Source organism: Perissodus microlepis, chromosome 7 (genome assembly GCF_051167445.1).
Source record: "Perissodus microlepis isolate ML-2025 ecotype Zambia chromosome 7, ASM5116744v1, whole genome shotgun sequence".
NCBI classification, from domain to species: Eukaryota; Metazoa; Chordata; class Actinopteri; order Cichliformes; family Cichlidae; genus Perissodus; species Perissodus microlepis.
This window is the reverse complement of record NC_140467.1, coordinates 28,945,684-29,089,862: the sequence shown is the minus strand read 5'-3', so window position 1 is coordinate 29,089,862 and position 144,179 is coordinate 28,945,684. Positions and strand designations below refer to the sequence as shown.

At 41.2% G+C, this 144,179-nt stretch overlaps 5 protein-coding genes across 8 annotated transcripts; 3 read left to right on the top strand and 2 right to left on the bottom strand.

The window, feature by feature from the left end:
* The first annotated feature begins 34,794 nt into the window (after window positions 1–34,794).
* Window positions 34,795–39,172, top strand: LOC146383332 (uncharacterized). The gene is made up of 4 exons (XM_084934530.1): window positions 34,795–35,861; window positions 36,560–36,614; window positions 36,831–36,884; window positions 37,362–39,172. The coding sequence occupies exons 1-4, from the start codon at window positions 35,619–35,621 to the stop codon at window positions 37,745–37,747; spliced, it is 738 nt and encodes a 245-aa protein (XP_084790656.1). The 5' UTR covers window positions 34,795–35,618; the 3' UTR covers window positions 37,748–39,172.
* Window positions 39,173–55,751: 16,579 nt separating this feature from the next.
* sh3glb2b (SH3-domain GRB2-like endophilin B2b) lies at window positions 55,752–99,978 on the bottom strand. 3 transcript variants are annotated; one of them, XM_084934527.1, is made up of 12 exons: window positions 99,603–99,973; window positions 95,929–96,070; window positions 95,149–95,160; window positions 93,447–93,575; window positions 93,037–93,170; window positions 90,968–91,060; window positions 89,151–89,213; window positions 84,023–84,046; window positions 83,837–83,926; window positions 82,469–82,569; window positions 77,125–77,374; window positions 55,752–60,312 (listed from the first exon to the last, which is right to left on the bottom strand). In XM_084934527.1, exons 1-12 carry the CDS (start codon window positions 99,663–99,665, stop codon window positions 60,205–60,207), a joined length of 1,209 nt encoding a protein of 402 aa, XP_084790653.1. In that variant the 5' UTR covers window positions 99,666–99,973; the 3' UTR covers window positions 55,752–60,204. The 3 variants fall into 3 exon arrangements, with proteins under 3 accessions (XP_084790653.1, XP_084790654.1, XP_084790655.1); XM_084934528.1 differs by lacking the exon at window positions 95,149–95,160 and having other exon boundaries at window positions 99,603–99,978; XM_084934529.1 differs by lacking the exon at window positions 89,151–89,213.
* Window positions 99,979–101,498: 1,520 nt separating this feature from the next.
* zer1 (zyg-11 related, cell cycle regulator) lies at window positions 101,499–118,298 on the bottom strand. Its single transcript, XM_084934526.1, has 16 exons — window positions 118,099–118,298; window positions 116,074–116,290; window positions 115,837–115,987; window positions 113,588–114,042; window positions 111,848–112,021; window positions 111,640–111,754; window positions 111,369–111,515; window positions 111,100–111,273; window positions 110,517–110,732; window positions 109,896–109,937; window positions 109,144–109,263; window positions 108,425–108,540; window positions 108,124–108,312; window positions 107,930–108,027; window positions 107,216–107,318; window positions 101,499–106,697 (listed from the first exon to the last, which is right to left on the bottom strand). Exons 2-16 carry the CDS (start codon window positions 116,238–116,240, stop codon window positions 106,610–106,612), a joined length of 2,355 nt encoding a protein of 784 aa, XP_084790652.1. The 5' UTR covers window positions 116,241–116,290; window positions 118,099–118,298; the 3' UTR covers window positions 101,499–106,609.
* Window positions 118,299–119,873: 1,575 nt separating this feature from the next.
* tbc1d13 (TBC1 domain family, member 13) lies at window positions 119,874–136,067 on the top strand. Of its 2 annotated transcripts, XR_014800741.1 has the most exons (13): window positions 119,874–119,990; window positions 121,630–121,703; window positions 121,797–121,837; window positions 122,406–122,467; window positions 123,391–123,490; window positions 126,068–126,150; window positions 126,228–126,387; window positions 127,692–127,902; window positions 128,005–128,168; window positions 130,670–130,830; window positions 131,152–131,209; window positions 131,293–131,775; window positions 133,215–136,067. XR_014800741.1 is itself a non-coding variant. In XM_084934524.1 (12 exons), exons 1-12 carry the CDS (start codon window positions 119,968–119,970, stop codon window positions 131,356–131,358), a joined length of 1,203 nt encoding a protein of 400 aa, XP_084790650.1. In that variant the 5' UTR covers window positions 119,874–119,967; the 3' UTR covers window positions 131,359–136,067. The 2 variants fall into 2 exon arrangements, 1 of the variants encoding a protein (XP_084790650.1); XM_084934524.1 differs by having other exon boundaries at window positions 131,293–136,067.
* A 978-nt stretch (window positions 136,068–137,045) lies between these two features.
* thnsl2 (threonine synthase-like 2) lies at window positions 137,046–142,801 on the top strand. The gene is made up of 9 exons (XM_084934523.1): window positions 137,046–137,302; window positions 138,976–139,207; window positions 139,297–139,491; window positions 139,575–139,727; window positions 139,806–140,045; window positions 141,307–141,455; window positions 141,772–141,897; window positions 141,968–142,122; window positions 142,338–142,801. Exons 2-9 carry the CDS (start codon window positions 138,985–138,987, stop codon window positions 142,561–142,563), a joined length of 1,467 nt encoding a protein of 488 aa, XP_084790649.1. The 5' UTR covers window positions 137,046–137,302; window positions 138,976–138,984; the 3' UTR covers window positions 142,564–142,801.
* The last annotated feature ends 1,378 nt before the right edge of the window (window positions 142,802–144,179 follow it).

The following is a 144,179-nucleotide window of genomic DNA, read 5'->3' as shown; positions in this document are numbered from 1 at the left end:
CAGCAGTCTGGCGAGGAAGGAGCGGCTAGCAGGTCCAGCGGGCATGAGGTGTGGAGGTTAGCCGGATAACTCAAAGCCAGTCAGTTGAATCAAACAGACCTTTATTCGCCGTCAGCAAAATAAGACCACACTGGCCAGGTCTCCACGGCTCTACTCGGTCCGTACATACATGTGCAGAGATCAGTAGTCGCCGGCACCAGGCTGTTACAACGGTAAGGTTTCTCCAGAACAGACACACGAGCAGCATGTAATGGCTGCCGCTATACCGATTTTTATTGATTTAAACCTTTCTGTGTGTGATGACACAGTTTGATTGCACTCGTGTTGTGATCCATGTTAGGCTGGTTGGCTTTGTTGTCATGTCCTCTGATTTCTGTGTTCCCCTTTTATTGTTTTTATGTTCAGTATTTCAGGTTTGGATGTTGTCATGTTTTAGTATTATTTGACTTCCTGTTGTAGTTTGACCATTTGTTTTCTCGTGTGTTATGTTCGCTTTTACTTCCTTTCTTCTTTCATCTCCTATGCTTACAGTTTTTGTGGTTTGTGTTTTTGCCTTTTTTTTTGTTTGGCTCTGGAATTTGGCTTATCAGCATTTCAATAAACCTTTTTTTGTTTTTCTTTGTTGTTGTTGTTTTTTTATTCTTATTTTGGTCTGTATGCAAGTGTAGCTCTTTATGATACCTTTACACTTGCGCTTAAAAGTCTCACTTTCTGGATTACAGAGATTGTAATTGGTTCTGTGGGGTTTTGTTTTGTTTTTGTTTTTTTGTTTGTTTTTTGTCATAGTCTCTGAAACTATTTTGGGTTCAGCAGTGCAATTTTAAAATCTCATAGCTAACATTAATTCACTAACAATAATACAGTTTACATGCCTGAGCATATCAAATTAAAATGGACCTACTAATTATGTCAAGCCAACAAATGCGCCATCAGCAACTTCAGGAACTCTTTTTTTTTTCTCACCTTTTCGTACAATTTTCAAAGGTTCAAAGCGTTTATTGTCATATGTACAAAGAAAAAAAGGCCCGGTTAGGTTAATGTACAATTTTGTACAACATCAGCTGATTGCACATACATTTTGAAATCAGAACATATTGCACTGATTACTATGAAATCAGCACAATATGTGCAATTTTTTGGTGATTCATTATTAATCACGTCTATGCAAACAAAAGCACCATCAGCAGTTTCAGGAACTCATTATTTCCTCCCCTTTTTGTTCAGTATGTAGATGATTTTGTATGACATCAGCTGTTTGCACAATATGTGCAGTTAGCTGATGTCTACATATTGGGTGATTTGGACGCTGCGTCATTTTCAAAAAAGGTTCCATTGTTCTTTTTCACATCAGTATCGCATCCTCAGGCAGATGATTTGATGTCTCATTTAAAGGCCACCGTGCTCAGCGGACTTTAAATGAGCGACTAGTGTGCTAATCTCAACACACCAAGGGCGTAGATTTGGTTTTGGCATTGGTGGGGACGGATGATTCAACCATCGAACCCTACCCTGTTTCTTTTTCCCCCCTTTTTGTCTTTGCTTCTTGATTTAAAAAAAAAAAGGAGAAATATACTACCCTACATATGCTATTCTACATGCTTTTAAACCATTTAAAATTACAATTCATAGTTTTATATGCGAATTATATAATGTTAAATTACCTAAGTATTTTAGGCTTTAGTTTTCTTCAGCCATATTCCATATAAATCAGGTATCATACAAAAATAAAAATAGAGTCATGACAATAAAAGAATATGACTTTAAGGACTTAACAACATTACTTCAGTTATAATACACCAACATCTCTTATACATTAGTACTAAGGGAACACTGAATGACCTGGTGGTTTTTGCCCATAAAACTACTCATCTAAGATTACCACAAAGTAAAAGATCTCTCAGCAAAATAATGCAACATTTTGGGCACTATTGCCCCGATCAACTCAGTGAGCTGGGATTTTTTAATCTAAACATGAACTACTGTTACAGCAACAGACATGGACTACTGGTGCCCTACACAACAACTCAATGTCCACTATGTGAAGAAGCCAAACACATGCCTGCTCCTCTCATTAACAGAGATAAACTGCTGGCATATTGGTTTTACATCTATACTGTCCAGTTTCTCCTGGTGGACATGGCATACAGCAGCATTGTTTAATCTCACTTGAGTCATTGTTGACCTTAGCCATGTTTTTAGTCTTCTGAGAGCACTGAAGCTTCTTTCATCCTCAGTACATGCGTTTTATCCTCAGATTAAAATTATTATTATGTGCTTGATGTGCCTCACCTTTGGCCCTGGCTCTTCCCCTCTGACTGCACTAGGACATATTACCACCTGATAAAATAACACATTGATTCGTGCCATATAAAAAGTGAGACATGTCAATTCAGATTCTTTGTCAAATATACACTAATGAATCAATTTACATCAGCAGCCTAACAATTGTCATGATAATAAATACTAGGTAATCTATAGCACCAAATCATCAGTCAGTCACCTGTGACCAATGTTCCCTCAAATTTTTCATGTGACTGAGCAAACACACAAACTCCCTGAGCGATCCCTTGGACCACTGTGAGCAACAGCAGACGTGTGCACTGTGGTCACGCCGGCATCGAATCCATCCAAGTCACATAGTTTATTAAAATAATCAAATTACAGCCTTTACATTTATGTTAGACTACTTTTAATTAACTGCTTTAGCCCACTTACAATGAAAATGTAAAAAAAATCTTGTTCATGACCTGTGTAGGATGTTAACACTATTGGAAGTAAAAATAACTTGAACTCCAATTTTGAAAACACAACTTTGTTTCTTTTCTTTCTTTTTTTTTTATAAAGCTCTGACTTGTATTATGAGTATGAGTCTGTGGTCTGGGAGAGAGCCCTGTAACTCTCTGTCTGCAAAATACAGTATATAAAGACCAATGTTGGGTAATTAATTATATAGTTACTTCTTCAAAAAACTAACTGAGTTTTGCAAACAACAAAGTTTTTTGCAGCTGTTTACCTAAAAATACAGCCAAGGTTTTTTTAAAATAAACATTTCAAACTATTTACAGAACAATCAGCTGTTCTGCATCAAATTTGATGCCACACAAATTATTTGTGCCCCTCCAAAAAATAATTTCTGTCCACTATGAGATAAAGGAGAACAACAGCCTGATACCTGCAGGCCTGACAACAGGAGATGTATCACTCCTGTAACACCTGTAACATTCAGCAGTCGACTCATTGTTCTGACACACAACAAAACTATTGACTACACTACACACTAACTACACAAGATTTGCGCTAAACGTTGCAAATCTGTCACATCCCAAAACACCGCCGTCACTCCTAAAACTTTCCCCCTTCCTAAACAATTAAATGCCATGTTGCCATATCATTTTTTGATTGGTCGACATGGTACATTTTTCGACCAATAGGAAAGGGTGGGGGTTTTGTTTTTGCTCACAGGCGGAGAGTGCTTTCGAGGTTTTCCTTATAAAACGCTGTTTTTACCGTTTCTTCCCGCAGTAAATATAAACAACGATAGTATTCAGGAAAAAACAAACAAAGATTGCAGATATTTTTATCATAACTCTGGTTTTACGTGGCCTATCAACACAATTTAAAAACTGGTATAAAGTCCACACTTTTCCGTCAATTGTTCCGTCTGTCCTGCTCACATATCCAATGGTTGTACACGTTGTCATTAACATGGCTTCACTCTTCATCAGCTGCTTTGCTAGCTAAAACACCGGTGTCGGCACATAAGGACGCTGTCATAGCTTGTCAACCACGTTGATTAGCTGCGTACATACGAATGTGAATTGCGTGATTGGCTGGACTATGGGATAAGGTGGCATTGTTCTAATCCCATACGGGAGCAGCCAGTCACTTACTGACTAACACTGCAAAACAGAATTGTTAAAGTTTTAATTTTAATTTCAATTCAGGTTAGATTTTTTTTTTTGTGCGCAACCAGATTTTCTGTGCGCAGAGACCGTGCCAGCAGTGCGCAATTGCGCACGCGCGCAGCTTAGAGGGAACATTGCCTGTAACGTTATTATGACGGACACATTTTATGAGTTTACTTGACTTTAAGTGACTTACAGGTTTCTTTGAAAAATACTTTCTTATATCCAGGTTCTTCCTTTTTGCTGCCGTCCTCCTCTCCTCGCAGCGCAGGCTTGCCGCTGCTAAAACTAAACAGAGCTCCCTGAAAAGCACAGCCAATCACATTGGCTATATTTGTCACATGACTAGGACTCCAGTAGAGAACGTAATTTAACTCTTTCTGCACCGCTGGGTGAATGAGACGTTGACAGATCGTTTTTTTCTTTCTATCGGGTTTGTTTTTCTTTACTCGACGAAATCAAATTATTGGTGGGGACAATTCAATAATCGCTGGATATTGGTGGGGACATGTCCCTTCCGTCCATGCCAAATCTACGCCCTTGCAACACAATGACAGTGAGATTATGCAACTTGATTTATTTTTTGTTCATGACTTTAAAGGAGGCTGTGCTGTCATAGCTGTAAACTGTCAACTGCATGATGTGATGTGAATAAAACTCTTAGCAGCGGTGAGATCCCACTCCTAAATCCCCTGTGCCGTTTTGAATACATAACAGGTCTTTCTACTTTGAAAAAATAATTGCAGGCAATTAAATATCTTTATTATCGCTTTCATTTATTTACTAATTTTAGTTTTTTGCAAAAACAGAGCATAATGGCAACCCAACACATGGAAATACAATAAAGAAAACGACACGATAAAACAAAGAGGACTGATGTCATTTGAGTTTCTTTGAAGAGTTGTGAGGATCATTGGTGTTTGAGTTTTGCTCCCTCGTCTGCCTTCACATACATATAAACTTTAGTGACAGCATATTCTTAATCCACGGGGTTTAATAAGATGCACAAGCAACGCTATTGAGAACTATAGGCATGCTGTGTGGTTTAGTGGTCTTAGCAGAGGTGGACCCACCCACAGGTTTAAGGTGTAGCTGTAGCACAACCTCACATAAGTGAATTAGATATGAATGCAAATAATCGCATACCTACTGCCCTGCGCATCGCTAAGAAAACTATCCTAATGAACTAGAAATCAAAAAACAGTTTGTGTATTACTCAGTATAAAAATTTACTTCCAAAATAACATTAGTTTGGAAAAAATGTCAGCCTCTTAAAAAAAAAACCCTACTGGATCAATCGCAATGATTTGTATGGATATATAATATAATATAGCATTGTTTGTATTATTTGTAGTTTTCCTGTACATCTGTTGGGTAGTATTCAGTTTAGTATCAATTTTGTTTTCCATTCTGGTCTCATTTCTGTTAGCCTCTCTGCTTTCACTTGTGTTTGTCTTCCTGTTTAATATTGGCAATTACTGTTGCCTGTGTCTCACATGAAGTTTCACTTCCTTTGTTTCATTTTTGTCCTCCCACCTTTGTTGCCCGTACAACTGAGTCAGTTGTCATTCCTCTTGGTCATGTGCTCCCTTCCTTTCTCTTTTGGTTTTGAAAAGTTCATCTCTATCTCTCGCTCTCTCGCTCTCTCTCTACTGTAGCTTTCTCCTTATAAAAACATTTTTATTAAGCTTGGCATGTTTTCAGATAAAACCCTCCTAAATTTGCATAATAAAAATTATTTCCTATCAGTTATTGATTCATTTTCTTTCATTTTATTAAAATTTAGGATTCGATCACAACACCTCTGTTCTGTAACTGAGGGTTAGTGGGGAGTGTTATGGTCTAGTTTCATGTACTTTATATACATCAGTACATAAGTTCACATGCCTGTTTAAAAACAATAAAAGTTCCTCTCAGTGACTGAGAGCTGTCTCACTGTGTTTTAATGAAGCCTTGTCTTCATTTTTGATGACCTAGGCGAGAGTAAACCAAGCTAAAAGTATTTATTAAAGTGTCTCGGATGTCATTTGTTTTTTTTCTTTGTTTGTAAAAAAAGAGTAGGTCTCAATAAATGTTGTGATATTTTCTGTAATATTTTTAAGCCAGCAGTTTTCATTGCCTAAACGTAACTAAACAACAAGTTTTGTTATTAGCAACATATTTAAAAATAATTTAAATCATATGTAGAAAAGCAGACAGGTTTGAGTCAAACTTCAAGACAAAAATACCTTTCAACCAGTGTATTTGAGAGTGGACTGGTCAGCATTCATGTTCAGAACAGAATAGCTCTTTAATGTCATTGTAAATGTACAAATAAATTAAGGGCGCTCCACGCCAACTGTGCATGGAATAAAATATAAAAAGTAAGACAGCAGGAATAAATAAACAACAGGAGAAGTATACAATCAAGAGAAAGGCACACATTGGAGAGCAAAATGCTTGGAAGTGGTGCAAAAGGACTTGGTCTGAGTGCAGAGTACGTGTGTGAGTGGCCTGAGTGATGAGGGTTACTCAGACCATGGCTCAGATTGGTGAGGTGGTGGACAGGGGTGGGGTGTGGGGGTATAGTGTTTGTTAACAGTCAGAATGGCCCAGGGGAAAAAGCTGTTAGTGAGTATGGAGGTGTGCAACCTGAGGCACCAACCAGAGGGCAGTGGGTGCTATGTTGGCAGTAATTTTAATAAACGAGAGCGCAACCGAGAGACACGTGCCCTACAATGAGTTGTTTATTGAGTTATTTATTCCTGCCTTTACAATTTTTGTCACTCGTGTTGTGACATTTGTCTGTCCCTCACGATTTATGAAAAAATTCTGGAGGCACCCCTGTTCTCAGTAGTTGCCCCCGTGTACCAAACACCCAGGGATGCAAACTAATGCTCAATTCAGTATTATTTATACAGAATTACAACTGCAGTCACGTCTAGGTGCTCTGTAACCCACATAGCAAAATTGGTATGGCCCAGATCTGGCCCACACAATGTGCTTACACATGGCCCACATACCGCAAAGAATGACGGCCCTTTGGTTGCCCAGATCTGGTTTGCCAGATGTGGCCCACACATGGGCCAGCACATGTTCCAGTTGCAGACACACTGCTGGCCCTGTGCTGGCCCAGAACAGTTTCAGCTCTGGCCCCAGATGTCAGCCTAATGTGTACTTTAATCAAGCCATGTAATAACAACATGTGCTGGAACATAATAGTACAAAGTAACATGATGAAACTCTGTTCAGACAGTAAATGGACTGATTCTTATATAGCGCTTTTCTACTCTCCCAGATTACTCAAAGTTAGGGATGGGTATTGATAAGATTTTCACGATTCCGATTCCATTTTCGATTCTGTTTAACGATTCGATTCTTTACCGATTCTCTTATTGATTCTTTTTTTTTTTTTAAAAAAGGAGAACACTAAGGTCGATTAGCTTAGAACTTTGTTTTATATCTTCTCTTTGAACAAGATAGAAATTTAGGAGTAACATGGCCTTACAAACCCAACAGTGAGATCTTAAGAGATCCACAGCCTACGGCTCTTCAATGGGGTGTCACAGGGCCCCCGGGGAAAAAAATTGTAAATGTAAAATAATAAAATTAATATTCTTCTGTAGCAATAACAAAGTATAACATAAATTATTCTGTAGCAATTACACAAGAATATCCAGTAATGTCCCTGCCTACAATTAAACACATTCACTTACTGAAAATCGGGGCATCTGCTGTGGCATATGGGTGCAAGCCTTTGACCACAAACTTAGTCACTGCTCGGTAACATTCGTCTATCCTGGCCTGAAAGGAGACGCTACCGGTAGACTGCAGCGAGAACTGCCAGCATCTGAGCCAGCCAGACTCTGTCTGTCTCTCTCATCATGGTCACCTAAATGCAGCGCACAGTAATGGCAGGTTTTGTAATAAGGCAGATCGCGCTAACATAATATGCACTGTTAGTTGATTATTTACCTGCCACTTTAACGGGAGAGGACGTGCAAACGTTACCGCTGCTGCTGGGTTGAGATTCACGAGTCCGGAGCGGAATTAAAAACACGATATTCATTTAAGGTTATCGTGTGTTTTGTGAGCAAATGCTTTTGCATATTCATAATCTTTCCTCCCTTAAATGAAATATCTACTTTGCAAGTTGCCCTGTTGTCTTCCGTTCTCGTAAAGTATAACCAAACTTTTGAGCGTTTGAGCCGCCATGTTTCCTGCCAGGTAAATGACGCTCCACAACGTGGTGACGTCATTCGGGGCGACTGGAGTCGATAAGGGAATAGTTTGCAAAAATGGCAAACAATTCCAAGGAATTGAAACAGTGGGAACCGGTTCTCAACAAGAATCGATTTTCGATACCCATCCCTACTCAAAGTGCTCTATACAACATGCCACATCCACCCACTTTCTTTACACTGAGTGCTTCCTAACTACATTCATACACATTCACAATCTTGACACACAGACTGGAGGAGCGAGGGATCGAGCCACTAACTGTCCAATCAGTAAGTGACCTGCTCTACCTCCTGAGCTACAGCCACCTGGTGGTAAACATGAGTAGACTAGGTTTTGGATAAAGTGTACACTCACAAACCTGTCAAACCTGCATTTGAAACGTTGGCTACTATAGCAGTATAGTATTGCAACATGGCATTTGGGTGTTCTAACTAAAATAGGAAAACAAGAACATAAATAGTGCCATTATTGCCAGTACTGGCCCACATCTGGTTGACATACACCCTGCCATGCCAGAAATCAGCCAGCAGTGTCGATTAAACATTGTGACTACATGACAATCTGATAACCAGCTTAATTTAGTTAAACTGCTTTAGTAAGCTGTATTTGAAACCATATTTTTCACTTCTCTTCAAAGCTTTTCCCGCATCTCTTCTCCTCACAGTCATTATTATTCATCACGATGTCTGAGGGATTTCCCTCTGATGTTGTCACAGTGATTCTGCTCTTTTCTTCCACAGAGGAATAGGGTGTTCATTTTGTTTCTGCCAAAGTAAGTTAAAAGCAGTAAAAGAATTTCTTATTCTTATTATGAAAAAAACTCAATTATATTTAGATCCAAGTGATAACACGTGTTTAAAAAGGGACATCTAAAAAAGTCCTATGGGACAAGGCAAAGAAAAACTGAATTTCTAGAAATGCAAATCACTAAAAGCTTCTACGTCAAGAGCCTCTACAAACACATTTTTTGTTTACAATTCATGCCATAAAAAAAAAAAAAAAAGATTAATCCCACAGCATGTGTTCCCGTGGATGACGCTGTTCAGGAGACGTTAAAGATAAGAAAAGATAAAGCTTTATTAGTCCCACATGTGGAAAATTTGTTTGGTCATGGCAGAAAGTAGACAGTACAAAGTTAAGAGCAGCAAAAATTAAGAAAAAAACAACAGAATAGAAGAAGTTATAACAGAATATTACGCTAAATGAGAAATTGCACTTGGTAATATTGCACATCAGGGAGATAAATATGGTCTCTCTGTAACCGTGACTTAGAAACAAGCAGGTGTGCATTTTTAAACAAAACTCACTCGTGTGGAGCTGTTGGGGCTTCCTATAATTCTCTTAATATAGTGCAGGTGAATATTGGGTTATATATCTGATAAAACACTGAGGGGAGGACGTGCAAAAATTACAAGGCTTGTTTGAGGTTTCTCAGCCATAAGCAGATAGACCATTCACTGCACTGTCTGGAAAGCCTTGGGTACTGCCAGTCATGTCTGTATTACCTCATCATAATCTGAACACTAACAAACAAATCAGTACAATATACTGCAGTGTCTCTCGCCAATGGCAGCAACCTCCCTTGACAGGAATAATGCATTATCATCACAATTCCTGATGTTGCTGCAGCTGTTCCTATTTAAAAAGACCAGAGTCTAAGTTTGGAGGGTGGAGATGGTGGTGGTGGTAGAGTATGTCCAGGAAACTTTTGTATTTCTTCCCCTCACATTCATTATTATTCATCACAGTGTCAGAGGGATTTTCCTAACTCACCAATCCTTTTTCCCCCACAGAGGATTACTGTTGCATTTTTTTCAATCAAAATGTGGAAAAAGAAATAAAAGAAGGTCCTAATTGCGGGATAACGTATCTCTTATTATTACCATAAAATGATTAAATTATCTTTAGAGACAGTTTTGCTTCCGTTCACATTTGACTTTCACTTCAGTCTGTGGTTGTTTTAAAAATACTTTTGAGTGATTAGCACACAAAAGATTGCACCAATGATTGCACAAAGGATGACTCCAGAAATTCTATCTCTATGCAAGTGTTTTTGCTGACATCAAAGTACTGAAGCTATTGTTTGCTGTCCTAGCCAAAGAGGGCTTGGCCTTACTGTGACATGACAGTTTCTAGCATAACCGTTAGGGAGTGTTAGGAATACCTTCCCTTTTCTGTTGAGTATCTGATTAAAAATAAAAAGGAAGAAAAACAAGCTCAGATAAAATCCCAATCTGCAACGCTGCCAGCAACAGACAGAGCACACAGCAGGGAATGAAGTCAGTCACCAACAGAGCCACATAAACCAGAGCTGGTGGAAAGGAAACTCATCTAGTAGCTCAGTGGTGGTGACCCATGCTAACTTTAGACACCTTGTAAGCTTAGCAGCTAAACCCATGCAACACCACAAGAGTCTTGCAGTGCAAGGCCAAGTACGAACCCTGAGTAAATATATGCAAACACCGTATGATAGCTCAACTACAGGCCTGCACTGCCCACCAAACCCTTCTCAAAGACCTTCAAGGCACCACACTATGCAACAAGAGCTTTCGCAAAGCCAAATACTATCTGCACTACTGCAAACTGAGATACACAGCACAGGGTAAACACACAATGCTGTGACAACATCCTACAAAACTCAGTGTCACCTGATTAGCTTACTGAGCTCTCAGTTTTGCCCATCTAGCAGAGGGGAGATGTAGCTAGAATCAGAATTACGTTTATTCTCAGTTTATACACAAATGAGGATTCATCTTATTGGCGTGGTGCACAACGTATTTAAATATATATAATATATACATCTCTAAGTAAATATTAATATAAATGCAGTACAAGAATAATGTCTAACAACCCACAGATATCAGGATATTAGAGTTTGGTCCACTACCAGGATAACCACCAATCACAACAAGAACAAAGCTTTATGGGAAAGGCTGAGCCAGCAAAAGAAGAGAAGAAAGTACCTCTAAAACCAAAATCACAATGTTTGAGTACAACTTATCGCAAACAAAAAGCACATATGAAATGTCATTGTGATATGACAGTTTTTTAGTTGGCTGGGAGTATCTTCTCTTTTTTTCTTTTGGTTGGTGGTAGGAAGAAAAATACAAGTTCTGTTAAATCCACTGTCTGCTACTCTGCTACTTTCCCAGCAGCAAACAGCACAGCGAGGCAGTTCGGGAATAAGAGAGAGAGAGAGCTGCAGAGCTGGAAGAGAGTCAGTTCTGGACAAGTTGACCATGTCTTGAAAATCATCCTGCTGACTATGAACAATTAATCGTGTGGAAGAAAGACGGTTCCAAATAAGTGCTGATATTACTGCACTTTTCCAAAAGAAAACATTTAAGTTCATGAGCCACATCAACCAAGCAAACAAGTATTTCTGAAACCACAAATCAAAAAAACTTCATAGCACCTTATATGAATTAATATTGGAGTTTGTGTGCACTGTGTTTGAGATTGAGTTTAAAAACACTTTAAAGACGGTCCTATTTTTTCCTGTTTTTGACTGCAAAGTCAAATGCTATCATCACACAGTTTTCTTTGTTGGAATCCGGGAAGTGGACTGGGTTTCTTTTTTTTATGTTCAGTTTCAAATAGAAAAAGAAATCTGTTTCCTCGCTGACAGACATAACAACACTGCTTAAACAGAGAAACATGCATAGCTGAAATTCCTCATTCTAAAATCACTGGGCCAAAGAGAAAACTCGAGAGGGAATAATCATCCAACTATGCTGTTCTCCTGTGGTTTTAACAAAGACATCCTCATAAGAAATACGCAGAATTAACAAGCAAACAATAACCACTTCAGCGCTGAAGATGGACCACCAGTGATGGTGCTGGATGAGGAACTGGTGCAATCTGGAGCAGACTGAGTAAATAAAATCCTGAATTAGGAAATGCTCTGATGTAACAGTTTTACACAAAAAACCATTTGATTAAAAGCTGGCTGGCTTGATGTAGACGTAGGCATCCATTCATTATTTGGACTCCTGTTACTCCAGGCCTGTGGCTGGGACTGAAAAATTTATACTATGCTAATATATACTTAGGATGGCATTTTACTTTCGTTTAATTCCGTGATATCTCCCACATAGACCTGTGTTTGTGTCCATATAAAGATCTCACAGCAGAGCTGGGTGCAGTACTTGTTTTTCTTGCATTAGAATCGGTACTCAAATATGCATTAGTCTCTGTTTTCCAGACTGACCACATTCTCACTTATGTAAACTATGATGAAGTCAAGCTATGTCTGTGACGATGTTGAATTGCACATGAATGTAAGCAGGAGGATGGGTAAAGGTTTGAGACGGTGGTAATCGGTCCAAGTCTATACATTCAGAGCAGCAGAGGTTGACAGGACTTCTCCATTAGCTATTCTATTTAAAAATTCATGAACTATCACAAACATACATCTGTACCTTTATGCTTTGAAAATACATACACCTGATACTTCATTAGGTAACATGGTGCTGTGCTTTTGGCACAGATTCAACAACATGCTGGAAACACGCCACAGATGGTAGCATCATACAGTTGCCGCACAGCTCCCCTTCCACTGACACTTCATTGTCATATTCAAGAAATCAGCTTCAGATGGTTTCAGCTTTGTGACATGCTGCTTCTAATCGCTGTTTCCAGGATATTGCAGCATGTCAGCTTTGTGACATGCTGCAATATCCTGGAAACAGCGATTAGAAGATGGGTAAACTGTGGTCATAAAGGGATGGATGTGGTTAGCAACAATACTCAGCTAGGCTCTGGTGTTTACATGATGCTCAACTGGTACTAAAGGGCCCAAAGTGTACCAGAAAATATCCCCCACACATTACACCTCCAGCAGCCTGAGCTGTTGATCCAAGGCAGGATGGATCCATACTTTCGTGTTGTTTACACCAAATTCTGACCTGGTAATCCAAGACTGTTGCAGCAGAAGTTGAGTCATATGAGACCAGGCCTTGTTTATTTCAGTTTTGGTGAGCTTGTGTGAACTGAATGGCACCTGCTAAGGTAGCCCATCATCTTCAACAAATATTGGTTATAAATAATACTCATGTTTCTTTCTGTTTCCTTTCTATCTGCTCAAAGTAGTGTGGCAGAGAAATGCTGCTCAGTGCTCACTATTTCCCCTTTTTAATGCCATTCTCTGTAAACCCTAGAGATGGTAATATGGGAAAATCCCACCAAATCAGCAGTTTCTGTAATTGTCCCAGCCAAGTCATTTATGTCTGCATTTAATCATTAATTATTATAAATGTATTGCTCTCTTCCACTGCATGTCTTTTGTCCTGTCTTCCTCCTCTCCCACCAGCTGGTCACATCAGATGGTTCTGAGCCTGGTTCTGCTGAAGGTTTATTCTTCCCACTGTCGCCAGAGCGCTTGCTCGTAGGGGATCATATGAATGTTGGTGTTTTCTCTGTTGTGTTCTTCTAGGGTCTAACTTACAACATAAAGCAGCTTGAGGCTGTTGTTGTGATTTGGCAGTGTATAAATAAAAATTAATTAAATTTAAAGTCACCTTGACCCTTTCTACATGATATCCATGTATATCTACATGAGATTTGTTCACGAGCAGTAGAAAAGGTGTAGTTAATCCAGAGTCAGATCTGAAGTTTGTATGATGCATTTAAAAATGAGCATTACAGTGACGGTGCAAATGAAGACAGATGTTGGCATAACATCCAACTTTAACTGCTAAATTAATGCCTAACTTTTCTGGAGACCTGTGTTAACAAACCACCCACACCAGTGACATTTTATACATGGTGTCTGTTAGTTTGGAGTTTGCTAAAAATATTTAAGCTCGCAGCTACCATTAGATTGGAGTGAAAACAAAGTTGTGAAAAGTAGCAGGGTCTCATCGTAGCAGGGTGTGGCAGGTTTCACACCTGATCTGCATCTCCTCATCACCTGCTGGGGTTTAAGGACCATGACATTCCATCACTCCCTGTCAGATTTGTATGGTGCTATCCAAGCCTGTCTTCATTTTCTTCTTACCTCAAGACTAACCTCGAATTGCTGTCTTTCCTCATACTGTAGTTCCCTCCTGTTGTGCCTGAACCTGGGGAAAAGCAGCAACACACTATACATAACAGTCACTAAATCAACAATAAATATACACTAACATAAAAAAACAAACAAACCAGAAAGTAAATAAGAATGTGTTTGCATAATAAATGCCAGCGTGCCCTGCTCGACTAGAACTTGCTAAAGTAAGCAAGAATAAATAGGTTTTTAAAAGTGTTTTAAAATGATAGAGGGACCAAGCAGCTCTCACGTGAAAGGTAGGTTGCTCTAAAGTTTAGGAGCCACCACTGAAAAGGCTCCCCTCTGCTTTTAAGCTGGGATGTAGGAACACTCAATAGCAGTTGGTTCATACACCTAAGTGCTTTGGTAGGTGTAGGTCTTCAAAAGTAAGGTGGGGCTTTAAGTTCTTGTGTCATTGTGATGGTTTGCATGCAGCTTCTGTGATATTAAAGGTCTCATATTAGCCTTCTTTGTGACACGTAAAAGCTTCAGAATTCATGAGTGGGGTCTTTTCTAACGAGTGTTATGCTAACCACAGTCCTTATTTCAGAGGAGGAGATCAACTCAAACTCAGTTTACTCAAACTGCAAAAATACAAATAAATTTCAAGGTTTTAGAACTCAGCAAGTAAAACCTGCAACTTTCCAAGTGATAAAGATGTAGTCTTGTGTGGGCCAAACAACCATTCATTGTACTGTGAAACTACAGTCTGTGTAGTAATGAGTCATAACCTCTGTAAATAAAGTAATAAAGTGATAAGGTGATAGTGATAAAGTGATGATAAATGGGGGCAGAACCAAAGGAATTACCCTGCATTCTGAAGCTGCAGAACATCACGCTTTGTAAAAAAAGAGAAATAGCTTTGAAGGAGAAACAGATTAGTTCATTCAAATGAATGTAATACTTTATGTGACAGGCCATAAACATGTTTACGTGTATTTGATGATGATGACTTTTAAATGCAGACCTGACAATCAGGACATGATTATTAACTCCTGTTGTTCCATGTTTTCATCAAGTGTTCTCATCCTAAGGATCTGTGAAATACTGCTGAGTCATTAATTCCAAGTAATGTTTTCTTTTTAGGTTTTCATTGACATAAGATCAGGTAGAGCTGGTTGCCTGCTTACTGGAAGGCTGGTGGTTCAAACCCCACCTTTTTCAGTTTGCACGCATAAGTGTCTTGGGGCACTAAACTTTTTAAAATAGACTAGAAAGGGGGAGACTAAAAAGAAGTGTGTCTTAATCAGAAATATAAATTGGTGTAGAAAATTGGCACCAAAAACACTGGAACTGTGGCGCTACACATGGCTGCACGTGACTTTAAGCAGATTTGTAAATTAAATAAAAGGTATAATTCTTTTTAAGCAATTTAATAGTAAACAACATGCAAAATCTAAATATAATTAAATAATTTTCTTTGTTTTGTTTTGTTTTTTTTTGTTTTTTCCTGTTTGGTTGTTTAGCAATCAGAATTTTTGTCTGAAGGCCAAGAAAGATGCCCAACGGGTTTACAACTATAAGGTGGCAATTCAGCCATTTGATTCATGTTACAGCAGCTCATGAGTGAATGAACATGTTGCAATAAAAGTACTTTTAGAAGTATGTAACCCGGGTTAAAAAGATGCATAAATAGTAAAAGATAAGTGGAGTCTGAGAATATAAATATCAAAGAGTTCATTTATTTAAATTTTCTTGTATATTAAAAAGGTAAAAGTTCATGTAAACTGATTAAAAAACATGTTTGCATTGTTTAAAATAAGTTATCTTTCTTTTCTTGTGAATTGTTTGTGAGAAATGTAATTTCCTACGGGGATAAGGTCTGTGAAGGTAACACAGGGTGGAGAAGGAAAAAGAGAAAAAAAGAGAGCGCGAGGAGAGAGAGCGGTGGTGCGTGCAGTGTTGCCAACTTAGCGACTTTGTCGCTATATTTAGTGAGTTTTCAGACCCCCATAGCGACTTTTTTTTCCAAAAAGCGACTAGCGACAAATCTGGCGACTTTTTCTGGTGTTATTGGAGACTTATTTATGATGACGTTTTGACATCAAAGCGGGTATCGTTTTTACTCTCAACAAGCAGCGGGTGCTGCCGTGGGTACCACGCCCGTTCCAAAGCGCTCACAGGCGGAGGATAGTCCTTCCCCAGCTGCTATCAGGGCGGAAGACGTTCACACCTATGCGTCCAAACTGCAAATGAATCGCGCATGAGCGAAGCCGCTGCTCCCGCACTGACTGTAACGCAATCAGTTCTTCTTTTACTGTTATGCTGTTTTGTGGATCACGAGGTTTAAAACTACTTATACACACACAGCAACTCCACCAGACTGCCTATTTCGGGTCACTTTTGCCGGTCCAAGCCCGGATAAAGGAGCAGGGTTGGAATTGTGACATTAAAAAAAAACAATAATTGCTAAAATAAATTTAATTTGTAGTTCTAAATAAACTCTAAATGCATTTAGGACGTTTTTACTCACTTCATGTCTCTTCCACGATGTTATTTCTCTCTCCAACAACATAGGTTACAATTATATTAACATGACCAATTATGCAAATTAGGTGATGACGTCATTTAGCGACTTCTAGCGACTTTTAGGACAGCCAATAGCGATTTTCCTTACTGAAGAGTTGGCAACACTGGGTGCGTGAGTTACACGGAGCATCCGGAGAAGTTAGCTTGTTTTTATGTACTAGTAGTAAGTGTGTTTTGACTTTTCGGACAGATAAGTCACAGTGTCGGTAAGTTAGTGACATGACACGTAAAGTTTCGGCGTGAAGCTGCTGGACTGTGTGTTTTGTTTACTGCGGCCGTGCACGCATTAAGTTAAAGTGAGGCTAACCCAGCCGTTCGCTAATAAGGACTACTGTAGGCTGCCGTTTCGCTAAAGTTGTGGAACGTAACAAGCTGCAGAGGATCGTTACCGAACTGGATAACGACGGACACACCCCAGATAGTCACTCTGAGTGCCCGCGTCACTCAGAGTACCTCTGGCAACGTGGGAAGCTAAAACAGGTAGCTTGTGGAGCACGTGGAGATCACAGACCTTCCTCATCTTTGTGCTACTGCATTCAGAGCGGAGTGTTACTGAAGGAGCTGAAGACAACTTGTTGCCTGGATTAAGCTGGTGGGAATTGCACGTCTCACAAGGTACTGAGTTTATTTATTTACATTTTGCTCGTTGAGTGAAGAACTTCCGGTTGGGAGATCGTTTTGGATTTATACTGGAGCAATACAGGCCTGCAACGTAGGGTTTATCTCTGCCGGCTTTAGGTTTAGTTTGGGACTATAATTGTTTTATCACTGGTGGTTTACACTGTATGTGTGGAGATTCTGTGTACAGTGTGTAAATTGCTGTGTGTGTTTTTTGGTTTGCCTGAATACTGAAATCTGCCATTTTATTATTTTGTTTTCACTGTTTGGTAAATTAAAGGAGGGTTGCAATGCTCTACTTTACATGGTGCATGACCTGATTTACTGCACTATAGACACTAGTGTTCATTTTTGCGTGTAGTGCTACTGCTAAGGAATAAGCTTCATTGATCCCAGAAACAAAAGAGAAGTTAATTTAAAAATATCGTACGAGAGTACACTAGAAAAAGAACCCAAAGCCCATTTATTTAATGGTATTGAGTAAATGAGGGCTACAAGTATATTTTTCCAAACACTTACATTTACTTAAATTTACTTGAGTAGGGTTAGGGGTTACCACTTCAGCATGCAGTCAAGTTCTATACTCTTGCTTAGGGATGGGTATCGTTTAGGTTTTATCCGATACCGGTACTTTTGAAACGGTGCCGGTGCTTAAAGAATGGAGAACACAAAATTGGTCCAAAAACCTCTCATGTTCAGCTGTTTTTTTTGTAAAAAGATAACAATGTTAGCCTTTTCTGCAGCTATGGGGCATATATGGTATCACTCTTGGCTGGAAGCAGTGCTTAAACAATGGAAAAAACACAAACTTTATCCAAAAACCTCTCATGTTTAGCTGTTTTCCACTTTTTCTTTGGTCATTTTAGCCTTTTTGGCCAGGGTGAAGGGAGTATCTGCCATCAAACAAGAAGACAGCCGCATGTAGCTATGATGGTGTTTGCTAGTTCACCTTACATGCATTAATGTAATAACGTGGTTAGCCTACTCAACGTAAATTACACACGAGCAACATTAAGCTACTCACCCAGAGAAGAACGGCTGCTGCTGCTGCCATCATCATCCGTCATCATTTCTGCTACACTGGCAGGGCTAGGGGCCAAGACTCTACTCTTCGGGTTTTTGGGGATGTTGCAAACTCCGGGTCCGATAACAGGCACCACACCCGCAGTAGATGTGCACGGTGTGAGGTCTCGCAGCAAGCTATCAAATACGGCGCATTTTTCGGCTTTTAAAAAAAACCGCTATGCGTCGCCAGGTGTTTCATCGGATTTGAGGTGTTACCTCCTTTGACAGTATCACCTTAAAGCACTTGTTGCAGGCTGCTGAGTTTGCATATTTTGCTGTGAAGTACAGCCAGACTTTTGACCGCTTCGCCTTGGGCATTTTTACTCTGTAGCTCTGCTCTAAAAGAACGTACGTACCTGGACCCGCCTACTATCCTCGGAAACGTAAAATGATTGGCTAGAATCTAAAGTGTATCACAGCTTAGGAAAAAAAGCACCGAAATAAAGCACCGAAATGTGCGCTCCTTTTCGGTCTGGTTACTACCGTTTATGTCAGAACCGGTGCCATCATGGCACCGGATACCGGTACCCATCCCTACTCTTGCTGATGACCTACTAATTTTATACAGGTGTGCTGCAACAGGGATACATGCAAAAGTTTCAGGATAGCAGCCCTCAAGGACTGGTAGAGGCAGTGGCGAGCCATAACCCTGTCCTCCCGGGCATGAAGTAGGCATGAAGGAGATCCAGGCCCCAGACATCCAGAGGCACCCAGAGTGCAAGAGCCAAAGGACGACCATCAGAGGAGCAGCCGCGCCACCCTCCTAGAAAGAGCTGAGGAGAGCCCCAGCTGTGGGGTCACCCAACAGCCATGATCAGTGTTGGGGAGTAACGGAATACATGTACCGCCGTTACGTATTTAAAATACTAAATATTCCGTTACAGTTACCATTTAAAAAGGTGGTATTTAGAATACAGTTACTTTGTTGAAATAAATGGATTACACGGCGGTATTTTCCTGTTTCATATTGTCACGGGTCAGGACTGTTTGGGTTTTGTTTGACAGCTATGTTCTGTTGTTCCAGGTGGCAGCGTTACGGTTGCCATGGTTACAGGGTGACGCGCTCTCTCTGTGACTGTGTGTTCCCTGAGCGAGAGAGCGCCTTTTTGTTGTTGTTGTTGTGCTAAACTAATAGGCAGGATGCTACAGGCATAGCCCTAAAGAATGTAGCCTTATGGGCAGTGTAGTCCATGCTGCAGGGAGAATGGACTGTCATACCCATTATGTGTCTGTGAGCGCAAGGAGGGAGAAAAAGGAGAGTAGAAAAGTATGAGCTGTCATCGAGCAGAAACGGGAGCTGGAAGCATGTAAATATAATAATAACCACTGCAGCCAAGAAGAGTGCCTGACGAGCCCAGTTGTAAGTAAGCTATTAAGACTCGACTGTACACTGTGGTCGTGTTTTCCTCCGAAACAATAAGTTCTGTTGGAGCAGCCTTTCAACGCCTCTCTGTCTCAAAGTTGACCCAGACAACAAAGTAAAGCTATTTTTCGGCTACGAACCCGACACGAAACCCGACGTATTAGCCAGAGGTCCCTTTACTATGGTTCGGAGCCGCGGACCTTCAGTAATAGTAATAAATCACACAGCAATAGTACATTCATGTAGTTGTAAAAAGCATGATAATATATTAAGTAATCCAAAGTATTCAGAATACGTTACTCTCATTGAGTAACGTAACGGAATACGTTACAAAATACATTTTGGGGCATGTATTCTCTAATCTTTATTGGAATACATTTTAAAAGTAACCTTCCCAACACTGGCCATGATGGAGAAGCCACAGGGGACCTGAGGGGTCCAAGACCCAGGCCCAGAGGTCCGAGGGCCCCCCACTCACCGGAAGGGGCTCGACCGAGGCCCTGGCAAGCAGCCACTGGGAATGAGCTGGTACATACCTGAGCGCCGAACCCCAGTGACTGAGAAATCCCAACGTACCAACGGTTGAGGGCATCAGCCACTGTCAGGGAGTGTGGTGCAAGGAGATAGGCCCCCACACCTGGGGGTGGGGCCTGAGATGTTCCCAGAAAAGTGGAGTCTAAGACCCGACCCGACATATAAACACAGACAAACATTCCCAGCCTCATGCACACATATACAAATACTCGCCACTTACCCAACATGGAGACAAACAGAGATGGACACTGTACACACACTCACATGCCCCAAACATACTCTTTACCCCTGGTCCAGTTACCCTTTAATATAATTACATAATTAAATTATCTACAGATAGCGTTTGTGATTTGTTAATATGTACAGTCTCCCTCTATAATGTTTTAGCATTTGATTTTTTTATGTATATTTTGCTAGCTAGCTTGATCTACAAAAGGCAATTTATGTGCAAAATAATAAGAAAGTAAGGCTTTAAAATTACTAATGGAGTGCAAATTAAAATATTTGCATCCAAAATATGGTAGAGTAAAATCAGAAAGTAAGACTACATAGAAATACTACGAAAATATATTATTGGAAAGTACATTAAATGTGTACATCAGTAAATGTACTCAAGTTACTTCCCTACTGGCCCTATCTTCCTTTTGGGTGCTGTTCGGAACTGTAAGATTCATGCCTATAGGTTGTTTACTGTCAGTTGATGAGTTTGTAAGCTTGTAGCTTTTCCCTGGGGTTTGGTTTGTTTTTGCAGAGAGAAGAAAAATCCAAGGAAAACCGAAATCCGACACTACAAGCCACGTGAGAATATTCAGTCTGTGTGTGGGGCAGCAGCAACAAAAGGAAACACAGGAAGAAGGTGCTGTGTTCTGGACTGTTAGAGAAGTGAGTTTACGTTCATTGCACAGCTAGTTGCTAGCACTGCAGACCTTTGCACATCTATAGTACTTTACCGGCATCCAAGGGGGGAAAAAAGCATACGTGGCCGCGGGATGTTGTTTAGCTCGAACTTGCAAAGCACACCTGGTAGTTGGTTCAGATCAGGCTCAGATCACATTCACACCATAAACAAAGCACTGTGGAGTTCATTTGGAAATGCACCAAGACTATCACCTCCAAAGGGTCTCAGGGCGGTTGTTTTGGTCTATAACTGAGTGAGATTACTCTGTTCACACCTGCACTAACCAACTGCACCAAGACGGAAAACAATCCCGAGTTCAATTTCAACTGACTCATCACTGCAGGTATGAAAGCACCCTTAGAGTAATCTAGTTCAGTGCTTTTCTTAGGCAGGGAGGTATTTTGTGGGAGCTAGTGGCACTCTATCCTCTCCACTTGGTGTTCGCTCGCTCTGCGGTAGAGTATCACTTCCTGTTCCTGCTCAAACACAGTGGTGTTTCTGAGTAGCTTATCTGCTTAGCAATTTAATTAAAAACTAGAATAATAAAGATAGTATAATCTTCACATGCGTCATCCGAAGCACACTTTCTGTGTACTCACTACCTAATTTATAGCCAAAGTATTCACTCACTGTCTCTGTACTATTTCGCTAGCTTAGCTTAGCTCGTAGCCGACTCGTTAGCACTATGGCTACTTCACCTGTCCCTCCTGCACTTTGTGTCAGATGTTTAGCTACTCGGCCTCCTTTAGCAGTAATGATACCTGTAACAAATGTAGCATATTTGCAGCTCTAGAGGCCAGGATTACTGAATTGGAGACTCGGCTTCGCACCCTTCATTCACCTGTAGCTAGCCAGGCCCCTGTAGCTGGTGCAGCCGAAGATAGCGTAGGCCCCGCTAGCTGTTCCCCGGCAGACCCCAAGCAGCTGGGGAAAGAGGGCGGCTGGATGACGGTGAGGAGGAAGCATAGTCCTAAACAGAAGCCCCAGGCACACCACCAGCCTGTTCATGTGTCTAACCGTTTTTCCCCACTCGGCGACACACCCGCCGGGGGTCAAACTCTGGTAATTGGTGATTCTGTTCTCAGACATGTGAAGCTAGAGACGCCGGCAACCATAGTCAATTGTCTTCCAGGGGCCATACCAGGCGACATTGAAGGAAATTTAAAACTGCTGGCCTAAGGGTAAACGTAAATTCAGTAAAATCATAATTCATGTCGGCAGTAATGACACCCGGTTACGCCAATCGGAGGTCACTAAAATCAATATTGAATCGGTGTGCAACTTTGCCAAAACAATGTCGGACTCTGTAGTTTTCTCTGGTCCCCTCCCCAAACAGACCAGGAGTGACATGTTTAGCCGCATGTTCTCCTTAAATTGCTGGCTGTCTGAGTGGTGTCCCAGAAACGATGTGGGCTTCATAGATAATAGGCAAACCTTCTGGAGGAAACCTGGTCTTGTTAGGAGAGACGGCATCCATCCCACTTTGGATGGAGCAGCTCTCATTTCTAGAAATATGGACAAATTTATTAAACCCCCCAAAATATGACTATCCAGAGTTGGGACCAGGAAGCAGAGTTGCAGTCTTACACGCCTCTCTGCAGCTTCTCTCCTCCTGCTACCCCCACAAAAACCCATCTCCATTGAGACTGTGTCAGCTCCCAAACAGACAAAAAACAAACTAAAAACCAGCAATAAACAACTTAAACATAATAAATCACAAAGAAAGAACAGTACAGTATCCACATCTGAACCAAAGAGTAAAACAGTGAAATGTGGATTATTAAATATTAGGTCTCTCTCCTCCATGTCTCTGTTAGTACATGACTTAATAATTGATCAAAAAATTGATTTACTCTGCCTTACAGAAACCTGGTTGCAGCCGGATGATTATGTTAGTTTAAATGAATCAACACCCCCGAGTCATTCTAACTACCAGCAGAGGTGGAAAGTAACGAATTACATTTACTTGCGTTACTGTAATTGAGTAGTTTTTTTGTGTATTTGTACTTTTTAAAGTCATTTTTCAAGTCTGTAATTTTACTTTTACTTAAGTATATTTTTTAAAAAAGTATTGTAGTTCGCTATGTTTTCAATCACACCCGTTACTGAGTAAATTAAAAAAAAAAAAAAAAAAACCATTGCGCTTTGGAAATACTGCAGGGAATGATGGGTAGTAGAACAAATTGGCGCTAAGGTCACGTTAAAGATGGAGTCTGACATCGGTGTTACGGATCTAGTGAAAAAAGAAGCCCCGTCGAATTCTGCTGACCCTGAACTCGAAGAAACGGATGTGAACCCCTGGCCGTATTTAAGGGACCATTTCGGCTTCAAGTGCAAGAAAGGCAACAGCTTTATTATGCAGTGTAAGCTGTGTTTGCCCAGAGAGACCGAGTTAGCAGCTTTTAAAAATTCCACATCAAACCTGCGCAAGCATGTAGAGGTAAGTTAAATACAACTCGTACCGTTATGGTAGCAAAAAGGCTGTGTTCAAATTAATCACATTAAGTTAAGACATCTGTGAAGAACACAGATAATGTTGGTTGGTACTAGCAACTTGCTGTAATCGGGCATGTTGTTGTCCACTCAACTTACATTTTTTTTACTGGGTTGGTAAATTGCCAAAAGAAAATGTGTTTACCTACGTTTTTCCTGTTTGTTAATAATAATAATTTATTTTAAAAAAATAGTTAAATTAAAGACAGAAGCGGCTACTTTTTTACTTAACCCACATATGTTCACACTGCAGGCAAAAGAATAACAGAGCGCTCACTTACCTTAGATTAGTCGAAGACAGCTGAGTTCTGTTACTTGTTAATTAGCACTTGCAACCTCCCGTTAACTAGCCTGTTACTGTCCAATAAAAAAAAAAAAAAAACCCAAGAGGTATATTGGTATAATTTACCAGCGGTAGCTATGTAATGCATTGATGTCTTATTAGGGACGTCAAAAAACTTTCTCTCAAACTTAACACTGGCCTGCCTGCCTCAGCTGCCTTCGAGCGTCTCTTTAGCTGTGCTGGACTACTGTTCATTGCAAAGTGAGCAAGGATGAACTCTACTAACTTTGAAAATCAACTGCTCCTCAAAATTAACAGGAAGTTCAGAGAGTAACACTCTAGGATGGATACAAAGGAACTTTAATCTATAGGTACAGTAGGGCAGGGCCAAGTTTAAAAAATTAAAAAACATTTTTAAAGCAGCTGCCGTTCAGTTCAGTACTTGTTCTCTTATTTGACAGTTTAGAACACATTCTCATGTGAAAGAATGATATGGTTTTGTATTGAAAACACTGTGATACCTGACAGTTTGGTTGATTGGTTTGGTGACCATTATCCATTTTCATGTATATACTTGCAGTTTAACTGCCACTGCACTTTAATTTGTAAAGTTTTTCTTTTCACTAAAAAAGAACTACTTTGAGATTTATATCCCACTGTCTTTTTTTTTGCACTACTCAGAAGCGGCTGTCCTCCTGCTGACAGAAAAGTAACTATGTAACTTTTACTCTGAGTACATTTTAAATGAGCTACTTTTTACTTTTACTTTACAGTGTTCAGTCCCATTTAACTCAACTTAAGTTGGTGTTAAATCCAGAGAAATCCAAGCTCATGTTATTCTCAAATGGCAAAGAGTTGTTAGCTACATCTCCTAAGATTAAAACAATTCAAGGATCTGAAATTGAAATGGTTACATCTTACAAGTATCTAGGGATCATTATAGATCAGAATTTGTCATTTAAGACTCACATTCAAAGGCTTGTGTCGAAGTTAAAACTAAAACTAGGTTACTTTTTTAGAAACCAATCCTGTTTCTCCCTCCAAGTGAGAAAACATTTGATTCGTGCAACCTTTTTACCTTTATTGGATTATGGTGACCTGCTTTTTATGAATGCACCTGCCCACTGCCTAAAGAGGTTGGATACTGTGTACCATTGTGCTTTACGTTTTATTACTGGCTATGGAAATCATGTACATCATTGTTCTTTGTATGCTGCTGCTAAATGTCCATCTTTGCATATTCGCAGACTCTCCCATTGGTTGATCTTTATCTATAAATCTCTCCTTGGGCTGGTTCCATCTTATTTATGTGTTTATATGTGTAAAAACCACAACCAATACAACCTTCGTTCGAACAAAATCATACAATTGATTGTCCCAAAAATCAGAACAGAATTGGGGAAAAGGGCTTTTAAATACGCTGCCCCTGCTTCCTGGAATAATCTGCAGAAGGAACTGAAATTATCAGAATTGGTTACCTTGGGAGAGTTTAAGTCTGTCTTAAAGGAACGAGAGAACAGCTCTTTTACTCAGTGTAATTGTTTTTAATGTACTCTTAATTTGATCTGTTATTGTATATTTTACACATGTTTGTATGGGATATTGTATTTGTTTTAAATGTTATATACCTATGTGGTATGTGACTTTTGTTGCCATGATGCCAGGTCTCTCTTGGAAATGAGATTTTTAATCTCAATGAGATTTTTTACCTGGATAAATAAAGGATTAATAAAAAAATAATAACTTGAGTACATTTTTAGACAGGTAATTTTACTTGTACTTGAGTAAAATTTCAGCAAAGTAATAGTACTTGAGTAAAATATTTTAGTACTCTTTCCACCTCTGACTACCAGAAACCTCGAAGCGCAGGCCGAGGGGGCAGTGTGGCAGCAATTTTTCACACCAGCCTATTAATTAACGAAAGACCAAGACAGACTTTTAATTCATTTGAAAGCCTGATGCTTAGCCTTGTCCACCCCAGCTGTAAAACTCAGAAACCAGTCTTACTTGTTATCATATATCGTCCACCTGGGCCTTACACAGAGTTTCTGTCTGATTTCTCAGACTTTTTATCTGATTTAGTTCTCAGCTCAGATAAAATAATTATTGTGGTGTGGTGGACCACTGGAGGGCTCCACTCACACCCAGTTCTCAGGAAGTGTTGTTGCTGTGTTTTGGAGGGAAAGTGTTCAGTTGTGTGGTGATGAGTAATAAACGAGCAGTGTTAATCGAGAGCTCTCGTGTCGTCTGTGTTTACCTCCACATTGGTGACCCCTGACTCGAACATGCTGCAGTCCGATGGTGGCACCGACTCCGCTCTGGATGCATCAGCAGCCGCCAGCCCTCTGCCTCCAGCTGCAGCTACGTTTGCTGTGGCGCTCGAGCTGCCGGACTTTTGGCTTCACGATCCCCCGTCGTGGTTCGTGCACGTGGAGGCTCAGTTCGCCCTTCGTGGCATCTCGGCTGACGACACGAAATATCACCATGTGGTGGCTTCTCTCGACCCGCTAGCCACCCGTCGTGCGTTGACTCTCCTCCGGGACCCACCCACCCGAGGGAAGTACGCCGCCCTTAAGGAGCTGCTTCTTCGGCGCTATGCCCTCTCCGACGCAGAGCGAGCCGAGAAGCTCCTCTCGCTCTCAGGCCTGGGTGGCGGTACGGCTCTCGAACTGATGGAGCACATGCTATCCTTTCTCGGACCGGACGACGGGGGATTCCTCTTCGCCCACATCTTCCTCCGACAGCTGCCGGCGGCCGTGAGAGCCGGCCTCGCCAACTCTCCGCTTCTGGGCACGAAGGATTATCGCTCCCTGGCTGAGGATGCGGATCGTATTCTCCTGGCTACCCGCACTTTCCACGATCACGACCTAGTTCCAGCCTCGCCGGCGGCGCCTTCCACTTCCCCGCTGACCTGCCACGACGTACCCGATCCTTCGCTGACGGCAAAGATCGCGGCACAGCGACACCACGGACGGGACCTCTGTTTCTACCATCAGCGTTTTGGCGCCGGAGCGCGCCGCTGCCTGCCGCCTTGCGCTTTTCCGACCCTGGGACATGGACCCTGCCAGCGCACTGTAGCGACCGCTGGCGACAAAGAAAAACTGCTCTTCATAGAAGACTCGCGCTCTGGGAGACGTTTCCTGGTCAACTCCGGCTCCCAGAAGAGCCTCCTTCCCCCGTCCGGAGCCGACAGTTTAGCAGCGGGCTGCGGACGGCAGCTTATTGCAGCTAATGGCTCTCCCATCGCAACGTTCAGGGAAAGGTCCGTGACTGTTTGTTTTCATGGTCGGGATTTCCAATGGACCTTTGTTGTTGCCGCTAGCTCTGTACCTATTTTGGGCGCCGATTTTCTTTGTGCCCACGGACTGCTGGTCGATGTCGATAACAGACGCTTAATCGATGCACTGTCTTTTTCTTCAATACCCTGTTTCACTCGCTCCATCGAGCCCCTGAATCGGGCTAATTTAGTGACTTCAGGGAATGTTTTTCAGCGTTTGCTCATGGAGTTCCCCTCACTGACTGTTCCTAATTTCTCGAACACTGCAACGAAGCACGGGGTTGAACATTATATTCCGACGGTCTCGACCCCGCGAAACTCTCCGTCGCTCGGGAAGAGTTTGCCGCAATGGAGAGCATAGTGCAGTGCTCGAATAGTGCCTGGGCTTCTCCGCTACACATGGTGCCCAAGTCTGACGGTCTGTGGCGGCCGTGTGGGGATTTTCGCCGTTTGAATAATGTCACGGAGAACGACCGTTACTCATTCCCCACATCCAGGATTTTTCCGCCCACCTCGCCTGCACCTTGATTTTTTTCTAAAATTGACTTGGTGCGGGGGTATCACCAGGTTCCTGTGCGCGCCGAAGACGTCCCCAAAACTGCCGTTATTACCCCTTTTGACCTGTTTGAATTTTTGCGCATGCCGTTCGGCCTGAAAGGCGCCGCCCAGACTTTTCAGCAGTTGATGGACTCTGTTTTGTGCGGGCTGCCTTTCGTCTTCGTGTACCTTGACAATATATTGGTGGCCAGCTGCTCTGAGAGTCAGCACGCGTCCCATCTGCATCAGGTTTTCCAGCGCTTGGCGGCACACGGCCTGATCGTCAACCCCTCCAAGTGCCAGTTCGGCTTGCCGGTTCTGGATTTCTTGGGCTACCGCATTTCCGCTGACGGTGTGGTTCTGTTGCCAGACAAGGTCCGGGCCGTTTCGGCTTTTCCGCGTCCTGCGTCCGTTAAAGCGCTGCAGGAGTTCTTGGGGATGGTCAATTTCTACAACCGCTTTCTCCCCAGAGCTGCACACCTGCTGCAGCCTCTCTATGCTGCCTTGAAGGGTAAAACAGCTAAGGACCCGATTGATTGGCTCCCTGAACGCATCCAGGCATTTTCTGGGGCCAAGACCGCGCTGGCAAACGCCGCCCTGCTGGCCCACCCGTTTCCGTTGGCGGAGATTGCGTTGACCTCCGACGCGTCGGACGTGGCAGTGGGCGCAGTGTTAGAACAGCGGGTCTCCGGTGTCTGGCAACCGCTCGCTTTTTTTAGTCGCACGCTTAGGGACAGTGAGCGCAAATATAGCGTTTTTGACAGGGAGTTGCTGGCCCTACACCTCGCGACACGGCATTTTCATTTTTTTCTCGAGGGTCGGAGCTTCACCGCTTACGTCGATCATAAACCTTGGACATTCGCGATGTCCAAGGTCTCTGATCCGTGGAGCGGGCGCCAGTTGGCAGCCATTTCCGAGTTCACAACTGACATTCAGCACGTGGCTGGTAAGTCCAACTGTGTGGCTGACTGTCTATCCCGCGTGCTGGTTTCTCCCGTTTATGTTGGCATAGACTTTGAGGCTATGGCCGCTGACCAACAGGCCGACCCGGACGTCCTTGCCCTTCGGTCTGCGCAAACGGGCCTTGTACTGGAGGACAGACCCGTGTGGAACGGTGGGCCTAGCCTGCTTTGCGATGTTTCCACCAGCCGTCCACGCCCTGTAGTTCCCCTTTCGTGGCGTCGTTGCGACTCCGTACACGCCCTCTCTCATCCAGGCGTCCGGGCCTCGGTCAAGCTGGTCAGCTCTAGGTTCGTTTGGCCGGGCCTTCGTAAATCGGTGAAAAACTGGGCAGCCGCGTGCATCCCATGCCAACGTGCTAAGATCCATAGGCACACACAGGCGCCCCTCGAATCCTTCCGCGTTCCAGGGAGGCGTTTTGATCATGTGCATGTGGATCTGGTTGGTCCTCTTCCGCAGTCACAAGGTTTCACGCACCTTTTGACTGTAGTGGACCGCACAACCCGCTGGCCTGAGGCAGTGCCTCTGGCGTCCACTACAGCAGCAGCAGTGGCCAGGGCATTTTTGTCAACGTGGGTTTCGCGTTTCGGTCCCCCCGCCGACATCACCTCAGACAGGGGCCTCCAGTTCGTTTCCGAGCTTTGGTCTGCCATGGCTGACGGCCTGGGGGTCAAGGTCCACCGAACCACTGCGTACCACCCGCAGGCCAACGGGATGTGCGAACGTTTCCACCGGTCGCTTAAGGCCGCGTTCTGTGCTTCTCTCACAGATGGTAACTGGGTTGACTGCCTTCCATGGGTTTTACTGGGGTTGCGCTGCGTGGTTAAAGAAGACCTTGGGGTTTCCCCGGCTGAACTTGTCCTTGGTCAGCCCCTCCGGGTCCCCGGGGAATTCTTGCCTGAGAGCCCACCCCCGTGCTTCGCTCCCTCTGTGCTGTCTCTCCGTCCCCCAAGAGACTCGTTTTCTCTTCCTGGCCCAGTGCACCATTGTGTGCCCGACACCTTTGTTCCGAGGTCGTTGGACTCTTCGCAGTTTGTTTTTGTCAGGCATGACGCTCATAGGCCTCCGCTGCGTCCACTGTATGACGGCCCCTTTACGGTTATTCAACCGGGCCGGAAGCATTTCCTTTTGGATTTTGGGGGTCGGCAGGAGGCTGTTTCTATTGACAGACTTAAACCAGCACATGTGCTTCTGGATGACCAGGTGGTGCCGGCTCAGGCCCCCCGCCGTGGCCGCCCGCCTTCCACTGGACTGGACAACCCTGCTTCTTCCTCTGGGAGCGCCCCCCACCTGGCGGGGCCCGAGCTATCTTCAGTTTTTCCTGACCACCCATGCCAGCCTGGCCCTCAGGCTCGTTTCCCCTCCGCCAGCTCTCCACCTCCCCGGTTCAGCCGTTCTGGACGTTTAATTAAAGCAAGGGTTCTGGACTAGAGGATGACCCTACTGGGTGTTCGGGGGGGGGGGGGGGCATGTGTGGTGGACCACTGGAGGGCTCCACTCACACCCAGTTCTCAGGAAGTGTTGTTGCTGTGTTTTGGAGGGAAAGTGTTCAGTTGTGTGGTGATTAGTAATAAATGAGCAGTGTTAATCGAGAGCTCTCGTGTCGTCTGTGTTTACCTCCACAGTGGGTGATTTTAACATCCATGTAGATGCTAAAAATGACAGCCTCAACATGGCATTTAATCTGTTATTAGACTCAATTGGCTTCTCTCAAAATGTAAAAGAACCCACCCACCACTTTAATCACACTCTAGATCTTGTTTTAACATATGGCATAGAAACTGAACATTTAACAGTGTTTCCTGAAAACCCTCTCCTGTCTGATCATTTCCTGATAACATTTACATTTACAGTAATTGATTACACAGCAGTGGAGAGTAGACTTCATCACAGTAGATGTCTTTCTGAAAGCGCTGTAACTAAGTTTAAGAATATAATCCACCCACTGTTATCATCTTCAATGCCCTGTACCAACATAGAGCAGAGCAGCTATCTGAACGCTACCCCAACTGAGGTCGATTATCTTGTTAATAATTTTACCTCCTCACTACGTACGACTCTGGATACTGTAGCTCCTGTGAAAACTAAGGTCTCAAATCAGAAGTACCTGACTCCGTGGTATAATTCTCAAACACGTAGCCTAAAGCAGATGACTCGTAAGCTGGAGAGGAAATGGCGTGTCACAAATTTAGAGGATCATCATTTAGCCTGGAGAAATAGTTTGTTGCTTTATAAGAAAGCCCTCCGCAAAGCCAGAACATCTTACTATTCGTCACTGATTGAAGAAAATAAGAGCAACCCCAGGTTTCTCTTCAGCACTGTAGCCAGGCTGACAAAAAGCCAGAGCTCTTTTGAGCCAACCATCCCTTTAACGTTAACTAGTAATGACTTCATGAACTTCTTCACAAATAAAATTCTTATCATTAGAGAAAAAATTACCAATAATCATCCCACAGATGTAATATTATCTACAGCTACTCTTAGTACCATTGATTTTAAGTTAGACTCTTTTTCTCCAGTTGATCTTTCTGAGTTAACTTCAATAATTACTTCCTCCAAACCATCAACGTGTCTTTTAGACCCCATTCCTATAAAACTGCTCAAAGAAGTCCTGCCATTAATGAATTCTTCAATCTTAAATATGATCAACTCATCTCTAATAACCGGCTATGTACCACAGGCCTTCAAGCTGGTTGTAGTTAAACCTTTACTCAAAAAGCCATCTCTAGACCCAGCAGTCTTAGCTAATTATAGGCCAATCTCCAACCTTCCTTTCATATCAAAAGTTATTGAAAGAGTAGTTGTCAAATAGCTAACAGATCATCTGCAGAGGAATGGCTTATTGGAAGAGTTTCAGTCAGGTTTCAGAGCTCATCACAGCACAGAAACAGCTTTAGTGAAGGTTACAAATGATCTTCTTATGGCCTCTGACAGTGGACTGATCTCTGTGCTTGTCCTGCTAGACCTTAGTGCAGCGTTCGATACTGTTGACCATAATATTCTACTAGAACGATTAGAACATGCTGTAGGTATTACAGGTACTGCGCTGCAGTGGTTTGTATCATATCTATCTAATAGACTCCAATTTGTACATGTAACTGGAGAGTCCTCTTCACACACTAAGGTCAGTTATGGTGTTCCACAGGGTTCAGTGCTAGGACCAATTCTGTTTACACTATACATGCTTCCCCTAGGCAGCATCATTAGAAGACATAGCATACATTTTCACTGCTATGCCGATGACACCCAGCTCTATCTGTCCATGAAGCCAGATAACACACACCAATTAGTTAAACTGCAGGAATGTCTTAAAGACATAAAGACCTGGATGGCCGCTAACTTTCTGCTTCTTAATTCAGATAAAACTGAGGTTATTGTACTCAGCCCTGAAAATCTTAGAAATATGGTATCTAACCAGATTCTTACTCTGGATGGCATTACCTTGGCCTCCAGTAATGCTGTGAGGAACCTTGGAGTCATTTTTGACCAGGACATGTCCTTCAACGCACATATTAAACAAATATGTAGGACTGCTTTCTTCCATTTGCGCAACATCTCTAAAATTAGAAATATACTGTCTCTTTAAAAGTAGAATGGGAGGGAGAGCCTTCAGTTTTCAGGCCCCTCTTCTGTGGAACCAGCTTCCAGTTTGGATTCGGGAGACAGACACTATCTCTACTTTTAAGATTAGGCTTAAAACTTTCCTTTTTGCTAAAGCATATAGTTAGGGCTGGACCAGGTGACCCTGAATCCTCCCTTAGTTATGCTGCCAATAGACGTAGGCTGCCGGGGATTCCCATGATGCATTGAGTTTTTCCTTTCCAGTCACCTTTCTCACTCACTATGTGTTAACAGACCTCTCTGCATTGAATCATATCTGTTATTAATCTCTGTCTCTCTTCCACAGCATGTCTTTCATCCTGTCTTCCTTCTCTCACCCCAACCGGTTGCAGCAGATGGCCGCCCCTCCCTGAGCCTGGTTCTGCCGGAGGTTTCTTCCTGTTAAAAGGGAGTTTTTCCTTCCCACTGTCGCCAAAGTGCTTGCTCATAGGGGGTCATATGATTGTTGGGTTTTTCTCTGTACCTATGAAGCGCCTTGAGGCGACTTGTGTTGTGATTTGGCGCTATATAAATAAAATTGAATTGAATCCTTTCACAATAATACTGAACATTTTTTCTTAATCTTGTCCACATTTGAAGTTTCAAATTATGTCACCTTTAAGGTGAATCTTGATATATGACAGGCATATCATGACAGATGCTGCAACACAAGGTCTCATCTCTCCCAAACAGCCAAGACTAATAAATTAAAAAAATTATAAACTATTAAATATATATATATATATATATATATATATATATATATATATATATATATATATAACCTAATTTGAGCATTTTAACAGTCAGTTAATAGTAACACCTACCAAAAAAGACAAGTTCACATATTTACTCAAAGACATGCTCGTTTTAGAGAGTTTCTTAAAACAGAGGTAGCTTAGTCTCACAGCTGCACCACTAAACCATTAGATATTGTTTTGTGGTGAAAAAAAAACCCTTAAACTACCCAGGAGTCCCTGTACCATAGATATATTTAGTCTCTTAACACCTACCAGGCCATAAGCACATCTAGGGTTAGGCTTCTGTTAGTCATATATTAACTCAAGCATTACAATTACAACAAGCAGCAAAAGTCCCTTAGAGGTGCATAATAACTGAACACAAACACTACCCTCACAGTTTTTAAAACAAATAAATCCTAAAGAATTTTGGGGTGTGGCAGAACAGTGTTTTCCAGGAGAGGCAGCTCCCTTCAGGCAATACCTGGGTAAATGTGTCATTACTATGACTTCTAGATCAAACCACGCATGGGTGGAATGAAAAAGTACAGTTCATATGATTGCCGTGGCATACATATATAATATATATAACTAATCAACCGACCTGTTGGTGGTTTGATCTTTAGGCAGGTATGCACCAACCTGCATATGAGATGTCTGAGATAATGACTTAGGAGGACTCATAGATAACTTTTGAATCAAACTGAAACCATTTTTAGCAAAGATCCCTGTTAGACATCTATTCAACAGGAAGCTTCTCAGTGGATGATCACGATGAATTCAAGTCTTATAGCCTGAAATAGCCTGAAAAGACAGCAAGAGAGCATTTGAAACGGATCCATATTATGACTGGCTTTTGTTGTATCATCTTTATGTTTTTTTTCTCAGTTTGCTTTTTCATTTTTCCTTCTGTAAAGACATTTTCAGCTCACTGTTCCAAAACTTTTATAAACAGCAGTGGACACTAACTAAATCCTAACCCTAAGAGGGTCACTAATGACAAAGCCGATGTTGAGAGCTTTGAAAAAGGCATTTTTTGCATTTCTGAAATAGTGTGGTCAGTGGACTGGTAGTTACAGCACATTTCTAAATAATCACTCAAAGTGCTTTGTACTAACAGCCTCATTCACCAAACAACACACATATCAATGCAATGCTTTTTATTTAATGCCTGAGCACTTTGCATAACACACACACACACAAACATATCTGGGAACCCAGGGCTCAGTATCTTAGGACATTCATGCTGACTGACTCATCACCCTTCCAATTAATAAATAACCTACTCTACCTCCTGGGCCTTCCTCCACACTTGTTATGTGAACCAAAGTGAAACTAATTTTAGCATAGATGGTTATGAATCATTTGGATGTGTAATCAGGTTGTATTCAGTCTTTACAGTAGCCTTAAAAAGCAGCTTATCAATTTTCAACCAAATGCGGATTTAACTGCATAACAGCAGCTCATGGGCAAGACATAAAGGTTATTGTTTTCTTAGTCACACACTATGTTAATGTCATCTTACAAATGAATTCACTGGTATTAAACATTTTCTGATGAAACATTTCTAACTGGGCATTTCACTTTGGTTAAAAAAAAAAAAAAACTGCATAAAAAGGAGTGGATGCTATTGAAACCCAAACTCTACCCAGAACCAGTTAGGTTTGAATTTTTCTTTTTTTTAAAGTAAGGCAAAGGTCTGTGTGTGCAATTTCAAAATGGGGTGATCTAGACTTTGACATTTGAAATGTAAGCCTTTTTAATCTTGATGTCTCTGTGTTATTTATCTGTCTGATAACATAGAGTGCATAAAGTCTTTGCAAAACCCTGAAAAAACAACTTATCATTTGTGACTTTTTAACCACTTGTTGGGTTTATGGTTAGTTTTTTCATAGACTAGAAGGCATTACCTTTTCCATTAAATCATATAGATTTATTTTGGCATCATTTTCATGTTTCAATTAGGCAAACAAGTATACACAAAGGAGCAACCTTACCCTGTACTGTAGATGAAATAAAACAAACAAACAAACAAACATCTGTTTAAGATGTGATGCAATAAACTTTCACTTTTTAATCCGGTTTAATCTCTTTAAGATCTGACAGTTATGTATCATTTAGACGTCTGTTAAACCACAGATGAACAGAAAACTTGAGTAGGTAAAGGACTGGAATGAATTCAAGCCTTAAAAAAAGCCATTGGCAGACTTTTTTCTTTTACGACTGCATGTCTAGGTAAACAGAGACTCTTCTTTAGCACCACAGCCTGAGTCATAACTGTGAAAAAAAATCTTTTGACTTGTTGGAATCAGATGAGGAAACAAGCTGAATGTAAAGAGCAACACATGACACATTATAACCGGACTCTAGTCTAGTGAACGTGGGTCAGTGTGGGAAGTGGTGTATGCTCCTCCTCACTCGCTCTCCTCTCCCTTCCTGTCTGCATGAAGGGACAGATGAGGTAATTCCAGTTTTTTGGTGTAGGCGTTTAGCTGCTATAAGAGTGTGTGCATGTATCAGTCAGAAGCAGCTTTATTCCTAGACCAGTCTCTCTTGTTGAAGACATTATGGGACAGAAAGTGATGGGACCCACCGTACCTGCTGGGGCTGCCTGTGGGGATGCTTTGATAAATGTGAGCTCAGACGAGTCTGTGCTGATCCTCATCAATCACTGCCGGGACATGAAGAGGCAGGAGGCGAGGCTCCGGCTAATCACTCTGCTCCTTCTGCTCGGCTGTACTGCACTGTTTGTTTACAGCACGTGTGCTAATTTAGGGCAGCATGGAAAATCTGGATCCAGCAGAGACGGGGTGAGTTGTTTTTTCTTTGGAGAGCTTTAGTCTGTCTGAAGCAGTGATGTGACAGACTTACCTTAGCAGGAATGTTGACTGCAATTCTATCAAACCTTTTTGCATTGCACTTAAATCATAAACGCATTTAGGACAGATTACGCTGTCTAACTTGTCTGATAAAGTCGACTCATACAGACATTGATAGATGTGCCCAGATTGTGGTATTGTATTTTGTGGTGCTATATTATTGATTGCCGTGTGTGTGCACTTCATGACTGATTTTATTTTAATAGTAAGGAAACTTTACTGGCTGGTATCACTGAAAACACGAGAGCTGATTGTTTTGATTTGCGCCTGATCCCTCTGAGCAACATTCCTGTGATTCTTGTGCTCCCTGCATTCGAGTTTCTAGTATTTTAGCTTCTTAGCAGACAGTTACGCAGGTTTTGCTCCAACAACAGTGTGTTGCTGATTTTTATTACTGTTTTTAACTGTAGTGTTAAACACATGTCCGCCAGTTAAAGTTATTTTTACGAGCACAAGCCTGCTGTGGGCTCTTTTTCTTACAGGTCAACATAGTTTAATGAATTTTGTGTTGCTGGACATAAGTTTTCAAATTTTTGCGTGAATACAAATTTTTAAAAACAGACCATCAATGACTGCAAAGCTCTACACGACTCAAGGTTTTATTAAAGTTAATTCTCCTTTATTCACAGAGTGCAGAAGACCAAACTCCAGCCTACTCAAAGCAAGAGACAGGGTGCCCTGAAGGTATGTCATGTCTTTTACTCTATTTTTAATTATATGTGTTGTTACTGGGAATACATGTATTTCAAGCTGCTCTGTTCTCCAGTCTTTTTGGCTAATCTCCCATACTGTACCTGAAAGAACACACTCACGCTTGTGTTTGCTTTATGCAAACACTTTCTCCAAGATATTTTAACAAGGGAAAACAACTCATTTCAGTTTCTCTCTTCTTCTGTCTAGTTCCACATGCAGAAACTGTTCAAAGGCAAGCGGAAACACAGAAAATTCATCTCCGTAAGTGTCTCATGTTAGTTTACACCATCTATGTTGTGCTTTCCATGTGTTTATATGTAACTGTGTGAGGTATTAAAGAGCTCTCAGAGGGATATGAACAAATCCTTAATTGCACACAGTTATAGATTATAGAATTATAGCTATAGATTGAGGGGGACAATCCAGCTGTGCATAAATACTTGAAAATCTGCAGCATGAAAAGCTGGAATGTACTTAAAGGTTAGACGAGCCTCCGGGCTCAGAGGCAGCTAAAACAAATAGAAACACAATAGAAACGGCTGTGCTGTTTCGTCAGAATCAGAATCTTTATTGTCATTGTGCTTTAAGAACAACGAAAATTGTATGCAAACCCTTTTAGCGCAAGCGAAAAGAGCACCCTGTTAAGAGAAACAAAAAGAATACATATACAATAAGTTAAAAAAGGATCTCAGGATGTGAGTGATTCAGTGACTCACAGGCTGATATCCTCTCTTGCAGAGTCTACAGGCAAGGCTAATGGATCTTACATCACGTGGGCTCCTATACTGGGAAAAATGAACTACAACAAAGAGAAGAATGCCATTGTGATTCCCACGACTGGTATCTACTTCATCTACCTGAGGTTTACTTTAAGCTGTAATGATGATGTGAAAGATTCCGAATTCCAGAAATTCCATATACAGCTGCACCGTTGGAGTGAAGCATACGGTAAAGTCACTACAGAACTGGATGCCTGGGAGAGTGTCAAGTGTCAGGCAAAAGACTACCAGACCTTGTTTGTGGGGCAGCTTTTTGACCGGTTAGATGGAGAATTTTTGAGCGTGAAAGTCATAGATGGCTACAACCTGATCAAGACATCCTTTTTTGGCGCTTTTCTCCAATAATTATTGTACGTGATCATGGTCTCATTCTTAATGCATTTACTTTTTAAGTTAATATAACTTGGTGTTCTATAGGGTTAGGGTTGTGTTTGGTTTGGTTTTAGCCACATGCTAAATAGGCTAATTTCCAGAAACAAGACAAATTTGCCTTTCAGATGTATTATCATATATTCAATGAGGCCCCGTAATTTGAAGGGCATGTTAATTGCAGTGTAAATATATAAAGGGGCAGAGGGGCAGCACGGTGGCACGGTGGTTAGCACTGTTGCCGCACAGCAAGAAGGTCCTGAGTTCAATTCCAACATCAGGCCGGGGTCTTTCTGTGTGGAGTTTGCATGTTCTCCCCGTGTTTGCGTGGGTTCCCTCCGGGTACTCCGGCTTCCTCCCACCGTCCAAAGACATGCAGCTTGTGGGGATAGGTTAATTGGATAATCCAAATTGTCACTAGGTGTGAATGTGCGAATGAAAGTGAGTGCGAATGGTTGTCTGTCCCTATGTGTTAGCCCTGCGACAGACTGGCGACGTGTCCAGGGTGTACCCCGCCTCTCGCCCTATGACAGCTGGGATAGGCTCCAGCGTCCCCCGCGACCCTGAAAAGGATAAGCGGAAGCGAATGGATGGATGGATGTTAATTGCATCCTAACCTTAGATGGGTCACTGGTAACCTGGTGAATGTTAAGGTTAAAATTTAAACAGTTGTATGCTTTATATTTTTAATCCTGGAACTTAAAGTGCCCTTATGCAAGCCCCTCAGTTCCTCCTGAACCATCCAGTTTGGGGTTTCAGTCTTTCTTTGTGGTTCAAGAGGCAGGTGCTCCACATAAGGGTAATTTCAGTTCATCAGCTTTAAAGACTGAGCATACAAAATGTGTGTGTGTGGTTCTTGTTTTTGAATTTGCACTGAAAAATGGTTTAAAAAAAAATATTTAAAGAGAATTAATTTCTATTACATTAAATAGATGCAGACATATACCAATATTTTTGAGATATTTAATGAAACCATATCCTCTGCTGTTAAAATTGAAGACCATTATTTATTTTCAGATTACCCACTCATTTATCAATCTTACATGTTTATCCTGTTCCAGTTTGTTATCCCAGTTTGTTATCCCAGAGCTATCTTAGCATGAGATGCTACTGTTGTTTAGTTATTTTGTTAGCCTAGCACAAGCCTTTCAAATAAACCTCTTAGATTTTTCGTACATGCCTAATAACTTTTGTAAGTCTTTGTGTGTGTGTGTGTGTGTGTGTGTGTGTGTGTGTGTGTGTGTGTGTGTGTGTGTGTGTGTGTTCAAAAGCCAAACAGAAATGTGTTAATGTTTAAAGAAACCACCACACCAGATATGAACAGACAGGTTTTTGTATTGCTTGTACTCAGGGACGCTTTGGGGAAAAAATGAAACTCTACTAATAAAAGCACAAAACTTACTGATGCTTGTCTCTTGCTTCTTATTTTATTCATATTTTATTGTTAGTCTCATGGTGGTGATTTTCACACTGCATTCGTTTGGATTAAATGACTTTAACCAGATATTTGTAGATTAAAACCTCTTGATTAAAATTTAAACTTTTTTTCCACATGACTGTTTGTGCTTTCTACAAGTATTACCCGATCACAGCAGGAAATATATCAAATCTGATGCTGAATATCTGGATGCTTCTGGCAGGCTACACTACAAAGATTTTTTCTTATTATTACTGTTATTAGTAGACTGCCTGTATTAATCCTTGTGTCAGATTTGTGAATTTATTCACTGACTTTCATCTGCTTATGTAATAGTAAACTTGATGAAACTTGGAAGTGGGAGGAGGGGAAAGGGAATTGGAGAAAGCAGGAATAACAACAACATGTGTAATGCAAAGAGGTTAGTCACCTCAGCTTAAGAGCTAAAAATACATATTGAGTCAATAAATATAATGAACTGACGTGTGGGAGCTGACGACATGAAATGTTTTTCATGGCGAGCCTTTGAATCGTGAGATAATGACACGATTCACTCACATAAACATGAAGCTACACTTCAAGCTGAGGAAATTCCTCTGTGTGAGTAATTCGTTTATCCACACCCTCTTGCATCACAACGTTTCTGCAGTAGCGTGGAGGGTTTTGAACTTTACAGTGATAACTGACGGCAGCAATGATGCAGCTCTATTTCTTATTAGTAACTTTCCTGTCTGACCTGAGGAACAACAGAGTAAAAGCTTTAAAAGGCAACACTACCTTAACCTGGTCTTTTATAGAAACGCACATCCAACAACAAGAACAGATACAGCTTAGAGGGATTATCAATGTTATTTCTTTATAAAAAAAATCAGCCAGATAAAAGGTTGGAATTAATTCCAAGTATTTTCCTAAAGGAAAGTGGATAAGGCCATCTTCAGGCTGCAAGAAAAGGCAGAGACCATCAGATTTTTGAACATCCTGAAAAGAAAAAAATGCATGTATGATAACTGGATCCTTTCAGTTCTATTCAAATTAATCTACAGAGTGCCACTTCAAGGAGCTTTACACTGACAGTAATACAGAGGGAAGCTCAACAAGCACTTAGCAACATTGGGATGGAAAAACTCACTTTAACAGGAATAAAACTTGCAGAACCACGCTCAGGGAGTGGTAGCTATCAGTCGTGACTATTGTAAGAGCACTTCACTCTCAGGAGGCAGAGCCTTCAGGTTTCAATCACTATGTGATTATACATTTAATCATTAGATATTATTGTAGGGTCTTTACCTTACAATAGTAGTGGCCTCAAGGTGCGTTATATTATGATTTGATGCTAAATAAATAAATCTGAACTGAATTGAGTTGAAACTGTAAAGTAGTTTTAAACTATGTTTTCAAAAAGTGCTCCAGGCTGAGTCATGTCCTGTTCCAACAGCTCAAGTCGCTGTGGCATTCTTACAGCTTCCTCTTTTTACTTTTCACTGAAAGTAGGGTTTGGCAATCATGCTCAGTCCATGTTCTATCAGAGGAAACATATAACCACAACCTGCTGTCCAAGACACCACATGTATTACTGTTATTAATTTCTGGATGGAGACAAGACGCAGTTCAGCAGATTTTGTGTTTGTGTCAGGATGATTTGCAGAAATGCTTTCCCCTTTTTTTGGTTTAGTGAGCCATTGGTATGAAGGCACTGTCTGGAAGATCAGGGGTGTTTTGGTCCATATGCAAGGTAATATGGCATAGAGCCACATGAGTGTACAGAATTTACCACAGAACCTTCCTATTTTGCGGTCACACGTGTTAATTACGGGTTCCAAAAAAAAGGATTGTCACCAGCATGGGCATCTGGTCAGCCAGTGTTTCAGGTTTATTTGACTTTTAGATCAAAATTACTTTAAATGAATAACGGAAAGACACCCATGGACTGTGAAACCCTCAAAAGGGACAAAATAGGGTTAGACTTTGAATCATCAATTTTCCATAATCAGTAATTTTTTTGCTAGTTTATTTAAACAGTAAGGATACTTCAGTCATAAATATACATAGATAAGCATGTAATTACATCTTCAACAACAATTTTCATAAACTGTCAAGGGACATTAAAATTTGTGCCTTCAGACTGAAGATATGATGAATTATCCCTATATTTTATTGTTGGAGAAGGGATCCTCTTCTGCACATGAGTTCAGACTCAAGACTTAAGTGCAAAGCAAACACAGTATGTATGAAACAGTTGTTCAGTAGAGGGGGCAGTTGTAAAATGGCCCAATGATTAATGACTAAATAAACACAGACAGTTAAAATCATTCATTTCTCATTAGGTCCAGGAGCAAACGAGAGTGAAGGGACTTTCAGTTATGGTATCTGAGTAACGGCAAAACTCTGTGCTCCAACCTACATATGCTTTAACTGCATCACCCCCACAGTTAAAATCACCTTTCCATTTGTACTTACCTTGACGCAAATTACTATTCACTTCCAGTGCTGTCTCAGATGGCAGCCTGTCTGGCATGCTCTCTGCATTTTAATCTACAGGGTGGGCCATTTATATGGATACACCGTAATAACATGGGAATGGTTGGTGATATTAAAGTCCTGTTTGTGGCACATTTTTATATGTGAGGGGGCAAACTCCTCAAGATGGGTGGTGACCATGGTGGCCATTTAGAAGTCGGCCATCTTGGATACAACTTTTGTTTTTTCAATAGGAAGAGGGCCATGTGACACATCAAACTTATTGGTAATGTCACAAGAAAAACAATGGTGTGCTTGGTTTCAACGTAACTTTATGGGACTCCGACAGCACAGCCACACTGATGTTCAGCACAAGATCCCTACGGTGTTCAAGAGGAACTATCATGGCTGCAGAGCCTGAAAAGCAGAACGACTGAAGATGAAAAGATTTTGTCCTGCTTTCCCATCAGTAGTGACTGGTAACATCAGATCGCTGGTAAATAAGATGGACAAGATTGTGACGCTAACAAGGACAGAGAAAGTTTTCAGAGAATGCAGTGTTATGTATTTCATGGAGACATGGCTGCATAAAAACATGGTGGTGGATCTAAACGGATTTATGTGGGTGAGAGCAGATAGGGACCCTGGCAGCAGGGCAGCTTTATGTCTACAACCATTGGTGTTCCCCCAGTCAGGTTAAGGTGTGTAATAAACACATTGAACTGTTAGTATTATTATTTATAATATTTACTGCAAGAGTTTTCCCTTCCCATAATCATCATTGTTTACGTCGCCGCTGATGCTAACGTGGCGCAGGCGTATGACATCATCAGCTCCGCAACAGTGGACCTCCTGAATCGAAGCCCGTCCACGTTTGTGGCTGTAACGGACGATTTTTACCACACAAACCTCTCCACACAACCCTCTCCACTGTTCTACCTACGTTCAAGCAATATGTGGACTGCAAAACAAGAGACAATACAACAATACAACAATACACAATACACCAGGAAAAAGAGAGCTTTCAGAAACAGTATCAAAGAACAGTTGAAACTGGTGCAGAAGGAGCTGAATGCCAAGATTGCAGAGGGAAAAGAGTCCTACAGAAGGAAGCTGGAAAGCAAACTGCAAGAAAACAATACCAGGAAGGTGTGGAATGGAATGCGGGCCATTACTGGCCTGAGACAAAAGAGAGGTGTTGGGATGGTTGGGGAAGTCTCCTGCCCCCTCAGCCTGTCTCACCCTGTCCCTCTCAGCAGATGACATCAAAAGGGAACTGTGCAGACTCCACTCTAGTAAAGCTACTGGCCCTGATGGTGTCAGTCCAAGGGCCCTCAGGTGTTGTGCTGCCCAGCTGTCTGAATTTCTACGGATCTTTAACTTGAATGTGAAACTGTAGCCCCATCACTCTGGAAGACATGCTGCCTGGTTCCTTTCCCCAAAAAGAATAGAATAGAATAGAAAACTTTATTTGTCAATTTCTTCAAATGTACTTGCCATACAAAGGAATTGAAATTACGTTTCACACTGTCCCATGCGTAGACATTGACAACAATAAAGTGCAGATGCACAACAAAAAACAGCCCTAACAATAAGGTAATATTGAATAGGGACCTAAAAATAAATAAAATAAAGTGTTCCAACAGTGTTCTCTGGAAAATAGTATACTAGTCTACTATATAATAATATAAATAATGCTAAAAGAAATACTAAAAATATGTAGCAGCAGGTGTGTGCAATTGCAATGCAGAGGTAGTTGTTTCCAGTCAGGAATGTTTTCCAGTTCTTGGTTCAGAGAGTGTTTTCTTGTTGGAGAGTGTGAGGGGGTGGGGGGGGTGGGAGGGGTTGGGCACCTCAAGGGACTCCACCTGAGCTGCTGTGTTGAGGACCAGCCATGCCAGGCCCTGGTGGACACGGGGTCTACCATTTCCCTGATACGACCTGGCGTGCTCCCTGAAACATCCGGGCCACTGGTGAAGGGTTGGTTGCCCACAGACACCCAGCTGATGACAGTGACGGGGGAGAAAACTGTTATGCGGGGGAAGAAACCGTTGCGGATCCGAGTGAAGGATCTAGAGCTGGTGCACGACTTCTGGCTCGCCGACATTCAAGACCAGTGCATCATTGGCCTGGATCTGCTGAGCCGCTGGGGGGCCTGCGTCGACACCGCAAAGCTGGCTATCACTCTTGGCGCAGAGACTTTTGCTCTCCAGCGCGGCCAAAAGCAGGGAGCGGGGACCAGACGAGACAGGCGTCGGGCAGCTGCCGCTCAGCAGATTTCGGATGCCGGTGGCTCCGGGTCATCTCCACTCGCCTCAGCCTCAGCCTCTCAGCCTGACAAACCTCCTTCGACCGAGACCATCGAGGCTGTTGATGACCTTTGGCAGCGCAGCAGCGTAGGCCTCAACGTCGACCAGCGCCAGCGGTTGAGGTGCCTCCTGGACGAGAATGTGGACATCTTTGCCGCCAGTGACAAAGACTGCAGGCAGTCCAGCACACCATCGACACCGGCTCTGCTCAGCCCATCCGTCTGCGCCCACACCGGCTGCCCCTCTCGAAACGGCAGGTAGCGGAAGAGAAGATCCATGAGATGGCTGCGGCTGGGGTGATCGAGCCGTCCAATAGCCCATGGGCGGCACCCATGGTTCTGGTGGGGAAGAAGGATGGCAGCCCGAGGTTCTGCGTGGACTTTCGCCGTCTCAATGCAGTCACCAAGAAGGACTCGTACCCGCTGCCGCGGATCGACGAGGCCCTAGATTACGTTACCGGCTCCAGTTGGTTCAGCTCCCTCGACCTACGCAGCGGTTACTGGCAGGTGGAGCTAGCCCCCGACGCAAGGCCTAAGACTGCATTCACCATTGGACAGGGGCTGTGGCAGTTCAGGGTCATGCCATTTGGGCTCTGCAATGCGCCAGCGACGTTTGAGAGGCTGACGGAGAGGGTGCTCGTGGATATCTCTCGTAGCCGCTGTGTTGTGTACCTGGATGACCTGTTGGTGCACGGTGGCGACTTCGACAGTGCACTGTCTCACCTGAGCGAGGTCTTGAGTGCCATCCGACGAGCTGGGCTGCGGCTCAACCCCGCGAAATGCCGCCTGTTGGCGAGAGAGACCACATTCTTGGGCCATGTGATCAGCGCTCGAGGTGTCGCCACTGACCCCGCAAAAGTGGCTGCGGTCCGGGACTGGCCGACTCCCTCGAACGTCCAAGAACTGCGGAGCTTCCTGGTCCTACCCTCCTACTACCGTCGGTTCATCAAAGGGTTCGCGACAATGGCCAGCCCCCTCCACCGCCTGACTGACAAGGGACAGCTGTTTGGCTGGAGGGATGCCTGTGCTGCGGCTTTTGAACAGCTGAAGGAGGCCCTCACCAGAGCCCCAGTCCTGGCCTACCCCGACGCCCGGCAACCTTTCATTGTGGACACTGATGCTAGCAATGTAGGGGTCGGGGCGGTCCTTTCCCAGCAGGACGAGGCTGGAGAACGGGTGGTGGCGTACTTCAGTCGTGCCTTGGGGCGAGCCGAGAGGAACTACTGCGTGACCCGGCGGGAGCTGCTGGCCGTAGTGCTAGCGGTGCAGCACTTCCAGCCATATCTGCACGGCTGCCGGTTCCTCCTGCGCACTGACCATGCATCTCTGACTTGGCTCCTGAACTTCAAACACCCAGAAGGGCAGGTGGCCCGCTGGCTGGAGGTCCTTCAGGGCTATGACTTCGAGATCCAGCATCGGCCAGGTCGACAGCATGGCAACGCTGATGCCCTCTCCAGACGGCCCTGCGTAGCCGTCGAGTGCCGCTACTGCCTGCGACAGGAAGAGCGGGCCCAGGAGGTGCTGGGGGTGGCTACTGCTCAGGCCACAGCCGGCGGAGGGGGGTGGCTCCCATTGACAACGCAGCAGCTGAAGCGGGAGCAGGAGGCCGACGCGACGTTGGTTCAGGTGGGGGCCTGGCTGGAGGCGGCGCAACGCCCCGCCTGGACGGGGGTGTCGGGACAGGAGCCCGAGGTGAAGGCCTACTACTCCCAGCACAACAATCTGGAGACCCACGACGGCCTCCTGTACCGGAGATGGCGGGCCCCCGGTCAGGGCAGAGATCTCCTGCAGCTGTTGGTGCCTCGGTCGCTGCGGTCGCAGGTGCTTGAGCTGGTCCATGGCTCGGTGGGGCCAGGACACTATGGGAACGCCAAAACTCTCCGCCGCCTCAGGGGACGGTTCTACTGGCCTGGCTGTCGACGGGATGTGGAACTCCATGTGCACTGCTGTGACACCTGCACGGCACAGAAGGGCCCAACTCAACGCTCCACTGCCCCCCTTCAGCAGTACCTGGTGGGGGCCCCAATGGAAAGAGTGGGAGTGGACGTCCTAGGGCCTTTCCCCGTCACAGAGTCAGGGAACCGGTATGTGTTGGTGGCTATGGACTATTTCACGAAGTGGCCAGAGGCCTACGCGGTGCCGGACCAGAGCGCAACGACAACGGCCGAGAAGCTGGTGGAGGAGATGTTCACCCGTTTTGGGGTCCCGGCTGAGCTCCACAGTGACCAGGGGCGTAACTTTGAATCGAAGGTCTTTGGGGAGATCTGCCAGCGACTGGGGGTGGAGAAGACGAGAACCACACCGCTCCACCCACAAAGCGATGGCTTGGTTGAGCGCTTCAACCGCACGCTGGCCACCCAGCTCGCCATTCTCACCAGCCGCCACCAGCGAGATTGGGACCGACATCTGCCCCTGGTCCTTTGGTCGTATCGGACTGCGGTGCAGGAGTCCAGCCAGTGCACACCTGCCGCTCTGATGTTTGGACGGGAGCTCCGGACGCCTGTGGATCTGGTGTTCGGGTCCCCCCCCGAGCCGGAGATTGATGGTGGGCCAGAGATGGACTACTACAGGAGGCTCAGGGAGCGGCTGCAGGTGGTTCATGTCTACACCCGCCAGGCCCAGGCCAGCGCCGGAGTACGACAGAAAAGAGCCTACGACACCAAGTGCCGAGGGGGGGTTTTCATGCCTGGCGACAAGGTTTGGGTGTACTGCCCGGTTCGCAAGAGAGGAGTGTCCCCCAAACTCTGCAGTCACTGGCAAGGGCCGGCAGAGGTCGTGGAGCGGCTAACAGACGTGGTGTACCGTATCCGCATGCCGGGCCCGGGGCGCATGGTGGTGTTGCACCGGGACAGGCTCTCACCGTACCGACCGCTCGCTCCAGCAGACGCCGGAGCAGGGGATGATGGTGGCACCCCATGTTCTGACCCAAGTGACTTTTCCCCCGCCGGTCGTGACCGGCCGGTGCGCCAAAAGAAGGCACCTGGACATTTGCAGGACTTTGTGTGGGGTAATGGGGTCGTCGGGGACAACTGACCCCTTAGGTGGGGGCTATGTAGTGGGTCAGGGCTGTTCGGGGTTCTGTTTGTACAGTTATGTTTTGTTTATGTTGCCATAGTGACAGGTGACGCCCTCTCGCTGCAACGGTGTGTCCTTCCGGGGTCAGAGGGCGCCCTGTGTTGTTGTTGTTGCCGCGCTGAGCAGTTAGCTAGCGGCAGTGTTCTTCTGCAAATGTGAATAAACGGCTGTGCTCCCTGGCTAGCTCACGGGAAGCAAGACCAAACGATACCTCCGTCTCCTCCTTGTCTGAGCTCGCCACAATATTGCCTCAGTGCATTTTACCTGTCTATTTGGCACCTTGTGTGTATGTATATATCCATATATGGTTAAAACAAATCCATAAACACATTTTTGGAATTTAAAAAAAAGTGAGAGTGAACAAACGTTTTGGTCGTCATAGCTACATTACCTTAGCTCAGATATTTGCCAGGCATTCAATCCAACTGCCTCTCACTCAGTTGGCCGCAGTGTTGGCAGTAAAATGACATTTTGTTATTGTAAAGTAAGGCAGCACAACAACAAAATTACTTTAGCACGTGCAAGACATACTCCACTATATTACATGGATTATACAAGTATTATATTGCACAAGATAGAAATACTATATATAACATAGCTTAGCTGTAAAATATAGAAATACCCTGAAACAAAATATTTTGGCAGTGTATTGAACTTATTCTTTTTGGAAATTTGCTGGATGAATTTGCAGCATTAATTTTGTTTTTGAATCAAACTCAATTTTAAACTAAACAAGCTTGGAAGAGTTGGCCGGAATTGAAACAGGCAGAACTAATGCAAACGCTACATTAAAAACATAATTTCATAAAAGAAAAATGAAAACGCGGATTCTGTCAGTGTCAAAGTGCCTGCTCATAAGTGGTCAATAAATGTTTGTTTTCTTTGTATTATTTTTGGGCCTTTACCTCAATAAAATAAAGCGGCTTGATGCAACTGTTGTTATTTTGGCGTTGTATACAGTATATAAAATTGAAAAAATTGAAACTGAATAATGAGATTTTATCATTTCCTTCCTGTAAAAGTTTAAGACCTGTACCGCGAAGCAGGATTGGTCTTATCCAGGTAACTTCATGAATAACCCTGGGTTTTCTCCACTATGAAGGTTTTTAACTTCTTACCAGTGTACATCACCATGCAAAATTAAGCTCCTAACATAATGAATAATAAGTTCTCTGGAAAACAGTGTCACCATTCCTGGGTGGTCTCTCAGACATCTGTGCAGAGGGTAAGCAGGTTTTTTTAATACTGTGTAATGTGTTTGTGTTACACTCATCAGTGATGAATAGAGATTTTAAGTGTGCCTTATAGTGTGGAAAATACAGTACATCTTTTGGACAGAAGAGAAAGCAGACCCAAGTGCCAAGCTGTGAGTGAATTTATTTAGTAAAACTAAACTAACTTTAGTTTAGACTTTAGACTAACAAAACCTAAACTTGGATAAACTAACAAAAGAACACGAGGAAAGTAGTAATCGTCACAAAAACCTGAACAAGGAGCCTGAGACATAGACACCGGGGATGAGAAAAAGCAAGTGTCAAAGTACACATACACTTCCACTAAAATTTGCTTAAAGGAGGTGAAGGTGCAGAGGTGAGAAGTAACAAATGACTTTGTTACTGTACTTAAGTGCAGTACTTAAGCAGAATTCTCAGGTATGTGGGGGTTTTTTTTCTGATTGCTTTTTATTTTTATTCCCTGCATTATTAAACAAATATTTGTACTTCCAACTCCTTACGTTTTCTAAATTGGCTCGTTTAACATATATTTGAGGGAAGTTATTATTTTGTCACTGTAAGCCTTCAAACATCAAATCGCTTTGAGCCTAAATAGTAACACATGAAAGGAAATGCTCTGTGTGTTAATCACTCGGGATTAGGGATGGGTATCGTTTAGGTTTTATCCGATACCAGTACCAAACCGGTACTTTTGAAACGGTGCCGGTGCTTAAACGGTGCTCGAACCGGTGCTTGAACCGGTGCTTAAAGAATGGAGAACACACACTTTGTCCTAAAACCTCTCATGTTCAGCTGTTTTTTTGTAAAAAGATAACAATGTTAGCCTTTTCTGCAGCTATAGGGGATTTATGGCATCACTCTTGGCTGGAAGCAGTGCTTAAACAATGGAAAAAAAACACAAACTTTCTCCAAAAACCTCTCATGTTTAACTGTTTCCCTCTTTTTCTTTGGTCATTTTAGCCTTTTTGGCCAAGGTGAAGGGAGTATCCGCCATCAAACAAGAAGACAGCCGCATGTAACTACGACGGTGTTTGCTAGTTCACCTTACGTGCATTAATTTAATAACGTGGTTAGAGTACACAACGAACAACATTAAGCTACTCACCCAGAGAAGAACGGCTGTTTTGCCATCATCATCCGTCATCATTTCTGCTACACTGGCAGGGCTAGGGGCCAGGACTCTACTCTTCGGGTTCTTGGGGGATGTTGCTAACTCCGGGTCTGATAACAGGCACCACACCCGCAGTAGATGTGCTCGGTGTGAGGTCTCGCAGCAAGCTATCAAATACGGCGCATTTCTCGGCTTTAAAAAAAACCCCGCAATGCGTCGCCAGGTGTTTCATCAGATTTGAGGAGTTACCGCCTTTGCACAGTATCACCTTAAAGCACTTGTTGCAGGCTGCTGAGTTTGCATCTTTGGCTGTGAGGTACAGCCAGACTTTTGACAGCTTAGCCTCCTTTGGGCATTTTTAATCTGTAGCTCTGCTCTAAAAGAACGTATGTACCTGGACCCGCCTACTATCCTCAGAAAGGTAAAATGATTGGCTAGAATTCAAAGTGTGTGACATCTCAGGAAAAAAAAGCACCGAAATAAAGCACCGAAATGTGCGCTGCTTTTCGGTCTGGTTACTACCGTTTATGTCAGAACCGGTGCCATTACCGGTACCCATCCCTACTCGGGATGTTTGTTTGTTTTTTCTTTTCTTCTTTTTCTGGCACAGCACTTGAATGACTGCAGGAGTCTAAAAGTTAGGTACTCTGCCTTACTGCAGACAAGTGAACATCAAGATGTAACATGTCTTAGCAGGTCATTTCAAACGTTTCTATCAGCTTTCTCTAGCTAAAGGTCCAGCTGCTGTTTTCACAGGGAGAGAAAAGAAAGAGCTAACTTCACTCAGAGGTGGAGAAAGATACAATATAAAAAAGAATTCTGTAGAAAAACAGAAAAAAGTCTGGGTAATTTTCTGCCAGTACTTTTTCTGTTTTTTAAAGAAGCTGACAGACTTTTCCGTAAATTCTAAAATGGAAAATTCTGTAGCTTTACAGTATACTCTTTATTATTTACGAACATTTCCCTCAAAATGGAAAATTCTGTTTATTCATGGTATATTTTCTATCATTACCCATATATATTTTCTGTTAATAGAAATATTGAAAATTGTCTTTATATTACTATTTACAGGCAACTTTACATTGTTAAATTTAATCCATTAAATGTACTTCTTTATACCTTTAACCATACATTTCTATAAAATTGCAATAAGGCTGTTGCGTTTTTAAAATGTTTTAATGCTTTGTATCTTGTTCTATTTAATCTCAACAAGCCCCTAAAACAGTCAGTGATCACTGTCGGCTTCTCTCGGTTTTTTATTACCACTAATCATTTTAAAGCTCCGTTTTTAAACCCTTACGATGTAACTACAGCCCAGCCCATGGAGCACTATATTAATGACTAACCTGGTATTGTGGATGGATTATCTCGGTGGTTCTCCTGATTGATGTTTGGTCCGTTTACAGCATCCTGCCATTCGAGTGTCCCTAACCATTGGGAACCCTCACATTAGCTTTTATTCAGTGGAAAAAAGTCCTCAGTTTGTCAGCGTTCGCCCTCCACTGTTTATATTATGCTAACATAGCTTTGTCACTAGCATATCATTATATTCCAGCTAAACCAACTTCAGTAATCCTACAAACGTCACTGCTGTTTACTTTCCTGTCTTCATTTATGTCGGAAGTGATAGCAGAGCTGTACGTCTTAATTTGTTTCAGCAATTTCTCAGTCAGAACATGGTGTATTATGGAAGCTAGCGAGCTAACTCCCTGCTAACTTCTAACTCCGTTAAATTTCATAAATTCTGTTGTTGTTTTTTTGCCTGGATGTTGAACTTAATTGTTACACCTGGTAAAGCAGCAACGCTGATCATCTTATTACAGGATTTAGACAGTTTTTCAACTCTCAGTAATGCTGCAGTGATCGTTTGACTTAGGGACCTGCAGTGGAGTTTGGGCCCAGACATGGCTATCTTGCCCAAGGTCTCAGCTGTGATCCATTCTTTATGATGGTGCTTCTTTATTCTGACCACTTTTTGAGAGATTGTTCTCATGGTATTTTTATGGTCTGCCAATTGGCCTGGATACTGCTTTTCTCCTCTCCCTGGTGCAGCTTATTAAGCACCTTGATCTTGTTCTTTAACTGAGATCTAAACTCCTCCCTCGTGCCAGTAATCTTTAGTTGACTGACATCATACTTCACTCTACACTGTGTGGTTTTTGTTCAGTTCTTTTTTAACTTCAGCTGCATGTTGGCTACTACAAGATGGTGGTCAGATGCCACATCTGTTCCTCTTCTAACCCTAACATCCATCTTCTTGGCCTATAATTACAGTCCGATATTTAATTTCATAAATTAATTAAAGCGGTACAAGTGAATAGTCACATGATTTAGGCCATTTTACTGATCATGAAACAGTTCCTAAAACGTGTGACTGTTTGTTTTTTGTGTGGTTTTACTGGCAGTGTTTTTGAGATCATCATCATGCTGAGAAATAAAGTCATTCCTAATTAGATGCTTTTCAGACGCTATTACATGAGAGTCCCATTAATTCTGCCTTTCAGTTGAGTTTAAATGTCATCAGCTAAATTATTCTATGAAGAAAGAACCTTGGCTATGCTCCTCTCACTGCTTTACTTTGGGCTTATGTAGGTTCCAGTGCAGACCCTGACTATAGTAATTCAATTTTATGGGATGACCTAACCAAAACCAACATCTATACATATATATTTTTGTAAATATTGTCTGTGGACCCACTTTCAGGCTTTTTTGTGTTTTGTTTTGGGTTTTTTGGCACACTGAAATCTCAGGGCATCAAAAAATAATCAAGTAAAAAGCCTAAAATTTCCACTGTCTTTTCTTAGCATCACAATGAATCAGGGTCTGCAATGTAGGACAGGCTCTTTAAGAAAATGTTTGATAAATGGCCAATTAAACACTGAAACAAAAAAGAAAATGTATACAGTTATGTAGGCATATTTCACAATACTTTAAAATAACAGCTGTATATTAATTTTTAACATGAAATTCTCAGTCATAAAAATGAAGAAAATGCTATTTTCTTTTGACTGTCATGCTGGAGTGAGCAAACATGACAAATTATACCACAAAAATAAAAACATTACTAAATTATACCTCAAATACTCCAAATATTTTTGAGCTGTCTTTTTCAAATTACAGATCCTGATCAGTGAAAATTTCAGGCTTCTATCATTAATGTTCTTTTGAGATATTCATGTTAAACATTGCACTCAGATTTAAATGTTTCTAAAAAATAAATAAATAGGTATTTCATTCATTATCAGTGTTATTTGGAGCTCTGTGATTTGTTCTGCTTGTTCTCTAGGCTATTCTTCATGCTCCGTACTCCACGTGAAGAATTATTTCTCCATAGTTGGGGCTACAGAGCAGGCTCACACATGATTTACGGGAGACAGGAAATGTGGCGACTTACTGTTACAGCATTCATGTAACAATGCAGTGTCTCAGTCGATGAATTCTCAGAGCCACTGATTATAGTTTAGGAGAAAGCTCCTGAGTAATAAACGTGTCATTTTTTTTCCAATAATGAGCATATATTATGCCTTCAGTTGAGGAAGGTGTGAACATGTTCATTTTTTGGTAAAGATAACATTTTCCCATTAAGTAATTTGACCTTTAAAAGTAACATTTTGGGATATCTCAGCCATACAAACTTTCAAATACATAGACTGAAGCTAGTCTTGCAGTAATTGTTATTGTTATTATTGTAGCGTTATTGGGCCTCACAGCTCTACACAGTGAGGAAAAACTAATGTTTTCGTTCATGTTGTTCGTTGTTTTAAACACCAATAGACTAATTCTGCTCCACCTCCTCATTTCTCTCCAAAATTCTAACACATTTTTTTTTGCTATCTTACAAAATATAGTTTAGGACATTGTGAAATCAGTGATGTCTGGGAAACATTTTAGAGAACTAATTGAAAAAGTTGCGAGCAAAAAAACAAGACAGCGCCTGAAAGTCTGGAATCCCTTTGCACACACACGGTGAAACAGCATGCTAGCTCTTTAAAAATATATTATGTTTGATTTTTACAGAACAAGTATTAGAATGAAGTTTGGAAATCACAAATGTATTTCATGGTTCTTATTTGATATCTAGTGCCTGTTTATAAGCTTCCTTTCACAAATGACTACATATTCATGTTTATAATGGTGTTGTTTTGTAATTGATTTGTGAATGAGCTGAAACTGAACCACTAAAGCTGATCAAACTATTGGTTGATCCACTGCGACAAAATTAATCCTCGCCAACCATGAGTCCACAGTGCAGTGTTTAAACTACTATCAAACATCCAGCTTCACTACATGTACTTTGGTGTATTGAGAAGTCCTTTGGTGTCCCATTGTTAGGGCTTGCATGTCAGAGTGCAGTGATTCAGTCTCTGCCTGGAGACACCACGTTTAAGTTTAAGAGAAATATCTTGTGCAATGAAATGCTTGGTTATGTAATATATTCAGAGTGACACATGAGAAGGATTGTGTAAACAGTTGCTTTTGTACTGATGACACATTTGTTGTTCATAATCCCCCTGAGATCACAGTTTCTTAGTTTATTGAAACTGAACATCTGTGTCTCTGTAATAGTGATGGGATTTCCGGCTCTTTTTAGAGAACCCGCTCTTTCAGCTCCCAACCGGCTCTTCAGGTTGTTTTGTTGCTTTAATTAATTTATTATTAACAATAATATAAAATTATGCACAAAAGGAATTAGTAATGTAAAAAAACGTGGTTTTCTTTATGTATGTTTATATATAAATATTTATGGGGGCCCCTAGAGACGAAACACGTACAAACTCCAAAACACATCTCTAACTGAACTTCCAAAACAGAGCTACCTAGATCACTTAAATTACACAATCGAATGCATATGTCTATTGTTTTTGTATTAATACACAAACAATCATATATATATATATATATATATATATATATATATTCAAATAATTAAAAAAAAACAACTTAATTTACCTGTTACTACCACACACCCAATCCGATTGTTGGTACTTGCTGGCTTGTGTAGCCACTAGGTAACAAAAGCTCAACACGGCCCCTAGCATCCTGGAGCAATTCTGTTGTGTTTTGGAGTGTGTACGTGCTTTGTCTCTGTAATAAATAAATTATAAAATACAAAAACCAACTATTTACATTTCATAGATTTCAACTTTTAACTACTTAAATTTTTTCCTTTTAAACAAATTTAAAGTGAAACAACACAAAACACTGCAAACCACAACGCAATAAAATATGGGGGATAAAAGGGGGGAAAGAACACCCAGATCTTTGATTAAGAGAAAGGTTGGCATTTAGAAATATTAATATCACACTCAACTGACTGCGTTTTATCTTCCCATTGCACTGAGGGGTGGACAGTTCTTAGGTGCCTGTGCATGTTGTTTGTGGAGCCGGCTCTATATGATATCCTTTTCTTGCAGACTCTACACTCTGCCTTTGTTTTGTCAATAAGATTGAAATGGTTCCAGACTTTGCTACTTTTCTTGGTGTTACTCATTTTCTTTACTGTACCTTTCCAATGTGACGATGTTGTCTCTTGTTGTTGCTCCCGGCTGTCTTTCTTTCCCTCTCCCTCCTGCTCTTGTTGTGTGCTATTGCTGTTGCGAGTGTAACTACCGCCCTGCCGAGGGGGCAGCAGAGGGGGGAGGGGCGCAAACGCAAGGCTCTGTTTGCCGTCTCTGCTCAGCGCAAACACAAGGGTGACTTGCAGCGTGAAGCGAAAAAAAGTGAAAGAGAGGGGAAGAAGAAAGAGAGAAAGAAAGAAAAAAACCCCACGGCTCCCAATAAGGAGCTGGCTCACATCGTTCACTTCAAAGATCCGGCTCTAAGAGCCATTTCGTTTGCGACCGACCCATCACTACTCTGTAACTTGATGTTATTGTGTCCTCCGTTAAACTGAATCATTTTTAAGCACATCAGGTATTTAATTACAGATCCACAGAAACACTGGTGGAAATAATGGTTTCATAAAGCAATGATGTGATAATCTTTCTCAATCTGTTTAAATGATATGAAAGCTCACAGCAGAAGATTGGAAATGCGCTCCAAACATGTTGTTTCTGAGATAAATCTAGATTATTCGTAAAAATAGACACGTTACACAAAGATTTGAATTTTTTTGGAAGTAGTTATGGTGATGTTTAGATATAATTTCACAGTTTTCTCCCTGGTTTCCAATTAACAATGAACAAAAATTAATGAACCCTTTTTCTGGGAATTTCACCAAAACATTGAGTTTGTTTTTAAGGTAACATCTTTGAGTTTTCCTCTACACAACTAAATGCCCTGACTGACACCTGTTCCGCTTTAAAGCCAAGAAGGCCAGGAGCTTACTGACACCAGTTTAACTGTGGAGTTTTGCCATAATGAAGAGCCAGACACGCTTTACGGTAACACACATGCAGGTTTATTGCACATCAAACGGGTGGCCCCTACAGGAGGATGATAACACCCTGAAATCATCGATATCTGGACAAAAACATCAAAGAAACTTTTGAAGGACAACTTGAAATATCACTAACCAAATAACACACCTCCTAAAAGACCTCAATCTATTTACACACATATATGTTTTGCGCTTCACATAAAGAATGAAGAGGCTTTCAGCTTTATCTCATTTTGGTCATAACTTCTTTTCTTCACATTGTGTTACCAACAGCCAACACTCTGTGGGAGTAAACCTAAACCAAACTACAAACCTAGATTGGGTTGTTGGTGACCTGTTTGTGTTACACATCTGTAGGTACCTATGAATCGTTAGGATAACACCAACTGAATGTCTCTCCATCACATTAATCCCCATCTGAGGTTTTGTTATTCTGCCTCTTCACTTTCTTTTCCTTTTCTGATAATGAGGCTGTTTTTTGGGGTAGATTTGCCACATTAGTTCTGATTGTGAATTTATCCCTTACACTATGAGATAAAATAAACCAAACAACACAAACTGTAATTTTTGTGATTTTGTTGGCGTTCATGTTGGAAATCAACTCTTCCACATGGGAAGGAAAATACTTCTAAAGGTGAACACTGCTGGACCTCACACCATGAAGTAGCAATGTTGTTAGTTTTCATTTATACTTGCATTTGCATATCTTTCCTTAGTTATCATCCTTAAAGTCCTTAAAGTTATCATCTTGCATCTGAAGCCAAAATCTTGCGTAACAGTTACTTTTACTGAAAGAGGGGGAAAAGAGAAGACTTAAGGCTAGCTAAAATTAGAGCCTTTTACATTCAGTTTCATAGACGTGTTGCCCTTGTGCTAATGTTCATACCAAAAAGACCTGTCATAGTTGTTAACCACCCAGTGATGACATGGACTTGGGCTATAGTTTAGGAGCTGTGGTGTAGGGGCTCAAGTTGTTCAATCATCCATCCATTTTGATTATGAATTAATGAGTTGGCCTAAACCTAATCATACATTACATTTTGGAAATCAATGCTATGATGTAATTATTGTGTAGCTGTAAGGTGTAACTATGGTGTAGGAGCTACAGTGTAGCGAGGGTATAAGACTATGGTGCAAAATATATGGTAAAGGTGTAGCGATTTAATGCAGTACTATGTAATACGTTATATGACCAGCTGAATAAAAAGTATTATTTAACAGTGCAGCTGAAGGAAAGCTTAATAAGAGTCTTAAGAGCTCAATAAGTATTGCTAGCAGCACCAGACACTGCAGGCAATTGTTACTGAGGGGTTAAACACATGGTTTGGAGTGCAGAGTCCAAACTGTTTTTTTCCTGGGGATTCTCAGTCAATAAGTTTCTTTTCTTATGAACTAAAGCATATTTGACCTGATATTGAGGTGTCACAGAAACTACAGCAGGCACATAGAAATATGCCAGGGCCAGTTTCATTGAGCGACTTTAAATTAGGTTTCTATTGTTATTCTATGGCAGCCATGAAAGCTCATGGGGATTCCCCTTGTGACAGTGCACGCAGGTCTGGTATGCATGTTTCACTGCTGATGTAACCCATGCATAAGCACTTTTCATCATTTACTGTGACTTACAGATTACAAACAAAGCGATGTGCAAGACTTCAGTTTCACAAGATGAGTCACCTCTTTTACCTTTTTATGTTAAGCTTTGTTGGCACATGTACTGCATACCAACTTTGCATATGAAACTCCCTGTCACAGCTGCTGGGGCAGTGTTGCCAGATTGGCTGGTTTTTGTACCTGTAGGGCTGCTTTTGAGTTTAATTTACTGGTAGGGTAAATTGATTATGGCTAATCTGTGAAGCAATATTTCTGCTGCTATTCAGAGATCTTCAGGATGTAAATTTCTAGGAATCAGAGGTCTCATAGAATAGAGTATAATATTTGGTTATCATATTCTTCCACCCAAATAATTATGGGTCGTGACTGAGCTGGGATCTATTCCAGCACAAAAAAAAAACTTGATTGGTGGTTAAGAGGTTCAGTTGCTGTGAGATTGTTTAAAAGAATATCTCAATAATAGGCTTATTAGTTGACTAAACAGACTGATAACCCTAAAAGGTGAATGCTTTATTGATGTGTGTTCATCCATTCAGTCATTTCGCTGCTGGTTCAAACAGAATTTTACCTCCACTAGCTTTTCTGGAGGGTTCACAAGCTCGCCAAGACACATGAGCTCTTCAGTGTATCCTGGTCCTGCTTGCTTTCTCATTTAGATGTGAGAGATCCTGAACAACCGAGCTCGGCACCCTGCCTGTGCACCTGAAGCCAGACACCCTTCTGAGGAAGGGGGTGCACTGACAGAGGCGAGGCTGCCGGACACTGGCGCCACCAGGCCCTCTGACCACCACCAGTAGGCAAACATGGGGTTAGTATCTTGCCCAAAGATATTTGGCATGCAGCCAGGAGGCAACCTGGGATCGAACCACCGATTTTCTGATTAGTGGCTGACCTGCTCTGCCACCTGAGCTACAGCCACCCAATATCCAGGAAAGCATCATTCTGCACCATTAAACCTTGTATTCTTAATAGGAAACCCGCTTTATTTGCTTAACTGTAAATTTAGTGGAAATTTGAGCTCCTGATTTTGTTTGTGAAGTTCTTTTATGAAACTTTTTTTTCTTTCCCAGCATCAAGTAGGTGTAACACTACCAGAGTGCAAGTACGGACACCTGCATTTACTGTAATCCAGCTTTATTTAAAGCAGAAGGGCCCGTAAAGACAAACTGACATGTTGGTCAATGTTGCCTCAGTGACTTAAGTTACCTTAAATGTTATTGCTGCAGGCTGCGGGCTAGCACTAAACTGGACACTGAATTAATTTTTTCTTATTAACTGAAAAAAATTCAAACAAATATAGAAATGTGTGACTGTCCTTTATCTACATGCTTGAGAAGTTATAATTGGTTGTATAGTATTGTTTAGTACTTCCAGTCCACTCACACCTCATTAAAGTTACTGCACTTTTGTTTATACACACTCAAGATTTTCCGATATTTGTTTCAAATTAAAAGCCCTAATCTGTGGATTGAAATGCTTCATTTTTTAAAAGGATTTTTATTGTGAAACAGCTGAAAGAAAATTGTGGAGAAAAAATGTAGTTAGAGCTGATAAAATGTGCAAAATTATGACTCACATTGTAATGATTATTGCATGGAATTTTTCTTTAATGGATCAAACAAGGCCTGGGTCTTTGAAGTTTTCACAGATGTCAGAGTATTTGCCAGAACTGTGTAAGTTTCCACACAACAACAGACACATTTGCACAGTCAACAAACTGTGCGCTTCATTACACTCTGTGTACACATTACGCAATAAGAGGAAATCTAAGTAATAGGCCACATCAACATAACCTGACTCGTACAGTCACAGGTTTCTTTCTGATAATCATCAGTATTACTAGAAATGAGTCAAACAGGCAGTTTTGCATAAGTTTTTTCACACAGCCTCAGATCAGGAGATGGGAAGCCAGCTGCAGTTTGGACTCTGCGTATAACAGAGGGGACCGTCACACTGATTTCTCTCGTCTCATAAAATTAAAATACCGTAGCTGTGCAGATATTTCCAGAATTAGGTTCAATCTCTTGAAATGGCAGGACACCTACAGAGATCATCATGAAAACCTCAAGACTCCCATCCACACGGTCGACATAAGCACGCTGTTCCACGAAGCCAGACGAGGTTCCTCTCCTGTGTGCTAAAAACATTGGTGCCTACTAAAGAGGCTTTTGCTTTCATCTGAAATCAAAAGTTACCAGGACTGGCGTTTGATACTCAACAAATGCTGTGTGGAGATTAAAGCATTCACTAACTCCTTTGTACCATAACAAAGGAGCTACGAGAACATCTGGTGTAAATAAAATCTGTGTCAAAACGACGTGTAGGCTCATTTTAGTCTTTCAGCACTCCTTTTCTTTTCTTTGTGCTGCTTCATAAAAGTCCAAATTTAAATGACTCAACTTTTTTCTTCTTTTTTGAGCTGAATAAACTGAAAAATGTAATAAAATAACTGTATCATTATTGCCATTCTGTAGAGTTAATTGTATCAAAAGACTGTCCAAGAACATCTGAGCTCTGGGGGAATTTATTAGCCTGGTAATTGGCACTAATTATCAGATACAGTCTATGTATAGAGCTTGCTAACCGAGTTCTCCACTATCTCACCTTGATAAATCTTTATATTGTTTTATCCAGGTGGTTAGAAGATACCTGCACAGCATTTTCAAACAGTGCTGGGTTATTAGCATAGAAGTCAGTGCAGGGGTTCCCTCTGTGAGCTGAACCAATACACAAGGAGCACAAACTGGGGCCAACAGCAGGTCTACCCAGTCCACATGTGTGACGGTGGATAGAGGTTTTTGCAGGGGTGTGTGTGTGTGTGTGTGTTGCTTGGTCCATTAGCTCAGCAGTTCTAGGTAGGTGACGGGTACTTTGCCCTTTTCATTTCCTCGTTCTCCGATCAGCCAGTCGGGGTCCATTCCTGGTACGGTGTAGACGGTAATGAGCTGAAGAGAGAGAGACAAAAATAAAAAACTAAAAACATACACACATACAGGTTACAGTGACCAATGTTACGTTAAGAGGAAAGGAAATAATTGCTAGTGACGTAGCATAACTGCAATCCCGTTGCTGCTCGTGCTCACGTTTTTCATGCCAGCCCATTATCAGGAATTTCCCTGACTTCATCTCTGTGTTATCATCTTTAAACACTTCCTCCAATTAGCACCTGTGCCAGCATTTCTAAAGGTCTGCTAAGGGAAACCCATGTGTGAACAAAAGGGGGCAAACTGAAAACAGCATTACATAATTATTGTACCATAACAAAGGAGGACATCGATGCTTTTTCATACCTGCTGCTGGGCGTTTGGCTTTTTGTCAGACTCTGGGACCATGGTGATTTTTGTGAAGCCATTTTTCTCATTGTCAGGTTTTAAAAGTTGTGATTTTGATTTTTGTGAAGGAGACGCTCTCATGACTCATCAAGTGACATCACTGAGAGGCCAGTCTGTGGCATGCAGTCTGCCGGATCGCTTGGAAACCTGGCTGAGTAGGTCCTAAAAAGTACCTGGTACCAGATACTACCACCTAATGAAAAACCCTTAAAAATTACCTACACCCAGCTAAACTGAGTAGGATGCCACTTTTATGTTTATGTGTGTTTTATTACCAAATTTTCCTAATTTGACTTTTTAAAAGTCTTACATTGAGAACAGCTCAGATGATTGCAGGTCTTCATAATTTTTTTGTGAGTTGCGTCTGTAGTCACTGAAAATCTCTTTCCTCTCCACAAGGTGTTACATGGAAGCTTGAATGTATATGAGTTTATAGTTGAGTTAAACTCAGAGGAAATCTGACACATCCCACCGCAAGTCTAAAATATTACCCAACTGTGACCGAGGCCAGGGAAGTGCTAGAAAAGTACTTTAAATACATGAATCACACTTTTTGTTTTCCATACATGCTGATATTATAGATAATGTCTTGTGGCCTGTAAGAGAATATGCTGTCAAGTCTTCCCACACAAACATACAGTACAACATTGCATGAGAAGAGGAAGTGAGGCTGAACTTCTCTCTGGAAAATAAACTGGATGACAGGATTAACTTAACTCCCTGCAGATGTGCTGTTGTTACAGTTAACATCCAGCTGTTACTGATTCATTTGTCATGTGGGATGTCAATGTTGTTGTGGTGTTGTTTTCTTGTTTAGGGCGGCAGCTAGGCCAGACAAATGTTCTACATCTAGCAGTGTGAAGGTGGGGGTTGATGGTGACTACTAGTCCTCACCTGCTTTACTTGTAATGATCAAAGTGGACCTCTCCACTGTATTTATGGGTCATTGTTACTAATCTGTGCCATTTAATGACATTAACCTTTAAGAAAAATACACTCGTCAAGTTCAGGATATTCTGCTTTGTCCAAATTCTCCACATGTGACGAGTGTCAAAATGTCGTGTCCATTACTGTCATTATACTCTATTAAAGTATTCTGAATGCACAGTCACTTTCATAATTACATTTTCTATGTATGTATGGAAGGAGTCATTCAAGTTTTATATTGATTCTACTATTTGACATGACAGGTATACCAGTCCACTGACTGAATTGAATTATTCATGTCCATATTTAAAAGTGAGCTGCGAAACGTTTTAAATGGGGGTCCTCTGGATGTTGAAAAATTGTTTTCACGTAAAATGCGTAAAAGACTGGGTAGAGAAGATTGCACTTCATTCTTGACTCCTTTACTGAGAAACAAAGACTTCGTTCCAGGAATCTCTCACAGTATTTTCGATAAGTGGCACAAAAATGGATTAAGGGTAATTGGCGATTTGTTTCAAAACAACACACTGATGAACTTTGAGCAATTGCAGTCAAATTTTAATATTCCTAGAGACCACTTTTTTGGCTTTCTCCAGGTTTGTAACTTTGTTCATTCTAAAATTCCACAGTCTTCAGAAATAGTTATATATGATGATATTGAGACATTTCTTATTAAGCAAAAAGACAGAGCTCATTTTATTTCAGCCTTTTATTCTCTCCTATATACTCTCAGTAGCAACACATTGAGTGGTATTCATAAATGGGAGAGAGATCTTAATAATCAATATGCCAAAGAGGAGTGGAAAGGAGCCATTAACATAGGTAGTTCCACTTTTACTTGCAACCGCTTGCGAGAAACTCAATACAAAATCATACATTGCCTTTACATAGCTCCTAATGTCTTGCATAAGATTGCACCTCATATTCACCCCTTCTGTAGCAAATGTCAAAAAGAAACTGGCACTTTTTTCATTACTTCTGGGAATGTAAATTAATCAAAAGATTTTGGAGCTCCATATGTCAAGAACTAAGTAATATTTTTAAGAATCGGCTCCAAAGGGACCCCAGATATTTTCTTCTTGGCCTACCCTCAAAAGAAGTAACATTAAATCACTCGCAGCGCAAATTATGTGACAAACTATTGCTGGTAGCTAGGAAATGTATTCTCATTAACTGGGTTAAGGATAAACCTCCCTCTGTGACTTTGTGGTACAGGGAATTATTAAAAGTTATTCCTCATGAAAGAACTGCTGCTATTTTAGGAGGAAATGAGGGTCTCTTTCTCAATGTTTGGTCCCCTTTGCTTTTTTATTTGCCAACTGATTTGTCCCAACTGTTGAGGGGGGTGGTTGCTTTTTATTTTTTTTATTTTTTCTGCCTGTCCCATTTGGTTCTTTAGCCGTCAGAATTGTTGTCTGAAGACCAACAAGGATACTCAATGGATTTACTTTGCCAAATGGATCATCACGGCCTTGCCGTATTGGTCCATTTGATCGACCTTTGTTGTTATTATTTATTTTATTATATTTTCAGTTGTTACAGACGGGACAGACATGACTGAGGGATAGGAAAGGGAGAAAGAAAGATGAAGGAGAAAAAAAAACAGAAGGGAAGAGGGACAGTGAGAAAGGGCACTTAAAAAGAGAAAGAAGAGAAAAAAAAATCTCCTGGATCACCTGTTGAGAGAAAAAGAAGAGAAAACAAGCAAAAAAAAAACCAGAGCAATATACTAAACACAACACCATCACGTTAATCTAGCTAAGTGTAAACAGCAGTAAATACGAAATGTTGAATGTTGTTGTGTAGCAAGCAGGACCGACAGCGCACATTGTGCTTGGAAATAGCAGCCAATAAAGGTGTAGTTTATGTCTATGAACAGTGAACACCCGTGTGCACACCTGTGTGGATCAGCATGCTTGTATTCAAAAGGTTTCCCCATGTAATGGTCTGCTAGAGGATGTAGAGAGCCATAGCCCTGTCCCCCAGGGCATGAAGCAGGCATGGAGGAGATCCAGGCCCCAGACATCCAGAGGCCCCAGAGTGCGAGAGCCCAAGGAGGACCACCGGAGGGGCATCCGTGCCACCCTCCTGGGAAGAGCTGAGGAGAGCCCCAGATGAGGGGTCACCCAGTAGCCACAGAGCAGAAGCCAGAGGGGGCTGCAGTGGCGTGCCCGCCGGCTCTGCTGGCAGCCAGCTGTGCCAGAGTGAACCGAGCCGCAGGCCCAGAGGCCGGAGGCCCGAGGGCCCCCTTTGCCCCGGAAGAGGCCTGACCGAGCAACAGGCACCAGGCCCCACCAAGTAGTCACCGGGAGTGAGCTGGTACATACGTGAGCACCCAGCCCCGGACACCAAGAACCACCAACGCACCAACCCCTGAGGGCATCAGTTGATCCACTGGACGCCGTTAACGTGCCCACCCTCAAGGCCCTATATGTATGTGTTATGAGAGTGTGAGTAATGTGGATGTCTAAGTTGTGGAATAAAATTGAGGCACAGGTGGCCAGAAGGGCACGGGGGGGGGATGCCTCCCCTGCACCCTGGTGACACACCCACACCCCAAGGTCCTACTTCTGTGGGTGGGTGTGTTGGAGCGGGAAGAGGGAGGCAGCCGGGGATGGGGAGAAAAAGAAGGGAGGAGCAAGATGCCCCTCCCTGGGGCCAGCTCCCCCGCTGACCCCAGTAGGCACCCCCGTCCTTCGGCACCCACCAAGGCAAGGGAGCCCAGGCCCATCCAGATTGGGGCCTACGGCAGCAGGACCGCCCAGCCCCACAGGACCTGGGGCAGCCCACCCGACCCCACCGCAGAGGAAACTGTACCCGCCCTAACATTCAATCATCTCCCAGACTGCACAAGACAGTAGACACCCAGGTTAAGTTTATTCTCCACCTCTCTTATGGCTCTCCCTCACCTGCAGAGTGGTCTCCTGCAAGGATGGAGCAAACTCCCTGTCAGTTGAAGACCCCCCTAGTTAGGCTGATGCGCCAGAGGCCCCCTGCGGCAGGGCTGAGCCCCCATGCACCCACCCCCCCACCCACAACCTCAGCGACACACCAACAAGGACCTAAGCCCCCAAGGCCCAGCCAGAGCCCTAGCACGGAGCCCCCACGCCTGCCCCGGCTCCACTCAGGGGCAGCCAGGCTACCAGGCCAGTAACCTATGTCCGCCAGCACAGACCCTCCCCCAGCCCTGCTGCACACAGCCACAAGGAGAACACCCTCTAAGAGCAACCAGAGCCACTGACCAGGTTATGACCACAACCCCTGGGTTAAGCCCTCCAGGGATAACGTCCCTAGGGATTCTCCAGACGCCGTAAGCCTGTCCCTACCTCCACATCAACCACAATGGCGAAGGCGGGACCAAACCACGACCCTAATCAATTTAAAGGTTTTTAAGCATATCTGAGACCAGATGTTTTGGTCTAAGTCGACTGACAAATCTGCTTCCCACTTTGCAATAGGAAGGGATATTGATTCATCTATTTTAGAAAGTGTTCTGTATATTTTAGACAATAATTTGGGGGATTTAAGAGTAAGAAAATGTATCGCGCTTGGTGGTGTTTGCAATTCAACTTGACTGAGGTGAATTTCTGTTTTACTATGGATTTAATTTGTTGATATTCTAAAAATCTTTTCTTGTTGATCCCATATTGTATAACTAGTCTGTCAAATGGAATAAAGTCTGTTCCTTCTAATATATGTTCTAAGTATTTAATTCCTTTACAACTCCATTCTGGAAAATTAATCATATTACGGTTTTGTAATATGCCAGGGTTATTCCAGATAGGTGTACGTCTGCATGGGATTAATGAAGACTCCGTTATTTTTAGAAACTCGCACCATGCTGTCAGAGAAGAGCTGATGTTGGCACTTTTGAAGCATTCATGTCTTTTGATGTTTGAGCTGATAAATGGTAGGTCTGAAATCTCTAGATTATTGCATAGTGCCTGTTCAACATGTAGCCAGGGCTCATCTAAGAAGGTACGTTTTAACCATCTTGAGATGTACTGAAGCCTGTTGGCTAAGAAATATTGTTGAAAATCAGACAGATCTAATCCTCCTTTATCCTTGGTTCTTTGTAGCGTTTTTAAGCTGATACGTGGGGGTTTATCTTTCCAAAGGAATTTAGAAATATACGAATCCAGAGATCTGAATCAATCTTGTGATGGTTTGTTCGGGATCATTAAAAATAAGTAATTTATTTTTGGCAAGATCATCTTTTTTATAGTGGTGACCCTTCCCATGAGTGATATGGGTAGAGATTTCCATCTAGTCAGATCACCTTCTACTTTCTTTAGAAGTGGGATGTGGTTTAATTTAGTTAAGTCTGAAAGCTTAGGAGAGACATTAATACCTACATATTTAATATTTCCAGATTGTAGTGGGGCAGAAGAAGAATTATGGAAGGAGCAGTTAATTGGAAGAACTGTAGATTTTGACCAGTTAATTGAATAATCTGAAACTCTTGAAAACCAGTTTATTAGAGTAATTACCTCAGAATCCCTGCCTGGTGCCCCTCAGGAGACAGAAGCTGGAGGATGTTTGGTCATTTGTTCTGACACAAGCTGTTGGGGAATTATATAATATTCTTAGTCAGTTTATGAAAGAGTTTCCAAAACCAAATTTGTGTAAAGTTGCAAATAAAAATTTCCAGTTAACTCTGTCAAACGTTTTTTCTGCATCTAGAGATAATATTGTGGTTTCAATGTTTTTACTGTATGAGTAGTCTATTAAATTAAGTAATCTACATGTATTTGTTGATGAGTGCCTACCTTTTATGAAACCAGTTTGGTCAGGATGAATTAAGAGGGGGGTTATTTTCTCTAATCTTTTTGAGAGAGCTTTGCAGATTATTTTGAGGTCTACATTTATAAGGGATATTGGACGATAGCTTGAGGGAAATAAAGGGTCTTTGCCTGGTTTTAGCAGGAGACTAATGTTGGCAGAATTCATATTTGGTGGTAGTCTGCCATTTTCCTTGATTTCCTGCAACATTCCGTGGAATACTGGTGCCAAAATTGTCCAGAATTCTTTGTAGAATTCTGCAGGAAAGCCGTCAGGACCTGGAGCCTTATTATTAGGCATACTTATCAGGGCTTCCTGGAGTTCACCTGGTGTCAGTGGCGAATCCAGTGCCATTGCTTGACTGTCTAGTAATTTTGGAAGAGTTACATTGTCAAGAAACTGATCAATTTCATTTTAAATGGGTTTATTTGTGGTGAATATAGAGTTTCATAGAAATCCCTAAAAATGTTGTTTATTCTTCCAGGGTCATATATTGTGTTTCCAGATAATCTTTAATCTTTAACAGCACAGTTAAAGCATAGTTGTTTTTTCTTTATTTATTTTTAACTGGTTAGCAAGAAATCGACCTGATTTTTTACTGTGTTCAAAATTCTGCAAGCGAAGTCTTTGTACTAGGAATTCTGTTTTTTTTTATTAATAATTTCATTTAATTCTAGTTTTGTTTTGCATATTTTGTTCATTATTTCTTGATCTTGGTCACACACGTAGGCTTCTAAGGATTTGATGGTTTTTTCTAGTTCCTGAATATTTTTGTTTTCTTCTTACTTTTTGTGTGATGAGAAATAAATTATTTTACCTCTCATCACAGCTTTCCCTGCTTCCCATAGAACAGAAGCTGATGTTCCGGGAGTGTCATTATAGTCTAAATATAGAGTCCATTCTTTTTTAAAATATTTAATAAAGTCTTCATCTTTGAGCAGCGATGTATTGAATCTCCAGTTTTTACTTGGTGTAGTGTTCTTCTTACGTATTAGTGTTAAAGATACAGGAGCATGATCGCTGACAGTGTCTGAAATATCATTCAGCAGTGAGCTGCTGACTAGGAAATAATCCAGACGAGAGTAGGAGTGATGAACATGTGAGAAGAAAGTATATTCCTTACTGTTGGGGTGAAGGGAGCGCCATACATCGCAAGGCCATAGTCGCTCATATACTGTTTGATTATATTTGTGGACTGCCAATTGCGCTGAGTTCCTGCTGTATTGAGCCTATCCATTTCTTCATTTAGTCCAAGGTTGAGGTCGCCTCCAAGAACAAGTGTGCAATCAAGGTGTTCAGAGAGTGCACTAAAAAAACCGTGAAAGAATGAGGGATCATCAACATTTGGACCATATATACTTACAATACATAGCTTTTTGTTAAATACTGATAATTTAATAATAAGGAATCTGCCCTCTGGATCTATAACTGTATCGAGTACTGTAAAATTAACATTTTTATGTATTAAAATTGCTACTCCCCTTTGTCTAGAATTATAACAGGCTGCAAACACATTAGGAAACTCAGGTGTTTTAAGTTCGTTTAAACCTGTGACAGGTCTGTGAGTTTCTTGTAATAAAACAACATCTGCCAACTCCATTTACATTCCATGTGACAAACCTTAGTGTGCCCATAATTGTGTGTGTATGTCTATTGATGTACTCTGGGTGTTTCGTTTAGACGGGTGAAGAGAATGTGGAAACATCACTTGTTTGTAAATAGAAAGAGAAAAAAAATGTGTAGTGAGAGGCTCCATAAGTCTGACTATGTGTGTGTATATTCACTAATATGAACAAGCGTGGCTTGCGTGTGTGTCCTATAAGTCTGTGTGCGCTGTGAGGCTGGTGTAAATGTGCTGCCGTTGAGCACATATGTTTGTGTGATCGTGGTGTGTGAATGTGCAGAAATAGAGGGTGTTGTTTGTAGGTGAGTGGGGAAGTAGGTGATCACCGCAGTCAAAGAAAAGAGAAAGAAAAAAACCACGAGAACGGTGAGCGATAACAAAAAAAAGAAAAGAAACGGAAACGGGTGGTTGCTTTTAAGATGTCCTCAGGTAAATAGGAAGTAAGCGTAAAGGACAACAGTTCACTCTTGGAGTTTATCTTTTTTCTTTTGCTAAATCTGTGGGTAAATGAATGATAATATTTTTCTTTTTTTTCTTTTTTTCCTCTTTCCCCCATATGTGTATTTGCACAGGTATATAATGACTTTAATATATTCCATTTGGGGTTTTTTTTTCGCTTGTTTGTCCGCTTTGTTATGTTTTTATGCTTTTCTTGATAATGAATAAAAATAAAATGAATTTTTTTTTCACTTGTTTGGACCATTTCAACAGCTTTAAAACTGTTCACATTTGGGGTTTTTTTTAATTATATATTATACATGAAGCATAATATAAAAAATTCTAAATAAAATCATGTCAAATGGTAAATGGCCTGTATTTGTATAGCGCTTTATTAGTCCCTAAGGGCCCCAAAGCGCTTTACACGTTCAGTCATTCACACACACATTCACACACTGGTGATGGCAAGCTACATTGTAGCCACAGCCGCCCTGGGGCGCACTGACAGAGGCAAACATAATTTATAGTAATGTTTGCCTTATGTTGACAGAGTATATATAATAAATAGTCTTGCTGCCTGGCATGTCTGGGATAAACTGAGCACCAGAATGGAGAAGAAGGGTGATTTCATTGTCTATGAACGTAGCTTGGTTTCTGGTGCCAGGCGGGCTGGTCTGAGAACATCTGCTGATCTGATGAGATTTTACCACTAAACCATGTCTATTATTTACAGGTCTGCATAGGAGAAAATATCCAGCAAGTGTCTTTAAGTTGACAACAAGGCAGAAGAGCACAATACATCCAACCTTGAAGCGGATGGTCTACAGCAGCAGAAAACCACACCGGTGCCACTCCTGTCAGCTGAGGCAACGGTACCCAAACATGACCATAAACAGCATGAAAGCATTGATCCATCCTGCCTCGTGTCAACTGTTCAGGCAGCTGCTGGTGGTGTAATAGTGTTTGGGCCCTTTGGTACATGTGTTTCATGTGTTTCCGGCACTTTGTGTAATCCATTCCATAAAGAATAAAAGCATAGTGCAAGAAAAGGGCCCAAACCCGGTACTATCAAGGTGTACCAAATGAATGAATGTGTGGGATGTAATGACAGGACGTGCTACTTCAAGTAAAACTGATTAATTAAAACAAATCATACAACAAAACAAGTCTGTTTCTTATCATGAGCCAATATTCATGTCACAATGTTCAATTCAATTTCATTTATACAGCGCCAAATCACAAGAACAGTTTCCTCAGTGCACTTTATACTGTAAGTTAAAGACCCTACAATAATACAAAGAAAACAGAAAGCCCCATAAATCAGATGACCCCCTTTGAGCAAGCGCTTTGGCGACAGTGGGAAGGAAAAACAGAAAACCAGAACCAGGCTCAGGGAGGTTTCATGTTCTTTCTTGCCACGTTTCACCTCAGGGACTTTGTGAAGCTTCAGTTTACCATCTGTGACTCAGTATTTCTGCTGAGATGTGGATTCAAATGTAACAATGATGGCAATAAGAAGAAAATGAAATATAAGTCAGAATACTTGGTGGAGTTTAGTGTTACAAAGGTCCAGGTTAGTTTAACTTTGTGTGGTCTTCTGTGTGTTTTTTTCCATCGTTATCCTTCTGGTAAATTTGAGTGCTGAGTTTCTTTAGAAACGTACCAGTGTTATTCATTACCTTATTTAATTTAAGTGTACATAAATGCAAGTAAAGCTGTGACTAACGGGAAAAGACTGGACAAGCATCCTGAATCAAGATCAAGAAACTAAGAACTGGAACCAAAACTCCACCAAGAGGCCCGCACATCCATTTGCAAACAGACGATCCCCGTTTTTTGGGGGTTTTTTTAAAGTTCTTATTGCCGTCATTGTGACATTTGACATTTCAGCAAAGATACTGAGTCACAGACGGTAAACGGAAGCTTCACAAAGTCCCTGAACTGAAATGTGGCAAGAAGCAACATGAAATGAATTTTCATTCAAGCTAGAAGTCAGACAGATGGAGGGAGATGGAACAGCTCCATTATTGACCTCCATCACAGATCTTTCACTTGATATTTTTAAGTTGTCATGCTCAAGCCGGAGCAAGAGTGAGATTAAAAATCCGCTGCTTCCCTTTTAGGTCAGGATGTTTCGACTCTATCGACTGCCAGTCCTGTGAAACTGGGTGCAGTGAGGTGGCTGTAATGGGAATGCATCATTTTATTCAACAAAATGCTGGAAGAGGAAAATGTTGAAGGTGATGAACATAAAACTCGTAATAAAACATTTGTTTTTGACAAAATCTTCTTGTAAAAATCTCCTGATTTGCCAGATGCCAAGCAGTAACGTCCAGTGTAATTAACTTCAGCCTGCATCTTCCTGGTCAATACTGTCTCTTCTTTTCATTTAGTTTGGTTAAATTATTTATTTTATGATGATTGTTGTTGTTGCCACTTAAAAAAAGCATAAATGATGACTAGACTGTGCATGGAAATGCTCGGTGAGATCTAATTAGAGCTGCTGCAGTCCTGTTTCAGGTAATGTTCAGACTTGCTCAGGTGTTCCTCACTACACGGAGCAATGTAGCAACCAACACACGCCCCAGGCCAGTGCCAAGAAAGATTTTATATACCCTCCTGTAATCATTTCCACACTATAATCTAACTGAACTGTTTTTATTCATACTTCAGACAGAACTGCCATAACAGACAGAAAATTAACTAGTAACTAGATCAGATCCTCCCTGGATGTTGAGGCGATCAGTGAGACTTCACAGTGGAACAGAGTGGGCATCAGCAGGACTACCAACACTTCCAGCATCTCACACAAGCTTTCACCTTCACTCTCTCCACAAACACACTCACACCATACACAAAAAAGAGCCAGTACTTTAACCTGGATGCCTAAAACTGCATTTTTCAGTCTTAACATGAGGTTGGTTGATCAGCTCCTACACTGACAGACTCGCTGAGTCTTTTAGCTTTAATCCCGTGAAAACACCGGCCCCCTACTCCCTGGAGTTTTTAACCCTTTGACATAATCACCCTTTTCTCTCATCTTTTTGGACATTTTAGACTTGCATCATAGATCTACACCATAAATATGCCAAACCAAAAACCCTTTCATAATTAAAGCTGCAACTTGGCGTGCAACTCGCTACAAACACATCGGGCTCATGCAACCCACAGTCCCACACTTTCCTTTGTTACCCACAGCCTGTCACAAAAACAAGTAAATGTCTTCCATTTCTTTATTTGAAACCATGAAAAATGCCAAATAAACACAGTTACAGAGATTAAAAAATGTTTAATCAACACCTATCAGCTAAAAACCTGGCATCTCTCAGCATGTGTGCATCGTGTCCTTGAAAAGATTTTGAGGAAACTGGAAAGAACAAAAGCACTTTTCTATGCTACCTAAGCATTCAAAGCCCTTTGTACAACATATCTCATTCGCACATTCACAGACGCAGTTTTTTCTACGATTAAGTGCTTTCTTTTCAGCATTCACACTCGGCTGGATTCACCGGAAAGTAACTTGAGGTTAGTATCCTGTCCAGAGATAAAAAAAAAATTAAAAAAAAAAATCAATTTTCTGATTACTACATGACCTGCCCTACGTCCTGAGCTACATAGAGGATTCTGAGGATCATAGATCAGAGGAAAATAAGTTAACTGGCAGCCCTAAAAAAAAAAGCTATGTACAGCAGATGAACAGTATCTGAAAGCCATGTCCTTAAGAAACAGGAAAAATCCAGCAAAGACCTGAATCAGGACTGGAGAGGCACATCTGGACTTTCAGCTGATCCATCTATCATCCTCTTATCTGTTACCTTATCAGGGTTTCGGTTGCAGGGGCAGTAGTTTAAGCAGGCCAGTGCTTCCAGCAAATCATTCCCAATCATTAAAGAATACATAGAATCAAAGCAAAGCTATGTATATACATGTTTGAATGGAAAACAAACACAGTAACTGCATGTCCTTCCCATTTTCCACAGATATGAGTGGTGGCAATGCAAAAGCATAAACTGAGTTTCAGTCTTCACTCTCTCTACCCTGTCATTTCCTTCCCATAATAATGACCTTGTCACAAACCCAACACTTAGTGGTTCAAAAATTTTTTATCTTCCCATACTCACTCTGCGGCTTCTCTAGCCCACCACACGTCTGAATACTGAACAAAGCGCAGCAAATTCTTGGAAAACTATGAGGCTGTTTGCAGCATACAAAATGATTCAACACAGGAGCTGAAGCTTTGTTGGTGCTATCCAGCTGTTCCACTTTCAGCTTCAGAGGATGCATGTGTGTCTCCAAAAGCGAGACAGTCGGGTGTCTTCCACAGTTGCATGAAATATTTACAAAATTTTTCCAGACACATGCTCAGAAGATCTAGATTAAGAAGCTCGGTCTCTGATTCTAATCATCTACAATCGTAGAGTCATGTTCTCTTGGCTCCTTGTGTCACATAAATCAAGTCAATACAGAGCAGACATGCTCTCCCAGAGTAATGACGGGTTATCCGTCATTACTCTGGGAGACAAGTTCCTCTGTGAGGTAACCTGTGAATCCAAGATCGTACAGGATAGAAGGGTCAAAGTGCCAATGTCTATCCCGGGAGGGCGGATTCCTGACGTTGCAATGAATGAAAACTGCTTCCTTTATCCGTGTCTCGTGGTCCTCCAGCTGCTTTCCTTGCACTTGTAAAAGCAGAGAGACCGGTCCGAGTTTATCTTCAATGACTCTAGTGAGGTTCACAGTTACTTCCCGGATCACCTCGTGGACCGCTGGTTCCGATCTAATATCCAACTCTGGGTCGGCTCCCATGCTAGTCTCCTCATTAGCTTCTCTGCTCTGTAGGTTGGGGCCCTCCGTGGTGTCAGACACTACAACTTTCCTTTGCGGCATGTAGTCGGACTGTTTCAAAAAGTAGTTGCTGATGCTCATCCCAGACTTACAAATAGTTAATATCCATGTTGTAGCTTTAAATGCGGGTTATCAGTGTAAAATCAGTGAACTTGTGTGCTAGCACTCTCTGCTACAACCATACTTCAAGCCACCATCTTGAAAAACCCAGAAAAGCTGCATTTAATCACATATATATTTTTTATTTCATCATTCTTTCTCATCGAGACACGAGGTCTCATTTCTAAGAGTGACCGGTTTTAAATATCCATACGAAACTGCAGCATGTTAAAACATACTACAGTCAATTCTACAGTATTCCTAAGTACTCGATGAGTTGTTGCTGTGGTCACTGAAAATCTCTCTTCCTGCCCACCAAAGGTTAAGTGTAAGTTTGGCAAACAGAGGTCGAGATTATGAGCTTATGTGCTGCATCCTGCTTGTGGTCAAGCAGTAATACTGAGGAAAGACTGTGGTTTAGAAAAAGCCCTGAGGAAGTTTACACATCCTGTAGCTGCTCAAACAGATCATCCAAATATAAAAATATTGCATGGAAACTGTCCACTTGGACAAGTTCCTAAAACACGCTTGGCACACAACCAGAGTGAAATCAGACGGCTTCAGCAGGAAAACATTTATTGTATTGCAACCGAGCAGCCCAAAGCAGGGAGTCATTCCAAGAAGAATCAGTTTGTGCCTTCCACTCCCAACACTTATAAAAATCTGCTGTGATTTGTATTCCTCAGCCAGGTACTCTGTGGAGGGTGGAAACAAGTGTCAGGTTTAATTTGTGACACAAGGACAGCAGCAAGAGTGAAAGAGGTTTAAAGATGGCAGTGAGACCTGCTGTCATGGTTTGGAGACGGTGACACTGAAACATAGACAGGAGGCCAAGCTGGAGGTGTTCTGATGTTCATTCGGAGTGAGTGGGACGGACGTGACTGCATGGAAGTGGTTCAGCTGTTTGAGTTGTGGCCTGTAAGTTGAATACACCCTCAGGTCTTCCATGCGTTGGCACGTACACCTGAGTATAAACACTTAAATGCAGCGGGGCAGCAGTCAAAGCAGTGTGTTAGGCTACGTCCACACGTACATGGGTATTTTTGTAAATGGACATTTTCTGTTTTCACTTTTAAAAAAAAAACCCGTCCACACATGCAGTTTTGAAAAAATATCTCTGTCCACGTGTAAACACAAAAAACAAAGTCAAGAACATGCCAAAGCAACAGGTGGTGACATAATCCTAGTCATGTTGGCCGATCAGAAGTCAAGGAGCCTGCGATGAAAAGAGTAAAAAAGATGGCACATAGAAGCAGTCTTTCTAAATGGAGGGACAGTAACTGCGTGTGTATATGTTAGTGTGTAAAAACTGCAAATAAGATTAACAGCAACAGTATTTTGTCTCTATCCGCCACTGTAGAAATTCCTCTCATGTAAACAATAACGTGAGGCACAGCGTGACGTCAAAAAAGGCGCACACCTTTGACGTTGCATGACTAATTCTACATTTTCCTCAACCACACATAAACACAAAAACTGAGTTTTTAAAAATCTCCATTTTCAGTGATCCAAAACGCCGCTTACGTGTGGGCGAAAAGCCGAAAAGCATAGAAAAAGCTGCATTTTTCAAAAATACCCCACCCGATCTGTGGGTGTGTGACACCTCTCACAGTAAGTATCTGTATATTTTCTAATATATGTGTTGCTGGTGCTGTATGTTTATTGATGACTAATGCCATTATAGGAGGTTATGGTGTGTTGCTACAGCTTAAATCTTTCCCAAGGCATCAACTTAAAATTAGTGCCAGTGATCAGTTACAATATCTAGCACTGTGGGCTCACAGACACACAGGGTCACAAAAAACTAAAGAGAAAACCACAAATGGCAACCACAAATTCTCTTAGTGTTGCTCACACTATTTCTGTTCATACGTTAACCATAGTGAGAGACGTTATCGTTTATTGTGCTTAGGAAATTCTGTATTTTGAGTCAAGGGTCCATGTGCTTTCATTTAAGTTTCTGAGTGAATCTTTGGTTTCGTAATTTCCTCAGAAGAGCTAGAAACTGAGACAGTTGTTTAGCGTGCTCACTTTAAGTTCCCGTTTATTCATCGTGTTATTTTTTCATCTTGTATAAATAAAGTCCCTTTCACTTCACACGTGCTTCTCCACGTGCTGTCTGCATTAGACTACGTCCACACTAACCCAGATAGATTTGAAAACGCCGTTTTTATCTGAAAACGCTCCGCTTCCACACTAGTGTTTTCAGTCGTTTTCACAAAGTTATGCGTCCACATTGAAATGGCCGAAAACGCTTATGTTCCAGTACTGTACATGCGTGAAGCGCAAGAAGATTCGGCCTGCCTCATTTCTGTCTGCCGTTTATTTACTTTCTGGCTCTTTGAAACGTCGCAGTAAAATGTTGAGGAAAAGCACCGTTTTTAAATGGACTAACATGAGGTGGAGTTGTTTCTGCGAGTAACACAAAAGTACAAAGTTGCAAAAGCGAGTGAGAATTAAAGAATTTGAAGAAAAGCTATCTGGAGCATGTACAGACTGATATTAATCTTTAATAGGGCTGTCAAAACTGAGAGCAAACAAAACAACTGCTGTATAATGCCCTCCGCTATCTTTGTTTAATTGGTCACATGACTGCATCACATGACTAAAATGCGTCACCGTTTTAGAAAGTCTGCGTTTTCACTGTCCACACTGCGATGCAAACGCACCGTCTTCAAATGTATTCTTTTTCGAGAGCATTTTCAAAACGCGGCGTTTTCCTTGAGCAAAAACGCCGTCTCAGTGTGGACGGGAGGCCAAAACGGAGAGAAAACGATGCGTTTTCAAACGAAAACACATTAGTGTGGACGTAGCCTTAGAGTCCTCCCTTAGCCCGCTCTCAGCCGTGAAAGCTTTGTTCTTCTAAAGCCAGCTACCCATATCAAGACAGGCCATCATTTCCTCACACCCAAAACATTAAAGATTTTTCTTCCTAGACCAGAACAGAACATCAAAAATGCTCAACCCCAAATCAGAAAAGACAGACAGAAATGGTGCTACATGGCTCAGTCCACGACATCTGCTGGAAAAATAACCAAAAATATGTCCAAGGTCACGGCGTGTCCAAGGGGTTTTTAGGTTTTGGAAAGTTGTTCTCTCAAATCTTTGAAACAACAACATTTCTTCTTTAGGACTTTTTCAGAAATATAGGGTTGTGGTTTGTGTGGCCTGAACTTTAGAAGTTAAACTACAAATGTCTGATCTGACATTAAACACTCTTTCAAGTTCCGTCTCTTTAGTGCAAACCCTGCGTGATAATAATGACTGCACTATTGCAATCGGGGGATTCACAGCCTGTCAGTAGATATCTTTTTAAAAGTTGAGAATCATGTCTCGACCTGACGTTGGGATTTTAGGCCAATGAGTTTTCAAAGGGATCACAAAAAAATGCTACACATGCCCATGCGCTCTTTCTATTCATACTCGTAGCCTTAGGCTCAGAAGTGTCTGAGACGAAGGCAGGTGAATACATACACTTCCTGCTGGTTTGTCTCACATGCCAATGAAACAAACACTAACAGTTTGCATTGTTTTGGACAGCTTATATCTGTATTTTGTGTGGGAACATTGAAAGCTGCAAAAAGATTCCAAAAAAAGGCGACCTTTAGCAATAAGGCATTTGAGAGCCACACTTCACTTACAAGTGAAGTGTGTGTGTGTGTGTGTGTGTGTGTGTGTGTGTGGGGTGACTCAGCTTGACTCTGCTGTACCTCATCAGCCAACAATGACAGCTCACTGGTGTCGTGGGCATCATAATCATACAGGACCCTGGCCTTCCTGGCACCCGTGACGGGCAGCTGTGACTGCTCCATGGCGAGCGTGACCGGCTTCTGGCTGGATGAGGAGGAGGCGGCAGGGACAGCGGCTCCGGAGGATGCCGGTCCAGACAGAAAGGCGGGGGACACAGGGTTGGGGCAGACGGAGGCAGAGGAGTGGGGTGCACTGACAGCATTAGCACATCTGTGTGAAGACACATACACGGTAGGTATGGTTTACTTACTGTAAACAAACATTTCATGCCTTCCAAAAAGGAAGAAATAAAAATTATTATTTACAAAAAATAATTTAAAGCCTCTTTTTATTGGTGTTTCTTTTTTTCTTCTAGTGTATGCAATTATTTCGGGGGTGGGGGGGGCAGTTGGACAGTTGGACTTTTAGCAACAGTTTTAAAAGCAAAAAGCTTTCATCTCTCACTTCATAACCTCATACACGACCCCAGGATCCACCGCTTCAGGATTACTGGCAGGCCTGTTTAGAAGCTGGGCTGTCCTGATGTGGAGTCATGCAGCTGAAATACGTACAAAATGTTAAAACCACATTTTGCTGATGGCCATTCCCCCAAAATCTCCTCATATCTTCCATCCTCCAGTTCCTCTGGGGAGACTGAGGTGTTCCCAAGCCGGCCGAGAGATGTAACCTCCCCACAGTTACAACTTTCCCCACGATGGCTTAAATGAACGTAGGGTCCAGTGAAAGCAGCAGTTTTGTTTACATGGTTTGGCATGAGCTCTAAAACTCATAGACCAGGGTCAGCATTAATGCAAGCATCACTGATGATGATGTAAACAAGCATAACAAGACAACATCAAAAAAAGTTTTTTCCAGTTTAAACTATGTTACCGGAGGTTAAGAAAAAGACGGCAGCTCAGTGTCTGGACCTCGTGTACATGTTTTGACACCATCCTGGTTTCTGAGTCCATCCTGAGTCCAAATGCTGTCTGAATACTGAAACCAACAAGTATTAGTTTTCAGATTTGAACCAGATCTCAAGATTACTATGAATCAAGTCTTTCCAACTTGGTCTTGAGGGAACGTCTTTCTGTTTTTTTGGCTCAGTATGGCATATTTCAAAACGTTTTACAAACGTAAACACTCCATTTTAATGTCATTTGATGATCTCTTATTTTTAATCAGATACTGGCATTTAATGATTTCCAAAACACTGCATGGCTCTTTTATTTACATTTTCACATCAGTGGGAACAAACGGAGAGCAGTGTGTTCAGTGACCTCTGACCTTCACTGACACAAACGCCTCCAGATTCTGGCCAATGACGGGTCCAGCTTCATAAATCAGCCTCCCTGTCATGGGCTACATCCACACGTACCCGGGTATTTTTGAAAACGCAGATTTTTCTATGCGTTTGCACCTTTCGTCCACACGTAAACGGCGTTTTCGGTCACTGAAAACTGAGATTTTTAAAAACTCCGGCCAGGGTGGATATTTTTGAAAACAAATTGAAAACGTTTTTGCATTTACGTGTGGACGAGAAAAACGGAGAAAACGCAGCGTCAAAGGTGTGCGCCTTTTTTGACGTCACACTGTGCGCCACGTTATTGTTTCAGTGAAATTAATTTCTACAATACTATTACTGTTAATTGTACTCTCTGCAGTGTTTAAATGCTTACATATACACACACAGTTACTGTCCCTCCACACATATGACTCGGTTCTGCTTCTATGCCCCAGCTTTGTTTACTTTTTCCCACCGAGGCTTCTAGACTTCTGATTGGCCAACATTTCTACAGGTTAGGATTATATCGCCACCTGTTGCTTTGGCATGTTCCTAGCAGCGTTTTTCTTCATTTCTGCCTTTACGTGTGGACGGGATTATTTTTTAAAACGAAAACAGAAAATCTCCGTTTTCAAAAATACCCGTGTACGTGGGGACGTAGCCATGGATGCTAGGATTTTATTCCAACACCCGAGACATCAGCCAAAGTCATTTCACTGCATTGGAAATAATTTGGACCATTTTTGACTCTTTTTGACATTAGACTGAACAGGCAAAGAGTGACATTACTAAAGGATGATGCAGGTTAGCTCAAGTTACTACAAGTAGGTGAAGAGTAAAGTGCTTAGTTTAAATAGTAGCTATTTTGAGGTCTTTAAGCTACACTGTATTGCCAAAGGTTTTTACTCAGTCATCCAAATGATTGAGTTCAGGTGTTTCAATCACTTCCATGTCCACAGGTGTATAAAATCAAGCATCAAGGCATGCAGACTGCTTCTACAAACATTTGTCAATGAATGGGTCGCTCACAGAAGCTCAGTGAATTCCAGCGTGGTACTATGATAGGAGCTCACCAGTGCAACAAGTCCAGCTTTGAAATTTCCTGAATACTAAATATTTCACAGTCAGCTGTTAGTGGTATTATAACAAAGTGGAAATGACAGCAACTCTGCCATGAAGTGGTAGGCCATGTAAACTCAGAGTGGGGTCAGTGGGTGCTGAGGCACATAGAGTGCACGTCCAAGCTTCATGTGCCCCTCAGATTAGCTCTAGTGATGTGTCGGTCGCGAACGAAATGGCTCTTAGAGCCGGCTTTTTGACGTGAACGACGCGAGCCGGCTCCTTATTGGGAGCCGTGGGTTGTTGTTTTTTTTTTTTCTTTCTCTCACCCTCTCTCTCACACTTTTTTTTTCCGCTTCACTCCGCACGCGAGCCTTGTGCTTTGCGCTGGGACGAGGGGGGAGGGGCGGTAGTTACACTCGCAGTAGCACAGGAACAGAGCGGGAGGGAGAGAGAAAGAGAGCCAGGGACAACAACGTCACATTAGAAAGGTATAGTAATCATCCACAACTATTTTCAGTTGCAGATGATAAAGGATTCAGAAAGTTTATTCATGCAGGCCCATATGACAGAGAATGTGCATCTTCTTTTTGTTTTCATATTTTAATTTATATTTAATTGTGTTGTGGTTTGTAGTGTTTTGTGTTGTTTCACTTTAAATTTGTAAAAGGAAAAAGCTGAAAATTTAAATAGTTAAAAGTTGAACTGTGAATAGTTGGTTTTTGTATTATATGATTTATTTATTACATTTTATGTGGAGTAAATAAATAAAAGTATATTTACGGTGGCCCCTACAGACAAAGCACGTACAAACTCCAAAACACGTAAAAACTCCAAAACACGTAAAAACTCCAAAACACGTAAAAACTCCAAAACACGTAAAAACTCCAAAACACGTAAAAACTCCAAAACACGTACAAAACACAACAGAAGTGCTCCAGGATGCTCGGGCGCAGTGTTGAGCTTTTGTTACCTAGTAGCTACACAAGCCAGCAAGTACCAATGACCTGATTTGGTGTGTGGTAGTAACAGGTAAATGAACATTTTTTTTAATTATTTGAATATATATGAGTGCTTGTGTATAAATACACAAACAATACACACATGCTTTCAATTGTGTAATTTAAGTGATCTAGGTAGCTCTGTTTTGGAAGTTCAGTTGATGCTAGAAATGTGTTTTGGAGTTTGTACGTGCTTTGTCTCTAGGAGCCACCGCATATATTTATATATAAACATATATAAATAAAACCACTTCTTTTTTTTTTACATTAGTAATTCCTTTTGTAAATAATTTAATATTATTGTTAATAATAAATTAATTAAAGCAACAAAACAACCTGAAGAGCCGGTTCGGAGCCAAAAGAGCCGGTTCTCTAAAAAGAGCCGGAAATCCCATCACTAATTAGCTCCAGGGCAGTGCATAGAGAACTTTATTGAATTGGTTTCCATGGTGACCAGCTGTATCCAACCCTTCCATCACCAAAGTGTTCACTGTTCTGTGTGCAGATGTGTTCTCTGGAGTGATGAATCACACGTCTCCATCTGGCAATCCGATGGGCAAGTCAGGGTTTGACATTTGAGAGGAGAACAGTACTGTGAGATTATTCTGCTATCATATGTTATCTTATATTTGTAGTTAAAGTAGTTGAATTAGGATACTGCTGTAGGTCATATAATATCCTTTAGTCTAGATTGTGTGCTGTGTATGTAGCTTAGTTTTCATCATACTTTTGGGTTAAAAGAACATAATCATTTTTGTAGTTCATTAGATAAGTGTGCATCACTCTGTATCCTTGATCTGCTGTGAATGTGTTACACTGTTTTCTTGACATGCTTTATTGTTGAATCATAAAAAGAAGGTTGTAGGCAGGAGACTTGGTGTGTAGGGCAGAAGAGATACACCACATTCCATACCCCCACCTTACAGAGAGCAGAAAGACAGGGAGCCGAGGTCATAACTTAGGCGCCGTAACAGAGAAAGAATGTGAATGTTTAGGCTTTTACGACTAGGTGGGGGCCGCTAGGAGCTATAAGAGGCTGTGTAACCCGTCACCATTTTGAGACTCGCTGTGACCCTCTTCAGGCAGGTCTCCCCATCATGATGGTTCTAATGCTCATAAGTGTTGAATTGTATGGAAATAAATGATTGTTGATTGAGCATTTATACACCGAGTATTGTCCTTCCTTCAGCCCAAAGATTAAAAGAACTGGGAGATTTCAACAGTACTTGTCTGACTTTACTGTGCCAAGTGTAAAGTTTGGTGGACGGGGGGATTATGGTGGAGGGTTGTTTTTCAGGAGTTGGTTAGTTTCAGTGAAAGGAATTCGTGATGCTTCAGCATACCAAGATATCTTGGAGAAGTTCATGCTCCCAGCTTTGTGGGAAGAGTTTGGGGACCATCCCTTTCTACTCTAATATCTTTAGTTCCTGTAAGTAGCAGCATTTTGGATGACCCTGAGCTCAGTAAGGACTGGACTAGTTTTGGGTATCACTTTGAGTCTGGATGGTTTTTTTTTTATTGCTAACATTATTCAGGTACCCAGGAGAAATCTCAGTGTTTAAGGCAGAGTGACTGTGTACCTGTTTTCTGCTTGTAGATGGTGTGAAAACCTCTGTGACTATATCCTCCCCTTTAGAGGTGATTTATATTGTAAGGTCAAAACCCTCCAATAACACAGAGAAAATCATAGTCATGAACTATTGATCACTGTGATTGCTTAGTTGAAGGCCTTACTGATAAGTCAGAAATTGGATCCAAGTTAATTATTGGAAACAAAGCCATCATGGGTCCTTGAGAGACTGCACCAACTCCCAGCTGCACATAACCAGACCCAGACTATGTGGTCATTTTCAGTATTTTGTGATGTGACTAACTCTGATCTTTCCCCATAAACAATTCAAGAAAAGGTGAAAATGTTTCTGATTCAAGAAATATTACGGTCAGTGGGAGTCCTAGCAGTCTCTGCAAATAAATGCCGACCTGTTGAGCTCCCGCTGAAGGTCCTGCATGTAGTGATGACACTGAGCGTAGTACGTGGCCTGAGCTTCAGCGAAGTCCTGCAAACAGCGCAGGTGGTTGAGCTGGTGGGAAAAGAAAGGAGAGGATTTACTCAACAGGAGTGAAGGACACCAAAGACTTTATAAATCATCATGCACCTTTTACAGCCAGTTTTCCCACTCATGGATGAAGATGGGACTGAAATATTTAGCTCTAGAAATGACCACTGACATTCAAACAGTATAATCAAAGCTGTACAGTCACCATTTACTATCGCTTGCCTTTCCCTGTCGTCTGTGCAAAACAGCGGTGAACCCGTAGACGTTAACTGTGCAACAGTTTTTTTTTCAGTGAGTGTCTTATCGAGCAGTCAGCCGGCATTTTAAATGATGCTTAATGAGTGTCACACACCTGAAAGATGAAGCTGTGATGATACTGAAACATTGTTACCACTGATGTGTTTCGTATGTTTCCACTCATACTGTAATACTGAGACATATCTACAAGCTGGACATCTGGAAACAATGAGGTGTGAGTGTGTTTGTGTTAGTGAGAGGGTGTGTATGTGTGTATGTGTGTGTACTGGTTTAGAAGTCTTTGTGAGGACAGAAAATTGGCATGCCACAATACTTGTGGGGACAAAATGCCTGTCCGCACGAATTTGAAGGCATTTTTGAGGCTCAAAATGTGGTTTTAGTTTCAGGGTTACAGTTAGTTTATGATCAGGTTTATGCTAAGGGTTAGGGTAAGTGGCTAGAGAAAGCATTATGTCAATTAGATGTCCGCACCAAGATATGAAAACAAGTGTGTGTGTGTGTGTGTGTGTGTGTGTGTGTGTGTGTGTGTGTGTGTGTGTGTATGTGTGTGTGTGTGTGTAGGCACGCTCTGGCACAGCACTGTGTAAATTAATCTGCACCAGTACTTTTATTAAAAATAAACACATATATTACATTATAAATACACAGACACAAAGATGACGTCAGGCCACTGAAATGCTCCCAAACTCCCAAACAAACCTCTCCGCCTGAAGGGTGGGCTCACATAAAAGTTTCTCAGCACCATCGACTGGATAAAAATCCAGACAGTTCACAAGTTTTCTAAAGCCTGGCAGCTTCGTTGATGTGTAAACATGTGTAAACATCAACAAAGCTTTATCTGGCACCTAAAAGCTGTCTGCCTTCATGCATTTCATTTAAAACTTATTTAAAACCAATTTAAAATCACCGTGAGAATAACATGGTTTGGTTCCCATGTGTTCATCTGCAATATTTTGACAAAAACATTCAAGTGATTTACACCGCCAGGCCTTTAACAGGAGCCCAGTGGGATGACTGGCCTGCGGTGACTCACATGTGTGCTGCTGATGCCTTCAAGCAGCAGCCTGGTGACCTCAGCCTGGCGATCGAACTCCGTCTGGGCCACGCGAAGCTCGTGTTCTGCCTGGAGGTGAAAACAAGACGAGAGGAAGGAAGGAAGCTGACAACACGAGTCATGCTTTAAATCTAGAGAGCGCTTCCTGCTGGTGAAGGTACTCACTTTGTCCACTTCCTCACTGAGCAGCTGAGATGAGTGTGGCGAGGACAGAAAGAAAGAAAAAGTCAGGAAGAGCAGATTATCTTGGTAGACACAGCTAAATCTACATTAGGGCTTTAGTTTCACACAGGGAAGGGGGAAAGCAGCCATCAGGGTAGATTTAAGGTGGATTTAAAGTAATTTTTATTGGCAATTTTTAGGCACAAACTATGGAAGAAAAGTATACTTTAATTAAGTTTATTTAGCCCACTTAACTTTAACTTCTATCTTCTCAGAACATCCCATTTTTTACTTGGGGTCGAGCCTGCATTACATTCCCACAAACCCTTTGGCCCTCTGTGCCTAAACAAATCTACTAATGCACACATCAGAATAAACAACTTGGCAGCACTTTATAATGACGTCAAAGTATTGAGGTATTAGCAAGTGCTTCATTCATCATTTATATAGCTTACTCTTCCTTAGCATGCTATTTATAAAAAACAGATATATTACTGTGACTGATAGCAGTGGCAGCTGTACATGGTGTAACAATAGCTGTATAAACATGTCTGTGCTTATAAATGGCAGTAAGGATATGGAAATGATGAATCAAGCACTTAATAATGCTAAACAGTGTGAAACTATTATATATTGTATTAATATATATATTATTTATATTATATTAAAAAAAGCTTTTGTTTTTCTTGTTTCTCACATTGAAATGTGTGTTTCTGGGGAATCCCTGCACTAAAGCAGTGTCCCTGGAAAATGACTCCACATGCTGTGACAGTGCGCGTCGGATAATGACACCTGATAAAGGAGAATATCTTTCCACAGGAATATGCTGGTAAAACGAAAATCTCGACTAAAGGAATCTCCTTTTACACTGGAAAATGCCTTTAAAAGTGCAGCCGCCACTGTGGTCTGCTGTCATGCAGTCTTACTCGTTGTGAATATGATAAGAAAACATGAGGCTCAAAAACAGCTGTAGTCCTTGAACACATCTCTACTGTAACCTCAAGAGGAGAAGCCGCTGGAACAACCAGCATCAGCAGTTTTAACAGCAACATATAAAATGGAGCAAGACCAAAACAAAAATTTATTTTAGTTACTTAGTGAGACGCAGTGGGACTCTGAGGATTTTTGCAGGTTTAAAATGTTCCCATGTTAGAAAATAATGCTCAAGTTTCATCTTCCAGCACACAGAGCTATAAAAAGATGCCAAGGCAGGAATCTCTGTTTGTAAATAAGACTGGGTGGGTGGGGTTATCCTGTGCTGTGGGAGAAGTGAGATGGATTACGAAGGGAAAGGATAAAATCGTGTGAGTCACCTTCCAAATGAGAAACAACAAATTGCTTTTTGTTGTTGTTTGCATTGAAAGCAGAAATCACAGGGGAAACCCCACTGCTGAACAATTCCACTACAGAAAGGAAACATTTAAATCAAATAAAAGCAGTTTTTTGTTTGTGTTAGTAATGCCAAACCCTGCATTAGCGACCTTTACACACTTTGCTTTACAAACACTTTTTGGTTCGTTGGGATCTGGTCTCCCTGTGAAATGATCCCAAATTCATGCCCTTCTACCCGGGCTATGACGACAGCATGCGATATAAACTGTGCTAATGTTTATAATTAAGACTTAAACGCATCATTTCACTGAGTGAACCTGAGTTACAGGAGACGCTGAGTAAAGGGAAAGCATGACCTCAAATGCACTGTAAACACAGCGATGACGCGCCTCTTGCAGCTGCTGCTGAACTTCACACGACCTTTACTCTGCATTCTGCAGATGCTTAAGACTGGAGGAACTGGTGTGGAGCTGCGCCCCCCGGTGGTAAACATGCAGTATTGTAGCAGGGAGGGAGCATCTTTCGCTTTGAAAAGACTTTATGGACAGATACTTCATGTTTAACCATCCTAAATGTAGATGTGTATCCCTGTGTGCAGGTTTATACTAGTTTATGCGAAAAATTGTGAGTTCTTTGGTCTTCACGATGCGGTTTGTTCTCTAATGTTCCTCTGAGGCTGTCACAGAACCGTGTTCTGTATTTAGACTGAGATTAAAGGACATACTCTGGACTCTGTGTATTTATTAGATGACCTCTTTTATTTAGGGCTGTTAGAGTAAAAGGGGCTGAATACATACGCAGGCCACACAGACTTTTATTTGTAAAACATTTTGAACAACGTGTTGGTCTGAATGTGAAAAATTTAAAGAGGGTATGATATATTTTTTTAAAACACTGCATGTCTGTTATAATGTTATTAACATTAAAATTAAAATTCCCCTGTCCATTTGGGATGAATGAAACGGTAGAAGTAACCTTGAGGCTCTTTTTGTGAATAAAAGGTACGGTCCTTCCTATCTTGTGTCACACAAAGAATACAATTTATTACATTTCTCCAGCTTCACAGATTTTTATAAAGTTAATTTATTTCCCAAATTTACCAGAAGAGTCTCCAGTGGAAACTGTGTGACATCTCTTTGGTCTAGTTTGCTGATTCAATCTGCAAAAGTAATCAGTGAATTTCCTAAAATCTGATCTTCTGAGAGTGTCCTAATCGATGCCTAGTTTATCTCTGTTCTGTGCGCTCTAAAAATAACAAAGGGAGGGAACAAAACAACCGTGAATTCTAAACAGGAGGGGAAATAACCATGAAACACCCTAAAAAACATGTCTTTTCTACCCAAACTACTAAACAAACACGGGACTTCTAGTCTCTCCACGTGTCCAACCTTCCTCTGCTCTGACACGACCGGGTCGGGCTCCACGTCCCAGCTCTCCCAGCCGCTCTGCAGCTGGTTTAATGAAACCACAGAGGGGGTCAAAAAATCAAAAATAAATAAAAAATCATACGTTGCATAAACACTGTAACTATCTGAAATAACATAACAGATTATTTCCTGTCACATACATTTCCAGCACCAATATTAAACACGGCCAATAAATAACAACATGAAGGTATAACCTCAGGTTTCAGTCGACTCTAAACCAGGTATTTGAAGCTCCAACCACTTCTGCTTAAATCAGAAGAAAGCCCTCTGAAAGGGGGAGGAGCTAAAAAGGCTTTATTTATTTATCAGGGAATGTGATTTGATAATAAAAATAATTAAGAACTTATGACTCCAATGAATTACAGTGATTTTTCAAAATAAAAGTCCATGCTTCTTTCATGCTCTGCTGAGCGGTGTTTCTGTTTGAGCTGAAGCTGCCGTTTTTGTTTTATTTCAAATGGACGTACAATAAACTTCAACAAGGCCTCATTTAAAAAGCATCAGAACCAAAAATAAACAATAATAACCATGCTCAAACATGCTTGTGTCATCTGTAACACGTCATGCACAAACACGGTTATCTCATGGCTAACACGACATGCTTGACTAAACATTCAAAACACAGCCCTGAAAGATCACTCATGCTGTGAAATCTGCAATCTGACAACTTTTTATTTTCTAGATGTTAGCACAAAATAAAGGAGCCAGTGAAGTGTAAACTCCAGAGCCCTGATGGGTTCAGCTGAGATAAAAACAAATCTCACTTTCAGATCTTTGTGTTCCTCATCTGTGCTCACAGACTTCTGTAAACAGCTTTTCTTCTGAGAAGACACGGCCAGGTTTAGATTACATGCTGTGTTGTGTTTTCATTTTTATACCTTCCTATTGTTCATCCCTGAGCTTTCTTTGAAATTATAAACGTTCCAGCAGAAGTAAAGAAATAAACTCGTGTTTTCCTCTAAAAACAACAGGTCAGGATCTCACTGGGTTAAAAAGCTGTCACGTGTGCATTTCAGTCTAAAAAAAAAAAAAACTTTTTGAGTGCGATTTGCAGAAAAATGCTGCTCAGATTAAAAATCTGAGATCCTCCCCCCCCCCCTCTTTCTGTTTATTTAACTTTCATTTAAGCAGCAAATTGTTAGTGACAGCAGCAGCCTGGCAGTGTTCGCTAATACGGCTGTGGCAAAACTACATTTTGATTTGAACAGTTTTTTAATACATCTGAGAACCATTAAAAAAACTGAAGCAGTGAAACACAAAACCTTTAGCTTATTGGGTTTCCTTTTCTCAAGCAAGCAAAAAAAAAATGAATACATAAATAAAAATAATAAAAAAGAATAATAAATAGTATTTCTGCCCATTATTGGGAAATTCTATTTTACAGTAGCTGAAATCATATTGATAGCAAGACTGGTAGCAGAAGCAGTAGCAGCACTAATAACAGTAGCAGTACTAGTATCAGGGGAGTGACAGTTCATTTCCGTTTTATTTCACCACAATAACAGCGGCCTCGACGTTCTTTATACTGTAAATTAAAGACACATTAATACGGAGAAACCCCAACGATCAGATCACCCACCATGAGCAACACTTTGGCGAGAGTGGGAAGGAAAAACTCCCTTTTAATAGGAAGAAACCTCCATCAGAACATGGCTTGTTTCATTGTTGTTATTATCATTATCATTAATAACAATAATGATAATAATAATTTAAAACTAAGAGAGTAAATCAGACTTTTACGTTTCTGCACCTACATTATGGATACAATTGATTGCATTTGGCTTTTTTCTGTTTGTCAATGTAACCTTTGTGTAACCTCATGAGTCATTAATTATAAATTCATATTTAATGTGACAGCCTGGCTCTTTTTTTGATGACGGCTCACTTTCCTCACCTCAGGCTATTTTTGTTTATTTGACTAGTGAGGTTGCTTTCTCAAAAAGAAAATAAATAAAAATACAATTAAAAATCCATTTTCATATATTTCCAACATATGCAGAAATTGTGGCATTTTGGGTTTTTTTTGTTTTTTTTAGAAAAATCATACGGCTGTTTTTTTCCCCACTGTCCTCACTTCCGGTTCACTTTGTTCATTTGTGATTGCCATGAAATTAGTATATTTTAATATAAAAAGAAAGAAAAACTAAATTTTTGATAATAAGTAAAACCAAAGAAAATACATAAACAGGTTGGTGGTAAATGGAGACCTGATTGTTAAACAAGCCTGTGTTAACAGCTTCAGCTGCCGGTCAGACTTAAAGATGCTGCTGTTAGCTTCTTATGGAGTCTTTTGCATATGAGATGTTAAAAAAATGCAGTTTCTTGATTGTCATGTGAGCCATGAGCTCTGCGGTGCTGCTCGTTTCTCTTACCGCTGATGCACTGGCAGAAAGAACATAATTTCGAGGCCGAGTCTCCTGAAAATCAGGTGTAGCCTACAGCAAAGGAGAGCAAGGAGGAGGAAACAAACACAGGTTGTCATGCAGTTACAAACCGTGAGCAGACAAATAAAAACATGTTAGCAGGAAGCACAAAGCAACCACAATGAGAGCGGATCATTGAGCCTGAAGCTGGAAGCATCCACAGCATTTAACCTGTGACCCCTGCTGACCCCAAAGAGACGTCACAGTGAATAATTTATCGCCTGCTTTTAAAGCTGCTGTGTGGTTTTATTTATTAAAGTTTACTAAAAGGACACTTTTGATTTGATTTTTTTTCACAAACAGAGGAAGGTCTGATCATGCTGGTAGATTTTTCTTCCACTTTAAAAATTTTGTGTTTTATTGGAAATAGAAGTTTTTCAGCTTCTATAATTTTATAAATCCTATCGTCCTCCATGAAAAACCTCATTCATGCCTGTAATTCTCTACAGGTGTGTCTTGAAAACTCATCTGTAGTTTGTCCAAAATACTGCTGCTCATCTTTTAACAGGTGTTAGAAACATGATCACATCACTGCGGTTTTAGCAGGTTTACACCGACTCTACCTCTGTTCAGGTTTTTAGATATAAAGCAGCTAAAGTTCCTTTGACTGCTGAGGTCTCGAGTTGAAGCCCTGAGACTCTGGAATAACCTGAAACTTCATATTTGTGCTGGAGATTCTTTTAAATCCTGTCTTCAAACTCACTTCGTTTACCTTTTTTTATCTTGTAGTGTCTTTTTTTTTAGCTTGTTGTAAGTTAAATTTATTGTTTGTTTTCACGACTTACTTTATAATATTTATTTATTGGTCTATGGTCTTTTCTTGTTTGTTTTAAACAAACTTGTAAAGAACTTCCATCAACTTTGTTGCTTTTAAATATGCTGTAGAAATAAAATTGAACTTAAAGTATCTTGTGTTAAAATATCTGAATTACTAACACCTATCAATGACATTGATTGGATTGATCGGACCTTCCATTTTTAAGCTTAAATATGTTTTGTGGCCCCATTAAGATTTTTGAGGATCAAAAATCCCCATAAAATGTCTCTTGTGATGTAAAAGATTACTAATCCCTGTCATAAATCTACTACTGAAGGGCTCATTTGATCGGAGTAAACCGGTACTGATGTTTTGTTTTGTGACACGGGCGCCCCCTGCTGTTCCTGATTCAGAGTTTTTGGTACCACAGGCGTCTGAGATAGCTCACCAGCATCAACTAATACCAGGTTTACCGTGTTTGTTTTCTTACATTCCTGCATGCGTAGGATAATCTGAGGTAGCTGTGTTAGATTAAATCATTTTAAAATCAATGCGATGGTGAACAGATGAACTCTGAAGGCTCCCAGTGATCACTGAACTGGACTTTAGTTCTGATAATCCGGTCATGGCTGAGACATCTGCTGCTCTGAGAGTGTTACCAGAGCAGCCATCAACCCGTCTGCTAACGAGGCGTCCACTGCATCTGTTGGAGTTTTTAAAGACTAAAACAAAAGACTGTTTGTAATATTTACATGCAGAGTTGGTGCATAAAGAAGCGTTAGGAACTTTTCCTTCATGAATCTGACAAACATGCGACAAGCAGCGCAGCCAGCCAGTAAGCTCTCCAACATGTCAGAGGTGAATCTGCTCACATGCACTCTGAACATGTGACCAAAACAAGAACAAAATGAGCACCTGACTGACTTCACTTAAAGCTGTCTGAGTCTGGCTGTGCTCTGATGGTTTCTGATCTTAGGGTAGAAGAAGAACTGTTGAAATTTGATCTCACCGCCGCTTTGGCTTCTGCCAGCTTGGCTTTTTTCAGGCGTGCCTTACAGATGTCCAGATCCAGCCGGCGATTCTCCAGCAGCCGCCTCTCTTTCTGCACGAGGAAGAAAAATGATTCATTCAGGAACAACCGCGAGGAACAAACCTGCAGCAAACCTGTGCAACACGTCATCAGCCTGAAGACCTCGAGCAGCGAGTACATCACTCTGACTTCAGGATTTGTGTTTTGATCACCATTTTAATTTTACTGATATTCTTTCCCTTCTTTATCTTTGCGTTAGGTACATTTTCTTCTTTCTTTCAACTTCCCGCTTTATTTTGGTAAGCACTTTTTCCTATGTATTGCTTTCCTTTCCCGCTTTCCCTTTCCCAGTCACTCTTTTTTTGTGGAAAAAGTCATGAGGTTAGGGAAAATGTGAAGGAGAACTGGTCAGGACAGAGGAAAGGAGAGGTTTGCTGCTCAGAGAGTCTGACTGCTCTCATAGACATCCAACGATACGATATTATCACAAATCACAATATGATATTGCTGTGATTTTTAACATTTTGAGACTTGCTGAGATTTTCAATAAGTGCAAATTACAAGTTAAACTTTGTCAGTATCTCTATCTGTAAGTCCAAATTCTCACTTCAGGTATGCTTGAGATCATAAAGCATGCCAACGCTGTCACTGAAACCTACTCATCTGTTATTGCAGCTGTGTAAAAGTCAGAGTTCAGCTGTGGTTTTAAAGGTTCAAACATATCAGCAGGTTATGGCATTAAATGAAAAACACACTATTAATGAACATTTTCATGATATTCACCACACAGCCATGCTGACTGTATGTTTTTTAGTGATGGGATTTCCGGCTCTTTTTAGAGAGCCGGCTCTTTCGACTCCCAACCGGCTCTTCAGGTTGTTTTGTTGCTTTAATTAATTTATTATTAACAACAATATGAAATTATGCACAAAAGGAATTACTAATCTAAAAAAACGTGGTTTTATTTATATATGTTTATATATAAATATATACGGTGGCCCCTAGAGACAAAACACGTACAAACTCCAAAACACATTTCTAGCGTTAACTGAACTTCCAAAACAGCGCTACCTAGATCACTTAAATTACACAATTGAAAGTATATGTGTATTGTTTGTGTATTTATACACAAGCACTCATATATATTCAAAAAATAAAATAAAAAAAAATTTCATTTACCTGTTACGACCACACACCAAATCCGGTCGTTGGTAATTCCTGGCTTGTGTAGCCACTAGGTAACAAAACCTCAACACTGCCCCGAGCATCCTGGAGCATTTCTGTTGTGTTTTGTACGTGTTTTGGAGTTTGTACGTACTTTGTCTTTGTCTCGTAAATATACTTTTATTTATTCTCTCCACATAAAATGTAATAAATAAATCATATAATACAAAAAACAACTATTTACATTTCAACTTTTAACTATTTAAATTTTCAGCTTTTTCCTTTTAAGCAAATTTAAAGTGAAACAACACAAAACACTGAAAACCACAACACAATTAAATATAAATTAAAATATGAAAACAAAAAGAAGATGCATATTCTCTGTCATATGGACCTGCATGAATAAACTTTCTGAATTCTTTATCATCCGCAACTGAAAATAGTTGTGGATGATTACTATACCTTTCTAATGTGACGTTGTTGTCCCTGGCTCTTTCTGTCTCTCCCTCCCGCTCTGTTCCTGTGCTACTGCGAGTGTAACTACCGCCCCTCCCCCCTCTTCCCAGCGCAAAGCACAAGGCTCGCGTGCGGAGTGAAGCGGGAAAAAGTGCGAGAGAGAGGGTGAGAGAAAGGAAAAAAAAAAACAACCCACGGCTCGCGTCGTTCACTTCAAAGAGCCGGCTCTAAGAGCCGTTTCGTTCGCGACCGACACATCACTGTTGTTTTTAATGATGCTATGAATTCTGGGACGGCACTTTCTCTTTTGCTTTCCTAAAGGATGTAATAAGGATGCTTACAGCTGCAAAGACTTCATTCCTATTTTGTATCAGCACGTCTGTATTTACATATACTACCATATTTTCATACGACACACTCAGACTCACTGATATGGTCCTCCAGTCTCCCTCCAGGAAGTTGCGCAGAGGTGAGAGGAAAGTGACGGCCGAAGTGTGGAGGAACTCGCGCTCGGCTCCTCCGAGCCTCTTCTGGTATTCCGCTACTGTGATCAGGGTCTTGCCTACAGTTACAACAGCACAGCAGCACACTCAGGTTCAAACCACAGGTTTGATGGAGACAAAACAATCAAATCGGTTTTTAAATACAATTTGGACTAAAGTGTGTTTTAGCTGTTTAAGCAGCATCCACATCCACATTTTTTTTTGTTTTCTCGAAAATGTTGTAAAATGGTGTGCTCTTTAACTGCTAACAGAAAGAGAGCTGCTTCAGAGGAGCATTTAGAGCTTCATGAGTCATTAGCTGCAGCAGTATCAGTTTCAGCTGCAGGTCCACTCACCGTATGGCGTGTCTGAACCGAATTCGATGGCGGCGTCCAGCATGTACTGACCCAGCAGCTCCGCGTTGGTCGTCCTGGAGGGAAGCTTCTTGTCCAGCTTGTCATAGATGAACTCCTCGATCCGAGCACCTGGATACAAGGTGATCAAAAGACAACTGTGACCAACACATTAAAAGGAATATCCCACACTGTTTATTATCCTACATTTAAGAGTCCAATTGTACGAAAGGTGTTATTAATCTCTCTGAACAAAGGGAGTTGAACAAAAGGTAATTAGCTGTCATTTTTGTCTTGAATTTATCTATAGTTTACTCCTAATACCAAAGGTTATCTTTGCTTCTAAAATAAGTTTTTTTTAATGGGGAAACATTCCTCCAAATTCCTCTGATACGCTATGTGTAAACACCAGTTCACTGCAGATGCTTAATCTTCAGTCAATCTTCAGTAAGGGCAGACATGTTGGCGGTTCTGAAAAACATTCGCTTATGCACAGATGTAACCTTGGTTATTAATAATTCAAGCTGCATCAGAGCTGGCAGGAGGTGGTTGGGGTCGGTGGTGGGGGTGTACAGCTCTTGAAGCGTTTTTTAGTGGGAACCCACTAGTGTCATAATCTTCTATCTGATATTTTATTTGACATCGCCACATAAGTGGTCTTCCTATGGTATCACATTTATGTTTCTCTGGGGCCAGAATTGCAACTGACCAATCCCACCAACAGGGCTATCCAGGGGTAGGAGTGGATCGGCGTCTTTGATCATTAAATATTGGCAGCAAGATCAAAGCTGCAGCCCAGTGTTCCGTTCAGCTAATGAAAGTATAGCCTTTGCTTTCCATGGCAGCTGGATCACAAATGGATCTATAATCTAGACTTCAACCTGTTTTTAACGACAGCATATAACAGCAGATAAATGTTGTGGGTGGCATCATATCTGTCGTGACATGATTGGTTGAAGTGGCCCATGAAAAGCAGTGACAGGCAGATGGTTCAATCACCTGCTAATCATTATATCAAAGAACCAGCCCTTCTCCAAATAGTTTCCAGGATGACTTCAAACCATCTGATGGGTCTGATTGGTATATTGTGATGGGAAAAAAAAATACAAGTACATACAATTGTACCCGAGTATGGTATTTGAATCAACCAGGCCCCACGAAGGTATCAGTGGCTGTATCCCATCAAAAGTTGGCAGGTGTCTTCCTGAATAGAAGGTCATTAGTAATTCAACACCTGTTTGTATCTACACGCTCCAGTTCAGACCTTAAACAGCACAGCAGATGGTGCCTGAAGCTTAAAATGTGGGGCCGTACTGTAGGTCTGTGGTATGTGCTAGACTACAGATGTCGTCAGAAGTTTATGTGCATGAAAAACCAGAGTAATTTTGGGCTTTTAATAAACTATCTAGAGCTTTACACCACCTTGGATTGAGAGGGTACCAACCCACAATGAAGCCCCTGCTCTAAAATGAACACCGCTATTTGGCCACAATGACAATATGTGTGTTTGGAGGAGTAAAGGTGAGGCTTTCCAACCTTATGCCACTACACCACCTCTCAAGCCCAAGATTACTTTGACATTCCTGCCCATGATGAGTTTATGGAAACTTTTGACCACAGCTATGTATGTATAATCTGTAGTCACATCACAATGCTGAGGAGGCTTTTTACACAAAGCACTCTGGGAAACAAGGCCAAGACTTACCAGTGTGGTCAACTGAAGCATGGAGGGTACAAAATACACAGGTCAAAGGTTAGGCATTACTCCCAAAAACCCAATCATGTTCACGTTTAACTATAAAAGCTTCTAAAAGGCACATTTCCAGAGAAAGTTCCCAAAACACCCAGGAGCTAACGTCCAGGGACTTTCCCCAGGGTAAAAGTTCCTCCAGCAAGTTAAACTGATTAGACTAAAATTAATTTGGGAAATTGTCTCAAATTCTGACCTAACAACCTCAGAAGCTTCGACTTTCTTGTTAGTCCAAACACAAAATCCCCCTGGCTAATTATTTTCAATTATTGTCAGACACTAAAAACAAATTCTGCTTTTAGTAGTGGTTTCTCAGAAATGTAGAGCATTAAAATATTGCAAGATTAAAAAGCTTTTATACATGACCACTTAGCATTAGTTGTTAACACGGGAAGGTTGTCAATCTTCAGAAAATACTAGCTCCTGAGCAAAGACTTATTACATATACAGTTCAACAAAAGGGGAAAGGGGGAAATAATCTATCGCTGGAATTCGGGAACTTCTGGTGGAAATGATAGAGCTCAACAGGTTTCTGCTTCCCAGGGAAATTTCTTTAGTAGAAACCTTAACTTTTAGTTTCAAAGCTTAATGTTACTGAGCAACAATTAGCAAAACAAGTATGAACAGATCTTTTGTCAACAAGTTTAAGAACTACATCTTCTTTAAACCCAGTGCGCAGAGTTGAAGATGCGACTTTATATATGTAGGGGAACTTCCGCGATGTATAGAACTTACTTGGATTGGGCTGCAGTAGCACCTCTGTTTGTTTTAAGATCTTTTCAGTCCAATTCTTGGTGGAGTCGGCACGAGTGATCAGGTTCTCCAAGTGTGGATCCAACTCAGTCTTCTCAGCCTGGCCAAGCTTTTCTTCTGTGAACTAAGAGTGAAAAGCCACAGGTAGATGACACTGATAACAGGCAAACAAGCTCTAGAAGAACAACGACTGTATGAATCTAAACCAGGTCATCCACTGCCCATCACCACACAGTTCTAGTGCCGGTTTGGATTATGAAAACCAGCTGATATTTTGACAGTTTTGAGAGTTGATCATCACATAGCATTTTTACAGAAGTTGGGGTAACTTCATGGGGAATATTCTGATCTGCATGTGCCAAAAGCTTTGTAGGGGTCCAATAGCCACTTCAACATCATTCCAACTTTGCTGGCACCAATTGTTTTTTTGGTGGAATCCATTCTTGTTTGGGCCACGGGCCCACGTCGGTGGAGAGGGACTGCATGGGGCTGATGTTTGGAGCTTTGAGTGAACATCTCAACAGTTATTGCATAGATTTCTATGGAATACTATACCGTAATATCTCTAATAATGCTTAATCTGTGATCATATTAGAAGAAGTGCAACATAATCAACAAGTCACAGATTGAATTACTTAACAGAATGAATTATCTACCAACAAACCACCAAATCAATAGAGTTTGTCACTGTTTGGTTGGCATTCCCAAGATTAAAAGGTAATCCTTGACTGAGTCCAAAGGTTCTCTTCATCTACTTCAAAAGGATGTTCATTAAAAAAAAAGGATCACATGGCATTTTAGTTTTTATTTATACAGAAATTACAGAAAATCTCAAAGGTTTTACAAACCAGTGTGAAAATATCTTAATTTTTAAACTTGTCCTCATGCTTTTCATCCACCGTTTACTCGATCTTTATGATAGCAATTCTATAATAATCAGAACAAACCCACCATATTTTAAGACCCAGACAAATTATCTTAAACCTCAGTTTCTAACTTACACATAAGTTTTTATTCTCACTAACTGGAACTTTGAAGCATGTCTTATGCAATCAAAGATGAGAAGGCCCAGTTCTGCTCTCTAATAACTGAGGCCAAAGATCACCATCTGTGGTATCAGGCCGGGCTGTCAGATGATTTCTTTCATTCAAATCTGACTGACATACAGCGACGGCGGCCAGCTGGACTTCAGAGGCAGGCTGAGGAATTCACCGTCACTGTCACCAAGCAGCAGGGAGAAGCTCTGACTGACAGCAGCTTCATGGGCCAGATCGGTTCTTTAAAAGGCAAAAGTACTGGCAGGAGCTCTACGATGGACAGTCTCTTATTCAGGGCTGGATTACTGGACTCCACTTAGGGCCTTAGGGACTGTAAAAGCCGTAGGTCCACCAAGTTTTAATTAATTTGTGGGTATTTAATTAACCGTTCCCATCCTTTACAGCAGAGCAATTTAAGGACTATGCAAATACATTAACTCAGCACTTTGCAATTTCTAGTTTTATATCTCTTGGAGTTATATCTTTTATGCACCATGGGTGGCTTGGGATGAAACAGAATTTCAGTACACTGTATACTGTGTATACTGCTGTATTGACAATAAAGCTCTTGAATCTTGAATCTTGAAGAGTCAAACTGGGATAAATTTGAGTGTTTATCCAAATACAAAATTTAATCTAAAGGTCTTTAAATTTGCTTATTAAGTTTTTTGCTTGGTCACTGGCACCACTAAAACACAACATCCAGTACTGTAGTTGCATTGTGTCAAAATCTGCACCCAGAAGCAGCACCAACCACAAAGAGACACAGAACAACTACAAAGATGCAAATTCACCACAAAGAGACACACACACAACGACTGAGTCTCTTTCTCTCCCTCTCTCTCTTAGTGTCTCACTAATGGTTGGTCAGACTTTTAAAGTCAGTGTGCAGGAACCCTTTCACTCCCAGTCCGTGAGTCATATATGACACGTGTAGACATGTAAAATACAGAAACAGTTAATGGTTTTCTGGTGTTGTGCAGAGCTGTTTTTTGTTCTTTTTTTATCCCGCTTCCTGCCTTCATTGGTTTCCTGTGTTTTCCCACAATGCACTTGGACAACCTCCAGGAAAGCAGTCTGACCTTGTTGCATTCATGAGTTCATTTTTTCCAATAGGAGCAGCAGTGTGCAGAATAAACCAGTTAATATGCTTCATTGGGCTTTTCTCCTTTTATTGATTAATATTATTCTTAAATGATTTAAAATACATTATTTTAATCTTTGAATTATACTGTGAAAGTTCATATTTGGTGAAGTCAGAAGAGCCTCTGTCTGGATAGGATGAAGTGTCACTCTTCAAATAAAGAAATCTTTAACAGCATAATAACTTAGCAATAAATTCAATGATTTCTGACTAGAAACCCCCCCCCCGAAAAAATGCATTCATGCATTGTTCATGCATTGGTCAGACCACATGTTTCAATCTCATGGACAACATCCAGCTCTAACTGCAGAGTTGGTGTGATGTGGATCCATGTTCAGGATTTTAACAGAAACAGTGAAAATAAGCAGCTGTTGTGCTCAACTTGCTCAGAAACAATGAGGCAACTTGTTGAATTTTTGTTGCGTCATTGAGGCTTTTATGCAGATTAAATTCTATCCACAATGTTCACCAATATTATACAGAAGACCCTTTTTTTATGTGGCCCTTGATGTGATCCCAAACCGACTTCAGCCTTTAATGAAAGTCAGTTTGACCTCCTGCACTGTAGACTATTGTCTTTACAGGTGACAGACAACTGCAACTCACCCACTAATGCCCAAAGGGGATCCCAAGAACCCAGTTCTTAGTCTACGCAGCACTAAATGAACTTGGGTATAGATGCATGTGAATTTACTTGCGACAAATGGGAACTAAACAAAGTGAAGTAGCTTTCAGTTTTCATGCTCTCCAGCTGTGGAACAAACATCCTGAAAATATGGTCAGTTAGTTTGAAACAGGGCTTAAAAACTTGACTCTTTGAAGTGCCCTCATTTTTTTTCTTTTACTTTAATCTTATATTTGCTTCTTACTGTAACAATTCAATGTATCCTGATTATAACGTTTTAAATACAGTTTTGATGTCTTCTCTTTTTTTTGTTGAGTGAGATGGGAGACCTTTTTAAGCTTTTAATGAAAAATGTATCATATGGCTGCCGAATTTCTTACTGAAGCCTAAAGATCCAGTATTGTTCTGCTCATTACCTGACTTGTAGCACAGACTTTATCAATGAATTTCTAATTTTTCGAATGAGGTTTGGTGTACAAGTTCTCGAGAGTGAATGATTTAATGCTGTTTACTGCTGGTGAGCCAGATAAATGAATGAATCTCTATGTTGGGGAGTTGGAGGGGAGCAGGACAGAGTCTGCTGGAGTCACATGGGTGATGCACCCGATCACAGCCATCAATAATGGATCGAGGCTAGACAAACCTTTATCGGCTTACACGCAGCGGGCTGCTCGGTCTGCATGGAAAACACGCCACAGAAATACACCCGTTATACCCACAGACCTCACGAAGAAAACGCAAGGCTTCAGCTGCTTTAATCGAGCTCCAGGCCCAACGGGATGCAGTGAGAGCCTAGCAGTAAATCGGTCCACACATCACCGCCTGCAGTTGGAGGGAGGTCCGGTCTTACCTGCACGGCCCGGGTGAAGAAGACCCCCGCATCAGAAGCCAGTTTTTTCACGTTGAAGTCCATGATGGAGGCAAGCGGAGGCGAGCATACAGGCGGGGCTGTGCTGAGTGTCCCCGCAGAGGGAATCCTCCGGATCAGCTGAGCAGCAGGAACAGGAGCAGGAGGAAGAGGAGGAGGATGAGGAGGACTGATGTCAGGGGCTGTAATCCGCTTCGTGCACGATCGGAAATCTGCTCACTGCCCTGCGCTTAAAGAGACACCGCACCGGGCTGCAAGTCACGACTCCTCCGGTTCCCCTGCAGCGGTACTGAATCTCCACATGACCTCCTCTGACACCTTTACCGGCAGCTGAGTACAAAAGCACTGCGGAAATATCAAATCTGCATTAAAAAACGCCTTCAAAGCGGACCTGTCTGCTTTTCATGTCTTCTCCAGTCACATCCATCATTCAGGGGCGTTTCTACGGTTTTTTGATGGGGTGGCTGCAGACAAAACACCAAAACCTGCAGTTCCTCTAGTGTCCACTAGCGGCTCTTAACAGCGAGCTGGTCCCCATGTTAAAGTATCCAAATAAATATGTTTACGGATATATCATTATTTAGTTCAGACCTTCCCAAAGTGTGGGGCCCGCCCCCTAGGGGGGGCCAGAGCCATGGCAGGGGGGGCGCGGTATGAAAAGGGGGGGGGGACAAAACGCTTGGACACTGCTAGCACGGGGCGCCTACAGAAACGCAAAGCAGGAGATGAAGCATAGCTGAATATGTTTCCAAACCAACTTCATTCTAAGCCAAAGACTAGAAAATATGGTGAAGCATATCTTCCCTTTGGTCTCCCCTGCAGCATTGGTTTCCCCTTCATTGGGTGCACGTGCTGGGCTGTTTAAATTACGGACAAACAGTATCCCACATTCTTGATTTTTAGAATGTCAGAACTACTCCTGACATTTTGGAGATTTTAGCTCTTTATACAGTAAAGTTACAGTGAGAACATTTTTGTTGTAAAACAAAGGGGGGCCTAACAAAAAGAGTTTGGGAACCACTGATTTAGTTGAAAGCAGGTGAAGACTGAAATGTCTGCCTGTATATTTCAGGTTGAGATCAAATACATATAAAATGCAGAGTTTTTTAACTTGCAAAAGGTAAATACTTAAGAAGTGTGCACATATACTCTTAGCACTGGATCCCAGGCCTGGAGAAATGGGGAGGGCTGCATCAGGAATACAGCAAGTTTTAGCCAGTGATCATTATTTAAATCTTAAGGTACAGACAGACGAACTTTACATTACTGTATTTGAAGGTGGTACAATCACAGCAGTTTTTGACTGTGTAAAATATTTTTGTTTGTTTGAATTTCAGTCCTCTGATGAAGATGTTTTAATGCCGATTTATTATTATTTTTAAATAAAAAATTAATTTGTTATAATAGATTTGTAAGGAGTTGCTAATGTCACATATAAGGCAAGCTTCTTTTTCTTGGGCAGACAAAATGCCCCTATTACTGAATTGCAGTTTGTTATCTACATGAGGAAAGGCCCTCGAATTTGGACTTTTCTAAATCAGTGGTCCCCAACCACCAGTCCGTGAGTCGTTTGGTACCGGGTATGAAATTCATGGTTTTAAGGGTTTTTATCGTTAACTCTGTTTCCCTGGCTCTTTTCCCGTGTGTTATGAAGAAATCCTTTTTTTTGGTGCCAGTACTGATTTTATTTTGTTGTATTTATCCGTGACACCTTAAAGGCCAGTCCGTGAAAATATTGTCAGACATAAAAGGGTCCGTGGCGCAAAAAAGGTTGAGGACCGCTGGTCTAAATGTTTGAGGATTTAAAACAAACAAACAAACAAACAAACAAACAAACAAACAAACAAACAAACAAACAAGCAAACAAAAACAAACACATTATTTTTTAAACCACTCCATCTTTATTGCTTTTTCATATTTTTACACCGATGTCCTGGAACTACTGAGATCAGGAAAACGTGGAACTCCAAACTGTCTGGATCCAAAGTTCTTCACTTCAGTTTGGACTAAACTTATCAGCAGTTACAAAACAAACTGAGAACAGAGTGTGGACAAACAGGAAACCTAGTGAATGAAATCTGAAAGGCTTTGCCACACAGCAGTTCTCTCTCTCTGTTTTTTTTTTTTATTATTATTATTATTATCAGTACATACATCTTCATAAATAAAGAACAGTCAAACCCAAAGAATAATGTTGTGTCCAGAAAGCATAAATGGAGACATTCAATGAACAGAACAGGCGACTGAGAAAGAAGATCTGTGCGACTCTAAAGAGCTTTGATCATGCATCAAGTCCTCCTCATATTCAACTTCCACACACACTGAATCATCATGATCATCATGGTGACCGTGAGAAAGCAACAGAGACCTGCACCAATCTGATCCCTGAAATCACACAAAGAAAAACTGTACACAAGAACCAGGAAGCGCGTTTGGTTGGAAAACCGACGCGGCTGATATGAAGTAGCTTAAATCCATCAGTCAGGCACCGCTCATGAGCATGAGGACTGTAACGTTAAACCACAGGAAACAGGACAGCTGGTGATGTGTTCCTTCACTGGCGTCATCTGGGAGGGAAGCCCAGCGTCAGAAGCCTGGTGAATCAAACTGCAACTAAATCCTGTTAACAGCATCAGCGCCACTTTCACCCCATGAAGTGAAGACAGTACTTAATCCCCGTTCCTCCAGCCCCGCTCAGGCAATTTATTAAAGTGGCATCAAATCAATTCTGAGAATTAACGAATCACTGACGTAAAACTGCATTCAAAGAATAAATAAGTGTTTGGGGGCATTACATAAGGTTTAAAAAGAGGAGCCGAGGAAGGGCGATTATCCTCAGAGGAAAAGTCTGAAGCTAAAGTCGCAACTTCGTGGGAACAAACTGTAATATTCTTAAAACGAGAGGCATAATCTGTAAGGACTACTCTTATATTCTGAGGTATTATGAAATTATAGATTTTAATGTTAAGGAAAACAAACATTTCTGAGATGGTTGAAAAAAAAAAAGTGAGAAAAACTGCAATTTTATTGAAATCAAACTTGTAAAAATATCAAAAATGCTCTGAGATTAAAGCTGTTAATTCACTGGATACGACTGATCTCTGAGACAAAAAGTCAAAAAAAGAAAAAGAAATGAAAATCTAATATTGTTTCCTAGGTTTGCTGTTTATTTGCAAACAAAAAAAAAACTACATTGATATTCTGTGAGAATATAAAAATCACAGGAAGGACAAAACTTTAATAGAAATTAGTAAAAAAAATTCTTTTGATACAATAAAATCAAATTTAAATTAAAAGAAAATAAACTAATATGTATTTAGGTCATAAAGTTTGAATTTCTAAATTTGAGATGGAAAAACTAATATTCTTTGATGGTTAAAAACAAAGTCTCTCAGTACACTTCTAAGAAAGCACTGAAGTATTCGTTGAGGTTATAAAACTCAAATGTCCAATAAAAACCTCAGAAAAGTCTTAAATTTGCAAGAAACATTATGAAACAGAGATTACGGTTGTAAAAACCTTTGAAATTTTCCTTTCAAAGTTTTACATTTTTGGAAATTAACAAATAAACTATGGACTATATTTGTCTCCAAGTGTTGAGCTTCGGGTTATTAAAGTCACACTGACCAATGTTAAACTGAGGTAGGAACCAATTTTGCTTTAAAAACTTGATTTAAAGACTAAAGGAGAGAAAATAATAAAAAAAACCTGGAATATCCTCTGACATTAAACTGGTTAGTTTATGATAGAAAATTATAGATTTAGAACCTATTTATTTATTTATTTTCGATTAAAGAGCCACAGTCCTCCATCCTGTACTGTTTGTAGTTCTCGCAGTTTAACAGATATTTTTGAAGGTTCAAAGTTTTTCCTCAGAACCCCCCCCCCCCAAAAAAAACAACAACAAAAAACACACACATCAGAGGCGAGTGCAAGGAGGAGCAGAACTGATGTGACAGAAGATACCGAAGGACTTATTCACAACTTCGTGCTAGAGGAGCAGCACCAATCGAGCAGGAAAAAAGGAAACGAATGCCAACTGTCCTGTTCACACTAAAAACAAACAGCCAGATGTAACCAGGTGGTTTGTGGCGTTGCCAAAGCTGTTGGGTCTTACTTGGTTGGTTCTGCTAATGGAGATTAATGTAATTAAAAAAAAAACAAACAAAAAAAAACAAAAAACTACAACAACCTGAAACTGCAGTTTAGAAATAAATAATTACATTAAGTCTGTAAAAACACTAAAATTCTTTAGAATTATCTGAATTTGGAAGTTTCCACCTACTAAGCTAAAAGCAACTTTTCGGAATTGAGATTGACATATTTTTTTTAATTTTTTTAATAAAGTAAAGTTTTAGTTACTTAATAAATTAAGAATGCCGTTTAAAAGAGGAAATTCCTGAAGTCATCGTTAAAGCTACAAGACGAAAAATGCCAGTGAAGGAACTTTTTAAACTCAAAGACATCTTCAAGGTGCCCTGTGGAGGTTTTTCCTTTCTTTTTTCCACCACTAGGGGTGCTGTTGAGCTAAGAAAGAACTCTTCCTGGATTTCTGATTCAGGTGTTCAAGATATTCAGCTTTTGAATGTTTATTGTGAAACAAACAAGTTGACCTTGGGATCTCCACAGGGCATCTTCAGGGACACTACAGCAAACAGAGAGGAGAAATTCAGAGTCTGGTTGTTGTTAATGTGTTTAAATGTGTTAAAGTGTTAAGTTTAACCTTAACCTGGTCAGCAGGGGTGGGGATGAAACATGAAACTTAACCTCCCTTCCTTCTGGATGACTAAACCTTAATTTGAAACAAGTCAGATGTGATTTTCTTTTTTTTTTTTAAAGATCCCATCACCAGTGTCGAACATACAAGTGAACATGCAGTTTTATTTTCCTCCCCTTAGCTTTTCAAAATAAAACTGTTTGATTTAAGTGAAGGAGTTATTTTAGCAGCAAGCTGAACGACCAATAAACATGATGGGCCGTCAGGTGTCCTCAAAGGATAACCGTTTATCTTCCAACCTCCTCTCTTTTAGTATCATCTGGACCACTGGAAGCACCAGGGAGTTCAGAGGGTTCTGGGCTTTTAACACCACAGAGAGAGCAGTACGAAGCATCAAAGCTCTAGTAAAGGCCAAGTATGTGGACACGTGAGTAGACCTGTAGAGGAACTCCAAAGGCTTTCCATGAGCCTGCGTTTCCAGGTGTTTAGGTGTCCAGCTGTACTGGATTATTGTTGTTTCATTTAATTTAGTGTTGCGCTTCCAGAAGACTCAACTCTGTTAATAATGAAATGAAAATTGCTGAATATTTTACTGAGTTGAGTAGAGAGCTGTACTGACACTGATGGAGATTCTCATCATGTAGAATCGCTGAATGTGACACCACTGAGGTCTGGCATTGCACAGTCCATGTTTAGTGCTGTAAAACAAAGCATGAGAGTCGAGGTCTGCATGTCTGGGTCTTTTTTCCATTAGACTTCTATAATCTGACTTCACAGGAGTCACCCCCTGCTGGACATTAGAAGTAACACATGTCTGCCCAAAAGGCTATGTGAATCTTTTGATATGCAGTATATGTCCAAGTCAATTCACCCAGAGCCTGTGCAGGGATCATTTCTTACTGTCTGTCATTAGTAGCTCTTTGTTTGTATAGAGGCTTTATCACTTTGTATCCGGAAGCCTTAATGTCCACATACATTTGTCCATGAAGTGTATTTGCTTTGATTAATTTCACCTCCCTCTTAGTTTAAAGCTCACCGCTGCTTCCAGTAAGAGTTACCAGATAGGTTAAAGGTACTTTTTTGTTGTAAGTCTTTGTTTAAAAAGAGTTTAAAACCTAAACAAAAATCACAAACACCAACAGAATGAGAAGAAATTACTACGTTGTTATGTATGGACCTGCAGAGATATCAACTCAAGTTTGACTTCTATACAACCAGAAGCCTTTTTCCCCCAACCCAAGAAGCTGCCCCCTGCTGGTCACTAGAAAGAATGTAGGCTTTATAATGTTAGAAAAAAAGGATGCTACACTGGCCGACTGCACTTTTTGGTTCAAAGTATTGCACAACAGTACAGCCTGTCCCCATTAAAACCTCAGCTGATATCTCTGTAGCTCAGCACACAGACACGTTGGACATAATGTCAGAACTGCTGTTCCTTTACAGTCTGTTGATACCTTCAGTTAACTTTAAACTCATTTTAAAAGCTGGAATCTGCAGTTTGAGTACCTTTAAGACGGGAGGCTGAATTACATGTGAATGCTCCTTTAAAGAGTTTACAGGACTGCTATGAATGATTCTGTGTATAGTTTCTTAGCACTGACTGCAATCAGCCAGACCTAAAGAGATTTAAATACAGCGTAAAGTCATGAGTGTTTACAGTTATATTATAAAACATACACACAGTAAAAGGATGAGACCCACACATAATATTTACATATATAAACAAAGAAGTCCATCACAGAACCGCGAGGTCTGCAGCCCGCACACTTAATGGCTAATATTCACTGTACATGTGTCCCACGGCTCCGCGGCCTTCGCTAGCACGAGCGAGTGTGAGCTGAGGCCTCCGACTCGCCACGCGGCCTTTTTTTTGTTCGGTTACCGACAGCGAGCTGGGGGCGGCTGGCGCTGCCGTCCGCTGAGAACCGAGCATCACTACGGCTGTTTTGTTCTGGTTTAAACCTTTGACACGCAAACACACTCACACTCACACTGAGAAATAACAGTCACCCAACCCCACAAACCTGTCCCCAACAGAAGAGATGTGCAGCAGAGGTAAACACCCTCACGACAAAATACCATGCACCACGTCTTAAGTTCTATGTGTCAAATATCAAACTGCTGTGAGGAGGGTCAGAGACACTGTTCTAACTCTACAAAAGAAGAAGAATTATAAGAATAATGCACACAATTGACCCTTGTGGTGATGATGGTGGGAGGGGCCTCAGGTTGGTTTTCTGGATATTTACTGGGAATTTCGGCTCCCTTGGCGTCACCCTCTCTGTCCAAAGTTTGCATCCTGTCCGGGATTTGTTTCCATCGGGTCTTCTTTGAAGTTTTCACAGTGCTCCATTACTTTTCTGCAAGAAGACAACAGTCACAGGTTGGAATTTTGACCAAGACGTTCTTAATTCGTAAAAAATATATATTTATCTAATTTATTTCCATGGAAATCATCTGTGAAGCCACATCAGCGTTAGTTTCTTTGCTGTGCTGGGAGCTGGTCGTGACTGATGGGCTTTATTTCTCAGCTAGCGTTAGTTTGACTCAGGAAAGATCCCATTTTTAAAAAATTGAATTACCATCTATTAAGGTAATGGCATTAAAGCACCTAACAGTAGAAAAATGTCACCTGATACATGTTTTAAAAAAAGTGCTTGTGATATCTGACCTGCTGTGTTTGTAAGAAAAAAATACAGAAATATGTGATTCAGCCTCAAACACTCGGTGATCAGCCCCAACAACTCTTATCATCCTCTCTGCTGAATGCAACAGAGGGCTTCTAAAAGCAGGAAAATGAGGCTTTCTGGCTGCTGCCCAGCCTCTGACTCAGTTACCACATCATCATACAGTTTGTTCACAGAGCCGTCAGTCTCACCGGGCCATGTCCTTTGTGTCCGGATGTGAACTCTCCAGCTCCAGAACTTTCTCCAGAAGAGTCATTCCTCCTTCTTTTATCAGCAGAGGACAATACTTGCTTGCTGCAGAGTAGGAAAAATGCAAATGGAACAAGTGTGAGATTCCCAGAGAGTGGCCTGGATAGAACATTAGGCCCAAAAGAAGAAGGTAAAAAAAATAAAAAAACAAAACAAAAAAAAACAAAGCAGTTTGGAGACAAGTAAACAAGTAAAGATAATAGCCATGTCCAAATTCATAGGCTGCATCCTCCTGAGGACCCGGCCTTCGCGGTCTACGTGGGCCGGGTCCTCAGGAGGTCGGGTAGGCCGGAAGTGCGCGGCTGTGAAATTGGACGGTCTAGCCTTCTGATTTGCGTCATTGCTGTGTCGGTGGAGTTTAATAAACTCGGCCGTCTGCTCCTTTCTATCTAAAATATAACAGGACACTGATGTAAATTCTCGATCATCTCACACTTCTGTTTGATGTTTATTCAGATGTGTGAAAACTATAACTTTAATCTCAGCCAAACCGATTTACTTAGGAGGATGCAGCCCATGAATTTGGACACCCCCAATGTTTCACATATACTAAGTTATTCTGGTCTGTTAGGCAAGTCAGGTGACATATAAACCCTTCAGGACAGCTTTAGGGGTAAACGACACACGCTGCGCTCTCAAAGCCTCTTGATACTCACGGTAAACTGACACCAGGTTGTAAAGAGCCCATGTGGCCCAGTGCTGACTGACAGGGGAGATGCTCTGAGGCAGCAGCCGGAGGATCGGTTCGAATGACCTGAGAGAGGACCGTCGCTTTGTTAATACATTCAGACAGGACAAGCCACCAGCGGCTGTGGAAGTTCACTGTAGAGGGGAAACGGTAATCGATCACCTGTAGTTGATGTTGCGCCGCGAGCTGACGTCCCAGCTCTGGATGGCTTCCCACATCTTCTCCATCACCATGTCTCTCCGTGGCTCCTCCATCTTCCAAACCTCAGGCCCGTCAAACATGATGTGCGACAGCACTCCACAGGCGTTGTACGACACCTCAATCCCATCGGCCTTACTGTCCAGCAGGTTACTGCAAAGAAAACAGACGGAGAAGAGGACATGAAGAGGCTGAGAGGAGAGACTGTGCGGACCAATAGTAACCACCAACAGAGTCTCAGTCCAGGTGTTTCTGCCTCTGGTACCTGAACACTGTGATGAACTGTGGGGTGAGCAGCTGTGGCCTCAGAGCTTTGACCTCAGCCACGTTTCCCAGAAGACCCAACATGTTGCGATGAAGCTCCTGCTTGTCTGGAAACTCCTGCAGACAGAAATCATACAACATGAGATGAAAACATTTAGAAATGATGGCACAGCGAAATTCTCCATGACGATTGCAGAACTGTATAGTCAAGTGATAATTGTATCCCCTCAAATCCACTCAGTGTTTACAGGTGAAGACAAATTTCAGACCAAACTTACAGCAGAAAAAACCCCCACAAAAAGCGAAAATGTAACTACTCTTTGAAAGGAACATAAAAGCAAAATAAAGGTACACACTAAGTTTAAGGATAATGGTGAACTTTTTTTTTTTTAAACTGTTTCCTCTGACACAAAATTAATTTTGACAGAAATATTTATTTTAGGCTTTTTCAATTATTACACTTATCATCACCTTAACAGTGTGTGGACACGAGCTGTACACGAGTAGTGAAAGAAGGGCTGCACTTTATTTTATACTCCTAACAGCTCCTTTCATGGTTTTGGCTTTAATAAATAAAAAGCAATCGTTGTTCTCGAGTCATTTCTTGTGAATCGAGCAACTTTCTATATCAGTTCAGTTTCTATATCAGTTCTGAAGAATAACGAGCAGCCTGGCTCATCTTCATCACCATAGACACAGATGGGTGCAGCCTGGACTCACCTGCAGACACTCCAGGAACAGGCTCATGCCCCGACAGTTCAGGAACATCTGACAGTTGTCGGGCGTCTCGTCTGTGATGTTCCACAGGGCGCTCCAGGAAAACTCCATCACCTGGTCACACTGAGACACACACGCAAACACAAAACATCTGCTTTAAACAACAAAACAAAATAAAGTATAACTGAATAAAGGTTAGTTTTCATTTAAACGATGATGATGAGGATCTGTTTCCTGCTTCCAGCAGGTGGAAGTGTTATGTTTTCAGTGCTGCTTGTTTACCTGCTTCTCACCAAGAATAAATAAAAACAACAAAAACTGGACTTCAGGAGATTTGGTGGAGCACAGACCAAAGAAGAGACGCTGTAACACTGTAACACCTTCTCAGTCATTATAAATGTCTGGGAATTTTCAAAATTAAATACCTCCACATTTGTTTCACTAAGAGGGAGACTATACTACATTCAAGGCATAAAATGCTACAAACACTCTGGCATATCAATTTAGTCACATGATTACTGAGCTGAGTTTAGTAATCATGGTTTTAATAGTAAAGCAGGGCTCATTTTGATGTATACAGTAATATTAAAAATAAGCATGAATATTTCTCTAAAATGAGCCAGTGTCACTAGCCTGTAGGCCGTGAAAAGATGATTAAACAGGGCGCTCTTAGTGAGAGAGAGTGCATCGGCCTTTGTGAGCACTCTTTCAGTTTCTAAAAGCCACATATAAATCTGTAAAGCACTTAAACTCACCATTCTGTCCTGTAACTTCTTCTGAATTAAATTCAGCATTGTCTGAGAATGAGAAAAGAGTCAGGAATGAATTTATCACCTGTATAATCAGCAGCTGATTTCAGTCAAAATGCAACACAAACATGAGAAAATGCAGCTTTGCTACAGAGAAACAATCCTGAATCCACTTTGAAGATAGGACATCAGCAACAGACTCCTGAAGGCTACTTTTACTATAACGTTTGCTTTAAGTTATCGTAAATCAGACTAAATAATGCTGCTACAGCCATATATCACACCATAGATGTAGTACAATTTTAGCATGTTAGCCCATAGTGAGTGCGATGGCATGTTGGTATAAAATTCAAATTACAGAGCACGTTCTTTTTCCAAACATGGCTAAAGCGCTGAGATTGGATCTGAAATATCTGCACTGCTGTCATCACATGCTCTCAGTGTGTTCACACAGCTTTCCTCTGGGTGCTCTGGTTTCCTGCCACACCAAAAATAAGCTTGTTAGATAATAGGAACTCCTGCTGCTGACCTTGACTGGCAGTAAGTAACAGGCCTGAGATCTGAAGCGGATCACCGACTTCTATACTAAGGAGGAAATTTATCCAAGACTTTCCAAGGTTTCTTTACCCTCACAAATCCCATCTTGCCCACAGCCTCCTTATGGTGGTTGTCCACCTGGCAGACCAAAGCATTGCAGAGGTGCACGGCGATTCTCTGGATGGACTCATCCTGCCGGGCCGGCTCCAGGATCTTCAGCAGCAGCTGGTTGACGCGGCTGTACTGGAACTCGAGCTCCTCTGGGATGCTGAAGTTGCACAGAGTCAGGCAGCAGTTCCTCTGGACCTGGTGAGGAAACAGGAACTCACAGATTCACAAATCAAATGTAATCGAAGAGCGTGATTCTAAATATATGATGGCCTTTGTTAATAATCAACTGAAGGCTAAGATGCATAGTCAAGGTTTCCTATCAAATAGTGGACCTGAACAATTTCTGAGCCCTTTCTGATCTCACAATCCTGCCCCCAGTTCTGAAGACGCCGTTTTATACATACTTCAGTCCTACAATAAAAACGCAACTGAAGGTTTTAGAGCTTCACATAACACAAAATCTGCCCTTCTGCTTTAATTCTGTTAGAGTGGCCACTGACCATAACACTCTGCTCAGCTTATTTATGCAGCAGCTGGTTCATGGGGATGATATCAGACTTACAGTGACCTCCTGGTAGTGCTCCATCCCATTCAGCACCACCTGAATGACTTCCCGCCGTAACCGCACACTCTGATCGCTGCGATACTCGGTGTTGGTCAGGTAGAAAAGAGCGGCGCTGCCCGTCACCTGGATGCTCTTATCGTATTTATGACACTTCAGTGCTGCGATGACAAGCTGCAAACAAGGAAACAAAGGTTTCAGGGGAGGAATGAGAAGCAGTCAGGAGAGATGATCACAGGAAGTCATTGAAGGAGAACTTTAAGTCCTACCTGCAGAGCGCGGAGCAGCTGGCTGCAATGTTGTATCCTGGCGATGTCAAACAGCTGATTGATGGCTCTGTGGGCGAGCTCAGGGCGAAACTCTGTGTAAGCCTCGATAGCGTTCAGGACCTGGTCTTCATTCTTTGATCCAGTCACCTGAAAAAGTCCAGAAACACAAAGATTTAACCAACAAAACAAACCTTGAATAAAGCGCTATAGATGGTATTAATCTGCAGTTCAGCCTGGTGTGATCAGCTGAAAGAGACCCAGGTTCAGGTACCTTATAGGCAGGGATGTGCGTCACATTACAGAGGGTGGTGTCGTACAAGCCCAGAAACTGCAGGGGCCTCTTCAGCTCCTGGAAAGGGTAGATGCTGCTCTTGCACGGTTCAGTGCTAATGGAGAGAAAAACACAGCTTGTTAAGAACCTCATTTATCATCTGAGGGTCAATAAAGGGAGATTCCAGCCTCAGCTCATCGTTACCCACCTCGGACGCCCCATCGCTTCTTCAAAGTGTGGAACTGTGCAGTTGTCTAGCATGATGTGACCCGAGATGTCCAGGGACATCAGGTGTACCAGACGCTGGACGATGGCCGTCAGGATTTTCTTGGTCATCTTAAACTTTGAGATCCGCCTGCTCTCCTGGGAGATGTCGAGGTGCCTGAAGGAGGAGGGAGTGTCATCAGTGACTATTTTTCAAGTGATCAGTGGGCATACAAGGGGAGCTACACATGTATTAAAATGACAACATGCAAACTGCTCTCAGTTTATCACAGTTTTTTTCCTTCTCTTGGCTCAGGATGATGTCACCAAGGAGGGATTTCCCAAATATGGTCTTCTAAGGTCCACCCACTTGTGTTTACGAGGGGCAGCTAATCAGAAGAGGCTTGGAATAAATGGGGAGGAGCTGAAGCAGGTTGTTTGCGCTTGAAAAATAAAACCAGGACCTGAAACTGAGCAGAAAAGTTACCTTTAACTTGGACTTCAGTAAAATATATAAAAATATTCTAATAAACGCCCTGCGACCGACTGGCGACCTGTCCAGGGTGTACCCCGCCTCTCGCCCTATGACAGCTGGGATAGGCTCCAGCACCCCCCGCGACCCTGGAAAGGATAAGCGGAAGCGAATGGATGGATTCTAATAAGCGTCAACCTAAAGTTTAACAGCAAAATATGTATGAGGACACTATAAATGCATTACTTTGCCTACTGGCCACAGATTTATGTGCATTTGCTCCCCAATCTATAAACAAGCTTAATGACATTTTACAGTCCAGTACCACCAAATTTTGTGCTTCTTCTTGATCACTGAATATAAAATCTTTACCAAGTCTTTCATTGAAGATTGAGCCATTTAGCCAAAATGACAGGGAGTCTGTTTTGACAAATACAGATGACACTTTAAAATCTAAGAACACTGCATCAGGTGTGAAGCACAGCAGTGGTAGCATGATGTTGCATGGCTGTTTTGCTGCCAGTGGTACTGCTACAATGAAAACCGACTACCTCCAAATTCATCAACTTTAAATCAGCATCTAGATGGCTTAAACTTAGACATAGTTTGATGTTCCAACAGGACAGTGATCCCAAACACATCAAAACTGGTCTTAGAATAAATAAAGCAGGCAAACATTAAGCTTCTGGAATTCCCTTCCTGCTTAAATGCCAGAGTTCGTGCCAGGACACCAAACAATTTAAATGTGATCAAATATCCAGCCAGAATTATCAGGGAAGCTTGTTGATAGCTACCAAAGCATCTGGTTGCTAAGGACTCCTCAGCAATTTGCTAAGGGACATTTAAATATTAGTGGAGATATATCTTTTAACCCTGTGTGGATTAGAGAAAATCCAAAATAAAATCAAACTTGTGCACTCAGTTCTTGTTTGTTTGTTTGGCTTTTTTACAGCCCTTACAGATGTATGAGGTACAGTCATTTCACAGAACAGTTTAAAGATATCATTAAAAGCCCAAGATCCCCCATCATTCATGCCCATGATTACTTTATGGAAACTTCAGTGTCTGATGAAAGGTCTCCTTTTACCTACAAGAGATGACCACAGCAGATAGATCTGAATTTTTGATTTGGCACTGATTTTCACACTGGTTGCCCTCTTTGACCCTTCTGTGGATTTAGGTCTCCTCCCAGTCTTGAACCAGACATTAATACTTTTTATTTGATGCGATAAATGAACGTTAACCCCTCATCCCCCATCCCACAGAGCTTACCTGAGATTAACGAGCTCCAAAACTGTGCTGATCAACTCCTCGGATAGGTCCACGTTGTAGAGAACAAGAGAGGCCAGTCTGTCCCTCCACTGGGTGAGAAAAGATGTCCCCAGTAACTGTACATTGGACAGATCTAGCGAGGTGAGCGACTTCAGGGGTTTAAGCAGTGTCTCGGGGTCCAGCTCTTTCGGCATGCCACCCAGGTTGAGCAGCCTGAGCCGGTTGAATCCCTGGAAGTTAAAGTCTGTTTCTAAAGCATGCCGAGAGGCGGGGCTCTCCTCCTCGTCCTCGTCTGTGTCCTCGTTGCAGGCGAGTGGGGCGCCGCACTTCCTGTAGAAGATGTTGCTGCAGCCGAAGAGACAGAGAGACACCAAAGTGTCGCGGAAGCAGGACAGTGCTTTCAAGCTGCGGGACGACAGGTTGTTGCAGTAGGTGAGGTGGAGCTCGATCAGGTCCTGCACACAAAGGCAGTGATTAGTGGGGCCAAGAGAAGAAACCACTGACATTAACTTCTCACTGTCTCTATATCATGAAATTCCTGTTAGACGGGGTTTTCCCAGGCTTGAGACATGAATTCTCTCCTTCCTCCAGTTTTGTGCATTTACTTCAAATAATTAGCATTTTTGATGATAACAAGGTCAGAAAAATACATCAGATTTCTGTTAAACAAGGCATTCATTCACTTGACTTTACACTCTAATCGTGCTTACTGCCATGCAAAGCCTTGTTCTGAGCTCATGTTTCCTTCACACAGGCTTTATTTGTGCGGGCCACCAGTGAGGACAATGCCAGTCACACTTAATTTACTAGCAAACATTTCCCTCAGTCCTATTTTGAAAATTCAGTTGCTGTCAGCTCTAGCACTTCGTGTCTCCACTGGCTGGCTCTCTGGGAACGTTGCTGCTGTGCCAGTCCTCAATATAAATCCTCAGAGAGGATGTCATCCAGCAGTCAGACTCCAGCTCCTCCATCTTGGACTGCAGCTGCTGGTGCTCGCTCTGCAGCCTCGGTTTGTTTAGATTAGAAGCACATAGACCACTTCTCCACCTGCTGCAGGTTCTCCTTAAAGTGACCCACCACCAACTACAGTCAAGAAGGTAAAGCTGGAGTCTGTCCAACAACAGAATGAGAGACATGGGGAATCCTCATTTTATAGCTGCATGTTCGGCATTTTTTTCCCCAGCTTTTTAGTTTATTAATAACCTGTGGGTGAAACCTCATGGCAGATCTGAAACACAGGGACACTGTGTGATCACACAATAGCAACCCACCAATCACAAGTTAGCCCCACCCTAAATCCTCCCTGCTTTGATGCCCTTTTTCACTCTACTTTTCTGAATTATGGTCCCATTAGAGTCTGAGATCATAAACTCATCAGGAAAGTCTCTACTGAGGTCAAAGGTCAAGTAACAAACAGATTTATACACAATCAGACTTGTTTTTAAAACCAGGGCAGTTCACATCAGAGGACACAACACTACAGTGGGAGCTGAAAATAGTTTTTGCTGTTGTTAGTCTTTTATATGTAGTGTTAACACTATTTAGGACAAACAGTCCAGAATCCACACACAGTAACACTGTGATCCAGGAGGGGAACGAGCAGCCACGTCTCCATGGGACACATGAAACTCTGCTCACTGTGCTCCCTCAAGCTCGTCTATCTCAGTGCCCAAGGTTGTGTTTAATGTTTTGCTGCTGTAACGCAGGAATTTATGGATAAATACAGTTTATATAACTTCATCTTATCTAAATTATACAGTTTTTTTCTGCTTAGAGACATTTTAGGAGAATTCCCTTGTCCCTTATAATTTTATTTAAATCTGATTTGTTCAGTTTTGTGAGAAACCCACTGCAGGTGTAATGCCTGAGACTCCCCATCAACTTTTAGAACTGAAGAAACCTTTTGGATCACAGGCGAGACATCTTCAAGAACCCACAGGAAGCTCAGCTGCCTTAAACTCAAGCAGTTTAAACTATCCAGTGTTTAAATGTTAACACTCCGTCACATGTTCTGTCAGCTACACCATCCACCTTCAATGCAGTTTTTCTTCCATGATTTCTGATACTTTATGGATAATTTATCTCAAAACAGAGATTTTGTTTTTTAGAATAAGTACCAACCAGAAATTAGAAGCAGCACTGGCTGAACAAAAACAAATTTTCTTAATTTTTGGTGGGTTTCGATGGTCATATCTCCTGCCAAAAGCTTAAACTGGTGTGGTTACTCTTACCACCTTGTTGCCTCCCACCTGTTTTTTGATGGCTTCCAGGTCTCTGTCACGGACAAAGTCCTCTCTGAGCTGCACCCGGGTCAGTCTGGTGCTCCGGGGATCTGAGAAGAGCTGGAAGAAGCTCTCCTCTGGTTCAAAGTTACTGTCTGTGTGGACCAGTTCCATGTACCTGTAAAAAAAACAACAACAACAAAAAACAATTAAAAGTCCATGGCTACTGACATGACAGGCTGAACCCTTTAGACTGTTACTCACGTGTTGACCAGCTTGTCGCAGATCTCGCTGGGGAGGAAGATGTCTGAGCGCAGGCACAGCTTGTTCCTGAAGCCCTGGTAGCACATCGTCTTCTTCAGGTTCCTCAGGCAGAAGACAGTCGCCAGAGTCATGAGGCTGTCGGGGTTGTCTCCTGCTTTGGCTGCCATGTTCGCCTCTTCTTCTCTGGCTCAGATCAAGACGGGGCAGTGCAGGGGACCTGTGAGGATAAAACGAGTGAAGCATTTCTAATGAAACAGAAGAAAAAAAATAGTTCCCTTTTCTAAGCCTTTAAACCAGAGAACATGTTTGATTTTCCCAACTAAACAGCACCCAAATTTACTCAGTAACAGCTGTAAGAGACAGATCAGTTTAGCCTCGGATCGCTCGTGCAAATAAATTCACTGGAGATTTGTGGGCTATTTCAACCCATAAATATTCAGGCAATAGAAGAACTACTTCCTTCCAAAGTATGACCATAATGATCCCACCACATACACTTTACTCGGAAAATTAGGTATATTTAGCAAGTAAATTTAGCATTTTTAAGTTACGGTCAGGGTTTTTACACTGCTCAGAAAAACAACTGGCCCACAAGTAATTTAGACAATGAATGCGGGGAATCACATGAGCATTTTCCTGTTAATTTTGGCCATTTGATTAAGAAAATTGGTGACTTTCTTTAGGCGGAAGGCCAAAGCGCTTCTATGTGTTAGCAACCTTGGTACTATATTTGATATATCAGGTAACTATACAGTTTTACAGATAATAACATTGTTTATTCTAGAAGCCCTATGTTATTTTTAGAGCAATTCGAGTGGTGTGCTTGCAACCTTTTAAGCCTTCCTCTTGTGGTGAAATGATTATCATCAGAGCTATGTGCATATGCAAAAACATTTCTTATTTCTTATCAAATAGACAAGCAGACTGCGCCTGCAGACCTCGACCAACGCTGAAAGTTAACTCCACTCAAAACTTGGTCCCGGTCCCATTCATGACACAATAATTATTTAAACACTTATAATCATATTTTTATAGATGCTGACACTTTTATTTTGAGTTTAATTGGTGAAAATCACAATAAACAGAAGTACTTTGATCGTGAAACTGCTATTATCCCCCCAAACACACACAAATTTTCTGTACTTTTTACATTAACATCACGATTTTTTTTACCACCATAACCTCACATTGTGACTGCTCTGATCACTGCTATTACAAATGTTAAAATAAGATAATACCTGCCACTTAGCATTAACTGCTGCCTGAAATTGAATATATAACCAAATTATTTTTTGTAAACTCCACTGAAGGTTCAAACACTTAATTCTGCAAGTTGATAAAATACTTTAAATGCAAAACTTTTCTGTGGCATAAGTTGGGAGCTGAAGTGAGCTGTCTGCCTACAAACTCGCTGAGTTTTTGTCCTGTCAGTTAAATGAACATGTTTCTGTTAAAGGGCCTAACTCCTGTCACACAGCGTGTTTACACTTATTTGCATCTTTGCATACATGTTAGCATTTTACTTCTAACTGCTCTGTACCTCCTAACATTTTCTATAAACACATTTTTCGTGTTAATACCAAAAGGTGATCACTGCTCCTGTTGGACTGAAGCCAGAGGTCCAGCTTTCACTGTTTTTTTCTGTTGAGTTAGCCAAACACTCACACAGCAATGAATTCTGACTGTTACCAAGTTAGCAAGCTAGCTTAGCTAGCTACCTACACTGCAAAATAATTCCCTTTAACATCATTAACGCTGCGAGAAAACACACAACAGTCATGAGTGAGTCTCAACAGGCTCAAACGCCGTGGATGAGCACTTGTTATTCAGAGTTTAGTTATAACTCGGGTCAGCAGTGGATTTCAGCGTCTGCATTAGCTCAAAGCTAACGATGACTTTCCCCCTGTGCTACGACGCTAGCAGACTTAGCCGGAGGAGCTAGCGCAGAGCTGTGCGTGTGTGAAGCCGGGATCCGAGCGCAGGACAGCGGCATCTGAGTACCAGGCTCCCCCGCTGGGGTCCTACCTTAGCTCTCGCCAAGGCTTCGCGTTCTGGTAGTAGCGACAAACCGATAATTATCAGCAGCCTTCACTCATCTGATTTTCGATTTCGCCCGATGTCAACAAACAGGCTCCGCCTCCTGCTACTTCTACAACTCTTCTTCTTCGTCGTCTTTTTCTTCTCCGAGGTCGGTGGCATCCAGCAGCCAGGTGTACTTCCGCCAGTGGAGTGAGGCTGATTCCAAATCTGCAGAAATACTCCTATAAATATGAATATCCAACAAAGTAATACATTAAACAATACCAATAACGGTTCATTATTAACCTGTAAAGTTTACAAATCGCCACAAATAAAAAGATGTTTATAGTCACACATACTATTTGACGTGAACACCTATTTAAATTCTGTTAAACCCAAGATCGTTCGCAGATTAGTCCTTTATTTTCTTGCCTCTCAGCAGCCATCTTGGTCATCCCAGCAGTTCTTTTGAGTAATGGATCAAAAATCAAAATTAGACTCACCAAGATATTAAAAACAAACAGGAAAAAGGTAAATGTATCTATATTCCCTTGTATGGAGGACGAAATCTGATGAATTTTTAAAAAACAAAAACAAAACAAAACCTTGTTTTAAATTTTATTTGTCATTTCCACAAAAATGAGAAAAACTGACTTACCTTTGTGTGTGGAAGACCTAAACTGCCACATGTTTAAAAAACAAAAATCAGGACTATGAACAAATGCTATTAAATAGGAAAAAAAAAAATGAAAAAAGAGAGAAAGTACAGGTATTACTCAGTTAAATAATTAATTTCCCTTCCTTCCTACAGGAAAATTAAAAGCAAGACTGAGATTGTTGCAAAAGAATAGCGCAAAGATTTTGGGTAATTAGAGGATGCTGTAGTGCAATTATATAATAATATGAACACTACAAAAAAAGCTTCTTCTTTAAAAAAAAAAAAAAAAGCAGGAACCATGGTAAAAGATTGAGTATTAATGTAAACATGACACGATACTTGAATTTCCTGTTTACGTCTATCTTATTTTTTTATTATTTCCTGTTTACTTGTTTGGTGAGATTAGTGATGCCAGCCTGAGTGACTTTCATCGTCTGTATTAAATCTGTATGTTTTACATAATAATAAAATGAATAAATATTACTGATTGCATGACAACCTCCTCTAACTGTCCTTTGGAAAGGATAATCGTTTCAGACATTCAGCATGCTTAATAGTTCAGAATCAGACTGTCGTTTTTTACAATAGTCTGTTGTTTATTATTCACAAAAAAATACAAAAAATTTTCACCATGATTCATGGAGACAGTGTAGGATTATTTTGATTTGCTTCCTGATGTATGTGATGTATGTTTTGTGTCTGTAAAGCAAATTCCTGCAATCAACTACCTACATCTTATCTCTCACTCACTGCGCTGCAAAAACAGAAAGATCAAACAGTCATATTACAGATGGTGTCACATATTTGTGAATCCATAACTACGTGTATTCAGGCAGCTTGGCATGCAGAGACCCTGCAGCTGTTGAGGGGGGGGACTGTCAGCGGGAGTGTATTTATGCCAGATCTATGCCAACATTTGTGAGTTACAAAGAAAGGTTTGGGCAGTAATTAACTGTCTTTTAATTTATTAATTAAAAGCTCAACTCGGAGCTCAAAAGCTTTACTCAGAATGTATTCTCTGGAGTAAATCTTCTCGAATTCTTCCGTTTAAAAATGTATTACTAACTGGCCTGCAGGAGGCAGCATTGCAGCCGACAGTGCATTGCCTGTCGGATTTCCTTGGTAAAAGAAGAAGAGAAGTAGGAAGACTTCCCTGTGGCCAATAATTCATTCCTCTTTGGAAACAGTTAAAGGAAAGCACCGTCTCCTGCCTCGACATGTCTACAGCGTACAAAAACAGGTGAGAGGCATTCAAATCTCTGCCCTCGTGGGGGATATAGGGCGCGTGCACATACTGAAGCTGTTTATTTCAGCAGCTAGCCTCCAAAGCGTAGAATTAGCATTAGCAGCAGCAGCCCCGCTGACCAGACACGAGCCCAGTTACAGCCGCTGGAACACGCGCACCGTGAACGCTAATATGGGTTTTTCAGCTAAAAAAGGGTCACCGTTAGTATCGCAGATGTAAAGCGCGCAGGGTGCTTTGTAAACTCAAGTATTCAGGTGTTATGCTACCTCCGTGTTAGCACATCAGGTGACACAACTTCCTCCACCCCCCAAAGGCTAACAATTAGCCACTGTCCGGCTAACGGTATGTGCTGACTTTGTGTTTGTGTCGCCGAAAGATTGACAATAAATCAGCTGTTCACACATAAACACTAGACCTGAACGGAAATTAAAACACATGTGCTTACTACAAACGAACCCGGCCCTCTGACCTGATAACTGCTCGACAAAAAGACCTTAGTAATGCCTTTTTTGGTTTTTTCTCTTTTGCTTTTTCTTTATTGAGCAAATCTTTTTCGTTAACAGTACATATTTTACAGAAGCTGACAATATTACCATGTCTTTGCTGTCAATGTAATAATTAAATCTCAGAGTAAATAGAGCCAAGTAAAAAGAGTCGAAAACGATGTAAACACAAGCTGAAAATTTGACAGATAGAGGAAGGACGGTTACACAAATGGCAGATTCTTATAATAGGAAAAGCAGGGTGTTTTCTGTTTAAAGTTTCCTTTAGATTTCAGGGAAAAGGGCCAATGGGGCGAATATAGTAGGAAAAATAGTTACTGAGAAAACCCCCAAATTTGTTAGAAGAAAATAGGAAATTTTGGAGAGACAAATGGGAACATTACAAGGAAATAATAGGAAGAATAATAGGTCTACAAGGAAGAAATGTTTAATTTCTGAGGGAACAATAGCAAATTTCTGTGAAAATGTTGAGGAAATAAAACAAAAGTAATAAGGAAATAACAGTCAAATTCTTGAGGGGGGACATTTTTGAGGGAAAAGTGACACATTTGTGGGGGGCGGCATCAGTTTTGTTTAAATAAAAGGCACATTTCTGAGTCAAAAAAAACACCCAAGTGAGAAGAAAATGGCAGATTTAAAGGAAATAATCAACTTAGGGAGGAAAAATAGCAAACGTATGGAGAGAAAAAAAAACAGATCTGTGAGAGGGAGGAACAGAGGCAAATTTGTGTGGACGAAATGGGCAATTATACAAGACCTGGTAATGTAATGAGAATAAATGGAAAGTGTACGAAATTACATTTATTTACATCTGATGAACAGATATGTTTTCTGTGCTTTAAAAAATGGCTCAAGTATTTACATCTTAATTCTGGGTTTAATTTTTCCTGTGGGAGATCGGCTCAAACCTCTTTGGGGAACTGCCGTCATGGCATCACTCGGGGATCGGGGATTGAAAAGTGTTAATAGTGAGCGATGCCATTTCCCCATCTTCATACTTGACTCAGAGACAAGAGGCTGTCATCAATCTTCTTCTAAAACTCACTCTCTCCTGTTGTCTCTCTAACTCTGGTGAGTTAACATTTGGGTCAGAAATGAAACTGGCTCTAATCTCGCCTCCTTTTTTTCAGGATACAAGAGTTCAAAGTTGCCTTGGCTGAAGAAAAAATCAACTTGAAGACACTGAGGGAGTTGTGCTTCAATGGTAACTGGATTTTTTGAAGGGGTGGGGCTGGTAATGTAATAGTACAATATTCTGTTAAGCTTTACTGACGGAACCTTTCTTTATATAATGCAGGAATCCCTTTTGAAGGAGGCATACGAGCGCTCTGCTGGAAGGTGAGTCGCCCTGCCTCATGGGACCATTTTAGCTTTAACTGGTTGTAATTGTATAAACTGGCGTCTCACTTTACAGACAAAAACATACCAGCAGACTCTCTGGTGTACTTTGAGGAAATGCCTCCAATACTTTTACCTCATACTGTGAAAAGAAGATGTGCTGCCCTTTTACGACTGAACACTTTACAGTTTACTGGGCTGTTTGTGTCTAAGACAACTAACAATATGAGGGAACTGATTTTCTCTCAGTGAAATATCCAAACTCCAGGAAACACAGAAAAAATGCTGTCTAAGAGTTTCACTAATAGCTGCTGATCTGTTGTCTGCACTTTCTTTTTAATACTACAGCTTGTGTGTCTACATCCCTGCTGACACATGACACTTCCAACACTCCCACCACATGAGACCAAACTACAGAGTGTATATAAAAGCTGGACATAGCCTCAGTGATGTCACTCAGTGGTTTTGGAGTGTGCAAGGAGCTTTGATCTGTTTGTAGGAGTGAAACAGCTTTATGTTTTTAACACAGTGCGTCGTTCTTCTTGTGTTTTGTTTACCTCCTTCTCAGATCCTTCTTAATTACCTACCTGTTGATCAGACCCAGTGGGAGTCTTTCCTGAAAAAGCAAAGGTAAGTGGATCAGTTTAAAGCCCGATCAAAGAGCTGGTGCTTTGATTTTATTTAGGAGAACCCTTGTTTTGTGTCAGCTGCTCTGAGTCTGACTCACAAAACCTGATGCTGCTTATTATGATGCATTATGGTTGAAGTCGCAGCTCTGTTGTGGTTTCCTCTGTTTCACATGAGAGCACTGAGACCCAGTTTGGTCTTAACCACTCTTTCCTTCGACTGGGGAAATCAGTGAAATCTAAGAGTGTTGAAAAAGGACATTTTTAGTAAATGAATATGCAGCCTAAAGAAGATTGTCTTTTCCACCTCTGATTATTTAGATTTAGCAGTAAGTCTGCTCTGTGAGCTTCCCGATGTTCCATGTGCATATATGGAAAGCTGGAGGCTTCTCGATTCTCATTCACTTTAAATGTGCCGAACTCACGCCTGGCCACACTACACTGTGGTTCTTTTGCTTTGTTTTGTGAATGCTGCTTAATTTGAAAAGATGAGTCAACCTAATTTTAAATGCTGCGGCTCAGTTGAGTAGTTCTTAAACTTTTTGCTTCACTTCAGTAGCTGGAGAAGGACACAAGTTTTATCAGTCATCAGCAATCCAAATACAAGGACCCAAAGTAATCTTAAAACTTAAAAGGTGACACATACACAAGGGGAAAAGCAAGAAAACTCAGAAAGGAAACGCTGACAAATTTACAAGAGGAAAAACTGTAGAGTCATTTTTCTTTTCTTTTAGAGTTTAAACTATTTAATCAGTCAAACTTGTCAAAGAATAGAAAATCTAAAAAGAAACTTTATTTAACTTCAAAAACAGGACGTGAATCCTTCCATGTGATTCACTAATATATGAGAATCTGATGTGACTAATCAAATTCAGTGATTATTAATCAATTAATGTATTCTTTCCTTTTCTTCCATGGGTCTCACAGAGAGGTGTACTCCCAGTTCCTGAAGGAGATGATCATCCAGCCCGGCATTGCCAACGCCAACCTGGGCCTTTCCAGAGAAGACGTGACGATGGAGGATCACGTGAGTCATCCTGTCGTTCTCTCTTCGCTGCAGTGACGAGCTGAAAGAAATAATGAAACCAAATTGTGCTATGAGTGATAAATCGAAATGAAAATTAGCATCACCTCCCAACAGTTATACAAGTGTCAGATTGAGATAAACAGTGTGGATTCTCCTGCTGAGTGCCATTAAACTGTGTCAGGTGAATATAATTACATAGTGAGGTCTAAAGTCGTAAAACACTCACGCAAACTGCTGCCGTTTTCAACTCGAGCACTCAGCAAGCAGGAGTTTGGTCTGATTCTGTTACAGATCTTTAGCTGAGGTCTGCATAATAAAGATTTTACTGGACTCGCAACATTAATTTTTATGGGTTGGCTTCATAAGGTTGTGCTTGAGTGAACCTTTAAACGTGTGAGTACTGAATAATACCTTTCACTTTGTGACTGCTGCCCACACTGGGCACCGACTGTGTGCAGTAATTTATATTTGCACGATGGCACACAGTGTAGCATAAACTAGAGCTGTTACAGAGGCTTTTTAAACAACCAAATCCATCACAATGAGTGCCTACCATAAATAAATTTGGGGGCGACCGTGGGTCAGGGGGTTGGGAATCGCATCTGTAACCGGAAGGTCGCTGGTTCGATTCCTGGGCTCTCTGTCCTGGTCGTTGTGTCCTTGGGCAAGACGCTTTACCCTACCGCCTACTTGTGATGGCCAGAGGGGCCGATGGCGCGATATGGCAGCTTGTCAGTTCTTCTGTCAGTCTGCAGGGCTCGCAAAATCGCTAGCCCGACGTCCCGGGGCTAGCGATTTTTCCAGTCGGGCTACCAAAATCTAACTCAGCCCTGCCCGTCGGGCTATCATAGGAAGGAAAATATATGTCTATGCTTTTGCATTCTTTCGCCAATGTAGTTGAGTAATTATGTCATTGGCATCGATGAGCCACTGTCAATATGTGACATATTGAAATCGCGTTTGAATTTGCGCTTGTTTTTTGCTTTCACTTTCATTTTGCAATTGAAAACGGAGAAAACGGTGTGCAGAGAGCAGCAGCACTGATTGGTGAGTGACGATTAATTGCGCACCAATTCCTCTGACATAGTCTTATCACTCATTAGCTTACTATTCAAACGCGACAAGTGAAATCTCTCGCAGCAAGCTTAAACATGTGAGAGGTTGAGTGCGCAAAGAATCGCTGACCGTTATGTAAGTACGTGTGTAAAAGCAGCAGGATTTACGCTGGTATTTTAGTTCTGCTCAGCCAAATAAGACAGGTCAGGGTGAAGAAGGGGCAGCCAAAGAAAAGCCTACCACAAAACGGAAAAGTTATGACAAATCAGACTATGAGGCCAAAAGAAAGCGCAGCTTTTTTGGTTTCACGGACAAAAGAATTTCTGTGGCTGGAATATGACAAGCTAAATAACATGATGTTCTGCCAGGCGTGTTGTGAGTTTCATTTGATTTCTGAGTCGACAAGTGCCTTTGTTACTGGGACCAGTAATTTTAAGAAAGACCCCATCAGAACCCATGAGAAATGCAAGAAATGCATTATTGCCCAGTCTGCAGTATCTTTCCCAGAACAAACAGCAATTGCAAAAAAACATACTAAAAATAAATCAAGCACAACAAGAACTCCTGAAAAAGCTGTTTAGAACAGCGTGCTATATTGCAAAGAGTGAACTACCATTGGCAAAATTTAGCAGTCTTTGCAAACTTCAAAAAGCAAATGGCCTAGATCTTGGTTCCACTTGCCTCTTACCTGCGACTTCATTGGAAATTTCAGATTCAGGATCTGACACAGACTGATTCATGTTCTACACAGTTCTTACAAGAAATTCTTCATAGAAATTTCTGTTCAATTTGAACCAAGTATTTGAGTTGATGGTTGTAATTTTTATACAGTTGTTGTGATTTGCATTTTAACAATTTTTTTGATTAATTTTTGTTTCTGTTGCAATATTATACTTTAATGTATAATATTGTAACGGAAACAAAACATAAAAAAATTGATTTCTTTTTTATTCGGGCTACTTAAATTTATTTTGGGCTACCAAAAACTGAAGAATGCCTGCCCGAAGGGCTACCAGAGATTTTGAAATTTTGCGAGCCTTGGTCTGCCCCAGGGCAGCTGTGGCTACAACTGTAGCTTGACTCCACCAGTGTGTAAATGTGAGAGTGAATGAATAGTCGTATTGTAAAGCACTTTGGCTGCCTTGAAAAGCGCTATATAAATGCAATCCATTATTATTATTATTATTATTATTATTATTATTAATCACTCATATGCACATGGCTGTGCTTCATCTGTTTGACTCTAAAAACGTGGGAGTCAGAGTCTGAAGTGATAAGAAGCCAAGTTATCTCCATGCACACAGTGCACACACGCAGCAGCGTGATTCTGAAACTGTCGGATTTATATTTTGAAGTCACTTTAAAGTCAAATTTGCTCTGCAGTCAGATAAACGCTAAAGAGATGTACAGCACGTCCTTACAGATCACAGAAATATAGATCACCTTCTCCTGTGGCTCTTTGTCATGAGCCACTTGTCTTGACGAGTTTGAATAGTTTTTATCTGATCTGATTCTTTTCAGCCTCTGAATCCAAACCCTGACAGCAGGTGGAACACCTACTTTAAAGATAATGAAATTCTGCTGCAGATCGACAAAGACGTGAGGTAAGCACCTTTACCAGCTGGTCTGTTACTTCCTCCTGTTAAATAACAGTAATGTGAATGTGAGTGTTCACCTGCAGGCGGCTGTACCCGGACATGGCGTTCTTCCAGCGCCCCACAGAGTACCCCTGTCAGCTGATCCTGGACCCTCAGAACGACTACGAGACGCTGCGTCGCCGAGTGGAGCAGACGACGCTGAAGGCACAAACGGTGAACTGCAACCGCAGCGGGGTCACCAATGTAAGCCTACATCCAGGGCATGAATACGATTGTGGGGTCCAGCTCAGTTTGGCTGATTCAGGCCCATCTGTCGAATTTTGACTTTTCTGCCCCGCTTACAGTACAAACAGGTTAGTTCAGGTACGGTGATGTGCTGAAACAAAACCATCATCCTGGTATTAACAGCAGGAAGGGTTGAAGTTACTCACACGGCCTACATCAAAGCTGACACAGGTACAGCTGAGAAAAGAAAACAGTTAATGACTAAGAATTCGTCTCATTAGAAATGTAATAGGAATGTATAACTTATGATGGAATGATGATGGCCATCGTCAGCTATTTACATTCGTTTGTTGTACATGACTTTTCTGTAAACATTTATCCACCTATAAATCACAAACCTAAATTACTGCTTAATTACTGCAACATTACATAAAGTTTTTAAAACTACACGTTTACACAGTCACTTAAAGAGGAAATGGTTCAGCATTTTTCTACAGGTCAGGCATTTTAACCCTCAGGTTAATATCTGTAAAAGGGGTTTTAATTAACTTAGAAATTTAGATGTAAATGACTGAAAGGGCAATACTTTACCTCAAAGGAATGATCGTGGTTCTTTGGATAATATCTAGACAGATTCCTCTCTCTGCCGTGACCGTCTTTCAACCTCAGTTAATGGTGAAAAATGTAGATCATGTCCTGTACCAGGCAGGAAATAAAAACTTGGCAGTTGTTAAAACTTAAACCCCCTGGTGACTGCTAAAACGTGCACATAATGTGTAAACTTTAAGTTTGAGTTATGTGCAGAAAAAGTGTGTGTTCACAAAGCAGCCTTGGTCACACAGTTTGTGTGTACAAAGAAACAGTAGTTTTATTCAGAGGGCAGCAAGATTATTTATGTAGTGGAGAAACCCTGCTCATGTGGATATGACTAATCAGCATGAGCACCATGTCTCCATTTGTTTCACATCTATTTGATATTTGGTAACATTTACAGACATAACTGGCATAAATCAGGTGTTTCCTTCGCCAGTAAACGATAATAACATGGGCACATGTCTAATTGTCATTAATAGCATGTGTTCTGTGATAATAAGAATATTTTATATGTGCATTTGGCATATTTGCATTACAGTTTTGTCTGTTAGCATAAAAAACCCAAAAAAACCCCAAAAACTAGAAGCGGCGTTAATCCTTGCTTCCATGTGATTGGCTGATTAGATATTACTGTTACTATGCAGTTGTACAGGTGTGCCTAACAAAGTGGCCATTGATTGTATGTTACTTCAAATCTGTTTCGGATCAGCTGTGTCTTGTTTTCTCAGGTGAGTTCACCTGGAAAGGCGCTGAACCTGTATCCATCTAACGAGTACGAGGTGCTGCCCAATGGCAGTGAAGCCCACTGGGAGGTGGTAGAGCGGATCCTCTTCATTTATGCCAAACTGAACCCTGGCATCGCCTACGTCCAGGGCATGAATGAGATTGTGGGGCCAATTTACTACACGTTTGCCACAGATCCCAACAGCGAGTGGAAAGGTTTGTAACGTTTAAAAGGGGAAAAAAGCTTACATAAACTCTGTTTTCCTTTTGGTGATTTTTTTTTTTTGTTTGTTTGTTTTTTACTGCGGCATCTCACAGAGCACGCTGAGGCAGACACCTTCTTCTGTTTCACCAATCTGATGTCGGAGAACAGAGATAACTTCATCAAGAGCCTGGACGACTCTCAGTGTGGCATTACCTACAAGATGGAGAGTGTGTACTCGATGCTCAAAGACAAAGACATGGAGCTATATCTTAAGCTGGTAAGGTTCACCTTTAACACATTTCTTGTTCCTTCCACTAAACACAGACGCAAACAAGTATTTTCTTCAATAAATCAATTACCAAATTGACTTGAATATGCGTTATAACCAGGGTTTTAATAGTTTTGCAATTTTCATTAGTTTTTATTTTTATTTAGTTTTGACTTCAGATTTTCAATTTTATATCAGTTTTAATTCGTTTTTACCAATTGTTTGCTAGTTTAGTTTAGTTTTTATTTTTTTGAAAATCCTTAGTTTCAGTTTAGTTTTGATTAGTTTCAGTTTTAGTTGTGTTTGCAATAATTAAGTGTAACAAAATCCCAGTTTCATCATATCAGTCATTCTCTTCTGCTTATCCTTGGGTATGTTGCTATTCCAGCTACCATACCCTGCACCCTGGACAGGTCGCCTGTCTGTCACAGGGCTAACACGCAGAGACAGACAACTCACATTCCCACCTATGGGTTCTTTAAATAAATAAATAAATAAATAAATAAAGGCAGATGAACAACCATTGATACCAGGCAACTATAAAATGTATATCTTGGCCCCAATGAGACTATTAACTCTTGCAGCACCGGGTGTTCGTAATTTTGGTTCAAGTGAATTGATAAACTTTTTGAAGGCAATTGACTCACACAGTTATGTAGATATCCCTGTCCTGTTGTCTCGGGATGCATCACGCTGCCTTGCCTGGGGTTAGCTTCTGTTTTCTGGGGATGAGGGTTGAGTGTGCTCCCTTACCTTCTCAAGGTAAGCTATGTCAGCCTTCTTGTGTGAGCTTTTCAAGTGCACTTTAAGGTTTGTGGGATTTTTCCCTTTAGAAATGTCCCTCATAATTTGTCTCTTTCCACTACAAGACACTTGCTTTATCCAAAACACAGTCATATTCAAAGTAATCCCAAATTGGACTCTGGCGCTTTCTCCTGACTTTTCCTGACATGATTCTGCGCGTGGACGGAGCAGCAACACAGACGACTCGACTAACGTACTGGTCACCTGCTGGCATAATGAGACAGCAAGAATAAATCTGGAAACTAAACTTCATTTTCACCCTTGACTATTGTATGACACGCACACATCAATGAAAACTAAACACATTTTTGCTATGAATTCAGTTAATTTTAGTTAGTTTTGTGAACGCTCATTACAGTTTTAGTTAGTTTTCCTTTTTTTGTTTTTATTTTTATTTCCGTTAACGAAAATGTTTTTTCACTTCTAGTTTTCGTTATTTCGTTAGTTTTCGTTAACGATAATAACCTTGTTTGTAACAGAGCTGCTTCCAGTCAGCCCTTTTCCAGTTTCTCTTATTGATAAGATACTTTAAAAAAGTAGAAAAGATCTCTCCTGTCCTTCCTCTTGTAGGATTTAAATAATTTTTGTCGGACAGTCAGCACTTTTCATGATGTTTCTTTTCAAGCTAATCGCCTGTAACTGCTGTGATTCTTGGCTGTTTGACAGACTTTCTTCTCACTCATCAGGAATTTATTTCCTACAAAGCAGCAAAACAGAAACTCCCACAGGTTAAACTGGGCTAACCAGATACGTTTAAAGCCTACTGACTCTGAATTACTAAACATGAGCTCTCACAATCAAAGCAACTTGTAATTTTCATGTTAGATTGTATGTGAAAGATGATGATTTTTTTTAAATTATTATTATTATTCATTTATTTTTTGGCAAGAATCAACCTCTGGGGATGAACATCAAAGCCAGTGCTGCAGCACCACAAGCTAATTTCTCTCGTGGTCTCTTGACGCTGGCTCTAAAAGCGAGTTAGTCCCCATAGACTCCCGGGTTAAAATGTCCAACTTTTCAGCAAAAATAAACACCTTTACAGCCTTCTAGAATGTGACTGACAGGTGGATGGTGACACATTCATCTGTAGCTGCTAGCTGTCTATTAGGTTTCACCTCAGCTAACTGGCGTCTCAGAACTGGACCTCTGGACTGTATGGTGTTTGCATCTTCTGGGCCAATTTGCTGAGGATAGGCCTAGCAGACAGGTAAAAACTGCAGTCAAGACTGAAACTGTAGACCTGAGCGAAATCCAAATGGATACTAATAAACCTTCCAACTCCAAATAGATCTGGTGACAATGGCTGCCTGGGTGTGAGCCCACTGGGAAGTATTCTGAGTTACTTTCAACAACCCAAACTAAGCAGTTTCTGGGCAATACACCTAGTGCTCCCAAAGCAGCACCCATAGGACACACTTCTAATTCACTGTCAAAATATTAAATTTTTTTCTTGATCAGCTGCAGGTGCAAGGAAAAAATAAACAGCCCTTGGAATTACCAAGATATCTACTTTGATTATTCATAAATTCATAATTAGTCATAATTATAAACAAAATCAAAACAAAACAGTACTGCTGTGTTTTCTTTCATTTATGGAACAGCTTCACGTTCTCCCTGCAATAAAAATTTAAAAAAAGTAAAATGCAGATTAAATTCTTGTTAAAAATTGTTGCATTGACTTCCTGTGTGTCTTCCCCCCACAGGAAGAGCAGAACATCAAACCACAATATTTCACCTTCCGCTGGCTCACCCTGTTGTTATCTCAGGAGTTCCTCCTGCCAGATGTCATCCGCATCTGGGACACACTTTTTTCTGACCAGGACAGATTCCATTTCCTCATCCTGGTCTGCTGCGCCATGCTCATGTGAGTCTTTCAGACTGGATTGAATTTATTTCAGTTATTTTTATATGTCATCAATTGGACATGATTCTCCTGAGATTTTTAGAGCCAAATACAATAACTTTAGTTTACTTTAAATGTATAAATACAAACATGCAAGCAATCCAGGTCTTTGTCTTTAAGACATGACTCTAGTTTTATTAATTGATCTGTCATCTTCATAATTATAATTGGGTATCATCTGTATACAATAGAAACTGTATGCACTGTTTCTTTTTTGTTTGTTTTTTAAATAACATTTCCTAAGGGAAGCATTCACACTGTGTCAACTCCTCCTTCTCACAGACTCATCCGGGATAACTTATTGGCTGGTGATTTCACAGTGAACATGAGATTACTGCAGGTACAACTCTAAAGCACACAGTGTTCATGTTCAGACATGCAGCTGATGCTACAGGGATTAATTGGGCTGGATATGTCTTTCAGGATTACCCCATCTCAGACGTCCACACCATCCTGACCAAAGCCAAAGACCTGCAGGATACATCCTAACCTGGTCCTCGTCCTCCCGCCTTCTCTGGTCACGTGTGGTAGGTGGGAGTCTAAAACAAAAAGGAAAAAAAACAAAAAAAAAACAACAAAAAAACATTTGTCATGTCAAATGTGTTGTGGATGGACCTGACCAATGAAGAGTCTGCACAGATGTTTGGGACAGCGTGCAAAACTTGGGAGGACATGCTGAAACTTCCTCAAAATGAGTGGAGGATGGAGGGGTGCCTTGTGTCATAATGCATTATGGGAAAAGGCTCCCTTGGTACGTGCCTGTCCTGCTTTCTCAGCCATCTCTCCCGTGGAGACAAATGAAGGTCTGTAGGGAGGCGGGGCCACAGTAATCCTACAATACCAATCGTAACCAGATGTGTTCAACGAAGGAGCCAAGAATTCAAAGGAAACTCCAACTGCGATCACGTATGTAGTCCGATTGAGTTTAACTGTGTTGAGCAGTATGTGCATGTTTGTTCTTCTAAAAAAAAAAAAAGTTAATTTTCAATGATTTTTGCTGATGTAAGAAACATGTATGCCTTATCTTTTGAAGGATGTGAAATGGGAGATGGCATTTCTGTGTATATTTTCACTCTAACATCAGAAACATGAAGCGATAGTTTCCGCCTGTTATCATCTCAGCAATGCTTTCTAACCTTTTGGAGAATCACAGCAGAAGGAAACTGCTGTTGAAAGAACGGTGTTGTTTTTTCATACTGAACATTATTTTCACAGCAGTTTTATTTTTTTCTTCCTCTAGCCCAAAGAAGCAAGTCTCACAACTACGTTGGGACCAATGTGCACTTAATTTTAATAGTAATGAAATATTAACAGTATGGTTTAGTGAAGTTCTTAATTTCTGATCAGCAATCAGTCCAGCTTCTGGAAATTGCCAATTTAGTGTCATCGACCAATCGGAGGAAATGTGTGAGGAGCTAAAATAGCTTGTTTGAGACAGAAGGATTAACTGAGCCCAGTGTAAGATAAAGAAGGATTATTCTTATCTATGAATCATGCACAGTTGCTCAAGTAACTTAAAATGAAAAGAGGGTGTTTTTTTTTTTGTTTGTTTGATGTTTTTGGATAGTGAGGAATTATCTTTACATAGCAATGCATCAACCACACAGCTGCCTTTTAGGCAAACTTTCTAAAAGTTGGCATGAAACACTTCTTTTCTTCTCTTCTTTGCTACAGAGTGCAGTTGTTCAGTCAGAAAGGAGGCTTGGCTGTTTATAACAAAATAATAGCCTTGCTAAATTTAAGTTAATCACTTTTGGTTTAGACTGATGATGTTCAGTGTGAAAACGGCATCCTGGCTCATTGCACTTTTCTCTTCTGATGTGCACGTCTGTGTCCAGCCTTGAGCTTGTAACACGTCAGTGAGGAGAATCGATGCAGAATCAGAAAAGAAGCGAACTGTTGAAGCTTATTGAGTGATGACGCTCATATGAAGGCACTCTGTGTGGATATTTGATCTGAACACGAATGAAAAGAGGTCATTCTAACTCTAAGAATTTGTAATGTGGCCCTACATGCACAGGCCTAGCAGGCACCAGGCCCAGGGCCATTAAAGTGCAGTGTTTATCGTCTTTACAAACACTTCTCAGAAGTTGGTTTGGGCATTAAATAATCTAAGCTTTCCCTGTCTGCTTTTTATTTTCTGCTTCTAAAAATTAAACCTAGTCTTACACAATATAGAAACATTACTTTTCTTCATTTACTTTTACCTACAGTCTGTAACAGTGCTGAACTTTGAGGAAGTGTTAAGTTGCTCTTTCACTTAAACTGAAAAGATTATTCTTGCTCAACTTATCATAATGAATCAAAGTGGACCTGTTCTTCTTTTCCTGTTTCCTGTCTCATAGTTCCTGCTCCAGTGGTGGATGTTCATATTAAACACGGCCAAAGTTAACAAATAACAAGGTCAGTGTACAGTTAGTCCCTCTGACACCAAAGCTCAGGCTGCAAAATGCTCCAAACACTCATTTTTTTCTACTTTTGGACTTGCATGAAGTCACAGATAAGGGACGTCCCTAATACAGTCATGTTAAGCACAGACGACCCACACACTTCAGTTGACAAGGGGCAGTCAGTCAGAATAAAGTTGGCTTAAAGGGGGAGGAGCTAAAATGGCTAGCTTGAGATCTAAAGGTCTGCTCCAAGGCTCCGTGTAAAATAAAGAAGTATTATTTTGAACTGTGAATTATGCAAAGCTCCTCTTGTAGAGTTCAGGAAAAAACTGGAGCTGGAAATTAGAACAATGCATCCACTTAAATCTAAAACCAGTAAAATCTCAGAACCTGAGAAATGGCTGTTTTGTTTTAGTTTTAGTGACCACTTTTAACTGTCAGACTTAATATAACACTAACTGTTAATCTAACAATAGCTTCATATGGGAATATGTAGGAAAAAATTAATGAATTACACATAAACTGCTTTAACACTTTGAGACGATAAAGTCAACATTTGTGAGAAAAAGGTGATGAGGTGAATCCAGATATAAAGTTTTTCCTGATGGAAAAAACACAAATTTTCTTGCAAAATTATGACTTTAAAATTATGACTTTAAAATGTCATTTTGGCTTTTTTTTTTTTTTTTTTTTTTTTTTTTGTTAAACAACAAAAAAAACAACTTCTTTAATGCTGAACTTTTTTTTCTTTAAATATCACTCTTCTTTAAACCTGCACTGGCCCATACATTCTGCTGTAAAAGTGATCTAAGGGTGTTTTCACACCAACGCTGTTTAGTCTGTTTAAATCGAGGATGTGTGAACATGGTGATCACAGCAAATCAACCACACCGAGACCCTTTGGAGGAGGTGGTCACGGTGCGGTTCGTTTATGGTGTCTAAACCAACTACTAGATATACGCTACAAGTCTGAGCTAAAAAACGTAAAAGAGTAATATAAGGTTGGAGTCACAGTACAGACACATCTGGTCATGAGTGGACCGAACAGTTCACTTGTTTTCATCTCTGTGTGAAAACAGACCAAAACACAGGGAAAATCTACAAGTTTACAAACTCATCACTTATTTAGACCAGATTAAACGAACAATAGGTGTGAAATCCCCCTAAACTAACAATAGAAATCAATATTTAGTCAAGCTGGAGATGGTACGTTGCACTTTAAATGAAATGACAGATCTCCCAAAATCTGTATTTTCAGATTGTCTCAAGTAATCTGAGCTGTTTTTGTTTTTTTTTATTAAGGAAAACTGGAATAATTTTTTTCTGTACAATAATTTCAGTTTATTTAATGAAGCTGTGCAAAATATTAGGCTGGGAAAAACACATTTGAGCTCTGTTTTTAAAAACTGCAACCAGATCAGTATTAGACCCACTACAGGTTTCATAATGTGAAGCCACAATCAGATCTTTAGTCAGCAAGATTTTTTTTTTTTCTAATTTTTCCTGACAATAAACTACAGAAAACTTCAAAAAGTGCAGTTTGGGTAAAACTTTCAAGGGTCATATCACTATGTGAGATATATGGCTGCTTAAAACAAGTGATAACATATGACCGGCCTCCTTTCTACCTGCACTTTGATACCAGGGTTGTCCTCCAGCTGTGACTCCTGCTGTTTAAATGTGTTTTTCAACCACAAAAATATTTAGATCTCAGAAATTCTGGAAAGATTAAATAAATAAAAAAGCACCAAATTTCATCCCAGTTGCTGAGGTTTAATGTCCTGTTACTGTACAAACAGCCATGGTGCTAAGATAAAATTATAAGTAGCTTCAATAAATGCACTGGCGTTATTGTACAAACAAAAATGAGCTGATTCTGAGGAGGTCCGCTGGGAACTTTTCTCATATTTTGCTGATTTTACATCAAATCTTCCTCACTTCTTGTTGTACTTTCTAACCTCTTACTGTCCATTGAGTAGTTAAGGGTTCAGTCAGATCTTCCTTTTCTGTTTTATGTTATAACAGACGAACATTGAGGCCAAAATTGCTTTGAGAGTTGACTTGAGAGGCCCACGTGCTGAAACCATGTTTGTTAACATGCTTAAAATGCAACATCACTGTGACTGATACGAGGTTAAAGATCAGTAATCACGTTAAAAATCTGAGATTACAGTTTTCCCCCCAAATAATCACAATTATGATTTTTACCATAAGTAGCCCTGCCACAGCTACACAGGTTGTTCACATTTCTGCTGACACTGTTAAATCGATCTTTCATGTTTCTGACTCCGCAAGGAACAAACGCACAACTACACTAATCTTTGTTTCCTGACAACCTGCAGCTGAAGTAAAATCTGCTGTTTTTGGTTTTTTTGCATCTCAAGAAAAAGCCGGCATGAAAATGAAAGTATTGAAGTGTATTTTAGTCTCATTAAACCACTTCTGAACATCTGGAATATTCTGTTCGGTGTGAAAGAGCAAGTTTACGAAGACCAAAATTATTCTGTATTTTTACCATGTTGGGATTTTTTTTTATTTTGAGGGACTGTTACTAGTTAGATCCACATGCTCCTCTTTTAATGTGTATTTATTTCCCGTGCGTGCGTGCGTGTGTGTGCGTGCGTGTGTGTGTGTGTTGAAGGGAGGGGGTGATGTTCTCTATACTCTCAATGTCTTATATCAGTTATATGCATGGAATGGATTTTGTAAGATGATTTTTGTAAAACGTCTCCAGTGTTAAGACTTGTAAATATGTTTTTACATGTTTGCAGACGTGCATTAAAATATTAAAATGAACAATGGGATAAATCACATGCCTCTTTCTTTCTGATTTCAGAATAAGTCGGATTCTGTAAAATTCTGTCTATGAGGACCCTACTTCTCCTGTGGCCTCTGTAAATACTTTCATGATGAGTTTATGATCTCAGCTGCTAGTTTCAAGTCTTTGGTCAAATAATCATCATGTTTTATTTACAATCATGATCTCATTTACAGTAAAAGTAATGTAAAGCAATGTATGCCTTAGATTGGGCCTACCCTGAGATTAAGTCATGTTTTACAGCAGACAGTTTCACACATCATTACTGATAAACCACATGTTTTGCTTATCACAGATCGAAACGAGCACCAGCCTCCAGCACTGAAGTATAAAAGCTGCAGTTGTTCTAATGTTGTCTTGAGGCTGGTTCTCACTCCTTCAAACTGTATTTAAGCTTAAAGTTAGTAGTATATTAGGGGAATGACCTGGAGTGCCTGAATTGGACCTAAAGACCATGTTTGTTTTGTTGATGCCTTTTGAAGTGTTAACAGAATTATCTAACATGGTGTGACAGCCACAACAAACACTGAAGCTCTAAAATGAGTTCTGAAATCAGTGGGTGGTATCACAGTAGCTATGCACACACACACACACACACACACTTACTTGAAGGGTAAGAGTAAAACAAAAAGACTTAATTAATCAGACATCCTTGACCCACATTACTGTTTTGTTTGTTTTTTACTGCACAAAGTGTAGACAATTCAACAATAAAAAATAAATATTTATTTATTTTTGCATAATTTAATTAGTTTTACTCAAGCGTTGTGGGCATTTGTGTATCGTATGGTCCTAAATAACAGGAAACATTACTCTTCAGGTAAGGTGACAACAGCGCATTGCTTTTACTACAGGTGGTTTATTACATGCATAAATAACTTTGAAACAACTCCGATACAGAAAGGGCCTGCTGCTGCTCTCCCACACTGAACACCAGCGGGTGCTGTTCCATCCTCCCACCGCAGGGGGCAATAATGAGCTCAGTTCGCTGATGAAAATGCTGCTTATGGATAAATAAGCTTCACACAAAGTTCACATTTCTTCACTATTAGATGTGTTTAAAGTAGGGTTTTTTTCAGTTTAGCAAAAGAGGGATACTAAGAAAGAAGAGTAAGATGTTTTTGCCTACACGCGCCTGTTTCCCTCCCCTGCTCCGTAAAAAACGTTAAGCTAACGGCCACTTCTCACTTCTCCCATCGTTTCTTCGGAACCCTGGAGACTGAAGGTAACTTGGCTAGTTTTAGCGGCTTTAAAAGCAAAAACTAACGCTTAAAATTAATGACTGCCTATTTTAGTGAACACAGAACCGCACACACTGCATGTTTGATGAGAATTCACTATGTTAAACAGATTTTTATTCATGAAGTCCTGATTGCTTTTTCTATTTTGGCTTGTGGTGAATGCAACCTTAGTCATGTGAAAACTGCTTTAGGAGCACCCCACTCAGCATATTAATATAGGTATAAACAGATTAGAAAACCCTGCAGAGGATAAACAAATGTTAGCTGACATGAAGTTACCGCTTTTGTTTACAAATATTCACTTAATCTCATTTCTTTGGCCTCAGGAGGTGTGGTGTTACCCGCACCTGTGTTCTTACCTGATCACAGGAGGCTGCCCTGTTCAAAAATCACCTAAACTCTTGTAGAGGTTCACTTAAACCTGCTGCAGCCGAAAGGGTTAATTTAAAAACAGTTGCATCACCAAAACTGATTCAGAATAATTTACCTTAAAAAAACTCAAATTAGTGGTTAAAAAAAAATTAGTTTTAAAACAAATTTAAAACGGCAGACTTTCAAAAGAATGTTAACTTCAGCTTCAAGACTGATAATAGTTATAGTACCAGATTAATTTCATGTGTCGGTGTCTGATGGCTCTGATTTATTTGCCGCATTTTATTAAAATCACTGTTAGTGCACCATTAACAGGTGGGTGTTTTGGTGCTTCACACTGTTTACGTGATAGAACAGTTAGATTTTATGTAACACAATCAAAATAATGAAAACCAAAGCTTATGTTAGAATCATGTGACGGTTATTCACTGTGTTTTATTTTCAGTGAATTCAGAAAATATCGCTGACATGGATGTGTGTGAAAACCTGGGAAAATCTTAGTTAGACTGACTTTATATTAAGTAAGTGTGTCCTGGTTTCAGGACGGTTGTTCCAAAGTCCAGGTTTTTTCTTCCTGGTTAGTAGAGCCATGCCTCGAGGTTTAGAAAGCTTTGGTTAAAAAGCAACTCTGTGAGTTAGTTCTTCTGAATTATGAAAAAAGGACTGCAGCAGTTCTGCTCAGTGCAGAGCGGTAAGTGTGTGTTTTATAGTTGGCAGTGTGAAATGGGCTTTCTTTGTAGGAACAATATCTGCCACAAAATAATAATAAGTAAAATTTAAAGTGCTCATTTACTGCTTAATATAACTCATAAAGGTCACAACATGTTTGTGTTTACTCTAAAATCTGTTTGTTCTGTGTCACCACAGACAAAGCTGATTTGTTTTACACATGCATGAAAACAGCCTTTTCCTGGTCCCTTTCACAATAAAAGTCACACACAAAAATCACACACAGAACTGTTTCCATAATCGTTTAAAAAGAAAAATTGTGAAAAAAATAATATGTTTATTTACTCTTAGCGTTTTAGTCCTGCTGTCCAAGGATGTGTACATTGGCAGTCAAAACTTTCACCCATTCACATGTTGGTATTGTCTGTGTCAAGACTGCTGATGAACCTGTACCGATAACAACATAAAGTGTGGCTTAAATTCAAGCTTTTCTTATAAATTTTTGCTTTACAGAAAAACACACACATAGTTTCAGAGAAGTGCACCCTGGCAGATGATGCAGAATGATGTCACAGAACTCAGACCAGGATATGATGACTGTTACCTTCCTTCACAGGCGTGTAGGATGCAGTACTGCAGTACTCGTGGGGGGGTCAGGGGCTGGGACTTCCGGGATGTGCTGTTTTCGGGCTATGCCCCAGATGGAGGGATGTTCATGCCGGAGAGTTTGCCTCTGCTGAGCCCCGACACCCTGAGGAGCTGGAAGGGGCTGTCCTACACCAAAGTGGTGGTGGAGGTTGCTTCACTGTTCATCCCTCCTCAGCTGATCCCCAGAGACCACCTGGAAGGTGAGCTGGGGGGAAAAATTCACCGTTGCATGCAGGTAGAACTGATCAGATAATCAGTGAGTCCTGTTTCCCGTGTTTCTCTCTCCCAGTCCTCGTGGGTGAAGCCCTGTCTGGCTTCTCTGTGCCGGAGGTAGTTCGAATTGCCCGGCTGAAGGGGGGTCTGTCCGTCCTGGAGCTCTTCCATGGAGACACCCTGGCCTTTAAGGACCTGGCTATGACCTGCACTGTACGCTTCCTAAACTACTTCCTGCAAAAAGAGAACCGCAGGGCGACTGTTCTCGTAGGTGAGAGGGCAACATGTTTTTATTATGGGTTAAAACCAGAGAACTAGATGCAGGTGAAAAACTGGCATAAATGTCATCCTCAGGTACGTCTGGGGACACCGGCGGCTCGGCCATCCAGAGCGCCAAAGGTCTCCCTGGGCTGGACATGGTGGTGGTTTACCCCCGTGGACGCATCACTCCAGTGCAAGAGAAGCACATGATCTCTTGCTTGAAGGATAACGTCCATGTTTTTGCAGGTACACTCAGAGAAGCTCAAACAGCCACATTTTTTATTGTTATAAAGTTTCTCTGAATCAATCTCACTCCGTCTGTAGCCGACGGCAGCTCTGATGACATAGACCAGCCACTGCGCCGCCTGTTTGCCGACCAGGAGCTTGTTAAGTCTCACGGCCTTATGAGCCTCAACTCAGTGAACTGGTCCAGGGTCATGATCCAGCTTGCCCACTTCGTCTACGCCTACTTGGAGCTCAGTGGGGTGAAGCAGGACGATGTGGGCGCAGCGCTGCCGGAGCTAGAGGTGGTGGTTCCCACGGGAGGGGCAGGAAACATCGCAGGTGGGTTGATAATGTAAGATTTCTCATCCATGTGAGAAATCTTGGTCAGACTGATCTGAGAGCCAAAGTAAAATCACCAGCATTACTTTTTTAAAAACCATTTTGATTTAAAAAGGGAGGTTTCAGTTACTCAGTTTTATTTATTATATTGTCAAAAATAACATCCGCTTCTCTGGGTCCTGGCTGCAGGTCAGTGTCCTCAGCATCCAGGAAACATCAAGAATTTTCCAAATATGACACAAATAATGTTTTTCTTTATCGTTACAATCCATCCCGAGCTCTTCCCAGTCGCACGTTCCCACAACGCCACATCTAGAAGGTGTTCAGGAGGCGTCCTGGTCAGATGCTGAACCACCTTCACTGACTCTTTTGATGTGGAGGAGCATCGACTCCACTCTAAGCTCCTCGTCCTGTTTCTTAAAGTGTGAAGTTTTTCCACAGTTCGATTTCATACCCATGAAATGAGGTAAATTGATGCAAATTTACCTGATGATGCAGAAAGAAATGGATTTATCTGCAGATACTATATCACAGACCGTGGATTCTCCTAACGCTACCATCAGTCAGAAAAGGAGGAGGAGCTTAGTGATGTTTGAGCTTGAACTTCATGGATCAACTTTTCTATCAAAACAGAAGCTCAGCTCTCTTCAATGCAGCAGACCTTTGCAATGTCCTGATCACTGCAGACACTCTGTTTGGTCCTGGGGAAAGTTTATCCTACGTCCTAAGTAGACTAAGTATGATCCAAAGACGTCTATGAAGAAAAGACCAAGTGAGCACATCACTTTGCTTTGTACAGAATTACTGGGACCTGGGGTCAAGCTCGCAGGTGCACACCCAGTGGATGGGCCACATAGATCTGCAAGGTCTCATGGAAAAATGTGAAATAGTCACCAAAAAACGTTTCTCTCTTATTTTGAAACTGATGGTTTCCATTAGTCAGTATGTTTCCTGTCTGCAGCACATATATTTTGTTGAGTGTTAAGAAGAAAAGTGTCACCACAGCTGCCAGTAAGACTCTGAAAAGTCTTTTTCTAACACTAACCAAGTAGTTCTGTGATTTTGCTCAGTTCTCTCCAGACCCTTCTTTTCTTTCTCTTTCTTTTTCTGTATTAAAGTTAAATCATATACTCTTAGAATCTATGAACAGCAGTAATAATCTTGTCGTTTTGGTCCTCTTTTTTTCTGTGTGTCTGTCTCTCTGTCCTTACACTAGTGCCTCCTTATAAAAGCTGTTCCTGTCTCTTTTCTTTTTGGTCAGCCGGCCTCATCGTAAAGCAGATGGGACTCCCCTTGAAACTGGTTGCCATGGTGAATTCCAATGACATCGTGCACAGGATGGTAACCAGCGGTGACTTTTCCATGGCGGCTAATGTCACACAGACGTTGGCCCCGGCTATAGACATCCAGGTAGAGACACTACACCTGCTCATGTGTGCAGAGTGTATCTATTTCCTCCAGTCCTGAGACAGCCTGATGGCTTAAGCATTTTATTACAGTGCAGTTCCTCTGATGTTCACTTGAAGCTCTGACAGTCAGTTAAAATGTCCAACTTTACAGCAGATTTCCTCCTTTATATCAGCTGCACAGGGGTAAATCTCACCTGGTCTCACCTGTTTAAATTGTATAAATGCTTAAAGTTTCCATTATTAGAGGCGTGGCCTCTTTGACTGACAGGTGGGTGGCGACACAGGTGACATGTCTCTGGTTTATTTGTCTCCTGCAGGACCCATACAACATGGAGCGAGTGTTCTGGCTGCTGCTGGGCAGAGACTGCGCCAAAGTGAAGACGATGATGGAGGAGTTTCAGCGCTCGCGCCGACACTTGCTGCCTGAAAACCACCGCAGACTGGTACCCGTCACCTAGCTGGTTCACGCCAGTGCTTCTCCTCTGAGGGTCTAATCTGATTTTTCCTTTTCAGCTGTCACAGGTTCTGTGGACAGGGACAGTGACGGATGAGGGGATCCTGGAGACCATGAGGAGCTGCTGGGAGGAGAACCAGTATGTGCTGTGTCCTCACACAGCTGTGGCAGTTTGGCATCACTACCACTGTCCTCACAGTGCCCAGCTCAACAGGTCAGACATGCCAAGTTTAAATATTCAGTCATATCACCTGTGCTCACGCTGTTCTTGAGGCTCTCCTCTGCAGATACTTTATTCTGTGACAGATAATAATCAGCTGATAGTTCACTGAGTCTCTCATCCCTCTAATAAACTTAGTTAGCAGTAGTAATAGCCTGCTGGGAGGCATGTGACATCTGAGTGTTAAGTCCACTTTTCTCTCGTTACAGATGTTACATTGCAACTGCTTCTCCGGCCAAGTTTCAGGCAGCAGTGGAGAAGGCAGCTTTGACCTTTGACCTTCCAGAGGCGGTGCTGGCTTTGGAAAAGCTGCCGACCCGTTATCAGGAGCTGGAGCGGAGCCAGAACTGGTGCGAAGACTGGGAGGACAGACTGAGAGAGACAATCCAGTCTGTGAGCGTGGCGAGGAAGAATGGCATGACTTACTACACCTGAGTGGACATTAAACAGTTTTCAGGTCAGGTGACTGTGGCAGCACGTCGCTGATCTCTGAACCTGTTTATCAGGATTTAGTGAATGATATTGATGGCAAAGGAATCATGTGAGCCCTCAGGTGGACTTTGGTCTGTGGTGTCATATGACTTTTGTGTTTTCACACCTGAAACGAAGCCGTCTCTCCATAGCTTCAAACTGTATGTGACAAATAAAATGAAGCTAATTTCTATAACTTTAACCGTCTCAGCTGCTGTTTTTATCACTGTAGTCATGCAGTCATGGAAACACTAAAAGGATGTTTGAGGCCTTTATGTATTTTTAAGTTATGAGTTGGTCAACAGATAAAAACAGTCTAGCTTTCATGACAGCTCACCCTGAAATGTCAAATCCACATATTTTTGTACAAATACATTTTTGGCATGTCATTCTTCATCATATTTTGGCACCTACATATCAGGATCAAGTACTTTTTGTACTTTTAGGGCCTGAAATAATTTTAAAACTTTTGTTTTTGTGTGTCATGTTGAAGAGGAATCAGCTGAAGAAACCTTTAAACACAGCCACTGGTAAAACACTGCCCTCTGCTGGGGAATGTATCAATTAAAATTTCCAGATGGTAATTACAAACACTACTTTAAATGTGAAAGTTTTCCAGATTTGAGGGAGGGGAAAAGAACACACACACACCAACAGATAAATATTCCTGTCACTATCACTTTTGTCAAAAATTATGGTAAGATTGCACATTTATTTTGATAAAATATACTCTTTTTGGCTCCTTAAAGCTGCCCTGTGACCAAATGACTGAAAAAACATGTGGTTTAAAGTAAATACTAATATATGAATACAGAAAGGAAGGTGGAGGAACCTAAATAAAATCGACATACATAAATATCCAAATATATTTATAAAAATTAGAAATATAGAGTTATAAATTTCATTAATGAAATATAAAGATTTAGAAATAAATATAAAAATACAGGAATACATACGTGCAAAAATATAAATAAATTAGTTAATTAAACTGCTTATCCAGTGGATGTGGCTATAGATATACTTTATATTAGATAAATATCAGTGTAGTACAGCAAATTTTAAAATACAGATACAGGAATAAATACTTGCATCATGCCATAATAAATGTAGAAATAAATATTTAAAAATAAATCTTCATAAATAATCAACATAAAAAATACAGAATTAAACAAATTATTGTTAAAATACATTTTAAACAGATAACATTCAGTGAATACATACTAGCGTGCTGATCCACACGGGTGTTCACAGACACAAACTACAACTTTCTTGGCTGCTACCTCAAAGCACATTGTGCGCTCTCGATCTTGCGTACTGCACAATAACATGTAATATTTAGTATCTACTGCTAGCTAGTTTATTGTGATGGTGTTGTATTTATTATGTTGCTCTTTTTTATTTGTTTTCTCTTCTGTTTTTTTCTTATCTCCATACAGGTGATCCAGGTGTTTTGTTTGTTTTTCTTCTTTTTTTTCTTCCCCCTTTCTCACCGTCTCTTCTCCCCTCTATTTTTCTTTCTCTCCCTCTCTTTCTTTCATTCTTTCTCCCTGTCCTATCCCCCAGTTATGTCTGTAACAACT

What these genes read in the sequence shown, in the direction of transcription:
- thnsl2 (XM_084934523.1), top strand. Translation starts at nt 138,985, where the DNA reads ATGCAGTACTGCAGTACTCGTGGGGGGGTCAGGGGCTGGGACTTCCGG. An exon ending in CAGGGCGACTGTTCTCGTAG is followed by an intron (nt 139,492 to 139,574) that starts GTGAGAGGGCAA and finishes TGTCATCCTCAG; the next exon opens with GTACGTCTGGGGACACCGGC. An exon ending in AGGGGCAGGAAACATCGCAG is followed by an intron (nt 140,046 to 141,306) that starts GTGGGTTGATAA and finishes CTTTTTGGTCAG; the next exon opens with CCGGCCTCATCGTAAAGCAG.
- LOC146383332 (XM_084934530.1), top strand. Translation starts at nt 35,619, where the DNA reads ATGGGACAGAAAGTGATGGGACCCACCGTACCTGCTGGGGCTGCCTGT. An exon ending in CTGGATCCAGCAGAGACGGG is followed by an intron (nt 35,862 to 36,559) that starts GTGAGTTGTTTT and finishes CTTTATTCACAG; the next exon opens with AGTGCAGAAGACCAAACTCC. An exon ending in AACACAGAAAATTCATCTCC is followed by an intron (nt 36,885 to 37,361) that starts GTAAGTGTCTCA and finishes CCTCTCTTGCAG; the next exon opens with AGTCTACAGGCAAGGCTAAT.
- sh3glb2b (XM_084934527.1), bottom strand. Translation starts at nt 99,665, where the DNA reads ATGGACTTCAACGTGAAAAAACTGGCTTCTGATGCGGGGGTCTTCTTC. An exon ending in CGGTTCAGACACGCCATACG is followed by an intron (nt 93,171 to 93,446) that starts GTGAGTGGACCT and finishes TTGTAACTGTAG; the next exon opens with GCAAGACCCTGATCACAGTA. An exon ending in TCAGTGAGGAAGTGGACAAA is followed by an intron (nt 83,927 to 84,022) that starts GTGAGTACCTTC and finishes TTTCACCTCCAG; the next exon opens with GCAGAACACGAGCTTCGCGT.
- tbc1d13 (XM_084934524.1), top strand. Translation starts at nt 119,968, where the DNA reads ATGTCTACAGCGTACAAAAACAG. An exon ending in GAGGGAGTTGTGCTTCAATG is followed by an intron (nt 121,704 to 121,796) that starts GTAACTGGATTT and finishes TATATAATGCAG; the next exon opens with GAATCCCTTTTGAAGGAGGC. An exon ending in TCTTTCCTGAAAAAGCAAAG is followed by an intron (nt 122,468 to 123,390) that starts GTAAGTGGATCA and finishes TGGGTCTCACAG; the next exon opens with AGAGGTGTACTCCCAGTTCC.
- zer1 (XM_084934526.1), bottom strand. Translation starts at nt 116,240, where the DNA reads ATGGCAGCCAAAGCAGGAGACAACCCCGACAGCCTCATGACTCTGGCG. An exon ending in CGCACATCCCTGCCTATAAG is followed by an intron (nt 111,516 to 111,639) that starts GTACCTGAACCT and finishes GGACTTTTTCAG; the next exon opens with GTGACTGGATCAAAGAATGA. An exon ending in GCAAGATGGGATTTGTGAGG is followed by an intron (nt 109,938 to 110,516) that starts GTAAAGAAACCT and finishes TCTCATTCTCAG; the next exon opens with ACAATGCTGAATTTAATTCA.